The 121,037-nt window shown below is 46.3% G+C and overlaps 1 protein-coding gene across 9 annotated transcripts; it reads right to left on the bottom strand.

The window, feature by feature from the left end:
* Positions 1-1,902: 1,902 nt before the first annotated feature.
* IL16 (interleukin 16) lies at positions 1,903-105,420 on the bottom strand. Of its 9 annotated transcripts, XM_060293765.1 has the most exons (20): positions 105,166-105,420; positions 95,513-95,654; positions 84,541-84,953; positions 48,234-48,342; positions 42,555-42,697; positions 40,109-40,219; positions 36,530-36,644; positions 30,897-30,970; positions 29,461-29,677; positions 26,437-26,554; positions 24,135-24,267; positions 20,031-20,118; positions 18,854-19,314; positions 15,233-15,383; positions 11,594-12,692; positions 9,878-10,046; positions 7,666-7,767; positions 5,117-5,375; positions 4,763-4,888; positions 1,903-2,382 (listed from the first exon to the last, which is right to left on the bottom strand). In XM_060293765.1, exons 3-20 carry the CDS (start codon positions 84,850-84,852, stop codon positions 2,189-2,191), a joined length of 3,981 nt encoding a protein of 1,326 aa, XP_060149748.1. In that variant the 5' UTR covers positions 84,853-84,953; positions 95,513-95,654; positions 105,166-105,420; the 3' UTR covers positions 1,903-2,188. The 9 variants fall into 9 exon arrangements, with proteins under 9 accessions (XP_060149748.1, XP_060149747.1, XP_060149750.1 ...); XM_060293764.1 differs by lacking the exon at positions 95,513-95,654; XM_060293767.2 differs by lacking the exon at positions 95,513-95,654 and having other exon boundaries at positions 4,763-4,885; positions 105,166-105,419.
* Between the last annotated feature and the right edge of the window lie 15,617 nt (positions 105,421-121,037).

Genomic DNA, 121,037 nt, shown 5'->3' with positions numbered 1-121,037 from the left:
CATCTGAGCTCCCAAGGAGGCACTCTCCGTGCCCCAGGCCCATGGCTGGCACTGCGCTCATTCTTATCACCACCTCCCAGTCCTGATGGAAAGACTCTCCTTCCCCAGGCTGGTCCACCTTCATCACCTGGCTGCTTGATAAGACTCAAAACAATAACCCGATTACAGGAAACATGACTGTGTGCAGACGTGAGACTGCGGGGGTGAGGGGTGTGCCCGCTGAATCCCATGGCCTGGGTGCCCAGCCCTGGACAGGCACACAGTAAGATCCGGTAGGGTGGGTGTTGAATGGGGTCATACCTTTCATTGTCAGACCATGTTCAAAGTCAGCATTTCTCTTAAATCTAAGGAGCTGACGCAAATGGTCATCTCCAAGCTCTTGTCTCCTCTAGAGCTTGACACAGGTGACTCTGAGCACATAATTTCTCAGGCAGAATAGGGCACTGGGCTGGCACCCACTGTGGAGAAGTCACTGAAGGGGCTCGCATGAAGATTATGATTCCCCGGGAGAGTTCTAAGAGTTCACTGCCAGGAAGCAGATTCTTAGCTTCCTGTGGACCCTGGAGAAGCTATTGGATGACATTAAGATGACCCCTCTAGGGGCTTCCCTGGTGGCGCAGTGGTTGAGAGTCCGCCTGCCGATGCAGGGGACACGGGTTCATGCCCCGGTCCGGGAAGATCCCACATGCCGCGGAGCGGTTGGGCCCGTGAGCCATGGCCGCTGAGCCTGCGCGTCTGGAGCCTGTGCTCCGCAACGGGAGAAGCCACAACAGTGAGAAGCCCGCGTACCGCCAAAAAAAAAAAAAAAAAATGGGCCCTCTGATACTGGCCTAGGAGTAAGGACTTTTTGTGTCGTGTCTGTGGTCCTTGCCAGGTCCTCCCTCACACCCTTATTCACGGGAGCAGGGCCAGGAGCAGGGCTGACACACTGTCCAGGCCTCGTCAGGGGGTGCTGGGTGTTGCTCATGCATTTCCTTGTCCCGAGCTTGACAATCAGGCTTTAAGCGATGACCAAACTTAAAAGCACCTTGGCCTGTTAGTCTCTCCCAGACCACAGAAGAAAGGACTCACTCTGCATATCATTTACCAGCTGGACAAGTTGCCTCTTACATCTGGGTCTCAGTACCCTCATCTATACAGTGGGACAATACCACGCTCTGTAGACACTGCTGTGATTACTAAGGACAGTGTCCACTTAAGCCAGCACCGTGCTTGGCTCGTGGGAGTTAAGCGGCAGCCATTGTGTCGTCCTCTCTCAGACTCACGCTAGTCCGTTCTCTTGGCGCAGCTGAGCACACGTGGAGTTTCCATTGTTTGTTTACTTGCTCTGCCACCGGGTACCACCCTGGCTAGGAGCACTTCTCCAACCCAACCAAATCCAGTTTTGCAAATGTTTTGTGTGCTAGATTGTCTTTTCCAAAAACAGCCCCAGCAATCTTTCCCTTCCCTTAAACCGGGGCAGGTTTGTGCCAGCTCTGACTGATAGAGCGTAGGAGAAGTGATGCTCTTTGATGTCAGAGGCAAGGTCTTAAAAAGGATGCAGCTCGTACGTGGCTCTCACACTCCCTGGGGGACACCCGGCTACCACGTTGTGAGGATGCCCAGGCCACAGGGAGAGGCCTCCTGCAGTGTACAGGCCTACAGCTCCAGCTGAGTTCCCAGCCAGCAGCCAACAACAGCGGCCCGACGTGTGAGTGAGTGAGTGACCCTGCGGGTGGTTCCAGCCTCCGGCCTTTGACTTGGGCCAGCTGATGTCAAGTGGACCAGAACGTGCTGTCCCCCTCCAAATCTGCCACCATTGCAGAGTCATGGGAACAACAGAGGGTGCTGTTTGGGGTGGATCAAGACACAGTGATGGTCCTTAGAAGATCTGCAAAGCAAAACATGGATTTCATATCCAGTTGTCATATATCCATTTTATTTACAGCACCACAATATTATCAGTAAGCTCTCTCTAGACATAGTCTGTAGTTTGTATCAGCCACCCCAGTGTGACTCTGCCCTAACTTTCTGGGACAGCCCGCTTGTTGGGTGACGTTCCAGAAGGTCCGTCCGGACGTGGGCAAGCAGCCACCAGGAAGCACACCTGTGCTTTCCCCCATCGGGGTGGGGTTAGCAGTGACCCTGAGAATTAGCGGTTGTGGAGAGCTGCACGCAGTTGGCTCTGGTGTCAGCTCTGGCGCTGGGCCTAGGGGTCTCCAGCAGCTGTGGTCCCCTTGGACTGGAGGCTCTTCCTCCTGAGGACGATAGTGACAGGTCCATCAGGCAGCGCCTTAATGATGTTCCAGGCTTCAAACCGTGTGAGGCCCTGCATGGCAGTGCTGGCCAACTGTAAGATTTCATCTCCTGGCTGGACCGTCTCACTTTGTTCTGAGGCTGCCCCTGGGATGAGAGAGAAGAGAATGAGTCCCACAGGTGACCGTGGAACAAGCAGTTACTTCCTACCCTTGGTCTCTGAGGAGCCGGGACAGCTCAGAAGGCAACTGGCACCCATCCCTCCGGAACTCGGTGGTCGTTCTGAAATGAGACATCTCATAAAACGGTGACTTCAAGGCTGGCACACCAGGCTCCAGCTCTCCGTGGCCCTTGGGAGAGGTGAGGCCCACGCTGTCCCCAGAGAAGGGAGATTTCGAGCAGCTGCAAGCCAGAGCCTGGCTGGGGAGACCTCCCCAGGGACCCGGGTCCTCCTCTAAGCCTCCTTGGATACCATCCCAATACCCAACATCCCTCCCCCGCACATGTGTTCTCTCTACTCCTAATGAGGTGGCCGGGCATTGGGTGGTGTGGGAATGGAGCTGGTGGGATGTTCACGAAACAATCTTCACAGTGCTTTTGGCTCTGAATGGCCTGGAGAAGACCCCTGGGTCCACGTAAAGAGGACATAATCACATACGGCTCCCACTCCTTCAGAGTCACGTAGGGAAAGAGTGCCCTCTTACTGCTGGTGTTGAAAGAAAATTTCCCATCTGTTTGACACAATGATATCTGCAAATATTTAATAAGAGTAAAAGATAATAGTAATGATGATCCTAATAAAAAAATAGCTAGGGACTTCCCTGGCGGTCTAGTGGTTAGGACTCCGCGCTTCCATGGCGGGGGGCGGGGCGTGGGTTTGATCCCTGGTCGGGGAACTAACATCCCGCATGCTGTGCGGTGCGCCCAAGAAATAAATAAATAACTAAATAAAATGGGCCAAGTATCTAAGCAGACATTTCTCAAAAAAAAATAAAATTAGCTAAAATATATTGGGCAATTATATATAACAGGCACTGTGTTAACACTTGGCATTTATGGCGATAGTCCTATGAGGTATGTATGCTCTGTTAGTATTCCCTTTCCATGTGGGAGGAAACCAAGGACTCAAGCAGCTCCCACAAGCTCCAAAGCTGCTGAGTGGTGCAGCTGTGGACTCCAGCTCCCTTGGTCCCTTACATCCCCACGTAAGCAACTGGGGCCAAGATGGTGAAGGGACTTGCCCAGGGTCATGCTGCCATTAGGGGCAGAACTAACACTGGAATCCAGGTCTCTCGACTTTGAGCCCTACGCTCATTCCAAGTTGACCTTCAAAGTTAAAAAAATCTTTCCCAGGGCGTCCCTGGTGGCGCAGTGGTTGGGAGTCCGCCTGCCGATGCAGGGGACACGGGTTCGTGCCCCGGTCCGGGAAGATCCCACATGCCGCGGAGCGGCTGGGCCCGTGAGCCATGGCCGCTGAGCCTGCGCGTCGGAGCCTGTGCTCCGCAACGGGAGAGGCCACAACAGGGAGAGGCCCGCGTACCGCCAAAAAAAAAAAATCTTTCGCAGAACTGGAGTCAACGTGGGTTTCTGGGGAAGCTCCACGTGAGCCTTGGTCCGCCCCCTGGGTTTCAGCAGCTGTAACGGATTTCCCGCTAACAAAACCAATCTGCAGTGGGGGCGCCTGGGGTCTGGGGAGCAGAGCTGGGAGGACCTCTGGTGCCAGTACTAAGAGCCCTCAGACACACACCCACACCTCTTCTTATAGGTAAGGAGCCTCAGGTGCAGAAGGCAGCAGTCGCTCAGGAAGTTAGAAGCAGAGCTAGACCAGAGCGCAGGCCACGTGACCCCCTGTCCACAGCTCCCTGCTCTGTGACTCAGGGGGTCCAGCATGAGAGGCAGTGAAGAATCAAGGTGATCGCCTGTGACAGCTGCAGGCCATTCATGATTTTCACAGGAAAACCCAAGTGACCCCCCACTAGAGGCTGGCTTGCTCCCCAGTCCATGATGAACAAAATCTCAAAATTCTGAATAAAGGTAGGAGCAGACAGGTCCAGGGTTAGGGTGAGGTGAGTAAGGCTGAGTTGTGCCCCTGGAAAGTCAGACTCTGTCTTTGTTTCACAACTTGATATTTTGTTCATTGTGGACTTTCTGAATTAATTTCAAGTTTTAAAAATATTGCACTGAAACAGTATGTATCTTGATTACTGAATATTACGGTGCCGCCTTCAATTCTGCACCCGGGGCAGTGCCTCACTTGCCTCACCCTAGCCCCGGCCCTGCCAAGCTGAACCAGGCCCAGGGCTGGGTCACGTACAAGGACCCAGTAAAACAGGGAGATTAAAGGGATCTGAGCCAAGGAGAACGGGGAGAAAAAGCAAAGCGGAGTCCTTAACAGGCTTGCCTGCCTCCCAAAAGGGCCTGGGGTTGTGGGAAACCGACATGGCCTAGAAGGTGCTCAGAAGCCTCTGGGGGGCCCGGCCGGACACCCGCAACTGGAGCGAAGGCTGAGAGGCATACGCACACGCACCTTTGAAGATCCTGTTAACAGTCAGAGGCTTGTCCCCTTGCAGGGAGCCCTTCCCTCCTTCCAGACTGAAGCCCAGGCCTGCAGAGGTCTTCTCCAGGGTCACTGTGCAGACGGTGGCCTCTGCTGCTGAGAAAACAGGGGGACTGTTAGGGGCGCTCTCAAGTGTGCCTGGCTAATGCTCCCGGCAAATCTGTGCATGTGTACAGATAAACCCAGGCATGCGTGCCGGGCGGCATACAAGCCAGGCCACGTGTTCTGGGGGCCACAAATGACTGCGCAGCCCTGCCGGCATGGGCCTCACCTGTCCAAAGGTGATGTGGCCCATGGGGCTTCCACCATGTGGGGAGAACTTACAGGAATCTATGGAAACGTCACCGGCCACCGAGGCTGAGGCTGCAGAATCTGTGGAAGAGTTGAGGTCTGGCGTGGTCTCCACAGTTGGCTTCCTTGTGACAATCACGGCTTGCCTGGGGTCCCGAGCTTGGCGAAGGATGGCCAGAGCATCATTGTGTGTGGCCCCTTTGAGAGACTTGCCGTTGATGGAGAGAACCTCGTTGCCCTTCTGAATAGTCCCTTCCTGGGAGGCCAACCCGTTGGGGAACACCCTGTGAACCTGAGCAAACCAAAGGAAGTCAGGAGCCGGGAATCACCGTATCGGATCTAGATTCTTGCTGCAGGAGGATCTGAACCAGTTAGTCAAACCCAGCAGATCCCTGGGCCAAAAAAATAAGACGAAATGTGTCCTAGATTAGGACTGCTAGCCAGCATTCCCTCCTCCACCCAGACCAGAGGTCATTAGCAAAAATGGCCAGATTGGCCCTCAGAATCCTTCCCAACACAATGTCCGAGACTATATCACTACAATTCGTTAACATTCAGTTAAAATCTTTTGCCTTATGTGCTCTGCATCAGCATTTCCCAGAGTACTTTAATTCAAGCACTGATTCTGTGCCATATTAATAGGTATTGTGTAAGAAAAGTTTCTGAAGTCTAAGAAAATTAAGAACATTGGATAAAACATAAGCTCTGAAAATGCCTACAGTTTAAAAAAAAATCCTAGAGACTCTACAGTGCTATTTGGCATGATAATTCTCTAAGAACAGGCCGTATAACACAGTGATCCCCCAAAGTTTCAGCAAAGCATCCTTTTTTCCATAGAGAAATTCTCAGGCCCCATCTTCTGCAGAATGCAGAATTCCTATCCTAGGAAGTCTAGACATTTTTAAAACTCCTACCCTAGAAATTCTGATCCTTTAACTCCAGTTAAAAGGGACCATCGCCCACCCCCATTTCCTTTCTGAAAAATATGTGGGATTAAAACATCTCATGTCTCTGCCTCAGCCTTTCTAATGATGTAAATTCTAACGTGCTTAATGAAGAGGACTGAATGACAGCATGGACGGGCAATCACTAAACTCTGCTGCGTGTTGTTTTGCTGTTATCATCTGAACAAGGTTCTTTGTTTCTCTAACCTGTTTCAGTGTTAGAAAAAGTCTGTTATGGGGTCAGATGTGGTCAAAATCCCTTGGTTATAAGACCCAAGTAGGAAGCAGAATCTCTGCTCTGCGTCTCAGTCTGTCCTCTATAAATGAAGCATACATGCCCCCAATCCCCCATCCTGAGGTACGGGGAAGATGACTTGAACATGCCAGTGAGAGCCCAGCTCGCTCTTGGTCATGGACGGTGCTCAATGTGAGTTCTCTTTTAATGAATCTGGAAAGGAAGGGAAGCGCTCAAACACGGAAGGAGAAAGGGGAAGTCTGGTGCATATGATCAGCTGGTGTGTATCGCTCCTGGTTTTTGAGGCAGTGTCTCAGGGATGGCGAGCAAATGGGATGCAGAGAAGTCCCGGCTCAAGGAAAGACCCACAGATCCAAAATACTCGTCCCACAGGCAAACTCTCTTTTCTTCTCTTCAAATAGAAAGCAAACTGCACCATCAGGAACGTCTTTATGATGCTCTGCTAGGTGTTTAGTGTCAGAAGCAGGTCCTCATTGGTTTTACGTGCTTTTATGCGGTAGAGAGCTTGCTTACAAAGGAGGAAGCTGCTGCTCACACACAACTGACTCCAAAGTGACCAATAGGAATGGACCAAGTTACCACTGCCAGGGGGTGTGGTGTGTTTAACGCTGGCTGCCCCTGTGAGCTGGAGGGTTTGTTTTCAGCTGAGCAAGGGAGTTCAGATGAGTCCACATGAAGGATATGCTGAGACAACACAGCCATGGGGGTGACGCCAGTGCACTCAGCTTTGGGGAGATGAAGCAGCCATGTCACAGCTGGGTCCATGAAGATGGGATGACCAGAAACCATCTGGGTCAGGTGCAGGTAGCCTACATAGTGGGCAGAGGGCAGCAGCCAATGCTGATCAGACTGTGTGGACCAAGAAGACAGGGTCCACAGGGGAAGACGCAGATGATCCAGGATCGATGCCTTCCCCAGTCTTACCCCGGGCTCTAGTTGGTCCTGAGAGAACAGGGGGCTCGACTGTGAGATCTGAAGCCTCATGCGCATCCTGGGTTGCGCTGTGCAGTTCCTGATCTTTCCAGCTGGGCCCCATTGCCCTCAACCAACCATCAGATCTGCTTCGCAATCGTGCATGTTAACATCCCCAATCTCCCAGTGCGCAAACCCAGGAAAACAGCCTCCTGTACAGGACCTGCCTTCCCAAGGGCTCTTTCTGTCCAGGTGACGCCTCTTTCCATCTAGGTGTGCTGTGCTACATATCACAGCCAGGTCTTCAATCCTGGCTGTAAACCTTCTTGAAAAGGATCTTAAGCTCCTGCCCTAACCTCACACCCAGTGGCCTGGGGTCATGCATTCCTCTGATCTCTCCTAGTAAGTGCTCCCCCCTCCCAGGGCCGTCACCTCTGGCTCTGACGCGCCCCCATGGCTGGGCCACTCACCGTGATCACCTTGTTTTCTAGATCCGCACCTCCTGCCAAGGTGAACCCAAGGCCAGCCCCTTCCTCCTTGTGCAAGATGGTAACATGGATGTTGTCTAATTGCTGCAGAAGGAAACATATATATTAAAAAACATTTTATTGCAACAGCGTGAACAGTTTAACAAGTGTTCCAACATCAGGCTGATTCGTTCTCAAACCCCAGCTTGGCCACGCTCCCAGGTACATCAGACCCATTTCATCATTTGTAAAGAGAAGACTATAATTCCTGGAGTCATGGGAAGCTCAGAAGAAAAAAAAAAATGTGCATAAGGCAACCAATAGAGTTCTTTTCCTCTCCTATTCACGCAATCCACATCCACATTTGTACGGAGACAGGGCTGGGTGCTACTAAGTCAGTTGGAAATCCCAGCGTGTGAGATAACACAGCTCTGGCACCTTGGCGTGGGACAAGATGAGGTCAGCCTGTAGGACTCTGGGTCAGCACAGCTGGGAGCAGGGCTGTTTTGCAGAAGTTGGCTGCTCTGTCTTTACACCTGCTGCTCCATGTGGCACAGCAGCTGCATTTAGGAGCCCAGCTGACTCCTTGCCCTAGAACACACATGCACGCATGCACGCGCACACACACACACACACACACACACACACACACACACACACCCAGGCACACACAGTACTTCCCGGCCTGCGCCTGGGCTCAGCTGGAGCCAGAACAATCGCTCTGCAGTGTCTAAAGTCAGAGACCCTCATTCCGGTCTCGATGGTGGAGGGGTCTCAAACTCAAATGCATACAGGACCCAGGCAGATGACTTCAAAGAGCAAAATGGGCAGATGTGAGCGACAGGAACTGCAGAGACCTGAGAGCACATCTGCTTAAGAGGACCCACGGCTACATAGGAATGCAGACCCAGTGCTACAAGATCGTTCGTTCCTTTTATAAAAAGAGAGCAGCCAGAAATCCAGGTTTTGATTCAGGTTTGATAATACTTAGAATACAATACTTTTTTAAAAAGCACCATGCAGACCACATAAAGTATACCTGCAGGCTCTCGGGCCACCAGTTTGTGCCTTAGAGCGAGGGAATAACCTTATGTCAAAGAATTCACTTGCTCTGGCACCAACAGAGCATCTGCTGCGCGGCTGGCTCTATGATCATTTGATCTGGAGTCCCCAAGACCCAGGAAGGATGAAGGGATGAATGGACCTCACTGTCTCGCCTCTACGACAGCACTGGCCCACATCTCCCAACTTTGACCCAAGTGTCAGCTTACTTGCCCTATAAGAGCCCTTTGTCAAATGGGAAAGCAAATACTGTCCCAGGAACACCCCAGGCAGGACCGCTCTTTGTATTTTATGCAACAATTTTGCCTCTGTTATTTCATTTGAATTAGGCCCTGGGGATGATGGTCCCAGTGCCCAGGTGATGAGTGAGAGCCCCAGAGGATGAATCCCGGCCCAGGGCATCTTGTCAGACTCACCCCTACCCTGGATCTAGGGAGCACCAGCTATGGTCCCTCCTTATCCTCTCATCCCAGTCTGGATGATTCCAGCACAAAAAGCCTGCATGGACTAGGGCAGCCCAGGCGGATGCAAGGCCCATGAGCCCGAGCTCATCTGAGCTGAATGGGCCTCAGCTCTTTCTGACCACTTCCTCTCCATGCACCTCTGGGTCGTGCTCAGAAGGCCTAGGGGAAGTGGGACTTTCAGAATGACTTGACTGAAGTGTGGGAACCCTTACAGCCCTGGGATCAGTCACCTCTCGGTGTGCAGGGCAAGTCTTCAGGCAAGAGATCAGAACTTGCAATGGATGGCTCACTCCCACGCAGCATCGCCCTGGAGACGCACACTGGGCAGGCAGCCCGTGGGACGTGGAAAGAGCACGGAACGTGGACATAGAAAACCTAGGCTCTGTGACCTTGAACCTCGCCTTCCTCATTTATTAAAGGGTCAAAAAGATACAATAAGTCTAGGACTGAAAGCACTTCATGAGCTACAAAGCTCCCTACACCGGAAGGTCTTACTGTGGTCCAGTGATACACCGCCCCTCTGCCCCGGGCAGGATACAACCCGAGTCTGGTGTCAGCCCCTGGGAACTCCCTTCTCGACCTCAAGGAGCCCAGGCAGCGCGCGCTGCTTCCCCTCCGGCCCACCTGAGGTGACCACACTGCTCACAGCAAGGCCTTCATCTCTGCAAGTGCTTATAAAAGAAACCTACCTTTAACGTTGCTTCATCCAGAACCTTCACTTCCTCTATGAGCTTCTTTAATTCCTCGGAGCTCAGCAGGGAGATCACTGATTGACCAGACTGAGAAGTGCCGTGGTCGGAGCCGTCAGCTTCCGTGGGCTCACCGAGACCCTCTGTGTATTCTCTCAGCTCTGAAAGGCTTTCGTAGGGAGGACCCGCACACAGCATGAATCATGATATTAATAAGAGCTAACATCCTCAGCATAATTACTCTCTTCCAAGACGGTGCTAATGTTCGTTCTATTATTTGGTGCAGCAAATTCACAAATAGATACCAGCATCCCTCCACTATAGAGATGAGGAAATTGGGGCTTAGGGAGGGGGAATAACTTGTCTATGGTCACGTGGTTACAAAAGGCCGAGATCTGGGATTCGAAATCACAGATCATCGTGTGTCTGACTCCAAAGTCTGTGTTCAGAACCTCAGCACCTCACCCCAGAGTATAACTATGCTTTGGACAAATCTGCACCTAGATGGCCACCAAGACGGATGTCCTTTCACACACACACTCACCTTGGCCTCCTTCACAGATGTTGTCAGCACCTGCCTATCCCACCTTAGCACCTAATCACTACACAAGGTGGAGGGCGTCTCACAGCAGTAATTGCTCATGGTGAGCCTTGCAGTTCCAGAAGAACAGGCTCTCAGCCAGAAAGAGCAAGCTCCTGGGAAGCCTAAATAGTAAAGGCTACGATTCTACCACTGACCAACTCTAGTGCTTGAGCTGGTCTGGCTCTTCAGCCCCTGATCCGGGGGTGTCTTGGTGCAGGGGTCCCCAACCCCCGGGCCGCACAGCAGGAGGTGAGCGGCGGGCGAGCGAGCGAAGCTCCATCTGCCGCCCCCCTCGCTCCCTATTGCTCCCATTACAGCCTGAACCTCCCCCTCCCCCCGGGTCCGTGGAAAAATTTTCTGCACAGAACTGGTCCCTGGTGCCAAAATGGTTGGGGACGCTGTTTTGGAGGATCTCTCCTGTTCCCTCACAGTAGGTGGCACCTGATAGAACATCTGCGTCAGTGAGTCTCAAACATTTCTCAGCAATATAAGAACAATACGTAATACTGATCAATGCACGGTTGTTCTGATTCAAGAGGGAAGACTAAACCCCAGCCCTGCAGCAGGAGCTCTGGGGCACTGCTGGGAGCCCCCCGCGCCCCCGGTTCTGTGGAGCAGGTCTTGCCCAGCTCCTGATTTCAACTGAAGAGGAAACCGAGGGGGAGTGTGGAAGGAACCAGCTCACGGTCAGGGCGTCAGTGTGGGAGATGGGACTGGGGCTCAGGTGTCCAAACTCCCAGGCCAGGAGGCTGAACCCTGTGCAGAGTACAGGTGGATTTCTTTGGAGAGAGGGAGGTGGCAAGAACCCCCAAGGGATCATCTCCTGGCCTCGTTCGGGTCTTCCTGAGCAATGGCCGGATATGTCCAAGGTGCACTAGTTCCAATATGCACGTGTAATTCAGCAGGGGGCCAGTTCTGTCCCCCACCTCCCACCCCTCCCAAGGCCGGGTGTTGTGAAAACTCCTTAATACAGAAGGCAGAGGTGTGACACACACGCACGCACGCGCGCACGCGCGCGTGTTTCAAAGAACAGGTGGAACAATCCTTTAGCAAACCTGGGTGATGTTTTACAAGACAGAGGATTATAAGAGGAATAAAGGCAAGAAAGTTCAACACTGGGCAGAGACACTCACTTGAGCGAGAAGCCCGTGTCTGAGGCAGGAGATTCAGCAGAGCTAATTGCAGCAGGATCTTCACTGGACGCCATGGGGGGCGACGCCCCTTCCTTGGGGCTGCAGGAGGTCTGGCCACAGGAGACGGAAGACGGAAGGCACAGCAGGGACTTCATGACAGCCGATGACACCTGGCTGCTGATGGAGTAGAGTTTACTGGTCTTTTCATCCAGTGGCTTCATCTCGCAGGACTGGGTCCTGCTCAGGGGGAAGCTCCGTGCCCGCTGGCTTGGTATCTTGACCCCTGGGCCTCGAGATCCCTCCATCTGCGTCGCCAGCAGCCTTGAGAGAGGGTCGGGGTCCGAGGAGAGGGTTTTCTGACCGGGCTGCTGTCCGGGGGGAGGGGACTCCGGCACACCGGGGTCGCTGGCCTCCAGGGCCGCGAGGGAGGCCCGGGGCAGCTGTTCTGGCTCTGGCCACTGCTGCTCCACGGCGGGGGGAGCCCCTCGCCCTGAGACACCAGGAGCCCGAGAACCCCGTCCTCCCTCTTGCTCCCCAGGAGGTTTTGCTTCCGCCCCGGAGGAGCTGGAGGGCTGGAGGCTTAGTCTCTGGGCTCCTTTGTCAGGCCGGTGAGAAGAGCCAAAGGTTTCAAAGGAGCTGATCCTTTGCTTGATGGAAGAGGAGGCCCGTAGGGGTGGCCCTGGGCGCTCCCTGGAGGTGGGTGTCGGCTGGCTGGCGGAGACTGCCTCTGGGGGCTGCCTTTGGGCACGATTCCTCAAATCTTTCAAGCTTTGGCGAAACCAGGTGGGCTTGGGGGCCACTGGAGGACCCTTCTTCACCGTGCTGCCATCTGCCGACTTGTAAACTGTGGGACCGCCACTGGTGGTGTCCAGTTTGGGCACAGTCCCATCTGGGTGGCCCTGAATCCCATCTTCCTCACCCAGCGTGACGACGGGCTGCAGTGGCGCGTGGCTATGATTCTCACTCATGACGGGGCTAAAGAGATTTTTGATGCAGTCAGAAATTCTAACCCAAGGGTCTTCGGCGGTGATATCAAGGGTATAGTCCATCCGAGCCTGCCGCTTAAGCAGTGGGTGTTTTATCGGAGACGTTGGCGTCACTGGGGAGCAGAAAGGCCAAAGCTGTGCGTTACACCTGATCGTGGGTTTTCTTCCTAAGTTCTAGTTTCAACGATGAATAGCAAGGATGCTAGAGGAGACGACAAGCAGAAGTGGTGGATCCCTTGTCGGGTGAGCTGCTACCCCACGTGCCATTACCTGGCTGAGGGTGAACAGGCAGGGACACAGAACCAGAGGACCAGAGCTGTGAGTCATCTCCACAGCATCCCAGCATTTTAGAGCTACAAGGGTTCGCATAGAATACCTAGTCTGATCTCTGACATTGTATGACTGAGGAACCCAACAGTCATGAGGGTAAGGGGTCATCTACTGGCAGAGCCAGGGTGAGAACCCCTGTCTCCTGATTCCCCACTTTCGTATTCTTTCCAATAAATAGCCTCTTAGATAACTCATTAGAACTTTACAGGTCAAAGCGGTCCTCTTACCTTTTAAACTTTTAAGCCAAGGGTCACACATGGGCAGCCGTATTTGGTTTGGACCGCCATGTCATTAAAAAGCAAAAGTGGGCGTGCACGCCTTCCGACGGGGCACACCCCAGCTCTGCGCAGTCACAGCCCTCACCCTCACCAGGTCGGCATTTCCCACATTAAAGCATCCAGCTGGTGCCTGAAGTCATGTGAGTTTGCTGCTCTCCCTACTCAAAGAATTACCCAGCTTGCTCGGCAAGGGAGCATTCCCCCTACCTAAAGAGCTGATGAGAGGATTCCAGGTAGAAAGAAGCTCTGTGACAACGATTCCCAAACTTGGCTGGTACATTGGAATCTGGAGGACCTCAAGAATGCTGACGTCCAGCCCTGGGTGCTGATGTAATACACCGGGGATGCAGCCTGGGCATTGGTGTCGGAGCAGCCCCACAGGTCATTCCAACCTGCTCTCTCAGGCACGCCTAGTCAAGTTCAGCCCCTCACCACTGGTGGTCTTTCTTGGAAGCCAGTCTTGCACAAGCCAGAAGAGGGGAGTCTGCCTGGACTCTTTCCCAGGAACAGACGGAGGCCGGCCCCCAAGTCCTGCACAGCCAAGAAGCCAAGTAGATGCGTGGCCCTCGGGTCACCCCAGGTCTGATCTCGCCCTGGTCAGGAGTATGCTGCTCTGGTCCCATGCTCTGGGGGATGCTGGTATCAGAATGCAACCCAGTTTAAGGAGGGCTGACTCCTCCTGCCCCTGGTCTCAACGCCAGCCCTCAAGGTATGCAAACCATGGAGAGCACTAAGCCTTGAAGATGCCCAGGAGACCTTCTGCAACATCCCACAGGCCAGGGTGGTCAGTACTGACGCCGGGGGCTGTACCACGTGAGCCCAGCCCCCTCAGCCTGCTTCTGCATTTACATATCGCTCTGCTGCAGGGCCTGTCGTAAGACTCAGTAGTCAGACGTTCTACAGGAGAGCCCTCTGCAAACTGGGGCGAGGAGCTCTTGCCAGTAGAACACCAAGGTATTCCCTGGCAAGTTCCTCAGTTGGGGGGACTCAGGGGAGGGACGGGGAGAGGAGCCTCCAGTGGTAGGGCCGCTGCTCTGGGTGAGACGTGCTAGCTATTTCCATTCATAATGTCCCTTAACCTCTGAGAGCCTTCCGTGTGCTTTTCACGTAGTGTTTCTCAAACAGGTCCAGTAATAAATATGTAGGTTTGTAACCGACACAGTTATTACCTTGCCACTGCTGGGAGCTCCTTGATGGCAGGAACTGGTCTTTCTTCTTTCTCTCATTCATTCTCACATCTTCTCTCTCTCTCTCTCTCCCCGTCTCGGTCTCTGTCTCTACCTCTATCTCTATCTCTTCCCCTCCCTCCTTCCTAAGAAGCCGGCGCTCAGTACACGCTGGCTGAACTGAATCACATGTTGGGCTGCTGTGTGATTTCCCACTTGCTGATGAGTGAATTGAGGCTCAGAAAAGTAAAGAAAGCTGCCCAGAGTCACACTCGTGAAGGACAGAGCCAGGCTTCCTACCCTGGTCTCCCTGACCCCAGGTCCGATGCTCTTTCTAACAAAGCTCTGCATATTCAGCTCATGTCCCAGCACTGCCAGGGGCACCATGTGGGCACACCCCTTCCATCCACGCCCCCCTCCCCCAGCAGGAGGCGGTGACCACCAGCAACATGCTGTTGATTCCTCCCTCTCTGACCCCGCGTTCCCGGACTTGGAAGTGCTGAACGCAGCTTACTAGAACGCTGTCACCCTAGAGGGAGCAGCTGCTCACTGTGGTTGGGTGGGCGTGTCCTGGACCTTTTCCCGAGGGCCCCTTTCTCCAGCTGACTGTCTGGATTGGCCCGACTTCCCCCTGCATCCCCCGCCCCCATCACAGCATCACAGATCCAGCCAGGAGGTTCCCACCCTGGACGGCAACCGCGCGGTCCTGCAGTCCCACCGCCTCGGGGGACTCCTGACCGTTCATCGGCCCGAGTCCGAGTCCAGCTGTCGAGTTGTGCAGAACCCTCCAACGCCCTGGGCAAACTCACCGTCCTTCCCTTAGCACCGGACCTTGATCCGGAAGTTCCTTCCTCCTGGCAGATCTAATTGAAAACCTACCTGGGCTGCCTCCTCTCCTCCCCGGCCGGCCCTCTGAGGAGGACCTCGTCTGCGGGCCGACTGCAGGTCCTGGGCTGCAGGCAGTGGCGTGAGGGCTTCTCCCTGCTGCGCCTTCCTGCACAGGCAGCGGTGGCAGTACTTCGCTGGCTTCCTGTGGTGTAAACAGGAAGCAAGACCGTGTCAAAACGGTAGCCTCCAGCTGTGAGAAGGCAAGGCGCACTTTGATTGGGACTGGAGAGGTGACGTTCAGATGCTTTAATGAGAAGTGCAGCGGCCCTGTCAGTCAAGGGCCTTTCCTCCACTGTGGTACCTGCCTGGCTGACCCAGGGAGCCAGCACCTCCTGGAGGCCCAGAGCATCCCTCTGCTTCCCACGAGCCGGTATCCAGAACAAGGGCTCATCCTACTGACATATGTGGAGATCCTGGGCTCTCTGTGACAGGGAAAAGAGGCTTGGGAGTGGGGACGGGGGACTGTCACTGCTTCACTTACCACTGCATTCTGCAAAACTACCCCCCGTCCCAGGAGGGAAGAGAACCAGGCAAAGAACTACCCTCTAGTCTTCACTAAGTTAAGGTTAGAACACTTGGAGGAAAACGTGGCTGTCGCTTTCTACACTGTGATTCATTATTCAGTTATTTAGAAAGCGTGCTGCAAGGGATGACAGATACTCAGGACCCGTGCCATCACTTCCCTTTGCAGCCCCCAGAGTGATATTACCATTCTAGGGCAGCATCGTTTTCCCCACTGAGCCTTCACAAACCAGCCTAGGGATGAAAGCACCAAGTAACCATCCGATGCTCGACTAGAGTTTGGGTTTTCATACAGCATGAAAGAGATGCTGTCAGGACCCAGAGGAAGCAGCCAGCAGCAGTTCTGTCCCAGAGAGGTGCTGAGGGCTTCCCAAGGGAAGTGCTTTTTGTCTGGTTCTTGAGCAAAGGGTAAGAATTTTCTAGGCAGAGAAGCTGAGGGAGAGTATTCCAGAGACACAGACATACACAGTAGAAGGAATAAGTAAAGTACCAACTCAGAAAGAAAAAAAAAAGGCAGACATCATCAAAACGATGCTGCCTAAACTTTTCTGCAAGGGAAATACTCTGCCATGCTGCCGTGGATGGCATCTGTGTTCTGCTCATTCCAGGGTCAGGTGGAAGGACAGGCTGGCTATTACAAGGCTGCAGGCTTCCTCCCAAAAAGAAGGAAGGAAGGAGGAACAAATGCACCATTTGGGACTAAAAAAGACATCGAAAATGTCTGTGGCCTGAGATTTAATACCTACTTCGTCAATAAACATTCTTTAGGAATGAAAATTCTACAGAAGTTAGAAATACGTTCCCAAAGCAGTGTCCCAGCCCAAGGTCCCTAGTGTAGAACTGAGTCTAGGGGGGGCATCTTGGAAACACTGAGAGACTAACGAACTCAAAGGAATCGTTGCGTTTCTTGAACTAGTCCTTCGTAAAAGCAAGCCTTGGCCATGGCCTTAGAAGCTTAAAATATTAGACTGACGGTATCTAAGACACTCATCAGCAGGAAAAAATGATATGTGGCTGAAATTTAATTTCACCCCGTTGGAACTCTGAAAGATGAGGTGACACTTGTCTATATCCATGATTGGTTGACACTTTCATAGGCCGATGCTCTGGGTACCAACCACAGTCGTCAAAGTAACTTTGCATCTTGGAACGGACACAGATGTGTTTTGTCTTTCATCAGCACACCTGATGTTGCACCCTCTATATGGAAGTTGTTTTTTTTTTAATTAGCTCCTGAAATAAATTTGATTTTACTTGAATTTTGCTCTAAATAGTGTTTCCTGGCACAGTGCTTGGTGAAAGAGGGAGAGAGAAGGGAAAGAAGGAAAGAAGACAGAGACGTGGACTTAGGGGAGAAAGTGATTTTTAACCACAAGTGATAGTTCAAGCTGATTTTCTAGAAGGGAGAGGATTGGTCTTCTGTTGAAGGGAATACGCTGAAGGTGATTTTGGTAGTGAAAGTTAAGTCCCCTTGAGTTACAGTAGATGAAAAAGATTTGGAGGTTGTAATAAAAACTTGAGAAGGGTCTTGGGACCCTGGAGAGAAAAGACTAGGGGAGGGGAAGGTGGGGGGACAGAGAGAGAGAAATAGAGACAGAAAACGGACAAGGAGGAGGTGGAGGGAGGGAGAGAAGGATGGAGAGATGTTATACACTGGGGCCAAGGAGAGAAACACCCAGTGAGAAATCCCCAGGCATGGCGGTGGAGATTTTTAAGAATGACGTGCAGCAAACAGCCCCCTGTTTTTGCTGTGCTATAATTCTTTCTCTGTACCCCCAACGCCCAGGAAAATAATGTGGTGTCGGTTGTGCTTTTGTAAAAGGCCGTAGAAGGCTCTGTGGGCCACGTGGGACACAGCAGAAGGTGGGAGGGTGCAGGCAGGAGTGACGGATGCGGAAGAGGCATCACAGCGTGGCAAAGACAAGGGACTTTTGCTTGCAGCAGATCTCCCTCTTCTGCAGAAGAAGAAGGAGGAGGTTTGAAGCAGAAACCCTGATTCCTCCTCCAGCAGCCTCACTTGGGGAGACTCCCCTGCCCCATATCTGGTCCAACCCGGCCAGGTGGCCCAAGGGCATCGCTGGGGCAGACCTGCTCTGGCAAATCCGCTCCTTTTCTGGTTCTCCAGGGACGAAGTAAAAGCCTGGCTTCTCAGCCTCTCTGTTCCTAATTTGCCCTCCTGGACTTATAGGTCTCAGGCTCGAAGGAAAATGAAATGTTTGCTTAGAAAGGAGGGGCAGGGGAACAGATCCACGTCGGCAACTCCATCATGAATTGCTAACCAGCCACATCCTGCCGGCCTGCAAAACCGTGCTTCCTCTTCAGTAACCTGGTTTCCTCTCCCTTCTTCACTCTCACCCCTCCTACTCCATAGCTTCCTCTCTGGGGTTTCTTATTCCTGCTGAAATTTACCAACCCTCCTTTACAGATAGTTAGAGGGGATTCCCAGTTCCACCTGCCCAGAGAAGGCAGCTGTCGGGGAAGACGTGAAAGACAGCACAGCCTAGTGATAAAGTGACCCACTGGCAATGTGACCTTGAGCAAGTCCCTCAGTTTCCTCTTTGCATGAAGGGCACCCTCATCCCCAGGTGGTTGTCAGGCTTCACTGAGACAAAGCACAGCGCCTGGGCATAAAAACGGCCCAAGATGTAGAAGCTGCCTGGCCGTCAGCCTGCCTTCCCGGAGGGGAGTGGGATGGGAGGACATGAGGTCTTTAGGGGTGCGATGGAAGAGCCAATGCAGCAATGAACACCATTATGCCTGACAGTCTGTTAGGCATCCGCTTGGTCGGTTCCATTTAATCCTCATGCTAGCCCGTGGAGGGAGCCTCTAAACTTGGCCCCAATTAACAGATAAGGAAACTGAGGCTTAGAGAGCTGTGAAAACAACCCTGAATTCCAGGGTGTAATGGATGGGAACACAGAAGCCAATCGACAAGACTGGGGCTTCAGTTGAGATGTGCCGGGCTTCAAACCTCTCTTTCCGCAGTCGGCCCTAAGCTTGAGCCCAGCCTCTTCTCTCTGATGGAGGAGAATCCTCCTTTGCCCGTGGCTAACGCTCTGTGAACGCTCAACCCATCGGGCATACTCTTACCTGGCCACAGGTGGGCAAGGTGTGTCCAGAAGGGCACCGGGAGCCCCCTCTCTCTTCCAGACTCTTCTGAGGGTCACTGTCACTTTTAAAGTATTTTCTGGGTGGAGGCTTGGGCTTGGAGGACGTAGGCTTTCTCACCAAGATCTCGAAGGATTTCTTCAGTTTCAGTGGCGGGTGGCCGCCCGGGCTCTCCTGGGGCGGCCCGGACGATGCCCCAGGAGGCAGCCCCGGCTCCGGCCCCAGGGGCAGGCTGGGGCTGCGCGTGCTGACTTCCAAGTCGGAGGGCGGCTGCTCTCCGCCACTGCTGGGGCTGCCCCCGGGGGACCCCGACATGTAGCTGCTGTCACTGCTGGAGCGGATCATGACCTTCGGAGCCCTGCGATGCGGGGGAGCTGAGTTCTTCTCCCGGTCCTTCTCCAAGGTCGGCCGCCCGTGCCAGCTGCTCTCCAGCCTTTTGACACCTGCATTGGAAGCACAAGGGAACCTCCACCCCTGGCCTTGCTCCCAAGGTGAGCCACGGGGGGCACGCCGCCTGCCCAGGCTGTCCGATTCTCCTCCGAGGTCACTTTGGTTTGGAGCTCGGCAGTCTTGGGTCCGGTGCCCAGCACCAGTGACTTTAGGTTGGGAAAATCATTCAAACGCTCTGAGTCTCCACGTGATGGAGACTGAGATGCACCCCCTCCATGGCCTTTCAAGGAAGGGCTTGATGTCCTAGCTGTGCCGAGTGCTGAGAGCAGATGGCCTGTGGCTGTCAGCCCCTCCAGGGACCGCCTTGGCTACAGAGAGCTACCTCGCCCGAAGGGCAGCCGTCTCCCAAGCCTGATGGAGACGGGGCTAGAAAGGCCCAGCCATTTCTGCCAACAGGACAACTCCGAGGGGCCATTTGAGCTCCAGGGGCTGGCGGAAGCTGTCTGGCGTCATCTCAGCTCAGCTCGTCCCTCCGCCCAGCCCTGTGACTCCCCTCCCTTCCACAGGTGTGGAGCCCAGGATGCTTCTGAATAAACATCCTGCAGCCCAAACCCCATGTCAGAGCCGGCTTCCGGGGGAACCCAGGCCCCCACACTCCATGTCCTCATCTGTAAGATGGAGATCCATTGGAGAGGGTGAGTTAATGGCTAAACTCAAAGCTTTCTCAGAAGACAAAGATACTGCACATGCAAGTTCACTGTTTCCTTACCTTCCAGACTCCACTGGTGCCTCTCCTTTCCAAACTTGACATTCTCCACAGCCTGGGCCACAGCTTCTTTGAGTTGCTGTTCAGAGACCTAGAAAATATCCATCACCTCCTCAAGCAAACAGTGGAAACTCTTGCATCAGGATCTGAGTCCTGTACCGGCTCCCAAGCTGAGTCCCTGGAGTCTAGTTTCTTTCCTTCACACCCACTCTACAAAGAGCCGACAAATTCCATTTCCAAAAACACCTGGGCATCAATGGTTCCCTAGTATCTTCTAGGTAAAGTCCGAACTCTGTCAGTAATAGGGTTGCCAAGACGGCCCCTCTCAACTCTCCAACCTTCTCCCCACTACTCGCTGCAAAACTAGGCAAAGTTACCATTTCAGAGTTTACCTCTGGGAGCTATTCCATTCTTAAGGCTGTCAGGACATCATCATCGTCATCGTTACCAACAACGAAGATGTCATAACCATCACCCTAATCATCTTATTGTCACAGGTAATTAATCACCTTAGAGTAATAGTTAAAAGTCTGAGTCCTGGAGCCAAACAGACTTGTGTTCAAGTCCCAGCGCCCCCATTTTCTAACTGCACACACTTGCACAGGGTACTTAACCTTCTAAACCTCAATTTTGTTTTCTGTAAAATGATGACAACAATAGAACCTACTTCACAGTAAGAACAGAGGGTTTTAAGAAATACGTTGTTTGACACCAAAAGCACAGGCAACAAAAGAAAAAAATAGATAAATTGGACAATGTCAAAATGAAAATATTCTGTGTATCAATCAACAAAGGGCACAATCAATAGAGTGAAAAGGCAACTCAGGAAATGGGAGAAGACATTTGCAAATCATACTCCTGCAACTCAAAAACAAAAACAAACAATCCAAGTAAAACACGGGCAAAGGATTTGAGCAGCCATTTTCCAAAGGAGATATACAAATGGCCAACAAGCACGTGAAAAGATGCTCAACATCACTAATCATTAAGGTAATGCAAATCCAAACCACCATGAGATGGCTCAACATCACTAATCATTAAGGTAATGCAAATCCAAGCCACCATGAGATGTCCCTTCACACCCATGAGGATGGCTACTATCAGAAAAATAGAAAATGAAAAGTGTTGACTAGGATACGGAGAAATTGAAACACTTTTACACGGCTGGTGAGAGTGTAAAGTGGTGCAGCCCCGATGGAAAACAGGATGGCAGTTCCTCAAAAACATTAAAACTAGAATCACCGTATGATCCAGCAATTCTACTTCTGGGTATATACCCAGAAAGGATGCAAAGCAGGGACTCAGATATTTGTACACCTATGTTCATAGCAGCATTATTCACAATAGCCAAAAGGTGGAAGCAACCCAAGTGCCCATCAACAAATGAATGGATATACAAAATATGGTCTATACATACAACGGAATCTTATTCAGCCTTAAAAAGGAAGGGAATGGTGACACATGCCACAACACGGATGAGCCTACAGGACATTATGCTACGTGAAATATGCCAGTCACAAAAGGACGAAACCGTATGACGTCACTTGTATGAAGTACGCAGAGTAGTAAAATCATGGAGACATAAAGTAAAATGGTCATCTCCAGGGGCGGGGAGGTGGGGGCATGAGAGTTGTTTAAGGGGTAGAGAGTGTCGGTTTGGCAAGACGGAGAGTCCTTGGAGATGGCTGGTGGTCATGGCTGCAAAACAATGTGAACGTCCTTCGTGCCACGCTTCATTTTGAACTCCACGCTTCAAAATGGCTAAGATGGGGGACTTCCCTGGCAGTCCAGTGGTTAAAACTCCGCGCTTCACCTGCAGGGGGCGCGGGTTCAATCTCTGGTTGGGGAATGGAGACCCCACAGGCCGCGCGCTGCGGCCAAAAAAAAAAAAAAAAGGCTAAGATGGTAAACTTCATGTTAGATAATTTTAGCCCCCCCCCCGCAAAAAAATAATACTAAATAAATCATTAAAAGTGCTGGGCACAATTCCTGCCAAATGGTAGACTGTCAGTAGAAGAGATTTACCCTCAACAGCAGTCCTGTAAGGTGAAGACCACACCCCCATTTCAGAGTTGAGGAACCAGAGCCTCTAAGAGGTTAGATGGATGTCCAAGGTCACTCAAAGTAAATAGCGAAGCTGGGCATAAGCGAGGCATCCTGCTGCCTGCGTGTGTCCCCTGCCTGCAGTGCCTTAGCCTTTCTGCTCTCCAAGCTCTGCCTGCCCTTCACGACCTGGCTCCCTCGGCTGAGCAGCTGGGCCCCTGACCCCCTCACGCCCAGGGTCCTCACCTCCTGTGGACTCTCTGTGTGGATGCCTCACCCCTCCAGCCAGAATGCAAGCCCCTCAAGTGCAGGGGCCACAGCCTCGCCCCCCTACCCTGCGTCCTCCTCCGCTGCCCTCTCGCCATGGTCCTCCAGGGCAGGAAGAGGCACGGATCACCGAATCGAGACCCCTTTCCTTTCTCTTCTCTCCTACTGCCCAGAGGTTTAGACGAGTTACTTGTTTACCGTAAGTGAGAGGTTCGCTTTCCTCCAGTGCGCTTATTGTCCGTGCTTAATAACTGAGCAGGGCTGGGTTTGAATCCCACCCCACAGGCACGTGTGGCTCTTCCCCATCATTCCGTTCTCTGTCCTATCTCTGCTGGGGGTTTGGGAGCCCACTAGTTACGAACACAGGCTATGGTGGATCTAAATCGTCATTTCTCCACTTCGTAGCTCCACCACTGGGCAAGCTCCTTTGCCTTTCTAAGCCTCAGTTTCCTCATCGAGGAATTGGAGGGGAAAATCAGACCGACTTCAGAGGGATGTATAGCCACTAAATGCAACTGTATATGTCAAGTCTTTGGCAAACCCAGCTGGTACACACTAAGGATGAAATAAATAGTGATGGTGGTTATCACCAGGGTCCCCAAAGTCATCTCACCCACGCCCATGGCTGCACTTCTCAAGTCTTCCTTCCACCTGGATCTCACTTACCAGTCACTGTCAGTCCTAAATCTAATTGCCTATGGGCATCTCTAACTAAACCTCCCCCAGGCACCTCCATCTCTCTGTATCCCACACTGAGATGTTGCTCTTCCCTTCCAAGCCCACCTCCCTTCTCTGATTCTCTACTCCGGTGGTGGTGTTGCCATCGCTCCGTCTTCTAATCTAAAAATACTCCAGTCCTCCTAGGCTCCCCCGTCTCTTGCCCCAGAGCTAATCAGCCAACAGATCTTGTTGATTCTTCCCAGGTTGCCTCTTGTTGCCCCTTCTTCTCTGTTCTCTTCCCACATCTGCTGTTTAGTTCACGCCCTCACCATCCGTTTCCTTCCTCTGAAAAACTCCGAGTTCCACCTACTCCATCCTGTCCTCTGCCGTGCAATCAAAGGGTAAAAAAAAACCCTGAACACGTTACATATAGAGCTAGAGACCTCCCCTAGCTCCTCATTACTCACGGAATAAAATGCAAACACCTTAGCGCCCTGTGGAAAGCCCTTTGCCACGTAACCCCAGTGCCTTGCCAGACTCCATTCTCGACGCTCTCCTCCAGTCCCTACATCCCAGGCCTGAGAACCTAGCCCCCTCTCCTTCCACGACAGGTCCCTTCATGACTCTGCAGCCTAACTCTGTGTTCCCACTGCCTGGAATGACCTTCCACAAATTCTTTGCCTGGAGAAAACTAACTTCTGATATTTCTTGCTTTCTCTCACCTTCCCGTCTGTATCCCTGTATTCTCATAGTACTTACCACTCTGTATCCCAATGATTTCTCTCTCAGTCTCTCTAGCCAGAACGTAAGCTTCTGGAGGGCAGGCATGCGTGCTACGAGCCCACTTCTTCCTGTGTGCTCAGCGCCCGGGTCCAGACAATCACATAGTGAGGACCCACTGGATGCATGCATGAGTGAATCTCTTCTATCTACTGGCAGGAACCCTGGGTCTATATTTTCCTGCCCTAGAGCTTGTAACCCAGCTGCAAGAGCTTCCCTGAGCTAACGCCAATCGCCTCTGCGTCTAGGAGTTTGTCAGAGGACCTCTCTGCAGACGCTTGTTACGACAGACACTTGGTTCATTTGAGTCCTGAGAGAGTGGGTCTGGGAAGAAGAGGATGCCCAGCAGGGTGTCACCTGTGGGTCCGGATGTCGGCTAACCATGATGGGGACTGGACCCGGGTTACAGTGACTCAGGACGGCGTAGACTTCGTTGAGCGTCATGCAGTGCACGGGGGAGTCGTTGATTTCCACAAGTTCATCGCCACACCTGCAGAGGCATCAACAGGAAGCCATCAGCAAACTCATCAGCAGGACGTGTGCTTCCCCGAGGTCCCAGTCCTGCCTGGGCTGTGTGATGAGACCTCAAATTCACAGCAATAAGGAGACCTCCTTCGCCTCCCGACTGAAACTCAGTACAGGGCCGACCAAAGCGACATATCGCACACGCCCTTCATGCATGACCACAAAGTGGGAGACAATGCATACCGAGTGTGGGGCAACATTCACGGAAGTTTGTGACTTTTTTCTGCCCTTTCCATTTAACTTAAGCTCGATCAAGATGGAGGGCGTCGTTTAACCAATGTAATGGATTAACCAATTAATCACAATGGAACTGCTCACATCTCTCTTGGGGCGTCAATGTTCCCATATGCAGAATGGTTAACAGGAAGAGCAGATGGGACGTGCTAAAAGGTAAAGAAGAAATAGCTGGATGGGGGGGCAGCCAAGGTTCTTGCAAAAAGAAATAAAGAGGGAAGGCAGTGGAGTTCATTCTTGTAAGGCGGGAAATGGGGGAAAAAATGAGGTAGAAAAAATAAGGTTGCATCGATACACAGAGGATTTTGTACAATCCAATCCTCTTGCTTCATACGTGGGGAAAATGAGGCAGAGAGAGTGACATTATTTCCTCAAGAAGACGTCACTTAGGGATTAAAAGACTTTTTCTGCAAAGTGCCAGATAGTAAATATTTTAGGCTTTGCAGGCCGTGCTGTCTCTGTGGCAACGCTGCAACTCTGATGTCACAGCCTAAAAATAGCAGCCTTAGACAATATGTAAGTGAAGGAGCATGGCTTTGTTTCAATAAAACTTTATTTAACAAAAACAACAGATGGTGGGCCCCCATTTGCCCTCCTCTGCCCTAGCTGGTTATTAGCAGGGCCAGGATTGGAACTCAGGTCCCCTGTGGCTGATTTCACACTTCCTCCTGCTGCGGTTGGCTGCCCCTTCCTTCTACATTTCTGTCTCTGAGTTAGTTCCCTTTCTCCTTCTTGCTAAGAAAGTACACATTTTCACTGAGGTAACTGAAGACCACACAGCACCTGATGCCAAGGAAAGTGGAAGCTTCCAAAATAGTCCCTACCCAGCTGCAGGTCCAGGAGGGAAGACTCTGTCTAAAGATATTAGGACTAAGGCCATCACTCTGACTGAGCCACTCGGTCCCAGGTAACAGCACAGCAGCTCAGCAAATCAGCTGTCACCCTCGTGCCCATGACAGCAGCAGGCCCACCTCTAATTCAGAAGCTCCATCAAGATACCACCCTAAGCAGGGCGCGCATATATGGGCTTGGCCAAAAAGTTCGTTCGGGTTTTTCCATAACGTCTTATGGGAAAACCCCACCGAACTTTTTAGCCAGCCCCAATACTACAATGATAGGAAAACATTTTAATATACGGCAAAACTCCCCTGATTCAGCAAAACCTAAGCCCAGTAGAGAAGATATACATGAAGATATACGATCTGGGATACACATAAATATATAGCATGTATCTTCTTACGCTATAGGAGAGAAGCTATACCGCGCATGAGTGTTGGACTGAGTATACAGTACTGTACCAAGGTAAACTGGAATAAAATGTAATGACCAAACTCAGATCCCTTTTTGAAAATAAAATTTAGATTTTTACTTCTCTTAGAAGTTATTCGGAAAAAGATACACGTGGAATGCCCGAAAATATTCTGTTTATGCTACAAGAAATGCAGTTAATACTACTGATTTGCTGAGTAAGCTTCTTTTTCCATACAGACTGACTCCACAGGTAAACCTCCTTGAAGCTCCTCTTTATGTCACTCTACAGTCTGTATTATTTACATCTGAATTAAAGTATGTTTAACTTCATGTTTTCTGTCTTGGACTGATATTCTCTGAGACAATGCCTCTTACACTGCAACGTGCATACAAATTCCCGGGGATCTAGTTAAGATGCAGGTCCTGATTCAGTGGGTTGGGAAGGGCCCTGGGATTCTGCATTTCTAAGGAACTCCCAAGTGATTTCAATGCTGCTGGTCCAGGGACCACACTTTGAGGACAAAGGCTCTGAGCTATCCCTGGATCATTCTAAATATCTCATCTCCCAGTCAGTCTCCTGATGCGCTAAGGAATTCCTTCCCTCCTTTGTAAATCAGGGGTCTCTTCAAAAACAGAAATCAGGACATACCGGAGTCGTCCGTCCAGATGCGCCACGGATCCCGGAGAAAGCGTGTGAATGAAAATGCCAGAGATACACTGGAAATAGGGGACGCTGCACAGGCCGATTCCCAGCCCCACGCCGGCCTCTGGAAGGCAGAACAGGATGGGGGTGGGGCACTGGTGACTGAGCTTTCCCAGGGATGCACTAGTCTATTAGGTGCCAAACCTGTCCTGGGTTAGTTGGTGTCTCCTGTTCATTAATGCATTCATTCCACCCATGCTTATGGAACATCACTGTGAGTAGGCACTGCTCTAGGGTCAGCAACTAGTGACCAAGGCAGATGAGGATGCTAAGGTCAAGTAAGGAAAGGGAAGGAAAGAAGGAAGGAAGGGAGAGAGAGCAGGAGGGAGGGAGGGAGGAAGGAACAAAAGGAAAAGGGAGGGAGAAAGGGAAGGACGGAGGGAGGGAGGGAAAGAAGGAAGGAGGAAGGAAGTTGTCAGGGGGGTGATAAGTGTTAGGCAGAGAATTAATAGGGAATGCACTAGAACACAAGAGGATGACCTCTTCAGGGCTCAGAGAGGGCAACATTTAGGCTAAAATACGAATGACAAGAAGGAACCAGGGATGGGGGCAGATCATTCCCAAAAGAGGTAACAGCTAATGCAAAGGCCCAAGGTGAAAGGAAGCGGGCCATGCTGCAGGACCAAAAAGGAGGCCAGTGTGGCCGGAACGTAGCCCATCACGGGGAGAGTGGTATGAGAGGATTCAGGACAGGGAGGCAAGGGCCAGCTTAAGTGGAACCTTGTCAACAAGGATGTGTCAGTGAAAGGACGCTATTCTCCACTGAGAAGAAATGCCATAGGAAAGTTACGAGCAGGAAGTGACATGGGCTAAGTTCTATTTTCCCCAATATGACCGGCTGCTGGGAAAAGAAAGAGCTATGAAGGGTCAAGCAAGAATGGGAACAAGGAGATCAGTTAGGAGGCTACTCTTCACCCAGCAGTGGTGACTTGGACTTTACCGCTAGTGAAATGGGAGAGAGATGGTTATACACAGAACGCATCTTGAAGACAGACTTGCTGATGGATTCAATATGGGGACTTCATAAATTAAAATGAAGATAACTCGTAGAGATTTTTTTAGCTTGAAGAACTCTGAGACTTTTTGGCTTGAATAACTGGGTGGGTGATGATTCGGTTTACCAAAACAGGACGCCTATGGGGGACCGGAATCATGAGGATGGCGACCCGGTGTGCAGTTTTGCCCCAGTCACTCCTGAGATGCCTATGAAGTAGCCAAGGAGGCATGGGGAGTAGATAGTTGGGTAGATGAATCTGGAGCCCAGCAGAGAAGGCTGGGTGGAAGTTTGAAAGTATCAACGTGGAGGTGGTGGTGTTAGGACCATGGGGCTGGATGGGTCCCCCAGGGTGTGTGGGAGAGGAGGGCCGGGGGCTGGCCAGCATCAAAAGGACTGGAGAATGAGGGGTAGCCGGTAAGAAGGACCAGATGGAGTGGCCAGGGAGTAGGAGAAAGACCTTCTTGTGGTTTGCTCCTGGCACCTGTGGTTTACAAAGCATGGTTGTGGGTATTTTCACCTCTGATGCTGGTCCTCCCAACGTCCCAGGAGGGTTGCCATGGGCAACTGTTAGCAACCCTGTTTGATGGATGAAGAATTTTGGCTGTGATATGGCCCACAAACAAAGGTCAGAGCCCTTTGCCGAGATCAGGTTTCCTGACCAGAGTGAGAGTTCTTAAGCCCTGCAGGCATCAGAATTGCCTGGGGTACTTATATAAAAGTTATAGATCCCTGGGCCTCTCTTCTAATACTGTGGAAGGGAAATCTCTGGGGGTAGAGATTAAGAAGCTGTGTCATATACATATGGCAATCCAACAAAAACCCTGCCTATGGTATTTCTGATGCCAGTGATCAGAGGAAACACCACCCCAAGGCCAGGGACCACGGAGCCCACCAGGGGAGGGAAGAGAGCCGTGTCTTCCCCATGTCCTGCGCCTGCTCAGTGAACTCACACCGCGAGTCCTGGACACAGCTGCTGGCGTGTGCCAGCACGTACTGACCTGTGCCTAGTATTCATGCCAGGCTTGGGGGCTCAGGGATGTCTGAGTCCTCAGGCTGCCTGCCGTCTACCCTCTTCATTCCTCATTCTTCTTCTACAACAGATCTCAAAGCCACCCACCCGTCTTCACCTACCGTTCTCATCCTCTCTGATCCAACGGCTGCAACCGGTTCCCAAGCCTCCATTTTTGTCACATTATAGGCCATTCTCTACAGAGATGCCTAGGAGATGTTTCTTTTAAAGCATAAGCTGATTATGCCTGTGCTTAGAAATCCCTCAAGGACTCCCAATTGCAATTAGAAGAGAATCTAGCAGAAAAGCCCCACAGGGTCTCTCTCTTTGCCTCCGCCAGGTGCTCCAACACCACTTCTCAGGCTACCCACCTCACTGCAGCCACACTGGCTTTCCCTCTGTCCCTACAAGCTGAGCTGGTCCCTTTGCGGGAGCTGCCTCCTCTTCATTCTCCAGGTCTCAGCCTAGCTGTAATCTGGCAGGGGGGGCCCTGCAGTTAGCATCCACCCTTGGCGGGGGTGTGTGTGTGAAGGGACTAGATGCTGATCCCCAAATGTCTGAGCTTGAGAGGATCTCAATTTTCTGGCACAAGTGAGAAAATAAGAGTCCCAGAGAGGGCAAGTGACCTGCCCAAGGTCTCTTAGCAGATTAGCTGGGGAGCTACAACTCCTGGTCGTGTGTGTGTGTGTGTGTGTGTGTGTGTGTGTGTGATTTGTGTTTGCTTCCTTCTGTTTTATTTTGTCCACTGCACTGGGACATGTTGACTGAATTCGGATGGTGTGTCCCAGGCTTCTGTTAACAAACAGAGCCCTAGACCTTGGGGCTAAACAACAGCCATAAAATCTGCCAAAGGACAATGTCCGGGCCTGTTTCCAGCCAAAGAAAGTCTGGGAGATAGCTCAGTGGAGGGGGGCCCAGGCAGAGGGCGGAGGAGGACAGCGGGGCCCCCAGGACGCCAGCCTACCTTTCTTCAGGGACACCTCCACCAGGATCCTGTAGTTGGGCTTGGCGCTGCTGGCGGGCGCTTCAGGGCTTTCCAGGATGAAGGAGTTGCAGTCCTTGGTGACACAGGTGCTGGAGCTCAGGGAGCGGCACAGTGGGGGGGACAGGCGGCTGCTCAGGGAGTGGGGGGCCGTCAGGCGGGTCCTCACCGTGAGGGCGAGGAGCCCCTTTTTGGCTTGCTGGAAGGAAAGAGAGAGGGCCACGGCTTCCAGCAGCAGCTCGGGCCAAGGGCAAGAGCCCGGGTCTTTGTGGGGAACAATAGTAGAATGTTTTTTAAAGAAATGTGGCCACATGCGGGGGTGTGTGTGTGTGTGTGTGAGATACAGCAATGTGTGTATACATATACATGACATATATTAGTATGTCTGGATACGGATATGACATCTTATATACGAAGTATATACATATATATGCCAAAGAGATGGAGTCTTGAAGTGAACTAACTAGATGGAGACTCAAAAAATATCTTTCAGTGACTGTCTTCGAAACTTTAAAGATTGTAATATAAATACATAGAACGTTACACCCTGAGAAAACCATAATTCAAAAGGACATGTGTACCCCAGTGTTCAATGCAGCACTATTTAGAATAGCCAGGACATGGAAACAACCTAAATGTCCAACGACAGAGGAATGGATAATGATGTGGTACATATATACAGTGGAATATTACTCAGCCATGAAAAGGAACAAAACTGGGTCATTTGTAGAGATGTGGATGGACCTAGAGTCTGTCATACAGAGTGAAGTAAGTCAGAAAGAGAAAAACAAATTTCGTACATTAACACATATATGTGGAAGCTAGAAAAATGATACCGACGAACCTATCTGTAGGGCAGGAATAGAGATGCAGACATAGAGAACGGACACGCGGACACGAGGGGGGAAGGGGAGGGGGAGATGAATTAGGAGATTAGGATTGACATATATACACTACCATGTGTAAAACAGATAGCTAGTGGGAACCTGCTATACAGCACAGGGAGCTCAGCTTGGTGCTCTGTGATGACCTAGATGGGTGGGATGGGGGGGAGGTGGGAGGGAGGTCCAAGAGGGAGGGGATAGATGTATACGTATAGCTGATTCACTTCATTGTACAGCAGAAACCAACACAACATGGTGAAGCAATTATACTCCAATAAAATAAAATAAAACAAAACCATTCTATAAACCTCAAATAGTTGATGCAGCCCCCGACAACAGTCCTGATTACACTATTATTTTCAGAGTAAGGCCTTTTTTGAACAATGTGCCCAGATGAGTGTCAGCAAGGTGTCCCACGTAAAGGAGCCCACATTTGGAATTTGTAGGTTTGAAGGAAGGAGGGTGATGCCGGGAGCTTGATTCCTTTGTCTGAAGGCCCCAGAGTTTGGCCATATATTGATAATAAACGGTCACCTTGAACTTCTGCAAAGCATCCTGATGTGTGAGTCCAGCCATCGATTCCCCGTTGAGTTCCAGAATTTCATCACCTGTTGGGAGAGGGAGAAATTGTAGCCGAGAAGAGTTTTGCCCAATCAGGAGGCGTTATCCCTTAAACTCTAGTGCCCCCACCCCCCGTCCAGGTTTCTGTGAGATGTACAAAGCATCACAGAGAACACCTCCTCATTCAGGGCTCTCCCCCTGGGGGGTGGGCAAGGCAGCAGTGCCGGGCCTTCTCTGGTACTGCTTACTTTCCAGGGTGAGATCCAGGGTCCTTAGCCAGGCACACAAGGCCTGGCCCAATCGGCTCCCTGCCCACCTCTGGGTTTCACCTCTTTCTCTCCTGCCTCTCAGCCCCTCATGCCATTCGCTCCCCTGGACCATTTCCTGATGCCGCACACCTGCCTTTCCCACAGTGGTCTGTGCAGTCCCATGCTTGCTTCCGTGCCATCGTCTGAACTAAAACGTACATCTCCTACCTTCTTCACCTACCACTTCTTAACCTCTTGGTCTCTGCTGAATTTGCACTCTCGTGGCACCCAGAACCTACCACTCTCACAGCCCTTGCCACCCCGGTGGTCATCGATGAACTGTGAAAGTCTCTCCCTGGGGAAGGGGCTTTGTTACATCAGATGCTGTCATCCCCAGGGCCAATTCTGGGTGAGGCCTCCACAGTGCCCAGTAAATGTGGGTTGGATGTGATGTTTCCAGAATGCAGTGTAGGTCCCAAGTTACAGAAGAGGAAAGTGAGCTCAGAGAAGTCCAAAGTTCATATGGTAAAAAGTTAGGACTTAGAGCTTTTTCCTCCTATACCTAAGAGAAGAATTTTTTCTATATCCAGAGATCCATTTTTATGGGGATGGAAAACCACTTTCTCCCATTCATTCCATCTATTCAATACATAAACAAAGAGCACTGTCTCTGTATTCAACACTGTGCTGGGAAATTCAGATGCAAACATTATTTTTTACACGGGTTTCTGGCCTGCGTGCTATTGGGTGAATCTGCTGTCAGTTAATTATGGTCCCACGGTAGAGAATCCATCATTTTTCTCTGGTTGTTTTTAATATATATATACTTTTTGTCTTTGATAGTCTGAAGCTTCACTAGGATGTATTAGGGTGCTACCTCATACTGAAGTTTGCATAATTCTGGAAAATTCCGGATAATTCTGGAAAATTCTTAACCACGATCTCATCGCCTATCGCTTTCCCTCTTTCACTCTATTCTTTCTTTCTAGAATTCCCATTAGATTATTTTGGACCATCTCAACCTATTCTGCATGTTTCTCTAGGGCTTCTCTTTTGCTTCTCTATTGTTCTATGTGGCCTACTGGATAATTTCCAGATCACAAATTCTCCTTACAGCTGCATTTATCTACTGTTTAACCCATCCGTTGAGGTTTTTCTTTTTTCTTTCAATGACTTTGCTTTTTTTTAATTTCTAAAAGTTATTTTTTTCACATCCATCTATTTTTTCATTGTGTTCTGTTGTTTCCTTATTGTTTTTCTATTCCTTCTCTTATCTTTTTAAAGATCTTATATGTTGAGAAATGATCACCACAATAAGTCTAGTTAATATTAGTCACCACACCTGGTTACAAGTTTTTTTTCCTTGTGATGAGAACTTTCAAGAGCTACTCTTTTAACAGACTTGTGGTTGCCCAAGTGGATTGGGAACTTTGGATTAGCCGATGCAAACTAGTATATATAGGATGGATAAACAGCAAGGTCCTCCTGTATAGCACAGGGAACTATATTCAATATCCTGTGATAAACAAGAATGGAAAAGAATATGAAAAAGAATATATATGTGTAGAACTGAGTCACTTTTCTGTACAGCAGAAATTAGCACAACACTGTAAATCAACTACACTTCAACAAAATTTAAAAAAAAGAAAAGCTCTACTCTCTTAGCAACTTTCAAACATACAATACAGTATTACTAACTAGAGTCACCCAAGATTTATTTATTTTATAACTGGACATTTATACCTTTTGATCGCCTTCGCCCAATTCACCCTCCCCCCCCAATTCTGGCAACCACCCATCTGTTCTCTATAGCTATGAGTTAGGTCTTTTGTTTTGTTAGATTCCATATATAAGTGTGATTGTATGGTGTTTGTCTTTCTCTTCTGACTTATTTCACTCAGTATAATGCCTTCAAGGTCCATCCATGTTGTCCCAAATGGCAGGATTTCATTCCTTTTTCTGGCTGAACAATTGTAATCTTTATTTTCAACTCTTTTTTTTTTGTGGTACGCAGGCCTCTCACTGCTGTGGCCTCTCCCGTTGCGGAGCACAGGCTCCGGACGCGCAGGCTCAGCGGCCATGGCTCACAGGCCCAGCCGCTCCGCGGCATGTGGGATCCTCCCGGACCGGGGCACGAACCCGCGTCCCCTGCATCGGCAGGCGGACTCTCAACCACTGCACCACCAGGGAAGCCCTCAACTCATTTTTAAGGGGAGCTTGTTTTTCTGTGGAATTCCCACACCCCTCACGTGGCTACTTTTATTTTTTTCCTTTATTTCCAGCAGGCACCCCGGGGTCTCAGGACTGGTTCAGGCCCAGTAGTAACGTTAGCTCCTCAGCTTGGGGGTCCTGAGCTGCAAGGGCTGACGGCTGGGGTTGCACACTCACCCTGACACGGGTTTGCCTCTTCATTTTCTCGAGTGAGATGTCTTTTCCCCACCCAAGGGCCAAGGACAAAATTACGTTTCCTTGTTGCTTCCCTGGGCTTGCTGGCCTTTCATGAGGGCAGCTCTTTAGTATGAAGGCTTTCTACAGGTTCTCAGAGGTTCCCAGGGCCCAAGACCACCTCTCCTGCCCCTGTGTGGGCATCGAATCCCAGCCCCTGGGCCTTAGACACAGTAAGCAGCTCCCTGTGCTATCACGTCATCAACTCCTGGGAATGTCACGCTTAGATTTAAAGTGGTTTCTTTGTTTCTTAGAAGCTGGGTGTTTCCATTTCTTTCTTTAGAGTTCCGATGTGCTGTTTTAGCCAACTTGTGTCTATGACAATAAAGGGGTGGGAAGCATATTCAGACCAGCTTCATCTGTTATGTTGCTAAAACTAGACAAGAAAAATAAAAGGCTCGGCCCTTGTCCTTATGAGATTCCAAGTTGAGGTGTGACAACTGACAAATTAAAAATAATCAAAATATAACTAAGTACTTGCTGAAGGCAGGATCTACAAAGAACACACTTCAGAAACGTCCATTCTTTATGACACAAGAGGCTGAACTTGTCTTCAGGTTATTAGAATGTCCATCCCAAGGGGGCCACATACTCTGGGCCCTCCAGAGAGTCCTTAGCCTTATTTGGCCATATCTGGTGGAAGGTGAATAGCCTCGGTTTTGCCTTATAAATCTTACACAATCATTTGTTTGCAAAGGGAATACAAATAAAACATTCTTAGCCTTGATCTTGACACCAAACTTTTGTTGCAACTGACATATCTCCTGGGGAATTCAAGGGCGTATTCTAAAACTTCACTTTTGAAAGAAGTTACAAAAGGCAATTTGGTCAATTATTTGAGGCTAGAATCAAGGACTGCCGACTAGCTGAGCGTCCTTTTCACCGAATTCTTACGATCACTATTAACTAAGCGAGACAAATACCCAGAAAGAAAAAGAATGAAGCTTGGCTTGGGCAGGCTTCTCTCTTCTGGCCACTTCAATTCCTCCTCCACCTTTTAGTCAAACACAGAAAAGTACAGAAGATAAGGAAGCAGACCGGCCCATCTCAAGATTCTGATCCCACTTTCCTTCCTTTCTCTCAATGACTCCTCTGCATGCCTCTTGATTTAGCTATCCCCCTCAAGCCTTGCCTCGGCCCTCTTCTCTCTCCTCTCTTCCCTGCTTCCTGCATCCACTCTATAACTTCAGCTATTTTCCAAATGACCCTAAAAATCTACATTCAACCCTTATTCCCTTCCTGAACTGGAACCCAAATTTTCATTCGCCTGCTGGACAGCGCCACCTAGTGCTCACCTGGAGACCTCACTCCGCTCTGCGGCTCAAACCTGAATACCCTCGTTTGCCTTCTTTTGCTACCCTTCCTCCACCTCCTGTTATATATAATTCATCACGGTTCTCTAGTTCACTAAGATCAGACGCCTTCACGTGTTCTCTGATCTCATTTGCCACCTCCACAGAAGCCCTTGTTTCCCCCATCAGCATCTTTCTCCTCCCAGGGTTACAGCCTCAGGGCAGACCCTTAAGAGCTGGAGCCTGGCTCTTACAATAGCCTCTGAACTGGTTTTACTGCTTCTGGTGTCTAGCCAGCCCACTTCATCTTACACTCGGCTTCCTGAATCAACTTAAAAACTCTGGTCCTAGCTGGTCCCTCCCAAATTATAAAAAGCTTCAAATGCTCCCCACTGCCCCTACAATAAAATCCATACGCATAATGTTAGAGTTGGCAAACTTTCTCTATAAAGAGCCAGATAGTAAATATTTTAAGCTTCGCAGGCCACATGCTCTCTGTCGAAACTACTCAACACTGCACAAAAGCAACCACAGACGAGAGGTCAGTGAGCGAGCATGGCGGTGTACCAATAAAGCTTTTCTAAGGAGGCTGAAATTTGAATTTAATTTTCACAAAAGAATCCAAACTTCTTTTGACTTTTTTTCAGCCGTTTAAGAGACATGAAAACTCTTCTTCGTTCGTGAGCCTTATAGAAATAGGCAGTGGGCCAGCTGTGGCCTGCGGGCTGTGGCTGGTCAACCCTGCCCTGAACAAGTTAGGTTATTAAAGGTGGTTTGGCTCGCAGCAGAGTTTACAGAAACTGGCCTGACAGAGAAGGTAAGAAGGTTGTGAAATCGCTTCTCTTTAAAGATCCACGTGTAGCCCAGTGTCAGGCCTGCAGCATCTTCCCTCTGCTCCCTGACTACCTGCCCCGGAATTTTGCCTCCCAGTTAGAACCTGGAGATCTCCTGGGGCCAAGCCTACACGTGACTGGGGGGTAGGATTGGGGGTGGGGAGAAAACCCTCCCCTCCAGGACAAGGGGATAGGGAGGGGCACTCAGAGGACACCTCAGCGCCCTGGGCCCCTTCCTCTCAGGATGGCCAGGGGCTTCCCTCCCTGGAAGAGATGAAAAAGCTGGAGGGAGGTAGTGGATGGGAGTAGGGTGGGCAGAAGGGGAGGGGCGGCAGCTGGGCAGATTCTGAGCTCCTCAGTAGAGGAAACCTGTCTGATAATCCTCTGTATTCCTAGAGGCCAGCACGGGGCAGGCTCACAGAGGACTCACTGGAAGCCCTGGGCCTGGTTCCCCGTGCCTGTGGGCAGAGGAGGGCAGAGAAAACGAAAGAAAGGGGATGTCCATGGCTGCCAGCAACGCAGAGGGGCCTTGACAAGCAAACGCGCAAGAGGGATGGAAGGGCTCTTCTGCCCCAGGCCAGTAACAGGACCGAGACTGAGTGTGCAAACACACCCAGCCAATGTGCCAGGCCTGACGGAGCCATCGGGGCCCGCAGACCCCCGAATCCATGCAAGCTGGATTCTGAAGGCTCAAGACACATTTCACTCTCCCAGTAGCTTCTACTGGTAGCCTAGTGATTCTGCTTTTGATTCCACCAACGTCACCTAGTGAAGGCCGGGAAATCTACCTTCCTGTAGCCTTCCATCGGCGGCCGCGGCTCCCCCCGCAAAGATGGTTTTAACGTAAATTCCAATAGGGCCATAAATGCTGTCCTTTCCTCCAACGATGCTGAAGCCCAGGCCCTGGGAAAGAAGAGGAGAAGGTCAGATTTCGGAATGTTCCATGCCATTCACTGGGCTGCCTTGTCCTGAGGCCCCGCCCGAGCCCTGAACAGAGGACTCAGGGAGGAGCGGGGTGCCCTTGGTCTTAGAGGACCTAACAGAGGAATGGGAAAAGTGGTAAGTTCAAGGCCACGCTGGGCTGTGTCGTGTCTGGGGCTTTCTCACGAGTCTGATGTTCCCCACACAGGGGGCGTCTGAATGGAGACTAGCAAGTACCCTGGCTCTGCCCCTCTGACTAGCAATTCTGGGCAGATCACTTCCTGTCTCTGAGCTTCAATTTACCCCCTTGGAAAATGATGCTGACATCACCAAACTCATAGCGTTGCGTTTGAATATTAACTAAGACATCCAGCAGCCACAACTAACACACCAACACCAGTAATCATAAAAGCAGCAGCTGACAATGGAGGAAGCATCTCTTCTCCTACCAAAAGCTGTTCACTCCCCTTCTGTTCTACCTCCCACCCCTCCCCTTCTCAAGGAATTTACTACAGTCCTGTGCTCTCCCTCCACGAGGTCAGGAGCTGCCAGGTGGCAGCAGAGAGGAGGCCAGAGGCCGGGGAAGCAAGAGGAAGACGTGAGGTCGACAGACGGCAGGAAGAGAAAGGCGGGCGGGTCTAGCTTGGCCTGTAGACCTGCAGTGAGTCAGGACAACCACCTAGGCAGACCCAGAGAGCAGCGAAGGAGGTGCACACACAGCCTGCTTTATTCGGTTGATGACTGAGAGCACCCTTCGTCTCAAGCAGGCTTAGCTTGGGTCGCAATGGATTCCTCCGGAGACTGTGAGCTCCCCGGAGGTGGGGAACGCACCTTATTTGTCAGTGTCTGCTCTCTGGACGCAGGTGCTCGGGAAACATATGTTATAGACAGAAGGCACGAAAGCCAGCTGGAGGCCCGGCCTTTGGATTCAGCTTGCAAGCGTGCCAGGAAGCAGCAAGCAACTTGGCTCCCAGGAAGACCCCTCCAAGTGATGGCTGCCAAGTAACAGCATCACTGCTCCTGGGCAGTTTCTCCAAGGTCAGCAGCTGCTTGGAGACGAGTGTGTGCACCGCCCCAGCATCACAGAGGCGGCAGGCCAGGCAGCCACCTTCAAGACCCTAAGGGAGCCTGGCGAGCAGGGGACAGGCAGGAAAGCTGTGTGGACAAAGCGCTGGTGTGAGCTTCTGGTGAAGGCGTGGGTGTTCCAGGATGGGAAAGAGCAACGGTGTCCAGGAGTAGCATGGGGCTAGGAAAATGAGAGGTAGGGCAGCTTCCGGGCTCCCTGTATGCGCTCCCAACTTCTTCCTGGCTGAAATAATTGCTCTAGACCCAAACTTTCACCCACCCTGGTGAGGCCGGATGCTGTAGTGGTTAAGAACAAGATCCAGGGCTCAGAAAGTCTTGAGTCAACTGCTCACTAACCAAGTGACCTTGGGCCAGTCCTGTAAGTCCCAGATCCCCAGTCTCCTCACCTATTAACAGGAGATAACAATAGGGTTTTGTGAGAATTAAAGGAATGATCCTTTCAAAGCCCTTAGCACAATACCTGGGTTTTGGTCGCTGGTTTTATTGTTTTTGGCTACCTCAGGCACTGGTGGAACCTTCTAGCTCTGCTTCTTCCTCCTTCTACTTATCCGTTAATGATGAGGTCTTCGGTGTGGAGGTGTATCAGGAGGACAGTGGGAGACCCACCGTATTTCTAACCCATCGCCCCTGCTCTGTACTCCAGGCTTCCGACACCAAACACCTTAGGGCTGTCCATCGAGGGCAGTTCAATCCACCCAGTGACACATCTGCCCACGAAATCTATTTACTGACTGTACAGTCTATGCACACCGAGATGACTGACACCCCTGTTGATCATCTTTGCACGGGTGTTGGTGCTTTTTTCCATTCTGCCTCCTTTTGAGCATTGCAAACCGTCTAAAAGTCAACCGTGTTAAAAATGCTTCGACCTAAATTCAAGGGGGGACAAGCATTGTGATTTAGAAATCAGAAAGAGGGGCTGTCTGGAGAAAATCAGCACTGGCGAGAGTGACCCCCTTGTGATTAGAGGAACAATCATCTCAGTACTTCCCACTTGTTTCTCCTCATTTATCTCTGCTGAGCTCCCAGGAGACAGGATGGATGGGGGTGGAGGGAAGGACTCCAGACATATGGGGCCCTCCTGCAGGAAGACCATATCGGTGAACAGATCTTCCCTCACACCACACACCAAAATCATATGAGGTGGGTAGAAACCTACCCTTCCATCATTTAAGCATCTCGGTTCCCTTGGCTGGCCTGAGAACTTTGCAGCAGCTGCCATGTCTATTTCAGAAGTTCTTCAGTGCCCACGTCAACTCCATGTATGGGATGGCATGTTCTGGAAGCAATGGCAAGGAGCATTTGGGATGTCCCACAATTACCACTGCTTTTGTGTCCCCCTTTAGATATTTCTCAATTGTGGGGCAAAAATCTGTCTGAATATCTGAATTTGGGGAAGACACACGGACTGAATGTTTATGCCCCTATCCCAAATTAATATGTTAGGGGGAGCCTTTGGGAAGTAACTAGGCCATAAAGGGGGAGTACTCCTGAAGCGGGCAGGGGCAGGTAGGGATAGAAGACGAAGAGGTACAAACTACTATGTATAAAATAAATAAGCTACAAGGAAATATTGTACAGCACAGGGAATATAGCCAATATTTTACAATAACTATAAATGGAATATAACCTTTCAAAATTGTGAGTCACTATGTTGTACACCTGAAACTTATATAATATTGTACATCAACTATACTTCAATAAAAAAATAAGTAAAATAAAATAAAGGCAAAAACAAAAGAAAATAAAGGCTAATTTGTTTATATATGTACTTGCTTTGTTTACAAAATATATTTATTCTAAAGAAAAATACTGCCTTGGTCCAAAAAAACAAAGGAAAAATGGTGGATCCCTCATGAATGGGATTAGTGCTCTCGTAAAAGAGACCCCAGAGAACTCCCTTGCTCCTTCCACCATGTGTGGACACAGAGAGAATGAGGCATCCGTGAATCAGGAGAGGAGTCCTCAACATATGTGGCATCTGCCGGCACCTTCAACTTGGACCCCCAGCCTCCAGAACCGTGAGAAATAAATACCTGCTGTTTAAGCCGCCCAGTCTATGGTATTTTTGCTATAGCAGCCTGAACTGACTATGATGATGTTTTGAATTCAATCATCAGGTAAAACTAACTTCTGGAAAGTACTACGCCAGGGAAAAACTGGGCAACATTTGTCTTCCTGTGACCCGCACAGTGCAGAGCAACCCTGACTGCCCCTCCCTGTGCCGGCACGAGAGCATCCGAACACTCATGTTCTGAGCCAGAATCACCAGCCCCTCTCTCCACCCTTCTCGTGACATGACAGCTCCTCAGGAACCCGTGTCGACCCAGTAACTTCTGTTGGCCACAGTGCTTGCTCACCTTGGCCTGGCCCTTCATCAGCACGATGTTGGAGATGACGGATGCCTGGAGGCCCCCCAAGGGCTGCATGAGCTGAGCTGTGCTGAGCGACCGTATTGGCCTTGACGGACCCTGGAACGAGGGACCAGGGTGGGGAGAGGATGAGTCAACAGGACGGCAGCACACACCTTGCTGGGAACGGGGACAGGGAAGGCCCAGCCGAGGAGAGGACCCCGATCCCCTCTCTCCTGAGGGTCCACAGCATAGCAGCCAGAGCATGGTGAATGGGGTGTGGGTGGGCGTCTGGTGGAGGGGGGCTGTTTTGGTGGTCCCAGGAGCCTGATCTCCCTGTGGACCAGCAGCCAGAGACTCACTAAGGCTTGTCACGGGAGTGGGTCCCGGGTCACGACACAGACCACGCTGCCCCAGGACAACGAGTCCCATAACCGGAGTCCCTAGCCCAGGTTGGGAAGCCAACGGCCAAGGACACCCTCAACAAAATCCAAGCCACATTTACGGAGACCCCATTTAGTGCCAGGCACAGGGTGGTGGGCAAAGGGTCAGGAACCCAAAGATGTGAAAACTCAGAATGTAAATTCCAGGGGGAGGCAGACAGGGGATTACCCACTTGCATAGGAGCAGGGGTGCCAAACAGACACACGCCCTGCGCCCCACAGGAAGTGCTGCGGGGAGGGGCAAAGGAGCATGGTGGTTAGGTCTCAGACTTGGAAGCCCGGCTGCCTGGCTCTCCAACTATCAGCTGGTGACCTTGGGGAACTGATTTGACCCCTCTGTGCCTCGGGTTCCTTATCTGTAAAGTCGCCTGTCACTTCGGAAGCTGTCTTTTTCTAACACTGGAACACCGATGATTCCTGCTGGTAAGCGAAAAGCATAATAGCTCAGGGAAGGGAATGGAAGAGAGAAATGAAATCTTCAAGCATCTGACGTGTACCGTGTGGGGAGAATCAAACATCAAACATCACTTGACTATGGACCCTACAGGGGGGCTAAGACCCTAACATAAGTAATGACACCAACAAGGCACGTTGGGTGAGTCTGTAAGAGAAGCCCAGACACATTACGATGGGCGTCAGGAAACATATAAGGGTCAAGCACTTGGAGGACTCAGGAGAGCTCACAGCGGAAGTAGTGCTAGGAAGGGTTTTGAAGGATGGGGTAGGGTTTGCAGGCTAGAGGTGAGGGAAGGGGACAGGGTGCTGCAGACGGAGGGCGCTGTATGCTCACAGGTGGCAGCAGGAGGCACTGCGGGTGCCTTGTGCCTCGGCCGGGGCTCAGGGACACAACAGGCTGGCTGGGGTGACAAGTGAGGGGACCCTGTGCTTCACACCTGCTTGGCTCCCAGACTGCAACCTCGTGCCCCATAGTGGGAAGGGAACGGACTGGTGAGGGCTTGGTCTCAATGCTGGACGCTTAGGTTTTCAAGATGTGTGAATTCAGACCGCTACTCCCCTTGCCAAGCCTCTGCTTCCTCGCTGTACAATGGGGCTGATGTTACCCTCCTTTCTAAGCTCAGGAATTACAGTAAGTCCCCTACATACGAACTTTCAAGTTGCAAACTTTCCAAGATGCAAATGTGTGGGCCATCCACGTCAGGCGTGAGTGACATCGCAGCTCGCCCTCCGTCTCCTGTTGCTGACGATCCTTCAGCTCTAGCATCTCCCACCTCCTCTCCCTCCTCCAGTCAGTAACTCTTCTTGCCTGTTCACTCCATGCCAGCCCCTGGATGCCAGCTGTTGTACTGTGCTACTGTACTTTTCAAGGTACAGTACAGTAAGATTAAAAATGTTTCCTTTGTTTTTTGTGTTTGTTTTTTTATGTATTGTTTGTGTGAAAAGTATTATAAACCTATTCCAGTGCAGTACTAGAGAGCCGACTGTGTTAGTTGGGGACCTAGGCTAACTCTTGGACTTACGAACAAATTGGATTTACGAACACGCTCTCGGAACAGAACTCGTTCGTGTGTAGGGGACTTACTGTAGAGGCAAAATGTGTAAAGCAACTCACTACATCACAGGGGCTAAAAGCACAGGTTCTGGAATCCTGAAGCTCTGACTTCGAGTCCCAGCGCGGACTCTTATTAGCAATGTGAATTCACATGCCTCCCTTAACTTGTCCTCACTTCCCTCGCCCACCTCCTAGGGTCGCTGTGCAGATGAAATAAAGGGACCCACATAAAGTGCCCGTTCAAGGTCTGCATGGGTGGAATGTTCTCTGCACATTAGCTCCTCATAGCATCAAAGCAGCCGCGGTCACAAGTGCCTGGCACTCACAGGTGACCATTCCTAATGTGGTTCTTTGCCTGGAGGTGCCCACACTCACGAAGCCAGCCCCTCCCCTCTGTAATTCTGTGGACGTCAAGCCACTAAGAAGGTCTCTTCAGCCGCCGCTGAGTCTGGACCCCTCCCCTCTCTCCCTGCTCTCCAGGGTCCCCTGCCTTCGTTCTTACCACAGCCTTTCCCGCTGCACAGTCCAGTTGTTGAGAGAGAGACTTCCTGTTGCTACAGAGGGAATAAGGCTGCCTGTCTGTGGAAGCCGCCGATTTCTTGGTCATTGGAAAATCAATCTCTCCTGTGCAGTAGGGATTAACACCTAACCCAGGAGAGGAAAAAAAGGAAGAGATCATTTGTGCTGTCAGAAAGCAAAGCTCAAGGGAGAACAACGTCAGCCCCGGCCAACGGCCAGCCCTCATGAGCCAGCGGCCATGAGGAGCACCCAGTGCTGGGTGCAGGATGCAGAGTGGGGGCCAATGAAGACGTAGGCAGCATTAGCTCCATTCATGCTGTCTGCACCGCAGGGTGCAGGTGGGACTGTCACTTCCATCTCGCCTCAGCTCAACTCGAGACAGTTGGCAAGACATCTCCTACATGTCAAGCAGCATGCTGGGCTCTCAGGAAACCGCAATGCTCTGTCAACTCCAGTGCCTGCTGCCAGGGGGTTTTCAGTCTCGACCCAGGAGGGAGAGGAGGGAGAGGAGGGAGAGGAGGGAGAGGAGGAATGCCCCCAGACATGTAGAGCCAGAGGAGAGACCGGGCAGGAGCCTGTGGGATCTGCCATGGCAACATCCAACGTCCCGACAGCACCTGACTGCTTCTTACACACACGCACACGCACATTCACACACAGGCACATACACACCCCTAACACAGGCAGGCAGGGTCAACTCTTGATTCTTTGGGGATCTAAGAAAATGCAAAGCCATCATCTTCTTTTTCTTTTGGGGGAACCCCAGACTTCCTTTCACCCAACCGGGAACTCTACCTCTTCCAGCTGGAAAAAGCTGCAGAGATTCTCTGCTATGGCCCCTCACTGTCTAGATCAGTGCTTCTCAATTGAAATATAATACAAGTCACATATGGAATTTGAAATTTTCTAGTAGCCACATTAAAAACCAGTCAAAAGAAAAAGTGAGGTTAATATTAATCGTGTATTGTATTTAGTCCCATAGACCTAAACCCTGTCATTTTAACATATAATACATAAAGTTATTAATGAAGTATCTTGCATCCTTTTTTGGTTTTGTGCTTAGTCTTTGAGGTGGGCGCATCTTTTGCACTCTGAGCATTTGGACGAGCCACACTCCGAGTGCTCGAGGTGTGAACAGTGGCCACGGCACTGGGCAGCACGCACGCAGAGAGGGGCCGCTTTTCCCAGGGTCCCTCCACTCAAGTGAGTGGACAAGGCTTTGGTGGGGAATCTCCCAAGAGAAAGACACGAGATGGGTGGCGGTTCAGAGCGAAGAAGGGACGTGGGAGCAGAGCTTTTGGTTTGCTTTCATTCTTAGGATGGTAAAGACTTAGGCTGAAGAAAGGAAGCCACTGCCCGGGGTGGGCTGAGAACATGGGACAGAATGGGCATTCCTGGAGATGTGAGATCCCTAAGGGAAGAGGAGGAAGGGACAAAGGCCTGGGGGAGAAAGGAGATGTCCTGGTCCACTGGCACTCCAAGTGGCTGGGGCAATGTTTCCCGGCCAGGACAGCTGCTCCCAGCAGCCGTCTCCACACAAGGAGCTGGTTCTCCCCGACTCACAGAGACCCTCTGACCCCAGAGGGGCCAGGAGAGAGAGGAAGCCAGGAGGTTCAGAAAACCACGCCCCAGGAAGAGGGACCAAGAATCCTGGAGCGGGGCTGGGAGGAGGGGCTACAGATGGTCCTAAATCTGTCTGGGCATCATGTTTACCTGGGTGTGTATCATAAGTGGGGCAAATTTCAACGCCCCACCCAGACCTATTGAATCCATGTCTGCATGGATGGGGTCTGGGGCGGAGGTGGGGGTGGGGGCGGGGGTTCTGTGTGTTTATCAGGCTCCCCAGGCGATGCGTCCAGCTTTTGAGGAAACTTGAGGGAGTTGAGCTCCTTACTTCATCGTGAGGAAACCAAAACGAGTCTCCCATTCTCTCCGCCCACAGCAGTGCAAGGTGACTGCCGTCTGAAGAAGGGCAGCGGTGTACCGTTTGGGTTCAGAGGGAATAAGGACAAGCAAACGCGTGGCCGACTGGGATCGGTCCACAGGACAGAAGCATCTAGAGCCATGGACAAGCACAGGGGGAACAGGCCAGGCTAACTCCGCTTCTACCCTCACTGATCCAGACAAAAAAAAAAAAAAAAAAAACTCGGGCTTTCTGTGGTTCCTGCTCCCACTATGAGTTCCAATCAGCAAGGACATAGGCCCAGAGTTAGGACGAGCAGTCTCTCGAAAGCACTAACTGGTCTGAGCCCTCACCTACTCTTTCAAAAAATTACTGGATGTGCTCTAACAGCAAGGAAATACATCAAAATTATCACCTTGAGTGGGGGAAGTTGAAATCAGTTAACATGTAGCACTGAGTGAGTTCACTGAAAATGTGGTTATAAAATCTAATGCAAAAACCAAAATAAATTTTGACTATATATTTTGAAGATTATATAATAATAACGTGAGTTTCTAATTTAAGTTTACATTGAATTATGAAATGGAAAAATAAATGGGAATGGGACTAGAGGTAAATAACACCATCTTCCATTAGGGGGACAATTTGGAAAATATAGTCTCAAGTACTATTAATTAATTAAACCTAATTGATTAAACTTAAAGGAAACTGGAAGTGGTAAGAAAAATTAAATAAACCTTACAAATCACTGCAAAAACTAAACACACGCACACACACACACACACACACACACACACAGAGCAAGAGGCAGAAAACAAATGACAAGTAATCATAAAAACAGAAAGTATAAAAAGAACATGAGGGACTTCCCTGATGGCGCAGTGGATAGGACTCCATGCTCCCAATGCAGGGAGCCCTGGTTCGATCCCTGGTCAGGGAACTAGATCCCACATGTGTGCCGCAACTAAGAGTTCACATGCTGCCACTTAAGACCCAGTGCAACCAAATAAATAAGTAAATAAATATGAAAAAGAACATGAGTAAAAGCAAATATTAATTATAATACTAACGTTAATGGCTTAAGCTTCTCTCTTTAAAAAGATTGCCAGATTTGCTTTTGAGATCTAAGTGCATATCATTTGCAAGAGATAAACAAAATAAACAAAAAGTGTAAAATAAAAGGATGGGCAGAAACTACCAATGAGTAATGCTGCAATCAGCCACTTAGAAAAAAAATCTATCTAGATTCTTGCTTCATAGCAAACACCAAAAATAAATTACAGATAGAGTAAGTTGGAAAAAAAAGGCAAATCATTTAAAAAACTAGAAAAAACAACACTACATAGAAATAATTTAATCGATGTGGTTGTATACTTAATAATCTTCATATTATAGAATTTCAATGATTCTCTCCTAAATATGTAATCAAATACGATAAAAGAAATGTGTACAGCATGTATCTATAATTATTTTGTAAATGTCGATAAGCTGGAAGCAACTTAAAGGTGTCAGAGTGTAATAAGTAAATAAGTATACATGAGAAAAAACTAGAAGAAAACACAGCCAAACATTTAATAGTTCTCTGGATGTGGAAGACACTTTTAACGTTAGACAGGAAAATTTGATGAATTTGATTAGATAAAGATGAGAACATCTTAATGCTGAAAAATTACGTTAAAAGAAAAATAACCAACTGAGGAAAGTATGTTCAGCAAATACAGCAGCCCAATATTAATTTTATCAAGAGACTTTTCATAAATTAGTCATAAAATAATGATCCTCCCCATAGAAAAATAGGCACACTCAAAAGAAGGGAAATAAACAAATGAAGGAACGTTGAACTGCACCTGTGTAGAGAGGTGTTCTTTCCACTGATTTCATAGGCGCATAAATCGGTCAGGGTTTGACAAAAGCAAAAGGCACACTCAGGTAGGACTTTGAGAAAGTGAATAAAGGGGCCATTGACAAAGCGTAGATGGGGCTTAAGAAAACAACAAGGCCTATTGAGGTACCTAGGAATTGCCAAGAGCTGGAAGCTGTTACCATCCCAGACCTGAAGGGGCACAGAGAGGAAACAGCATCACCAGGCCAGGGAGTGCTGGGACCAGGGCACTGTCAGAGCCACCAAGGCAGAGGGAGCGGAGAAACACCCCAGCGGTTCTCCCTCCCACCCTCCAGTCTCCCGTTGGTCGTCTGCACTCAACGAGAAACCAGAGGGCCAGGGCACCCGGATGACGCCATCTGAAAGAGTCAGTGGCTGGGCTGCAAGCAGGGCTGCTTCACGGGCATGCGACCTGTGAATTCACACAGAGCCCCAGACTTAGAAGGTATTCAGCTTGGTTTAATGCTCTGCTGTCGCCATTTTGAAATTCTTCATAATATTTGTTGCTGTCGCCATTTTGAAATTCTTCATAATATTTGAACAGGAGTCCCACATTTTCATTTTACAATGATCCCCACAAATTGTGAAGCTGCTCCTGGGTGCAAAACAAGCCCCCCCTCACCCCACCAAAAAAGCGGACAATGGGTAAGGGGAAGAGGGAAATAGAGAGAAACCTGCACGGCAAATATTTTTAAAATTATCATCCAGTGTGGGCTATGATTGAAGAAATTGGTATTTGTATACATGTATTAGAGTATTAGCTCTGGAAATTTGGAAGCCCAGGTAAAAATCTAAGGTATATTTACCTTTTGAAACTCCATTTCTAGGATATTATGCTAAAGGAAAAGAAGTGATAAAAAAGGGCAACTAGTAGTCCAAAAATAGGAAATGATTACTATAATGATGGTCCATCCTACAACAGAATCACACGAGGCTTAGAGCATTTAAGGGATGTGCCCAAGGTCACAGAGATAATTATTTCTGGAAGCAGGATCTAAATCCAAGTGCCTTGGTTGCCAAGTGTGAGCTCCTAACCACACATCAGTCCACTGCCTTGTATATTTCACCTGAGAAAATCACTGTAAACTCGAACAAAATTTCATGGACAACCTCAGCAATGTTGATTATGTTAGCAAAAAGCTGAGAATAACTTACCTATCTAATAATAGGGAGCAAGCTAACTAGATTATGTACATAATGAAACACTATATATCCACTAAAAATAGTGTTTACCAAAGAATTCCCAATGACGTGAGGTCAAGGGTGTGTGTGTGTGTGTGTGTGTGTGTGTGTGTGTTTTCTATAGGCATATATAGGCATAGGAGGGAAATAATAGACAATGTTAACATAGATTGCCTCTAATTAGGATTTGGCATTGTTTTAATTTCTTTGTGCTTTTCTGCATTCTTCACATTTTCCTGACTTTGCATTAGCACCGTTCTCTTTGCGACAACCGAGAATCACGACATCTTCCAGCCCCAGCTCCCATCCTATACCAGATGAGGTGACAGAGGCCCTGAGAGAGACAGTGGCCTTCCAAAGACCAAGGGGCATCTTAGATGACAGAGCAGGTGTAAAGCCCTCGTCTTTTATCTTCTGTGTCACGTCTTCGCAACTTGGCACTTGAAGTCCATCTAGAAGAGAAGTTGACTAAACCACAGAGAGCTCTGTCAGCAAGGGCAGAGGTGCTCTAGCTGGCCAGGACATGCACACGCAGTGAAGGGTGCTCTCAGAGGGGCAAGCAGACCACCATCTTGGGCTAGTCCATCTAGACAAGTAGAGACCCACCCTCCTCCAAATCTCCAACATCACTCATGTTCTCGATATTCATCAACATCTAAGCCCTGCTCCTAAAGATGGTTCAATGACACACTTACTGGTTGAGTTGCTGCGTGTCCTTTGGTGACAGGCTTTGGGAAACAGGAAGTTACTACTTTGTGCATCCAGTTTTCCAGACTTTTCTCGAGAGGAAGGTGTAGAAGCTTCCTGCAAAACAATTTCCATCTTTTATTCAGCAACTTAGTGAGAACAGAAAAACTGAGATTTCGACACTGACCATGGAAGTACTTGTCAGATTGTCTCCTCCCTAAATTACAGGCTCTATGAGAGCAGGGATTTAGAATTACTGTCATCCATTAACTCATAGGTATATTAATTCAGTTAATAAAGAATATGAAAATATAATATCTTTATGTGACAAAGAATACAAATTATAATAAAGAATGAATAGAGATTGCATAAATGTTGAACTAATGCAATAAATGTTGAATGATTATGTCAGCTGTTACATGTCAGGTTCTTTGTTAGGCATTAGGGATTTAGCTGTGAGCAAGACAGAGAAGGGCACTGAGAAAAGGCATTTTCGTGACGGAAGGCCGAGAGCAAACAAGCAAACAGATAAAGGTGAAAGATAATGACAGAGAATAATAAGTGCTACCAAGAAAAGAACTAGAGACTGACGTGAATGGGAGGCTGGGAGGAATGTGTTAGAGAAGATGATCAAGTAAATTCCATCGTTCTGGCACATAATAGGCACTTAGAAACCGTCATTCAAAGAATATTATATAAAGAGATTTCTTAATATTGAACCATCCATGCATTCTTGAGTGTATTACAATTTTCTTATACTGCTGATTTCTCTCCGTGAAAATTTCATTTAGGACTTGAAAAATCAATATTCTTAAGTTAAATTTGGTTATCATTCTGTTATTCGTTTTCTACCTTGCCATATTGATCCAATTTTCCCTGCTTCTTTTTTATACTAATAATTTGGGAACTCATTGTACTGAGTCTATAAGCAATATGTATTAAATCACATACTTGAACTCATCTCTCTATCAGGGTCAGTGATGAAATAGAAAACATATGACCCTTCCTCAGGTAAGATGAGAATCTGAAACAACTTTCACGCACTTCCCTCTCCTCACCCTGGTATTTTAGAAACAGAGGACAGACGGACAGAAGGCTAGAGGTTAACAGGATAATGGTATTAATTATTTTACTTCTCTTCCCAGAACTACTTTTTGTATCTTTTTTTATTGCATAACTTTATTAGCCACAATGATCTTGACTTAATTCTTGAGTTACGTTGGTTTTATTCCTCACGACCATAATCCTTAGGAGAGAAAGAGAGAGTGTGTGTATGTGTGTGTGTGTTCTCAGGAAAGTTGTGCAGATGGAAAGCTCTCTGAATATTTGCATGTCTGAGAATGTCTTCCTGTGGTCGTCACACTTGAATGATTTGCTGAGTATAGAGTTTAGGGGTATTGGTTATCCTATCTAGAAACTCTAATTGGCTCAAATGCTACCCGCGATTTAGTGTTTTAGCGTAGAGGTTTGCTAGGGGTACCTGCCACCCTTTTCTGACAGGTCCGTCTTGTTCAAAGCCAGCCTTGGCAGTGCCGGTTAATTTCGTGTGCCAAGTGCCTGCCGACTTCCAGCACCTGGTACATTTCCCAGAGTGGAAGGAGGGAGGATCTACCGCTGCTTCTCACTAAGCACCAAGTAACCCATCCTCCCCTCCAGCCCCCGGTATTGTGAGCTGGTAGGTACTGGTGTTGAGGGGTCTGCTGGCCCCTGTCCCACTCATTCCCCAGGCCTTTCCCTCCCGTGTGGTCAACGGCAGGCTAACAAGCCCTTCCCTCAATCCAGTCTCACCTGCACTATGTCATGCAGAAAGTTCTCATGGGTTCCAGAATGTGGTTGGCCCCTTTCCGTGGCTTCCTGTTCTGACATGCTTTTCTCCCTATTGGTAGGTTTTTTTTTTGTTTGTTTGTTTTTTGATAGAAATTTCTAAGAGGTGGGGGAGTTAATAAAGTGTACTCTGTAACCGTCTGGAGCCAGAAGTCCACTCACAGCCTTTTTTTCTTTTTAAAACTGTATCCAGTTCTGACACAAGGGGATCCTGCAAGAAACCACATATCAATTCCCTTTTATTTCTTGCACACATCAATGTTAAAATCAGAGAACTCATCTTCCTAGACATTCATTTTCCTTTTCACCAGCAGATGGCGCTATATTAACCTGAACAAAATTATCTTCTCTAACCAGGGTAGCCCAGGAAATGTTTTAAAGGAGAGAACAGGGATTATATGGAAGGTGGTTTAGTTCAGTTGAATTCTTGAGACTCCATATTTCTAGGACTTAGCAAAATGGCTGGTTCTTTGAATTAGCTGTTTCATACGACATGGTAGTCAAAAGATATTTCTTAGCTCCAATAGTTTCTCGAGGTCATGTCCTAATTCTAATATCAAGACTGCCCTCTGGCATTATTCCCACCTCTTCATGTTCTCCAGTGACACTATGAAAGTAAATAATAACATGTTATTTCAGTATCTCTTTTGGATTCACTGATAAAACAGCCAGTACGTCTACTTGTTTGAAGTGAAGCCTTATTTGCAAAGTACAATTGAAATGTATTTCCCCCCAAATATCTAGTAAGATGAAAATAAATAAGTAAATGAGGTAAACACAAAACATAGAATACTAAGTATCTTTTAAAATAATGTTTGTAAAGAGCTTTTGGGAGATAGATATACTTGTATTCTCATGGTAAGTTAGAAAAAAAAGATACTATGATCTGAATGGAGTCTGACTACAATCATGTAAAACAGGCCTAGAAAAAGGACTGTAAATAAATACACCAAAATAGTAACACTCTTTCATTCATCATATTTTACTAAGCATTTACTACGTATGAGGCACTATTCCGAGGATGAGGATATGGCGGTACTCGAGAAAGACAAGGTCCTGCTCTCACGAATTAGCAGGATTGTGTTTGGGTGATGGGATTAGAGCTACTTATTTTCTCTTTTACAACTTTCTGTATTTTTCATATATTCTATAATGAGCATGTATTACTTCAGACCAGAAACAAGTGATTAATTTTACATTTATTTCAATTGTCACATTAGAAGACTTACGACAAAGTATATTTATTGTTAAATTTCTTTCTTTTAATCCTCTTTATAAAGCTCCCTGTCCAGAAGATGATTTCGAAATTGCTTGACATATAAAGCCAATTGATGGCAGAAGAATCATAGAAGTGGAGTCTTTTTTTTTTTTTTTGTCCAGATTACCTGGAAATGGTTAACGCCACATTCAGAACAGGGAATCTTAAAAGACTTTAGAGGGCTTCCCTGGGCTTCCCTGGTGGCGCAGTGGTTGAAAGTCCGCCTGCCGATGCAGGGGACATGGGTTCGTGCCCCGGTCCGGGAGGATCCCACATGCCGTGGAGCGGCTGGGCCCGTAAGCCATGGCTGCTGAGCCTGCGCGTCCGGAGCCTGTGCTCCACAACGCGAGAGGCCACAACAGTGAGAGGCCCGCGTACCACAAAAAAAAAAAAAAAACTTTAGACCTTATCCAAAAGAAATTGAACCAGCCGGATCAACCACTCGGCCACCCTGTTCTCTACATTTCAGCGGCTCAGCCTTTTCTGGCCATGGCTCCAGGAACAGTAATCTCACTGTGAACATGCCGACCATAGATCCTCTGCTGCCTGCACAAAGTTTATGGACGAGTCCTTCTACTTCACAACTCTATGTCTTCCAGCCAAAGCTGTCTCAGACATGAGACGTGTAACCTCTGCCATGTAGCCAGTCTCTGAACTGGCTGATGGTTTCAATGAGTTGCATCTAAGCAGGCTACCGTCAAGCTCTTGGAGAGTTGTGAAAAGTGGAGGTGCTTCACTTTGACACGGCTGTGGTATGAATCTGTTCACTGGACAGCTACTACAGGGAAGAATGGAAATGTACTACCATAAACAGAAGATGAGATCTAAGTAGCAATTTTCTATCAGACATATATGCAAAAAACTATATGGCCCCTAAAAGCTCCAAAAATAGAGGCAATGCACAAGTTCTATGGACCTTCTATTTCCTGGACATCAACAAGGATCCAGTGCTCTTCCAGACTCTGAGATCATCTCAAGGTATTATTCATTCTTTTTTTTTTTGTGGTACGCAGGCCTCTCACTGCTGTGGCCTCTCCCGTTGCAGAGCACAGGCTCCAGATGTGCAGGCTCAGTGGCCATGGCTCACGGGCCCAGCCACTCCGCGGCATGTGGGATCCTCCCGGACCGGGGCACGAACCCGTGTCCCCCGCATCAGCAGGTAGGCTCTCAACCACTGCGCCACCAGGGAAGCCCTATTCATTCTTTTTAATCACAAAACCCTGAGCATAATGTTTCTCCACGAGATATGCACAGTGGGATGAGCAGATAAAGGGTCATGAGGCCAGCAGCATTAAGCCTCTTATGACCCTGGACTGGTCAGTTGATTGTTTGGTCTTGGTATCCTCTTTTGTAAGGTGAAGGGGTGGACGAAACAACTTCTATAACCACTCTGGGCTCTATACTTTTGAATGTAACTGATGATTATGTTTAAAGAGCAAAAGGGTTACTGTCCTCTCTGAAATGACCACATGTCAGAAGATCATTCACAAGGACATAACATCCTCCCTTGGTTCCCTGGCCCCTCTCCGTCTGGCAAGGATGTCCTGGGTGGAGTGGTTTCTCAACAAAGGAGTCTCTGTAGGAGCCCCTACGAACATTTGCACAGAACAGCTCCCCCACCAGCCCACAGAACAGAACTCTTCTATTCTTGCTCCCAAGGTGGGGCTGCTCTTGAGGCCAAGGATTTGTCCCTGAGGTCAGAGGCTGGCAAAGTCATTTCCAGACACATCTCCCCTTGTTCTCCTCAGAGACTGCAACCCAGAGCAGCAGTTCTGTGGGTGGTGTGCCCCATCGTTACCTGGGTGGCAGTCTCTGCATGTATCGGTCCCACTGGTGCCTGAGTGGGGAATGAGGTAGACTGTCCAGAGAGCCCTCCCAAAGTAAGGACCAGTCACGTAACTGCTAGGACTTAACAGCCAACCCCAAGCAATGGAAAAAACCCATGATCCGCATGCAACCAAGGAATAAACCTGGAATGAAGATGCAGAATTCTGGGGCATTGCTTTCTACAAGCAACATTATTCTGGAGTCTAAACTGTTCCCCAAATGTTCCAAGGCTCTATTACTCTGTTAGAAGCGTTCATTTTGTATCCAGACCCTTAACATGGCTGACACAGCTTGGTCCTTCTGGAGCTTGGTGACTGCATTCCTCTTACATACAAGCCTTTCCATTTTCTCTTTGAACTGAGATGCTATAGCTGCTAAGGGAGCCATAAAATGGAATCCAACTGCCCTCCTGATCAAGGCTTGTTTCCTGTGGTGGGGTTGATCATGCAGCAGCAGACTTGACCTTTAAGTCAGAAGGTTAAATAACTGGCCCCAGCAGATGGGTTCTGGGATGGTCACATGGTCACGTGGGATGCTGAGGCCACATACCTCCTGATATGGAGAGGAAGGGTGGAAACCAGAAACCTAGGAGTCCTCCAAAAGTCCTGCTTCTCCTCCCGTGGTCCCTACATGACCACAGCCACAGAGTCCTTGTAATTCTACCTTCTCAAGATGCCCCAACACATCCGTTCTTGCTGGCTATGTTCTAGTTCATAGTATACCTTTTAGATTAGGCTAATTACAATGGCCTATGGCAGCTAAGAAAAGTATTTTTAAGAATATTTTGAACAAATGGTCTGGGACAACTGGATATCCACATGTCAAAGAATGAAGTTGGACCCCTTCCTCACACCATACACAAAAATTAATTCAAAATAAATCATAGACCTACAAGTAAGAGCTACAACTATAAAACTCTTAGAAAAAAAATATTCATGAACTTGGGTTAGAGAAAGACTTGGTAGATATGATATCAAAAGCACGAGTGACAAAAGAAAATACAGATAAATGGACTTCTTCAAAATTAAAACCTTTTGTGTTCTAAAGGACGCCATCAAGACAGTGAAAAGACAACCCACAGAACTGAAGAAAATATTTTCAACTCACATATCTGATAAGGGACTTGTATCAAGAATACAGAAAGAGGGACTTCCCTGGTGGCTCAGTGGTTAAGACTCCATGCTCCCAATTCAGGGGACACGGGTTCGATTCCTGGTCAGGGAACTAGTTCCCACACGCATGCCACAACTAAGAGTTCACATGCCACAACTAAGGAGCCGGCGCAACCAAATAAATAAATAAAATGTAACCAAATAAATAAATAAAATATTTTTTTAAAAAGAATATATAAAGAACTTTTACAATTCAATTATAGAAAGACAAATGATCCAATTTTTAAAATGGACAAAGGATCTGATTAGATATCTTCCCAAAGAAGATACACAAGAAGCCAAGAGGCACATGAAAACAGCTTCAACATCATTAGCCGTCAAGGACATGCAAATCAAAACCACAATGAGATACCACTTTACACCAACTAGGATGGCTGTCATCACACCCACTGAACATCCACTAATATATGGAGGATTTGGAAAAAATAGAACCCTCATACATTGCTGGTAGAAATAAAAAATGATGCAGATGCTTTGGAAACAGCTTGGCAGTTCTTCTAAAAGTTAAATATACAGTTCCCAGATGATCCAGCAATCCCTTTCTTAGGTATGTACTCAAGAGAAATGAAAATATACATCCACACAAAAACTTGTACACAAATGTTCAAAGCAGCATTATACATTATAGCCCCAAAGCAGAAACAACCCAAGTGTCCATCTGCTGATGGACAGGTGAATAAAATATTGTATATCTATACAATGGAATATGATTTGGCAATAAAAAGGAATGAAGTACTAATATATGATATAACATAATGACCCCTGAAAACATTACTCAAGCGAAAAAAGCCAGTGACAAAAGACCATACACTGTATGATTCCATTTATAGTAGATGTCCAGAAGAGGCAAACCTATAGATACAGAAAGTAGATTAGTAGATGATTAAGGATGGAGCAATAGTGTGGTGGGGAGGGGGTAATGAGGAATGACTGCTAATGGGTATTACATTGCTTTTGTGGGTAATGAAAACATTCTAAAATCAGATAGTGGTGAAGGTTGCACCACTGTGTAAATACACTAAAAATCACTCAACAGTATACGTTAATAAGTAAATTGTATGGTGTGTGAGTTATAGCTTAATAAAACCACTTAAAATGGAATATTCATCCATTCATTCATTGATTCACAATTTCCCTGCCCCCAGTCTTTTCTCACTTCAACCCCTCTACACTCTGCTGACAGCATGATTTCACAAAAACGCAGATGGTATGCATGAGACTTCCTAATTAAATCTATGACGTATTGAAGATCAAATCCAAACTCCCTGGCATGTCATTGAAGGTCCTTCCTTCTCTAACACTACCAAAAAAATAAATAAATAAAATAACCCAATCAAAAAACGGGAAGAAGATCTAAATAGACATTTCTCCAAAGAAGACATACAGATGGCCAAAACGTACATGAAAAGATGCTCAACATTACTAATTATTAGAGAAATGCAAATCAAAACCACAATGAGGTATCACCTCACGCCAGTCAGAATGGCTATCATCAAAAAATCTACAAACAGGGCTTCCCTGGTGGCGCAGTGGTTGAGAGTCCGCCTGCCGACGCAGGGGACACGGGTTTGTGCCCCGGTCCAGGAAGATCCCACATGCCGCGGAGCAACTAGGCCCGTGAGCCATGGCCGCTGAGCCTGCGCGTCCGGAGCCTGTGCTCCGCAACGGGAGATGCCACAACAGTGAGAGGCCTGCATACTGCAAAACAACAAAAAAACAAAAAACAAAAACAAAAACAAAAATCTACAAACAATAAGTGCTGGAGATGGGGTGTGGAGAAAAGGGAACCCTCCTACATTGTTGGTAGCAATGTTAAATTGGTACAGCCACTATGGAGAACACTATGGAGGTTCCTTAAAAAACTAAAAATAGAACTACCATATGAACCAGCAATCCCACTCCTGGGCATATACCCAGAGAAAACCATAATTCAAGAAGATACATGCACCCCAATATTCATTGCAGCACTATTTACAATAGCTAGGACATGGAAGCAACCTAAATATACATCAGCAGAGGAATGGATAAAGAAGATGTGGTACGTATATACAATGGAATATTACTCAGCCATAAAAAGAGCAAAATAATGCCATTTGCAGCAACATGGATGGACCTAGAGATTGTCATACTGAGTGAAGTAAGTCAGACACAGAAAGACAAATATCATATGATATTGCTTATATGTGGAATCTAAAAAAAAAAAAGGGTACAAATGAACTTATTTACAAAACAGAAGTAGAGTCACAGATGTAGAAAACAAACGTGGTTATCAGGGGATAAGGGAAGGGGGAGGGATAAATTGGGAGATTGGAACTGACATATACACACTACTATATATAAAATAGATAACTAATAATAACCTGCTGTATAGCACAGGGAACTCTACTCAATACTCTGTAATGGTCTACATGGGAAAAGAATCTAAAAGAAAAAAAGAGAGAGCAGATTTATATATATGTATAGCAGATTCACTTTGCTGTATACCTGAAACTAATACAACATTGTAAAGCAACTATACTCCATTAAAAATTAAGAAAAAAAAATACTCAAACTGACTCAAGCCTCCATTGCGCCCAGTTAGTTACACGTCCTATCAGTAGACCCTATGTGTCCTGTCCTATCTGTATAGTTACCCACGCTGGCTCCCCTTCATTCTTCAAGAATCAATTTAGATGTCACTACCTTTGTAGTGATGTTTCCATGCAAAATAGCGGCCCCCTCAAAAAATCATGGGCTCTCTTTGCCAATAACAGCCAAGGATGGACCCCCTCATGCAAAAGCACCTGAATCACAACTAACTGCTGAACAATCATTGACAGAAGACACTGGAACTCACCAAAAGAGATACCCCACATCCAAAGACAAAGGAGATGCCTCAGTGAGATGGTAGGAGGGGCACAATCACAATAAAATCAAATCCCATAACTGCTGGGTGGGTGACTCACAAACTGGAGAACACTTACACGACAGAAGTCCACCCACTGGAGTGAAGGTTCTGAGTCCCACCTCAGGCTTCCCAACTTGGGGGTCCGGCAAGGGGAGGAGGAATTCCTAGAGAATCAGACTTTGAAGGCTAGCAGAATTTGATTGCAGGACTTCGACAGGACTGGGGAAAACAGAGACTCCAATCTGGGAGGGCACACACAAAGTAGTGTGTACATAAGGACCCAGGGGGAAGGAGCAGTGACCCCATAGGAGACTAAACCGGACTTACCTGCTGGTGTTGGAGGGTCTCTTGCGGAGGCAGGGGGTGACTGTGACTCACCGCAGGGACAGGGACACTGGCAGCAGAGGTTCTGGGAAGTGCTCCTTGGCATAAGCCCTCCTGGAGTCTGCTACTAGCCCCACCAAAGAGCCTGTGGCCCCTAGTGCTGGATCGCCTCAGGCCAAACAACCAATGGGGGGGAACCCAGCCCCACCCATCAGCAGACAAGCAGATTAAAGTTTTACTGAGCTCTGCCCACCAGAGCAACACCCAGCTCTACCCACCACTAGTCCCTCCCATCAGGAAGCTTACACAAGCTTCTTAGATAGCCTCATCCACCAGAGGGCAGACAGCAGAAGCAAGAACTACAATTCTGCAGCCTGTGGAAGGAAAACCACATTCACAGAAAGATAGACAAAATGAAAAGGCCGAGGACTATATACCAGAGGAAGGAACAAGATAAAAGCCCAGAAAAACAACTAAATGAAGTGGAGATAGGCAACCTTCCAGAAAAAGAATTCAGAATAATGATAGTGAAGATGATCCAGGACCTCAGAAAAAGAATGGAGGCAAAGATCGAGGAGATGCAAGAAATGTTTAACAAAGACCTAGAAGAATTAAAGAAAAAACACCTAGAAAAATTAAAAAACAAACAAACAGGGATGAACAATACAATAACTGAAATGAAAAATACACTAGAAGGAATCAATAGCAGAATAACTGAGGCAGAAGAATGGATAAGTGACCTGGAAGACAGAATGGTGGAATTCACTGCCATGGAACAGAATAAAGAAAAAAGAATGAAAAGAAATGAAGACAGCCTAAGAGACCTCTGGGACAACATTAAATGCACCAACATTCGCATTATAGGGGTCCCAGAAGGAGAAGAGAAAGAGAAAGTACCGAAGAAAATATTTGAAGAGATTATACTCGAAAACTTCCCTAACATGGGAAAGGAAATAGCCACCCAAGTCCAGGAAGCACAGAGAGTCCCAGGCAGGATAAACCCAAGGAGAAACACACCGAGACACATAGTAATCAAACTGACAAAAATTAAAGACAAAGAAAATTATTAAAAGCAACAAGGGAAAAACGACAAATAACATACAAGGGAACTCCCATAAGGTTAACAGCTGATTTCTCAGCAGAAACTCTACAAGCCAGAAGGAAGTGGCACAATATATTTAAAGTGATGAAAGGGAAGAACCTACAACGAAGGTTACTCTGCCCAGCAAGGATCTCATTCAGATTCGACAGAGAATTCAAAAGCTTTACAGACAAGCAAAAGCTAAGCAAATTCAGCACCACCAAACCAGCTCTACAACAAATGCTAAAGGAACTTCTCTAAGTGGGAAACACAAGAGAAGAAAAGGACCTACAAAAACAAATCCAAAACTATTAAGAAAATGGTAATAGGAACATACAAATCAATAATTACCTTAAATGTGAATGGATTAAATGCTCCAACCAAAAGACACAGGTTCACTGAATAGATACAAAAACAAGACCCATATACATGCTATCTACAAGAGACCCACTTCAGACCTAGGGACACAAACAGACTGAAAGTGAGGGGATGGAAAAAGATATTCCATGCAAATGGAAATCAAAAGAAAGCTGGAATAGCAATACTCATGTCAGATAAAATAAACTTTAAAATAAATACTGTTACAAAGAGACAAGGAAGGAAACTACATAATGATCAAGGAATCAATCCAAAAAGAAGATATAACAATTATAAATATATATGCACCCAACATAGGAGCACCTCAATACATAAGGCAAATGCTAACAGCTATAAAAGAGGAAATTAACAACAACACAATTAGAGTGTGGGACTTTAACACATCACTTATACCAACTGACAGATCATCCAGACAGAAAATTAATAAGGAAACACAAGCTCTAAATGACACAATAGACCAGATAGATTTAATTGATATTTATAGGACATTCCATTCGAAAGCAGCAGATTACACTTTCTTCTCAAGCGCACACTGAATATTCTCCAAGATAGATCACATCCTGGGTCACAAATCAAGCCTTGGTAAATTTAAGGAAATTGAAATCATATCAAGTATCCTTTCTGACCACAATGCTATGCGATTAGAAATAAATCACAAGGGAAAAAAATGCAAAAAACACAATCACATGGAGGCTAAACCATATGTTACTAAATAACCAAGAGATCAATGAAGAAATCATCAAAGAGGAAATTTAAAACTTCCTTGAGACAAATGACAACGAAAACACGACCATCCAAAATCTATGGGATGCAGCAAAAGCAGTTCTAAGAGGGAAGTTCATAGCAATACAATCCTACCTCAAGAAACAAGAAAAATCTCAAATAAACAATCTAACCTTACACCTAAAGGAACTAGAGAAAAAAGAACAAATAAAACCCAAAGTTAGTAGAAGGAAAGAAATTATAAAGATCAGAGCAGAAATAAATGAAACAGAAAGAAAGAAAACAATAGCAAAGATCAATAAAACTAAAAGGTGGTTCTTTGAGAAGATAAACAAAATTGATAAACCTTTAGCCAGACTCATCAAGAAAAAGAGGGAGAGGACTCAAATCAATAAAATTACAAATGAAAAAGGAGAAGTTACAACGGACACCACAGAAATGCAAAGCATTGTAAGAGACTGCTACAAGCAACTCTATGCCAATAAAATGGGCAACCTGGAAGAAATGGACAAATTCTTGGAAAAGTATAACCTTCCAAGGCTGAACCAGGAAGAAACAAAAAATATGAACAGACCAATCACAAGTAATGAAATTAAAACTGTGATTAAAATTCTTCCAACAAACAAAAGTCAAGGACCAGATGGCTTCACAGGTGAATTCTATCAAACATTCAGAGAAGAGCTAACACCCATCCTTCTCCAACTCTTCCAAAAAATTGCAGAGGAAGGAACACTCCCAAACTCATTCTACATGGCCATCATCACCCTGATAACAAAATAAGACAGAGATACTACAAAAAAAGAAAATTACAAAGCAATATCACTGATTAATATAGATGCAAACTCTTCAACAAAATACTAGCAAACAGAATCCAACAACACATTAAACGGATCATATACCATGATCAAGTGGGGTTTATCCCAGGGATGCAAGGATTCTTCAATACACACAAAACAATCAATGTGATACACCTTATTAATAAACTGAAGAATCAAAACCATATGATCATCTCACTAGATGCAGAAAAAGCTTTTGACAAAATTCAACACCCATGATGATAAAAACTCTCTAAAAAGTGGGCACAGAGGGAACCTACCTCAACATAATAAAGACCATATATGACAAACCCACAGCAAACATCATTCTCAATGGTGAAAAGCTGAAAGTATTTCCTCTAAGATCAGGAATGAGACAAGGATGTCCACTCTCACCACTATTATTCAACATAGTTTTGGAAGTCCTAGCCATGGAAATCAGAGAAGAAAAAGAAATAAAAGGAACACAAATTGGAAAAGAAGAAGTAAAACTGTCACTGTTTGCAGGTGACATGATACTATACATAGAGAATCCTAAAGATGCCACCAGAAAACTAGTAGAGCTAATCAATAAATTCGGTAAAGTTGCAGGATACAAAATTAATGCACAGAAATCTCTTGCATTCCTATACACTAACAATGAAAGATCAGAAAGAGAAATTAAGGAAATAATACCATTCACCAGTGCAATAAAAAGAATAAAATATGTAGGAATAAACCCACCTAAGGAGGTAAAAGACCTGTATTCAGAAAACTATAAGATAGTGATGAAAGATATCAAAGATGACACAAACAGATGGAGAGATATACCATGTTCTTGGATTGGAAGAATCAATATTGTGAAAATGACTATACTACCCAAAGCAATCTACAGATTCAATGCAATCCCTATCAAATTACCAATGGCATTTTTTATGAAACTAAAACAAAAAATCTTAAAATTTGTATGGAGACACAAAAGACCCTGAAGAGCCAAAGCAATCTTGAGGGGGAAAAAAAGGAGCTGGAGGAATCAGACTCCCTGACTTCAGACTATACTACAAAGCTACAGTAATCAAGAAAATATGGTACTGCCACAAAAACAGAAATATAGATAAATGCAGCAAGATAGAAGGCCCAGAGATTAACCCACACACCTATGGTCAACTAATCTATGACAAAGGAGGCAAGGATATACAATGGAGAAAAGACAGTCTCTTCAATAAGTGGTGCTGGGAAAACTGGACAGCTACATGTAAAAGAATGAAAGTAGAACACTCCCTAACACCATACACAAAAATAAACTCAAAATGGATTAAAGACCTAAATGTAAGACCGGACACTATAAAACTCTTAGAGGAAAACATAGGAAGAACCCTCTTTGACATAAATCACAGCAAGATCTTTTTTGACCCACCTCCTAGAGTAATGGAAATAAAAACAAAAATAAACAAATGGGACCTAATGAAACTTAAAAGCTTTTGCACAGCAAAGGAAACTACAAACAAGATGAAAAGGCAACCCTCAGAATGGGAGAAAATATTTGCAAATGAATCAACAGACAAGGCATTAATCTCCAAAATATATAAACAGCTCCTGCAGCTCAATATTAAAAAAAAAACTACCCTATCAAAAAATGGGTGGAAGATCTAAATAGACATTTCTCTCAAGGAGGACATACAGATGGCCAAGAGGCACATGAAAAGCTGCTCAACATCACTAATTATTAGAGAAATGCAAATCAAAACTACAATGAGACATCACCTCCCACCAGTTAGAATGGGCATCATCAGAAAATCTACAAACAACAAATGCTGGAGAGCGTGTGGAGAAAAAGGAACACTCCTCCACCTCTGGTGGGAATGTAAATTGATGCAGCCACTATGGAGAACAGTATGGAGGTTCCTTAAAAATCTAAAAATAGAACTACCATACCACCCAGCAATCCCACTACTGGGCATACCCAGAGAAAACCATAATTCAAAAAGACACATGCACTTGCAGCACTATATACAATAGCCAGGTCATGGAAGCAACCTAAATGTTCATAAACAGATGAATGGATAAAGAAGATGTGGTACATATATACAATGGAATATTACTCAGCCATAAAAAAGAACGAAACTGGGTCATTTGTGGAGACACGGATGGAACTAGAGACTGTCATACAGAGTGATATTAAGTCAGAAAGAGTAAAACAAATATCGTATATTAACGCATATATGTGGAATCTAGAAAAATGGTACAGAAGAACCAGTTTGCAAGGCAGGAATAGAGACAGATGTAGAGAACAGAAGTATGGACACCAAGGGGGGAAAGCAGGGGGAAGGGGTGGTGGTGGTGGTGGGATGAACTGGGAGATTGGGATTGACATATATACACTAATATGTGTAAAATAGATAACTAATAAGAACCTGCTGTATAAAAAAATAAAATAAAATTCAAAAAATGAAAATGAGGCAAAGATAGGAGCAGGCATTTCACTGAAGAGGATATACAGATGGTAAATAAGCACATGAAAATACAGTTAACATTATCAGCCATTAGTGAAACACAAATTAAAACCACAATGAGATATCACTACACACCTATCAGAATGGCTAAAATTTAAAATAGTGACATCAAATACTAAGGAGGATACAGAGAAACTGGATCACTTATACTTTGTTTACATGAATGTAGAATGGTACAGCCACGCTGGAAAACTGTTCAGCGGTTTCTTTAAAACTAAAACACAAAACTATGGCACAACCCAAAAACTGCACTCCTGGGCATTTATCCCAGCGAACAGAAAATTTATGTTCACACCAAACCTATACAGGAATGTTAACATCATCGCTATTCATAATTGCCCCAAAGTGAAAACACCAAAGATGTCCTTCGATGGTGAATGGTTAAACAAACTGTGTTACATTTGTTCCAGGGAAGGACTGGTTCAAGGACTCCCGAGGGTACCAAATCTGCAGATGCTCAAGTCGCTTATGTCCAGTCTGCCCTCCCATCTGCAGGCTCCACACTCGCTGGTGCAACTAACTGGGGATCGTGGAGGCAGAACCTGCAGATGCCGAGGGATGACTGCACACCCCTGCCATGCAATGCTTACTACTCAGTAGTAAAAAGGAACTAACTACTGATGCATGCAAAACCCTGGATGAACCTCCAGAGAATTATGCCGAGTGAAAAAAAGCTAGTCCCCAAAGGTTACATGCTGTGTGGTACCATTTACACAAAGCTTTCAAACGACAGAAGTATAGAAATGGTTGCCATAGGTGAAGGCAGAGGTACAGGTGGGAGACAACTGAGTGTGGCTATAAGAAAGCAACATAAGGAATCCTTGTAGTAACAGAAATTGTTCTGTATACTGACTACTTCAATACCAATAGTCTGACTGTGACAGTATACTATAATTTTACAAGATGTTACCACTGGGGAAAACTATGTATTATTTGTATTTGTATTATTTTCTCTTTGTATTATTTTGTATTTGTATTTTCTCTTTGTATTATTTTGTATTTGTATTATTTGTATTATCTTCTCTTTGTATTATTTTGTATTTGTATTATTTTACTCTTTGTATTATTTTCTCATATCTTCATATGAATCTACAATAATCTGGAAACAATTTAATTTCAAAAACTATTTTAAGATGCATTTCTATATTCCAGGAAGTAGCAGTTAGAAAATAGGATTATTAAAAAGCTGACATTTACAACTGCACCAGAAAATAAAGAATGCTAGGAACTAATCCAATGAAAGATATGTAAGCCCTTTCTGAGAAAAATTACAAAGCTTACTGAAAATCATTAACTAAGGCCTGAATAACGGAGAGGTACATTATGTTCATGAAAATGGGAGGCTTACTATTCTATAAATGTAAGTTCTCCCCCAAATTCATTTACAAATTTAATGCAGTACTAACCAAAATTTCAAATGTGTTTTAGAACATCACAAACTGATCTTTAAATTTTTATCAAGAAGCCAAGGGCCTCAAAGAAAGACACAGACCTTAAAAAGCACGAAGAGAGAGAAATTTCAATACAAGAGAACAATACTTATTTTAAAAACATAATGATCAAGACAGTAGAGTTTTGGCATAACAGTAGCAAACTGACGAATAGAACAGGACAGAGAGCCTAGAAACAGCTTCACATTCATATGAGGAAACTTGATCTGTGAGAGAACTAATACTATACTCATATCTGTGGGGAAAGAGGGGCACTTCAATAGGCCTGCTGGGAAAACAGATTAACCATGTGGAAAAAATGATAATGTACCCCTACACTTCACAAATATCAATTCCAGGTGGATTAAAAACATAACAACAAAATTATATGATGCTCAGAAGACAGTAGAAGAGAACAGACATTGTAGGAGAATGTGTTTACTTTAGAAAAGGATGAAATTTTCCGATAAGATACAAAAAGCACAAAGTACAAAGGACATGATTGACAACTCCCACGTTAAAATGAAGAACTTCTGCTCATCACCTAAAGGAGTAAAAGGACACGCTAAAAATTAGGAAAAGAAAAAGACCAACAACTCAAAAGAAAAACAGAAAAAGCTTGGAAGGACCTATCACATAAGAGGAAATTCAAAAGTTTCATAAACACGTGGAAGTATGTGCAACCTTACTAGTAATTAGGGAAATGCAAATTACAATCAATATGAAAGACAATTTAACAGGCCCCAGACTGGAAAGTTTCAAAGCCTGATGATGTCAAGAATTGATGGGGACTTCCCTGGTGGTCCAGTGGTTAAGATTGCACCTCCCAATGCAGGGAGTGCGGGTTTGATCCCTGGTCAGGGAGCTAAGATCCCACAAGGCTCACGGCCAAAAAACCAAAACATAAAACAGAAGCAATATTGAAACAAATTCAATAAAGGCTTTAAAAAATGATCCCCATCAAATAAATCTTTAAAAAGAAAACTGATGAAGGTGCAGAGCAATCAGAAACTTACACCTGTTGATGGAAGGGTAGATGCCACAATCACTTTAGAAAATAATTTGGCATATCTGGTACAAATGAAGATATTCGTGCCCTAAGGCTCACTGCTTCCTCATCTATTTTTATGCCCTAGTGAAACTTGCAGACATGCACATGGAGAAATGTACAAGAGTGACCGTTGCAGTACAGTCTCTGAAGAGAAGTAAAGGGAAATATCCCCAAAGCCCGTCTGTAGCAGGATGGACAAATTAATTGTGTGTTCACAAAATAGAATACCATAAAGCAGTGAAGATCAATGAACCACAGCAAAATGGAATAACATGAATAAATTTCTGGAACATAACACGGAGTAACAGAAGTAAGTCTATGCAATTGCGATCATATCATCTTCAAAAATAAGTAGAACTGAGACTTCCGGTTCTAGGACAAGATGGTGTCGACTCACTTTCCTCCTCTCTGCTAAATACAACTAAATACCCTGGAAATTATTCAACAGATAACAATAAAAAGATTCTGAATGCCAGTAAGGAGAAGGCTAATTGGCGAGCGACCACAGAATTTGATGAATGACAGCCTGGTGAATTCTTTGTGTTTCTTATAAAGAACTATACACCCAAATCAAGCCCTGGAAAGGCCTGTGACCCAGAACTGCCAATAGGCAATGACAAGAAACAAGCAAACAAACAACAATGCTCTCTCTGGTCTGGCCACAAGACCAGGAAATGGGAAACACCAACAAAGACCTAGTGGGATCCCCAGCCCCTGCCCCACAACCAGGGTACCAACAGGAGGTGTGACATGTCTGTCTTGGCAGCAGCAAACCCTGGCGGGCGTCCCAGCCCCTGTTCTACAACTAGAGCACAGGCAGGTGGTCCAATCTACCTGCAGCAGCGGCAGCAGCAAAGCCCCAGGCTGACCCAGCCCCCAGTCTATAACAGGGGCACAAGCAGGAGGTCGATCCACCTGTGTGGGCAGGATCAGTATTCCTGCCCTCCAGCTAGTGGCAAAGGAGACCCAGGGCCAGAAGCTTCCTCCCATCCTCACCCTGAGCGGCAGATGGTCACCAGTGATACCGGCAGGCCAGAGAAGCTCTCTCCATCCCAGCAGGCAGAACTGCAGGGATTAAGCGAGAGCTCTAGCCATGCCAGAAAAATGAAGCAGACCAGAATAGCATAGCAAGGGCTCTTAAAAATGTCATTACAACAAGAGCCCGCAAAAGTAGTCCAGAACTATATGTTAAACGTAAGCAGGTGGCTGCCTGCTAAAATGGCAGATTTAAACCAGATCAAGAGACTCCAACATAATAATGCAAATGTCCAAGATACAATTCAAAGTCACTTCTAACATCAAGAGCCAGGAATACATGATTTGAATAAGAAAAGACAACCACTGATGCCACTACAAAGATGAATCAGATGTCAGAATTATCTGACAAGGATTAGAAAGCAGTCATCATTGAAATGCTTCAACAATCATTGACAAATTCTCTTGATACAAATGAAAAATTAAGAGACGTCCACCAAGAAATAGGTTTTTTAAAAGAAGCAAATGGAGATTAGAGAACTGAATTCAAGAAACCCGAAGAAATTAACACCAAGATACCTCATAATTAAACTTCTGGAAACCTACAGACAGAGAAAAAAATTCTTAAAATCAACCAGAGAGAAATGATACATTACCTCCCCCAAAAAACACCAAGTCAAAAGACAGATTTCACTGAAAACATGGAAGGCAGGAGGAAGGAAGACAATATTTTTCAAGTGAAGAAAAATTCATGCCAACTATAAATCCCATATTCATCGAAAATACCCTTCAGAAATGAAGAGGAAATAAAGATATTCTCAGATATAGGAAAAACTAAAAGAATGTGTTGCTAGATCTACCCTTAAAGAACGTCTCAAAGGAGCTCTCCAAATGAAAAGAAAATGATAAAACAGCTGGAAACTTCAGGAAGGAAAGAACAGCAGAATTGGTAAAAACAGGAGTAAACATAATAGATTATTTTTCCCTTCATAAGTTTCTTTAATCATATTTGTGGTTGAAGGAAAAGTTGTAACGTCATCTGATATGGTACTCAATGGATATAGAGGAAATATTTAAGACATGAAGAGAGTAAAGGGGCCTAAATGAAGTCAGTTTTCACTCAAAATAGCAAAACACTTGTACCAATATGGCAATACATAGCAATACGATAACATAGCAACCTCTATGAAAATTATAAATAGTGATATACTCAAGAATATTGTAAATAAATCCAAACGGAACTCTGAAAAATGTTCCAGTAATACACAGGAAGGCAAGAGAAAAGCAACGAAGGAACAAGAAATAGAGGAAACAAACAGAAAACAAACAATAAGGTGGCAGACTTAAGCCCTAACATATTAATCATTACTTGAAATGTAAATGATTTAAACACACTGATTTTTCTTTACATGGAAACAATCTAAATACATCCAAAATAGACTGACAGAGTAGATAAAAGTTTAAAATGACCCAACTATATGCTGTCCACTTGAAAATAACGACATAGGAAGGTCAAAAGTAAAAGGATTTTAAAAAGATATGAAAAGATTAATCGAAAGTAGCTAGAACCATGGGCTTCCCTGGTGGCGCTGTGGTTGAGAGTCCGCCTGCCGATGCAGGGGACGCGGGTTCGTGCCCGGGTCCGGGAGGATCCCACATGCCGCGGAGCGGCTGGGCCCGTGAGCCATGGCCGCTGAGCCTGCGCGTCCGGAGCCTGTGCTCCACAACGGGAGAGGCCACAACAGTGAGAGGCCCGCATACCGCACACACACACACACACACACACACAAAAAGTAGCTAGAACTAGAGAATACATCATTCAGGAATATAAACAGATAGGGTACACTCGAAAGAAAAGCCGGGGATGAGAGCCCCACAATTAAGGATAGTGGTTACCTCTTTAAGAGTGGGAATGGGATGGCAACAGGTAGGGGCACTCAAGGGACCACAGAGTTCATGGTAAGTTTTGTTCCTTCAACTTGATGATTGATAGAGAGGTATTTAGGGCAACTTTATTTTTTAGAGCGCATATACATTTTATAAATTCATTTTTATATTCTCAGTATTTGACAAACTATTTTTAAGATCCTAAAATAATAAATTATGACACATCCATGTGATGGAAACTCACACAGGTTTTAACATTTTTTCAGACATTCTCCTGTGACTACTACCCAGAATTCATTCTTCAATGGGAACACATACATTTGTGTTTCTGTCTTAAGTTACTGTAGTAAAATAAGGAGGCACAGCATGGTCTACAAATCCAGAGGGAGAAGGTTGTTTCAAGTAGGGATAGTGGAAACTAAAGAATAAAGGAAGGATCGGGAAAAGCTTTGTGACCAATATTCTATTGATGCTGAGCCTTAATGGATGACTAAGACATGGATGCATGAAGACAAGAGTCAAGAAGGTATTCCAAGCAGAGGTATTCCAAGCAGCCGGGGCATCAAGGGCAGAAGCCTGGAGATAGTAACTAGTGGGATGGATGCAAAGAATAGGGAGAAGCCTTAGGTGGCCTGTAATGTACATATGAAGGGCCACACTGAGAAACAAGAGTAGGAAAGGTAGATGGTTTACTACTTCTTCCCAATTTCCCTTCTCCTCCGGCTTCTCTCCACCAGACCCCCTTTCCCTAACCAAATGGTGTCCTGTCAGAACCAATGAGTTTCAGAAGACCAGCTTCCAAGCAAATAGCTCCAAATGCCTTTGACTATGGAAAGAGCAACTAGAAATCACGTGAAGTGATGTCTGGAAGACAGCAAGTGCTCCTTAATCGTACCTGTGGGCCGGCCCTCCAGTTTCCTGCACGTGGACCACCCTAGGCTCCCTCCCCACACACACAGGGGATGTGGCTACTCCGTGGGAGTCCTGGAGTCCCAAGCTTCCCTCCCAGGGGCTGCTCTCAGCCTCCACAAGCTGCTCTTCTGTGGCAGGAAGAGGCAAGCGGCCAAAGGATTGGGTTTCCCACTTGCCAAGGAAGGCTGGGCCTCAAAGCCACAGGCTGAGCTGCTCGCAGGCAGCAAGACGAAGAAACTTGTCTGCTCACAGAGGGCCTCGACCACCCTCTCTCCCCGCAACAGTACATGCCAGAGATTCAGACGGTTGATCTGACCTCATCATATCCTGAGTCACTCTGCGTGAGTGGTGACTTTGCCTAACCGATAATTTGAATTTGTAAAGAAAAGCAGGGTTTTCCACACTACAGAGGCCATTCCCATGTGGATCAAAGCATTCTGTATCCTTTTAGAAAGGCAGCCCCAGAGGGAGGCCCTCCCACACATCTGGCCTCATCTGTTGCTCTCCTGTTCCCAGATTGAGTGTCCAGTGACTCCAGACCCCCAGATCGAGTGTCCAGTGACTCCAATGGGAATGCCCAAAGCAATGTCCAATGTAAACCCATGTGTTGGCTCAAAAACACCAATGCCAGCTCAGGCTATGTCAATAGACTCTAGGCCTTAAGGGTGGCCTCATTATACTCATTTATGCAACAACCATTCTTCCCACAAATATTTATAGAGCCACTACTATGTGTCAGTACCCAATCTCATCCGGTGCCATAAAAAGAAGGCCAGCTCCAGGGTAGATAAATACTGGCTTCAGGCCTTTTTGGTGATCTGCTAATATTTAGCTAGAGACAAACTGAGAAACAAATGAGGTGGGAGGCGTCAGATTGCATCAAAGGACCTTGCGCCCGCAACCTGTCTCTCTCCCCTGGGTCTATCTGATCAAGAGCAAATCACACCACTCATGTGTACAGCCCTAGGCTGGAGGGGTGCCAGGGTGGCTGTTTGCTGGAGTGGGGGGGGGGTGATGATTAGAGAATTGCAGGTGTCCACATTCTTGCAGGTAAGACCTCTTGTGGTACTGGACTGTGCTGTGGGTAGTAGAAGAAGGGGAGCATGGATGGTGGCCGAGAGCCAAGAAAAGGCTCTCCCTGTGCCACCACATTCCAGTGCAAAATGCTGAGAAATCCAAGAACTTACTTGAACTTGGCTGTCCAAGTACATATGAAGGTATGTTTGTCAAGGGAGGAGGACAGAACATATATTTTTAAACATATTTTTACCTTGATTTATAACTTTTAAACATGGAGATATTTGGCATATAGATCTCCATTGGTTCTCTTGTCCCAGATCCTGCCCGTGTTAGAGGCAGGCCTGCTTCAGGCAGAAGGAAAGTGATCGCAATGAGAGGCACAGACATGCAGGAATGAATGAAGAATGATGGAAGCGGTAAACATGTGAATTAATGGAAATGAATACTGACTCTACAGAACAATAACAATTATCAGGTCTTGAGTTTTAAATATTTGTAGACTTGAGATGCATGACGATAATATCCAAAGAAAAGTGGGACATATAAATGGAGCTGTGTGTCTAAGGTCTAAGTGTTGTCTGAGAACTGGTAAGAGTACAAATTTATAGGAGACTCTAAATCATTAAGAACATAGGTTGTATATTTTAATGGCTAAAAAATAGTAAAAAATGTATAACTAAGAAGCTAAAAGAAGGGCAAATGGAGTAGTAAAAAAAATGTATTAATCTAAAAGAGGGCAAGAAGAGATGAATAAAAAAAACAAATGTAAAACTTTGAGGACAGCTAGAAACCAAAAATTAAGAGAGTAGATATAGACCCAAACTCATCTGCAATGACATTAAATGTAAGTGGTATGAATACTCACTATTATAAGATAAAGATTGTAAGATGGAAGAAAAATAACCTAATTACATGCTGCTTACATGAAATATTCCTTATATAGGTGAACACAGGTTGTAGATAAAAAGAGGAAAAAGATATGCAATGCAAACACTAACCAAAAGACAGTAGGCTAAGCTATACTAATATCAGATCATTTTTCTGCAAAAGTAATTGATAGACTAAAGAGGACTATTCCAAAATTATAAAGGTGTTAATCCACCAGGAAAATATTTTTAAATGCTAAATGTGTATGCACAGTAAAAATATAACTTCAAAATATATAAAGCAGGGCTTCCCTGGTGGCGCAGTGGTTGAGAGTCCGCCTGCCGATGCAGAGGACACGGGTTTGTGCCCCGGTCCGGGAAGATCCCACATGCCGCGGAGCGGCTGGGCCCGTGAGCCATGGCCGCTGAGCTTGCGCATCCAGAGCCTTTGCTCTGCAACGGGAGAGGCCACAACAGTGAGAGTCCCGCGGACCGCAAAAAAAAAATTAGAAGGAAGAAATAGAGCTGTGATTATTCAAAAATGGCAAAAAAAAAAAAAAAAGAATTGCGTATGCTGCAAACCAAATAAGAAAAAAGCAGCCAAACTTTGAAGAAATACATCATGTCAGCAGATTGGAAAATTCAATATTGTAAAAATGTTAGTTCTTTTCAAATAAATCTATAGGAGGATTAGGTAAAAAGCCCACCAGAAGTATCAACTCTAGTTTGCAATTCCAGTAAAAAGCCCACCAGAATTATCAACTCTAGTTTGTAGAACAAAGCTAGAGGACTTGTATTACCAGATACCAAAAAACTTGTTCTAAAAGTATCATCATTAAAATTGTGTGATATCAGTGAAAGGAAAAAGAAAAAATACTTAGAATGGAGAGGTCAGAAATAGAGAGATAGATATAGTTCTTGACTTATAAAAAAGATGACACTGTTGTACAGTGGGGCAGGGACGGGCTTTTCAAAAAATAGTGCTAGATCAATTGGATATCCATATAGGAAAAAAAATATTTAATGTGTACACAAGGTATACAAGAATCGGCTTCATATGAATTAAAGATCTAAATGTGAAAGATAAAACAACAAAGCCTCTAGAAGCATCACGGGGGAATATCTTTATGACCTTGCAATAGACAAAAAATTTCTTTAAAAGGACCCCTAGTAAATCTGGAGTCAAGCTTGACTTGTGGGATGCAGAAGTGGTATCTCTCTCCCATTCCCACCACCTCCTCTCTCTCCCCTCCCTCCACTGTCCCCCTCTGCATTTTTTGCCCCAATCCTACCTGCACACCCCACCACTCTGGCTCCCTCCAAGGAAGCACTACCTACAGCATTTGTCCACACGTGCTGAGCCTCCTGGAGGGACAAGCAGGTCCCTTAGGTCAGCTTGACCTAAGCCATTCTCTTGTTTTGAGATTGCTTAGATGTCACAGTGATTGACCTGGGCCCATTCGCCTCTAGGGAGGTTCCATAATGAAGAACATAAATCCTATGACTGTAGAACGCTCTGGGAAAATGAAAGGTAACCTTGAAGGCTCCTTTGAGGATGTAATTCCCCAACTACTCATCCCCTACCTGGGACCCTTTCCATAAGAAAACTGAACCAGCAGAGCCATAGCTTAGGGGAGGGGACAAGGAACAGGATTGATTATGTTCACACCTGCAAGGAATCTGAGGGAAGGAATAGTATCAAATGTGTTTCTCTATCCCCAGAGGAGAGCTCGTAGCAGGTGCTTTGCCAATGTTTGAGAAACAGAAGGAAAGGGATGAAGGAGAAAGTAGAAGAAAGAGGAAAGAGAAGGTGGTTTAGGTAAGCTTCAGTCCCACCTGAGTGGGCTCCCTTCCCTTTGCCTCAACATCCTACTTAAAGGGCATTTAAAAATACTCTTGCCAGGGGCTTCCGGGAAGATGGCGGCAGGGTAAGACGCGGAGATCACCTTCCTCCCCGCAGATACACCAGAAATACATCTACACGTGGAACAACTCCTACAGAACACCTACTGAACGCTGGCGGAAGACCTCAGACCTCCCAAAAGGCAAGAAACCCCCCCACGTACCTGGGTAGGGCAAAAGAAAACAGAATAAACAGAGACAAAAGGATAGGGACGGGACCTGCACCAGTGGGAGGGAGCTGTGAAGGAGGAAAGCTTTCCACACACTAGGAAGCCCCTTCGCGGGCGGAGACTGCGGGTGGCGGAGGGGGAAAGCTTCGGTGCCGCGGAGGAGAGCACAGCAACAGGGGTGCGGAGGGCAAAGCGGAGAGACTCCCACACAGAGGATCAGGGCCGACCGGCACTCACCAGCCCGGAGAGGCTTGTCTGCTCACCCGCCGGGGCGGGCGGGGCTGGGAGTTGAGGCTCGGGCTTCGGTCGGAGCGCCGGGAGAGGCCTGGGGTTGGCGGCATGAACACAGCCTGCAGGGCGTTAGTGCACCACGGCTAGCCGGGAGGGAGTCCGGGGAAAAGTCTGGACCTGCCGAAGAGGCAAGAGACTTTTTCTTCCCTCTTTGTTTCCTGGTGCGCGAGGAGAGGGGATTAAGAACGCTGCTTAAAGGAGCTCCAGAGACGGGCGCAAGCCGCGGCTAAAAGCGCGGACCCCAGAGACGGGCAGGAGACGCTAAGGCTGCTGCTGCCGCCACCAAGAAGCCTGTGTGCGAGCACAGGTTACTATCCACACCCCGCTTCCGGGTAGCCTGTGCAGCCCGCCACTGCCAGGGTCCCGGGATCCACGGACAACTCCCCCGGGAGGACGCACGGCGCGCCTCAGGCTGGTGCAACGTCACGCCGGCCTCCACCGACGCAGGCTCGCCCCGCCCTCCGTGCCCCTCCCCCCCCCTCGCTTGAGTGAGCCAGAGCCCCGGAATCAGCGGCTCCTTTAACCCCGTCCTGTTTGAGCGAAGAACAGACGCCCTCCGGCGACCTACACGCACAGGCAGGGCCAAATCCAAAGCTGAGCCCCTGGGGGCTGTGAGAAAAAAGAAGAGAAAGGGAAATCTCTCCCAGCAGCCTCAGAAGCAGCGGATTAAAGCTCCACAATCAACTTGATGTCTGTGGAATACATGAATAGACAGCGGATCATCCCAAATTGAGGAGGTGGACTTTGAGAGCAAGATTTATGCTGTATAGCTGTGCTTCCACCATTTGTCCTAGGGTTCTATCCATCCGTTTTTTTTTTGTTGTTGTTTTTAAATTTTTTTCTTAATAATTTTTTTATTTTAATAACTTTATTATATTTTATCTTACTTTATTTTATTTTACTTTATCTTCTTTCTTTCTTTTTTTCCTTCCTTCCCTCCTTCCTTCCTTCCTTCCTCGTCCCTCCCTCCCTCCCTCCTTTCTTTCTTTCTTTCTTTCTTTTTCTTTCTTTCTTCTTCTACTAATTCTTTCTTTCTACTTTTTCTCCCTTTTATTCTGAGCCGTGTGGATGAAAGGCTCTTGGTGCTGCAGCCAGGAGTCAGTGCTGTGCTTCTGAGGTGGGAGAGCCAACTTCAGGACACTGGTCCACAAGAGACCTCTCAGCTCCACATAATATCAAACAGCGAAAATCTCCCAGAGATCTCCATCTCAACACCAGCACCCAGCTTCACTCAACGACCAGCAAGCTACAGTGCTGCACATCCTATGCCAAACAACTAGCAAGACAGGAACACAACCCCACCCATTAGCAGAGAGGCTGCCTAAAATCATAATAAGTCCACAGACACCCCAAAAAACACCACCAGACGTGGTCCTGCCCACCAGAAAGACAAGATCCAGCCTCATCCACCAGAACACACTAGTCCCCTCTGCCAGGAAGCCTACACAACCCACTGAACCAACCTTAGCCACTGGGGACAGACACCAAAAACAACGGGAACTACGAGCCTGCAGCCTGCAAAAAGGAGACCCCAAACACAGTAAGATAAGCAAAATGAGAAGACAGAAAAACACACAGCAGATGAAGGAGCAAGATAAAAACCCACCAGACCTAACAAATGAAGAGGAATTAGGCAGTCTACCTGAAAAAGATTTCGGAATAATGATAGTAAAGATGATCCAAAATCTTGGAAATAGAATGGACAAAATGCAAGAAACATTTAACAAGGACCTAGAAGAACTAAAGATGAAACAAACAGGGATGAACAACACAATAAATAAAATTAAAAATACTCTAGATGGGATCAGTAGCAGAATAACTGAGGCAGAAGAACGGATAAGTGACCTGGAAGATAAAAGAGTGGAAACAACTACTGCAGAGCAGAATAAAGAAAAAGAAATGAAAAGAACTGAGGACAGTCTCAGAGACCTCTGGGACAACATTAAATGCACCAACATTCGAATTATAGGGGTTCCAGAAGAAGAGAAAAAGAAAGGGACTGAGAAGATATTTGAAGAGATTATAGTTGAAAACTTCCCTAATATGGGAAAGGAAATAGTTAGTCAAGTCCAGGAAGCACAGAGAGTCCCATACAGGATAAATCCAAGGAGAAATACATCAAGACACATATTACTCAAACTGTCAAAAATTAAATACAAAGAAAACATATTAAAAGCAGCAAGGGAAAAACAACAAATAACACACAAGGGAATCCCCATAAGGTTAACAGCTGATCTTTCAGCAGAAACTCTGCAAGCCAGAAGGCACTGGCAGGACATATTTAAAGTGATGAAGGAGAAAAACCTGCAACCAAGATTACTCTACCCAGCAAGGATCTCATTCAGATTTGATGGAGAAATTAAAACCTTTACAGACAAGCAAAAGCTGAGAGAGTTCAGCACCACCAAACCAGCTTTACAACAACTACTAAAGGAACTTCTCTAGGCAAGAAGCACAAGAGAAGGAAAAGACCTACAATAACGAACCCAAAACAATTAAGAAAATGGGAATAGGAACATACATATCGATAATTACCTTAAATGTAAATGGACTAAATGCTCCCACCAAAAGACACAGATTGGCTGAATGGATACAAAAACAAGACCCATATATTTGCTGTCTACAAGAGACCCACTTCAGACCTAGAGACACATACAGACTGAAAGTGAGGGGATGGAAAAAGATATTTCATGCAAATGGAAACCAAAAGAAAGCTGGAGTAGCAATTCTCATATCAGACAAAATAGACTTTAAAATAAAGACGATTAGAAGAGACAAGGACACTACACAATGATCAAGGGATTGATCCAAGAAGAAGATATAACAATTGTAAATATTTATGCACCCAACATAGGAGCACCTCAATACATAAGGCAAATACTAACAGCCGTAAAAGGGGAAATCGACAGTAACACATTCATAGTAGGGGACTTTAACACCCCACTTTCACCAATGGACAGATCTTCCAAAACGAAAATAAATAAGGAAACACAAGCTTTAAATGATACATTAAACAAGATGGACTTAATTGACTTTTATAGGACATTCCATCCAAAAACAACAGAATACACATTTTTCTCAAGTGCTCATGGAACATTCTCCAGGATAGATCATATCTTGGGTCGCAAGTCAAGCCATGGTAAATTTAAGAAAATTGAAATTGTTTCAAGTATCTTTTCTGACCACAACACTATGAGACTAGATATCAATTACAGGAAAAGATCTGTAAAAAATACAAACACATGGAGGCCAAACAATAAACTACTTAATAACGAAGTGATCACTGAAGAAATCAAAGAGGAAATCAAAAAATACCTAGAAACAAATGTCAATGGAGACACGACAACCCAAAATATATGGGATGCAGCAAAAGCCATTCTAAGAGGGAAGTTTATAGCAATACAATCCTACCTTAAGAAACAGGAAACATCTCAAATAAACAACCTAACCTTGCACCAAAGCAATTAGAGAAAGAAGAACAAAAAAACCCCAAAGTTAGCAGAAGAAAAGAAATAATAAAAATCAGATCAGAAATAAATGAAAAAGAAATGAAGGAAATGATAGCAAAGATCAATAAATCTAAAAGCTGGTTCTTTGAGAAGATAAACAAAATTGATAAACCATTAGCCAGACTCCTCAAGAAAAAAAGAGAGAAGACTCAAATCAATAGAATTAGAAATGAAAAAGGAGAAGTAACAACTGACACTGCAGAAGTACAAAAGATCATGAGAGATTACTACAAGCAACTCTATGCCAATAAAATGGACAACCTGGAAGAAATGGACAAATTCTTAGAAATGCACAACCTGCCAAGACTGAATCAGGAAGAAATAGAAAATATGAACAGACCAATCACAGGCACTGAAATTGAAACTGTGATTAAAAATCTTCCAACAAACAAAAGTCCAGGACCAGATGGCTTCACAGGCGAATTCTATCAAATATTTAGAGAAGAGCTAACACCTGTCCTTCTCAAATTCTTCCAAAATATAGCAGAGGGAGGAACACTCCCAAACTCATTCTATGAGGCCACCATCACCTTGATACCAAAACCAGACAAGGATGTCACAAAGAAAGAAAACTACAGGCCAATATCACTGATGAACATAGATGCAAAAATCCTCAACAAAATACTAGCAAACAGAATCCAACAGCACATTAAACGGATCATACACCATGATCAAGTGGGGTTTATTCCAGGAATGCAAGGATTCATCAATATACACAAGTCAGTCAATGTGATAAACCACATTAAAAAATTGAAGGAGAAAAACCATATGGTCATCTCAATAGATGCAGAGAAAGCTTTCAACAAAATTCAACACCCATTTATGATAAAAATCCTGCAGAAAGTAGGCATAGAGGGAACTTTCCTCAACATAACAAAGGCCATATATGACAAACCCACAGCCAACATCGTCCTCAATGGTGAAAAACTGAAAGCATTTCCACTAAGATCAGGAACAAGACAAGGTTTCCCACTCTCACCACTCTTATTCAACATAGTTTTGGAAGTTTTAGCCACAGCAATCAAAGAAAAAAAGGAAATAAAAGGAATCCAAATTGGAAAAGAAGAAGTAAAACCGTCACTGTTTGCAGATGTCATGATACTATACATAGAGAATCCTAAAAATGCTACCAGAAAACTACTAGAGCTAATCAATGAATTTGGTAAAGTAGCAGGGTACAAAATTAATGCACAGAAATCTCTGGCATTCCTATACACTAAGGATGAAAAATCTGAAAGTGAAATCAAGAAAACACTCCCATTTACCATTGCAACAAAAAGAATAAAATATCTAGGAAAAAACCTACCTAAGGAGACAAAAGACCTGTATGTAGAAAATAATAAGACACTGAGGAAAGAAATTAAAGATGATACAAATAGATGGAGAGATATACCATGTTCTTGGATTGGAAAAATCAACACTGTGAAAATGACTCTACTACCCAAAGCAATCTACAGATTCAATGCAATCCCTATCAAACTACCACTGGCATTTTTCACAGAACTAGAACAAAAAATTTCATAATTTGTATGGAAACACAAAAGACCCTGAATAGCCAAAGCCATCTTGAGAACAAAAAATTGAGCTGGAGGAATCAGGCTCCCTGACTTCAGACTGTACTACAAAGCTACAGTAATCAAGACAGTATGGTACTGGCACAAAAACAGAAAGATAGATCAATGGAACAGGATCGAAACCCCAGAGATAAACCCACGCACATATGGTCACCTTATCTTTGATAAAGGAGGCAGGAATGTACAGTGGAGAAAGGACAGCCTCTTCAATAAGTGGTGCTGGGAAAACTGGACAGGTACATGTAAAAGTATGAGATTAGATCACTCCCTAACACCATACACAAAAATAAGCTCAAAATGGATTAAAGACCTAAATGTAAAGCCAGAAACTATCAAACTCTTAGAGGAAAACATAGGCAGAATACTCCATGACAGTAATCACAGCAAGATCCTTTTTGACCCACCTTCTAGAGAAATGGAAATAAAAACAAAAATAAACAAATGGGACCTAATGAAACTTCAAAGCTTTTGCACAGCAAAGGAAACCATAAACAAGACCAAAAGACAGCCCTCAGAATGGGAGGAAATATTTGTAAATAAAGCAACTGACAAAGAATTAATCTCCAAAATTTACAAGCAGCTCATGCAGCTCAATAACAAAAAAACAAACAACCCAATCCAAAAATGGGCAGAAGACCTAAATAGACATTTCTCCAAAGAAGATATACAGACTGCCAACAAACACATGAAAAAAATGCTCAACTTCATTAATCATTAGAGAAATGCAAATCAAAACTACAATGAGATATCATCTCACACCAGTCAGAATGGCCATCATCACAAAATCTAGAAACAATAAATGCTGGAGAGGGTGTGGAGAAAAGGGAGCCCTCTTGCACTGTTGGTGGGAATGTAATTGATACAGCCACTGTGGAGAACAGTATGGAGGTTCCTTAAAAAACTACAAATAGAACTACCATATGACCCAGCAATCCCACTACTGGGCATATACCCTGAGAAAACCATAATTCAGAAAGAGTCATGTACCAAAATGTTCACGGCAGCTCTATTTACTATAGCCCGGAGATGGAAACAACCTAAGTGTCCATCATCAGATGAATGGATAAAGAAGATGTGGCACATATATACAATGGAATATTACTCAGCCATAAAAAGAAATGAAATTGAGCTATTTGTAATGAGGTGGATAGACCTCGAGTCCGTCATACAGAGTGAAGTAAGTCAGAAAGGGAAAGACAAATACCGTATGCTAACACATATATGTGAAATTTAAGAAAAAGAAATGCCATGAAGAACCTAGGGGTAAGACAGGAATAAAGACACAGACCTACTAGAGAATGGACTTGAGGATATGGGGAGGGGAAGGGTAAGCTGTGACAAAGCGAGAGAGAGGCATGGACATATATACACTACCAAACGTAAGGTAGATAGCTAGTGGGAAGCAGCTGCATAGCACAGGGAGATCAGCTCGGTACTTTGTGACCACCTGGAGGGGTGGATAGGGAGGGTGGGAGGGAGGGAGATGCAAGAGGGAAGAGAAATGGGAACATATGTTTATGTGTGACTGATTCACTTCGTTATAAAGCAGAAACTAACACACCATTGTAAAGCAATTATACTCCAATAAAGATGTAAAAAAAAAAAATACTCTCGCCATTTGGAAAAAGACAGTGAGTCTGGAGTAGCCAAGGAGTCTGTGCATTCCCTCCTTTGAAAAGTCTAGGTCTGATACATTGCGTTTTTGTTTATTAGGTTGGGGAGTCTGGCTTTGAACATTCTTCCCCAGGGGTCTGGAAGCTCCTCCTGAAAAAGGACCCTGCCAGTCCCTTAATGCACAGCACAGATCCAAATGCTTACTCCAGATTCCGCACACCGCTGCCCAGCTTTGACACATCCCTGGGTAATGATTTACTTAGTCCTAATTGTGCCAAACACAACACATCCAATAAGGCTTTTTTTTTTTTCAGTTGGCTGTTTATCTAACTTCCTCTTTTTTAATTTTCATATTAGGCGTTTCTAGAGAAGAGGCTGATGTCACAGGGCCTCTTTCCAGATGTTGTTTTGAAATCAGTGTAACCATGGCATTGCTGGAAGCTGAGGAGTCCATCTGGGCCAACTGAGTCATGCCTGGGTGCAGGGCAGGAGCCAGGCGGGGGCTAGAGTGTCCCTGCGAGAAGGGACAGGGAGGGGGGTGTTACTGAGTACACAGAGGCTCCTCCAGAAAAGGATATTGGGACAAGCTGTCACCTTTGCCTTTCTGCCCTGGCACTGTTGATACAGGACCTGCTCAGACAACTGAAACATTTACTTGCTCAGAACTCATTCATGGATAGTTAAAGATCACCTGTGCTCCTTAAAAAGAAAAAAACAGTCTTGGGTTCAGAGCTGGCCAATACCCCTATCTGCCTTCCCAGTTCATCCCTGCCTCGAACTTGACGCAAATGCACATCACTCCTCCCCCCATCTCAGCAAACAAACCACTTTCCAGCCTCTGAGACTTCTTCCTGTCCCTCTGCCTGTTCGTACTGCTAGGATCTGGACTTGTCTACTTGGAGATCCTGCTTTCACCCCCTCCGGGTTGCCCTTCCCCAAATAGAAACAGCACATTCCTCCTCAGCACCCCCACGATTTCCCTTACAGATCTGTAGCCGCACCCCGAAACAGGAATCATCTGTTTCATCCCTGTCTTCCTCATTAGCCTATGAGCATTGCAAAACTACAAGTCTTGCCCACGGCCTGGCACATTTAATATATGCTATTGAATTCATGAATTACTTAATTACTCAGTGACAGTCAGCATCCCCATCCTAAAACAGAAATAATAATAATAGTATTTATTAAGCAATTCCTATGTGCACTGCACTGTGGATTTTCTTATGTAAATACTTATAGCTTTATCCTAAGAAAACTCATACATCATTATTAACATTCTCCATTTCATAGATGAGAAAATGGGCACACAAAAAGGTAAAGTGACCAACAAGGACCTACTGTATAGCACAGGGAACTCTGCTCAATATTACATGACAACTTAAATGGGAAAAGAATTTGAAAAAGAATAGACACATGTATACGTATAACTGAATCACTTTGCTGTACACCTGAAACTATCAATATCACAGCACTGTTAATCAACTATACTCCAATATAAAATAAAAAGTTAAAGTGAATTGTCCAGGATCACACAACTGGGAAATCTGGACTCAAGGCCAAGCAGTCAGACTAATGAGCCCACGCCGCCAGCCCCTGTGCCATACGGCCCACCCTCGCCCTCGGAAATACAAATGCCGCTGTGACTTCCTTCCTCCCAGGAAGGAGACAATGAGATAGAGCTGTGAAAACATTTTTTAAACCAAATTATGGTGCACATGTGAATCACAGAGAGACGAAAAGGTGGAGTTTATCGTTGACCCCTTGCCAGTTTCCTGTCCTATGCCTGTTCATCTAGCTTCCCCGGGTCTCCAGCCTCCTGTCACTGGACAGGCGCCCAAAACGCAGCTCGAGACACACTCTCCTGTGCACGGTGGCCCACGCATAAGCACTCGGTGCCTCCTGCCCTCATCTTTGCTCACACAGCTCCTTCCACCTAGGATTCTCTTCCACCCACCCCTGCTTTGTCAGATCCTGCGTCCTTCTGGCAACATCTCACCTTTTCCCGATCATTTTTGCAGCCCTGAGTATTTCCCATATTAGAACAGGCCACCTCCTTTCCCCGGGGTAGGTCAGGTCAGAACTTGCAGTTGAACTTGCTGCCTCTCGCCCCCCTCCATCCTTCCATCGACAAATCCCGTTGGCTTTGTCTTGAAAATAAATGCCTACCCTGAGCATCCTCAGTGCCTTCCCCATGACCCTTTCAATCCAGCCACGTCACTTCCGGCCTCGGTTATTGTCGTAGCTCCGCTAACCGGCCTCCCTACGCTCCATTCTCTGCTCAGCAGCCAGAGTGCTCCTGAAAAGGATCGGGTCACTCCCCTGCTCCGTCTTCCAAGGCTTCCCCATCCTTCTGAGAGTAAAACTCCACGTATGGTGCCTGGCTACCACCCCGACTCCATCCTCCCCTGCTCTCCCCTTCCCTGAACCGCCCGTGCACCCTATTCTCCTCCAGCATTCCACAAGCACATTCTTCTCTTCCTGTCTTCGCACATGCTGTTCCCTCCACCCGGAACGCTCTTCCCCCCTGATGTTCATATGACTCCCTTCTCTGCTTCATTCGTTCAGGTCATGGCTCAAATGTCACTTCTTTGGAGGAGCCTTCGTGATCACCTTTTCAAAAAGGGCAGTGACCCCTCCTCATTGCTCTCTATCCCTTTATCCTGCTTAATATTTCTTCAGAGCCCTTCACTCTTTAATATTATAGCATATGCTGAGTTGTTAACACCTGTATCCCCCCACGAGAAGAAAAGCTGCCCAAGGGCAGGGACTGAGTCTGGTTTACTCCCTAGAACAATGCCTGACACCGGTCGGTACTCTGTAAACATGGACTGAATGTACTGATACCCACCCCTAGAGATGTGCCGCCTCCTTTTGAGCCTCCAACAGCCCCGTTGGAGTGTATTCTTTGTTCCTCCACTTGAGACAAGTTCCTTGAAGGCAGGGGCTGGATCCCTATTGTGCCTGGCACGTAACAGGTGCTCAGGAAATGCTTGTTCAGTTAAATAGAAGCAAGTGAAAAGTTCGTTCTGGAGTCCGCTGGAATCTCCAAATGATTTTTAAATTTCATTTATGTGAACTCTGACCTGGATAAATTGGTATTGTCATTAATAAACTTGACTCTCAGTTGGTGGATAGTATACTGGTCATATCATTGGTGGCAAACCAGGAGCCTGGCCAGGCTCCCCCAAACCCACTGAGCTGCTGTTCCCTCCTTCTACCCTATCGGGTGAGCTCAGCTCTCATCAATAGAAGCCATCTTGTGGGTGATGGAGCACCCTAGGCTGGGTGGGTCTCTTGAGGTAGCTGCTTGTGTGTGGAGATTATTGGGCCGGACCTGCTAACCTGTTATATAATGTTACATGATGGTGTTTACTATTCATGTGTTAAGCAATGATTTTCTTCCTCAAGGAAAGATGCAAGAGCACTGCATCTCCTCCAAAGGTACCGGAACACCTTCCCTATTTGCTGTTGACAGTCACGTGACTGTGTCCAGTGGGGTCTTGGCAGTAAGGTGTGGGAGAAGCTCCTCGGGGCTGGCCCACCCCTGAGCGAGCCGCACTGGCTCCAAGGTTCAGGGCTGTTCGGACCCTTGAGAAATCCTGCCTTTGATGGAAGGCTGAGGGCATAGGACTTATAGAGACTAATTCGAGAGTGAAATCCTTTAATCAGCCTCTATCTCACAGTACCCTGCAATTTCCACCTTGCTATAATAACAAAATTGAAATACTGTCTAACAGAAGAGAAAACATTCTGTATCTTGGCAAGTCTCCAAACCCTACTTAGTTTTCCCTCTCCCCCTTCCTTTATGGCTCTGCCTGCCAGCCTTCACTCACACCTGTGTTGGAACTGGCAAGGGGCACCTGGGGAACGTTCTCGGTCAGCATTCAAGTGCAAACTCACTCAGGCTGTACGCCTTGCCCTGCTCGACCTTCCAGCTCCTTCTCAGTCCGGGCCTTATAAGTCAGCTTCTATCAGGTTCTCTACTGGATTCGATCTGAGCTGCCTGTGGTGTGCTGGATACTGTCTGTCTGGAGATGAGCCCTTCCCCGTGTATTGCACCTGGCATTTTCCAGCAGGGACCCAGGCTCAGTTTACCTGGGGCTGACACCGTATCTCAAAGAATGTCTCAAGCAGGAAGGTCAACTGAGCCTGATTCACTGCCGTGCTCCTTGTCATCATTCCAGTGGGCCCTGCCTCAACTTCTTCCCTGCTCTCGTTCAGAATGAGAACTCTGTGCCTTCCTGACTTTGGAGTAAAAAAAACGCGAAGACTTTCATTCACAGCACCGGAAGGCAACTGCAGGCTCCTCCAGCCCCACAAATCCTGGGCGTACCTTCATGAAGAGCATCCTCCTACAGTTCTGGCCTCCATCACTCCCAGCTGCCTGCAGTGGAGCGGCCTCGGAGGACAGCGTGAGATCAGGAACGCTGTCGGGCCCGGCCTCTGACGTGTCTGCCAGCTGCACAGATGAGAGGAAAAGTCCCTCCTTGCCGTGGCCCAGGGAAATCTCAAAAGGATCAGGATATCTCTCATCGGGGCTTGAGCCATCGTCACTGGTCTTGGCATTACACAGGATCAGGGACCGGGAGATGGACCAGAATTTTGTGGATTTTCTGCTCTTTCCAGAATGGCTGTGTGGCTCCATCCTGAGGGAGGAAGTAAAGCTGCCCTTCTTCCTTTCCTGATCTCTGGCCCTCGGTGGACGGGTGGCGACCAAACCGGGTTTAGCCACCACTTCATGGGTCCCTGGAGGAAAGAGAAAATGGGAAGAGGCAATGTGACTTGATGTGGACAAGTGGAGAGAGACCTGAGTCCTGGAACTGAGCCGTGAGTGCCTGGTGCGGTGCCCGTGAGACAGGACAGATGGAGAGATCATCCTTCAGTATCCTTCAGTATCACTGGCCCTTCCAGGGTGCCGGCCACACGGGGTTCAGTGAGCCCAAGTGTTTTTACCACGCCCTCCACTCCCAGGATCCCGGAGACCAGAGCTTCTCTTATCCAAACCCTCCTTCTGCACGCAGGGACACCAAGGCACAGAGAAGGAGGCTCAAATGCAAAGCCACAAAGCATTTGCAGGAGAGGCAGTGATCAGATCCCGGGAAGAATTTTAGAGATCACAGAGACCTGTGCTCTGCGAGATTTTTAAATGTAAAAGCCGTTCTTCAGTCAAAAGCGTACAGGGAACTCCAGACTCTAGAGCAGATCAGGGCAAAGGGGAAGACTAAGCTGCCCCCGCCAGTCCCTTCTTGCTAACCCTGGTAACGTCTGTATCTTCTCCACAGAAACCTGAGAATTCACAGAGCCCAGGCTGAAGACCGCTGACGTCTATGCGCTCCATTCTCAGATGAAGAGCCTACAAACTAGAAGGGTTGGGAGTCTCACCAAACGCTGACCCATCAGTGTTGTTTTGAGTGTAAAACAAGGTGAATCAGGGACAGTTCGTGCCAAAGGGCTTAGCACACAACAGGTGTCTGGCAAACCTGTGTGCCCTTTCCTGGGACCAAGGTCACACCTGGCCGGTATCACAGCCAGGCCGAGGGTCTCTGGCTCTGTCACCTATTGCCATGGGATCAAACTCTCACAGGCTGATGGATCAAAGACTGGCTTCACCCATCAGGTCAACGGCATCACTTTCAGCCCAGCCCAGCTCAGCTCCGCTTCACCTTGAGGGGCCTGCCACGGATTCAGTCTCCGTGAGGCAGGTGGTGAAAGGGGCCCTGATGCTGCATCCAAAGAAGTTCTGACTCAGGCCCAAGCCACAAAACAAGCCTGTTGCCAGAATAACAAATGTGGGATGCTCTTGGCCCACGGGTACTGCTGTTCGTGCACAACTAGTATTGAATAAGAAAAAGCAGAGGCCTTCCAGCATTTCATCAAGTAGGAGCCCTTTCACATTACATAATCCCCCCAAAGAGAACTTCTTTTAAAAGAAGACAGTGTTTCTCAATACCCAGTTGCACCATTTTATTGTTTTCTGTATTAGCCTTTGAATTTTATCAATTTATCCACCAATCATCTATAGCAGCCAATAGCAATGAATTAAAATGAATGAATGGATAACTCTTTGAGAGCCTACTCTATACATCAGGCACTCTTCTGAATGCTTTAGTATAAGTTAACTCAATGTTGGTCCATTTCATCAAGCACCCTCTGGCCAATATCCCAAAGTCCTGTACTCTGTGTCCTTCCATCTCGAACACACTAAGTCCCCTACATACAAACCTTCGAGTTGCAAACTTTCAAAGATGCGAACATGTGTTCGCCTGTCCAATCACATAAGTGAGCTCACGTGTCTGGCATACACTGTCACGTGCGTGCATCCTCTACAAGTGGTTGTGCTTTTGTGTACTTTACTGTACAGTACTGTATAGAGGACAGTATTTTTATCTCAAGCCCAGGATGTCCGGAAGCAAGTGTAAAAGCAGTGGTGATGTAGCTGGTACTACTGTACTTTTCAAGGTACTGTACTGTAAGATTAAAACTGTTTTCTTTATTTTTGTTTTTGTTTGTTTTTTATGTATTATTTGTGGGAAAAGTATCATAAACCTATTCCAGTACAGTACTATATAGGCGATTGTGTTAGTTGGGTACCTAGGCTAACTTTGTTGGACTTAAAGAACAAATTGGACTTACGACCGCGTTCTCGGAACGGAACTCATTTGTTTGTAGGGGAGTTACTGTAATAGCAAAACCCCAAGCACAGATGAATGCAATCCTCCACTAAGTTCCATAGCTGCTTGCAGGTTTCTGAGCCCTGCAGGGGACATGCCCACTCCTGAGCAGACTGGTTTCATGAAACATTCTGGCCAATAACTGTACTGTGTTTCCATGGTTAGGTTGATCATGCATTCTCAATAATGACTATTTCAAGACTTCACTGTCTTCAAAACTAGATTTACCTCTCTCCTCATCATAAACAGGTAATGTCACCTTCTGCTTCATAGAAACACAGAAGTTTTCAGATAGCAATCCCTCCCAAATTTCCACCATCGAATATACAAATCCATTTGCCATCCATACATACCTGTCCATACCCTTCGTAGTGAAACGTTTGCCCTCCTGTTGAGGTCAACCCACCCATCCGTTCTCGGGATACCACTCAGTTCTTTAGACTTAACAACAATAAAAATGATAATTGCTAACACTTATTTAGTGCTTATGATGTACTGTTCTAATTGCTTTACCATTTAGTTCTCACAAAATCTACTGTAGGTTCCATCAATATCCTCATTTTACAAAGAAAGATAACTGAGGCACAGAGAGGTTAGGCCACTTCCCCAAGATCACACAGCTAGAACACGGTGAAAGCAGGAATTCAAACAGGCAGTCTGACTCTGGAGCCTGCATCTTTACTATGGCTCCACACCGCCATTTATTAGCATCTTTCTTTCACCTCATTCTCTCCCTCTGTTCTGGGTTTTATCATCAGCATGTAAACATACTCAAATTGTCTGTCTTTTAAAAACTATGTGTTGAATCCCTATCTTCCTCTTGTTACCTGCCTCTCTTTTATCCCCTTCATATTTTTTTTTCTTTTTCTTTATTATAAGAACACTTAACATGAGATCTACCATCTTAACAGATTTTTAAGTGTACAGCCCAATGCTGTTATCAACAGGCACAATGTTGACAATGGACCATTCTTCTGTCCTCCCTATCTTCTTGAACAAACGTTTTACACTTGTACTTTCTGCTCTCAGGCTCACCTCCTCTTTGAGCCACAGCCCACAGAGTCTGCTTCCTTCCCCGAAAACCACTGAAACTCTTTTTTTTAAAAAATCAGTTCTGCATTTTACCGAAGTCATGAACCCAAGTTCAGAGGGCATGGTCTGCTTGCTCGAAACCTGCTTCATTTCTAGAGGATTCATTCACCTAAATATCAATGCTCAGATCTATTGGCTGAAGAATACAGAGAATTCAAGCTTTTACCGTAGTTCTTTTTAAAATTTCTTTCCTTCTTCTCATCACTAGCCTTTACTTCTGGATGTCATCTTTCAAATCCAAATTGTAAATTTCTCCTTCCTGCCACCATTCCCCAGCACCGGCGATCCTTTGCATTCTGCCAATGCAACATCCCAGAATTTGTAGCTCTCAACACCAGCACCACTATAGGGATTAATATATCCAAACTTCTTTGCATTTCGTTCAGCTTCATGAGGATTCCCTATAGTTCACCTGGGACTCATGGAGAAGGAAGTGTGTGTGTGTGCATGTGTTGGTCACAGCCAGAACTGGTCCATTAGGTATTTGAAATATTGAAAGACAATCAAAGTTTAAAATCCTTCTGGACTTTTGCTGGTGCTATACAGAGGGGATATAAATCCAGAATTGCCGATGCCACCACATGGACAAGGCTGCCTGAGAGTAAAGCCAACACAGAAGGTACAGAACCCACAGGGGAAGAAAAAGAGAGAAAGGAAGGAGGACAGAGAGAAAGACTGAGAAGGACGAGCCTAGACAATGCCATATGAACACCTAGATTCAGCCATGCCTGAAGCCACACTATCTATTCACTTAGACAAACGAATAAAACTTCTTTTTTGCTTAAAAAAATCCTACTGGCAGGATACAAAATTAATGCACAGACATCTCTGGCATTCCTATACACTAATGATGAAAAATCTGAAAATGAAATTAAGAAAACACCCCATTTACCATTGCAACAAAAAGAATAAAATATCTAGGAATAAATCTGCCTAAGGAGACAAAAGACCTGTATGCAGAAAATTATAAGACACTGATGAAAGAAATTAAAGATGATACAAATTGATGGAGAGATATACCATGTTCTTGGATTGGAAAAATCAACATTGTGAAAATGACTCTACTACCAAAACAATCTACAGATTCAATGCAATCCCTATCAAACTACCACTGGCATTTTTCACAGAACTAGAACAAAAAATTTCACAATTTGTATGGAAACGCAAAAACCCCGAATAGCCAAAGCCATCTTGAGAACGAAAAATGGAGCTGGAGGAATCAGGCTCCCTGACTTCAGACTATACTACAAAGCTACAGTAATCAAGACAGTATGGTACTGGCACAAAAACAGAAAGATAGATCAATGGAACAGGATAGAAACCCCAGAGATAAACCCACACACATATGGTCACCTTATCTTTGATAAAGGAGGCAAGAATATACAGTGGAGAAAAGACAGCCTCTTCAATAAGTGGTTCTGGGAAAACTGGACAGGTACATGTAAAAGTATGAGATTAGAACACTCCCTAACACCATACACAAAAATAAGCTCAAAATGGATTAAAGACCTAAATGTAAGGCAGAAACTATCAAACTCTTAGAGGAAAACGTAGGCAGAACACTCTATGACATAAATCACAGCAAGATCCTTTTTGACCCACCTCCTAGAGAAATGGAAATAAAAACAAAAACAAAAAAAAAACAAATGGGACCTAATGAAACTTAAAAGCTTTTGCACAGCAAAGGAAACCATAAACAAGACCAAAAGACAACCCTCAGAATGGGAGAAAATATTTGCAAATGAAGCAACTGACAAAGAATTAATCTCCAAAATATACAAGCAGCTCATGCAGCTCAATAACAAAAAAACAAACAACCCAAACCAAAAATGGGCAGAAGACCTAAATAGACATTTCCCCAAAGAAGATATACAGATTGCCAACAAACACATGAAAGAATGCTCAACATCATTAATCATTAGAGAAATGCAAATCAAAACTACAATGAGCTATCATCTCACACCGGTCAGAATGGCCATCATCAAAAAATCTAGAAACAATAAATGCTGGAGAGGGTGTGGAGAAAAGGGAACCCTCCTGCACTGTTGGTGGGAATGTAAATTGATACAGCCACTGTGGAAAACAGTATGGAGGTTCCTTAAAAAACTACAAATTGAACTACCATATGACCCAGCAATCCCACTACTGGGCATATACCCTGAGAAAACCATAATTCAAAAAGAATCATGTATCAAAATATTCATTGCAGCTCTATTTACAATAGCCAGGACATGGAAGCAACCTAAGTGTCCATCGTCGGATGAATGGATAAAGAAGATGTGGCACATATATACAATGGAATATTACTCAGCCATAAAAAGAAACGAAATTGAATTATTTGTAGTGAGGTGGATGGACCTAGAGTCTGTCATACAGAGTGAAGTAAGTCAGAAAGAGAAAAACAAATACCGTATGCTAACACATATATATGGAATCTAAGGAAGAAAAAAAAAGGTCATGAAGAACCTAGGGGTAAGATGGGAATAAAGACACAGACCTACTAGAGAATGGACTTGAGGATATGGGGAGGGGGAAGGGTAAACTGTGACAAAGTGAGAGAGTGGCATAGACATATATACACTATCAAACGTAAAATAGATAGCTAGTGGGAAGCAGCTGCATGGCACAGGGAGATCACCTCGGTGCTTTGTGACCACCTAGAGGGGTGGGATAGGGAGGGTGGGAGGGAGGGAGACGCAAGAGGGAAGAGATATGGGAACATATGTATATGTATAACTGATTCACTTTGTTATAAAGCAGAAACTAACACACCATTGTAAAGCCATTATACTCCAATAAAGATGTTAAAAAAAAAAAATCCTGCTGGCACAGTTGTTCTTCTCTCTGATGCCACTGGCATAAGTTACAGAAAACAGTGACATTCAAGGGCCAAGGGGCTTTTTGAAACTGTCTTTTATCCCATCCCAAGCCTAGGAGAGGTGCCAATCATCCCCAGTGAAGGCCCCAATTCTTTTCCCCTTCAGTTCCTGGCTCTGGTATAAAGGCCTGTTGCCTTCTTTTTTCACCAAGCATTGCTACCGTCTGCATGGATTCTTAGACTGCAAACCCAATTCCCTTTCTCCCCCATGTCCTCTCCTAACCCACAATAGCTGTCCCAGCAAAGGCGAGCTCACTCACTGGCCATTTTCCAGGGCACAGACATTTGGGGGCTTTCTGGACCAGGTACAAGGCTGTACGCTTCACTCAGTGGTGGAAAAGTTGGCTGCATGTAGGATTTAGGAGAGCAGAGGGATAATATTCCCTGGTGGAAACTGGGCTAATCCCAGGGGACCATTGCACGAGTGTCTGATGAGAGCTGTCAGTTTCTTAAAATAAGCTTTTCCAGAGAGAACCGCAACTACTGCGGCCTTGGCTGTCGTGTGGGATGGCAGAAGCCGCGGGATGGGCAATGCACAGGGGATGAGGGGTTAACCCTTTGGTCCAGAGCAAAGAGGGTTTTCAAAATGAGCCTTGTTATTATGGAAAATGTAAAAAAGAAAGGGGATGATCGCAAAAGGATTGTAGAGGAGAAGCCAGGATTGACTTCTGTGGGAGACTGTGTTGCCTCTAGGCCTGGCATAGAGAGAGAGAAAGAGAGAGGAGAGAGAGAGAGAGAGAGAGAGAGAGAATAATTGAAAACACAGCACTGTGTTCAGCTTAGCTTTGGTAATTGCTCTCAGGACATTGGAACCAGCTCTTGGTCCCTAATGGAACCAAATGTCAGCAGAGCAAGTGGGGGGCAAGCCCGTGCCATTCCCTGATTCCAGCCATCTTCAACAGGTCAAAGCTAATGAGCTCTCTCTGATTTTACCCTGGGCTTCAAGAACATTTGCCAAACTCTTGTCAGATGTGTTCTGCCCCCCGTGGGTCCTCCATGAGACTGTCTTGTGGGTCTCTTCCAGAGACTTCCCAGGGATACACAGCTGAGGTTTCCAACATGGCTAAGCTAAGAGGACCAGCTGCTTCCCCTTCCCAGCAGAAAAATCCAAAGGATCCACTTCACCCAGGAACCAGCTCCTTGGGAGGGGCTTTCCCCCCCAAACCATGATAGCATTCTCTTTAGTTAGAGTTTCCACAGAATGCTCAGGCCAGAAGGGGTCTCCCCGCCACACATATGAGGAGATTGTGTGGCCAGAAGGGATACGAACCAATTCGCCATCACAGTTCCCAATGTATGTTTAGACCCACCTTGGCTTAGCTGTCATCTGTATAGAAAATGCAGAGCCAAAAGCATAAAGACGAAGTGCAAAGAAACGGATGGTTCTTCCTTTCAAGGGGCTTGAGAAACTTCCAGACTGGGGGCGCAGGAGAAGGATCAGTGAAGTCCTTCCTTCTCTCTTTCTTTCTTTTCTTCTTTCCTTCCTTCGTTTTCCTTTGTTCCCTCGGAAAGCACTTGTTGAGAAAAACTGTTATGTGCCTGTTATCTTTCGGGCAAAGCTAACCCACTGGAGGAAAGGTACTTCCATCTGGTTAGAATATACTCACTTGACTGGAGAACTCTGAGACGGTAAATAGCCATAGGGAGAAAGGGAAACTAGTTGATAAAATATGTTTCAAATTTCTGAATTCTCCAACAGTGTTCTATATCAAAGGCAATTTTTAAAGTTTGGTCACTCTTGCCCAGGGGATAATTTTTGTCTTCAGCTAAAGAGTGACTCAGAGATAAGAAATGAAGGGAGGAAATTCATGGCTCCTTTTCTTTCTAAAAGAGTATCTTTAATAGGATTCCGTGGGACACGCCGCTGGGACTGGTGGTGTGTATGTCTGTATACATTGGTCACAGGACAAGACAAATGGCACAGCACCTCATAGCCTCTTTCCCAACTGGTAAAGTGAGAAGGTGGTGTTGAAGGTAGTTTTATACCCTTGGTCTTTCTTCCTCTGCACTGACCATATCTCACTATTTTTATGTCTGCAGACCTTTGACAGGGCTTAGCACAGAGTAGGGGCATTTGCATGTCCAGTGAAGGAAGGAAGGAAGGAAGGAAGGAAAGGAGGAAGGGAGGAATGGTGGATGAACATCTCAAAAGTTCCTTTGCCTTCAGTTGACCTTTCCCACACCAATATAAGGTGAAATGATCCCAGGCGTGATGGTTAAGTTTATATGTCAACTCCACTGGGCTAAGGGTTTTCAGTATTACTGGCTGTGTCTGTCAGGGTTCTCCAGAAGAGATTAACATTTGAACCGGTAGACTGAGTAAAGAAGATCTGCCCACATCCAAGTGGGTGGGCATCATCCAATCTTTTGAGGGTCTGGCTAGAAGAAGAAGAAGGTGCAGGAAGAGAAAAATCACTCTCTCTGCTGGAACTGGGACAGCCATCTTCTCCTGCTCTTGGATATCGGTGGTCCAAGTTCTTGGGCCTTTGGACTTGGACCAGGACTTACACCACTGGCTCCCCTTGTTCTCAGGCCTTTGGGTTTGGACTGGACTACACCACCCACTTTCCTGGGCCCCCAACTTGCAGAGAGCAGATCTTAGGACTTCTCAGCCTACGTATGCACACGAGCCAATCCCTCATAATAAATCTCCTTCCTTACATCTATCTGTTGTCTATCTATCTATCCATGTATCTATCTACCTCCTATTGGTCTGCCTCTCTGCAGAACTATGACGAAACACCAGGGAAAACATCCCCTCTAGTACCACAGAAGGAAGGATTCCAGGTAACCGACTGACATCAGAGTGATAAGGAGTCGTAGTGGGTTGCACCTGAGAGTAGATGACAAGTCAGAGCCATTGGAAAGACATTCTGGAATCTGCTCCTCGGGAAAATCCTAAAGGCGTGTGTAAGATGCTAAGAGGAGGCCCTCACAGGGGCCTCTGCACTTTCAGCATCCTGGAAGGTGATCAAATCCATCAACGTGCAAGCACAAGTCAGATCACCAGCATGCCCCCCAAAAACCCAGGCCTCTGAGACAAAGGATGAAGATGGACAGGACTATTTCCCCTCAGCATGCATTCCCTCCAAGATGGAAAAGGCCGAAAATATAATTAACCTCAAAAAGAACCTAGACAAATTCAAGAAAGGCACATCCACCCACCACTGTTCTGGAGGGACTGGCTAAGACGGATTCTTCATTAAATCCCAGTGCTCGGAAGAGGGCTTCACATATAGGAGACACTCAATAAATGTTGTTGCCTACAGATGGCCAACAGGCACATGAAAAGATGCTCAACATCGCTAATTATTAGAGAAATGCAAATCAAAACTACAATGAGGTACCACTTCAAACTGGTGAGAATGGCCATCATTAAAAAGTCTACAAATAGGGCCTCCCGGGTGGCGCAGTGGTTGAGAATCTGCCTGCTAATGCAGGGGACACGGGTTCGAGCCCTGGTCTGGGAGGATCCCACATGCCGTGGAGCAACTAGGCCCATGAGCCACAACTACTGAGCCTGCGCGTCTGGAGCCTGTGCTCCGCAACTAGAGAGGTCGCGATAGTGAGAGGCCCATGCACCGCGATGAAGGGTGGCCCCCGCTCGCCACAACTGGAGAAAGCCCTCGCACAGAAACGAAGACCCAACACAGCAAAAATAAATTATTTAATTAAAAATTTTTTAAAAAGTCTACAAATAACAAATGCTGGAGAGGGTGTGGAGAAAAGGTTACCCTCCTGCACTGTTGGTGGGAATGTAAGTTGGTGCAGCCACTATGGAAAATACTATGGCGGTACCTCAGAAAACTAAAAATAGAATTACCATATGATCCAGCAATCCCACTCCTGGGAATATACCAAGACAAAACTATAATTCAAAAATGTCCATGCACCCCTATGTTCATAGCAGCACTGTTCACAATAGCCAAAACATGGAAACAACCTAAATGTCCATCAACAGATGAATGGATAAAGAAGATGTGGTACGTATACACAATGGAATACTATTCAGCCATAAAAAAAGAATGAAATAATGCCATTTGCAGCAACATGGATGCAACTAGAGATTATCATACTAAGTGAAGTAAGTCAGAAAGAGAAAGACAAATATCATATGATATCACTTATATGTGGAATCTAAAATATGACACAAATGAACTTATTTACAAAACAGAAACAGACTCACAGACATAGAGAACAGACCTGTGGTTGTCAACGTGGGGGGTGAGGGAAACGGATGGACTGGGAGTTTGTGGTTGCTAGATATAAACTATTACATTTAGAATGAATGAACAGCAAGGTCCTAATTTACAGCACACGGAACTATAGTCAATATCCTGTGATAAACCATAATGGAAAAGAATATGACAAACGCATACATGTGTATAACTGAGTCACTTTGCTGTACAGCAGAGATTGGCACAGCATTGGAAATCAACTCTACTTCAATTAAAAAAACCACCATATGTTATCTACCTATAAATAAAATGTTTGCAAAAAAAGGTAAAATAAATGTTGTTACCATGAAATAAGCAGTCAGCTGCCCAGAGCTCCCCCAAGGATGCTTGTAATTGGGAGGAGTGACAAGCAGGTACACAAATGTCCTGGCCAAGGGCTTAGACTCTGGAGGTGGCCTTAGTTTGTATGCCAGGTCTGCCCCTTACCTGTGCAACTTCAAGCCAAGTGTTGAACTCTCTTATGACTTGCTGATCACCCATAAATTGGCAATGACAATGCTAACCACTGTGGGAACGAAAGCAGGTAGCTCTGAAAAGGACTCAGCTGAGAGCCTGACACACAGATGGACTAAAAAAGAAAAAGAAAAAAGTAAAATAGTAGGAACGATCTAAATGTACATCAATGAGAGATTTTATTAAACATATCATGGAACATTCACACAATGGAACATTATGTGACCAATATCAAGAATAAAATATACGGCAATGGAAAGAGGTCCACAGTATATTGTAAGAAACACCATAAAGTAGACGTACCGACTAGTTTGGGTTATAAAAGTGTACTCGTATGAATAAAAACCCAACTGTTAATAATTTTTTCTGGAAGGTGAAGGAAGATGTTGGGAGATGGAATTTACAAGGAGCTTTTCCTTTCTACTTAATCATTTCCTATTCCTGATTTCTTTGGACAACAATCATGTATCACAATTATAACCAGAAAAATAAAGGTTTCTGTTCCAAAGAATAAAATTGAAATTTATGGCTAATTTTTGTTAACTAGTAGTTCTGATTAACTTTATAATAATTTTCTCAGATTTGAAAATATCTGGTTGAAATTTTTATTGAGATTGCCTCATATTTACAGATGAATTTGGGGAGAAAGTCTTCCCATCCAGGACCATTTTTTTAATTGTTGTTTTGTTTTTATATTTGTTCAGCTTTTCTTTTCAGACCTTCAATCCACTTTTATATTCTTCTTCATATACGCTTTAAATATCTCTAGTAACATTTATTTGTCAGCACTTTTGTTTGTATTTTGAATGGACCATTTGTAAAGTATTTTTTCTCATTGGTTATTGCTTATATGTAAGTTATGGCTTTCGCGTATTTATTTCATAACCAGCGACCTTACAGATCTCTCTTACCTAGAAACTATTCAATAGTTGCTCTTGCATTTCCACTCATGGGATCTCTGCATATTAATAAGCTCGCTTCATTTTAAAATATTTATACCACTTACTTCATTTTATTTTCTAAGTCTACTGACTAAAGTTTCCAGAATTTTAGTAAATGATGGCTACAATAGAGGAGTTCCATGTCTTTTTCTAGATATTAATGGAAATTCTCTAGTTAAGTATTGATGGCTATATTGAGATAAAATTATTTTTTATTATATTAAGGAAATATTCTACGAGTTTTAATTTGGGAAGTATTTTCCCCAAGAACGGTGTTGCTTATTAAATGCTTTTTCAGCTCCTTGGCCATGTTGTGTATCGTTCTTTTGAGTTCTCAGCGTGAAGAAACATATTACTGGCATTATTAAGACCGAGCCCCCAGTATTTTGATCCTATCGGATCTTAGTGTGCAATTCTTTTCATAGAGAACTGAATTTAGTTTGCTAACATCTAGTTTAAGATCTCTGTATCCACGCTCACAAAAAGAAATGGCCTATCACCCCACTTCGGGCTGTCTTAGGTTATTATAAAAGGAATTGGGGGAATTCCCTGGAGGTCCAGCAGTTAGGACTCTGCGTTTTCACTGCCGAGGGCCCGGGTCTGAAATAGTTTACTAATTTAAAATATATCCAGTAAAAGTTTGAAATAGTTTTCCATAAAATCTTTTGGTCCTGGCACCACTTTTGAAACTTTCCATTGTTTCCTTGGTTATTGGTCTATTCAATTTTTCAAAAATCTTTTCCTCTGTCAATTTTGATCACTTACCTTGTTCACAAAATGACCCTTTCATCAAGATTTTCAAATTTATTAGTATAGAGCTGTCCATTACATATTCACAATTTAAATTTTTTTCTCTGAAACTATTCTATATGTACGCTTTGTCTCTCATGGCCAGTGTTGTACATTTCAGTTGGTCCTCCGGTCCTCCTTCCTCTCTGCTTTGATTTACCTGATTGAAGAGAGCTATTCTATTGGTCCTCTCAAAGGACTCATTCTTAGAATTAGTAAAAACATCTACTCTTTTCAGTTTGCTTTCCAACGTATTTATTTCGGCTTAAGTTTTATTCCTTTTTTCTTCCTGTTTTTCTGATATTTGTTTTATTCTTTTCTCCATCTTCTAGAGTTTAATATTTAGTTCCCCCAAATCCATTCTTTCTATTTTAGAAATAACAGCATATCATGCAGTGATTACCTGGTCTGGCATGGATCCCAAGTAGGTCTTAGTTTAAATCTCAGTCCAATAGGTGTCCGAACTTGAAAATCTACTTAACTTTTCTGTGACTCAAGTTTTGTTATCTGCAAAATGGGGATGATTGTAGGAGCCGCCTCACAGCAACTTTGTGATAGATAATAAATTGAAATACTGGATGTAAATCCCTTAGCAGAGTTTGTTGGCTAGTTATTATAGCCACCATTGTCATAATCACCATTATTATAAAAAGCTAGAAATTTTCTTCTGAATACCCCTTTGGCCACAACCCATGAATTTTGAAACATGATGCTCTAATTGTTGTTATTTTAGAAATGGCCTGTAATTGCAGCTTTGATTTCCAATTGAAACTCAGTTTTTTAGAAGACTGCTATTGCTATTGTTAATTTCTTGTGGTTAAATTTCCAAGATTTAGCCTTGTTGTTCTTGTAATTTTTTTACTAGAAAATTCCAATTTAATTGCATCATGGCCACAGGATGTGCCCTGGACACTTTTTATTTGTTGGAATTTATTGAGGTTTATTTTGTAAGCCAGTATGTGATGTAACTAAATGTTTTAAATGTTCAGTGCACATTTGAAAAGAATGATTTTCCTCTGTTTGGAGTTTCAAATATGTATATACTCAAATGTGATATTAAAATGTGTATATATTCAATCTTATAAGTCATCAACTATTTATATTTTTGTCTAATTAATCTGAAAAAGCTTAGAGTCATGTGCATTGAAATCTGGTGCCATATTTGTAATATATTTCAAAAAATTTTTATTTTACATATTTCAATGCCTCTCTTAGGTGCATAAAGTTCTCTGATTTTCATACCTCCATTGTGTGTTTTTATCATTTTGTAAAAAGTACTTCTTGATCTATTTAACAGTTGCCTCAGTTTTTATTTTGTCTGACAGAATTAACATTGCTACCCCACTTTCTTTTAATCTGCATTTGCATGGTTCTTGCCCATCACTATTTTTAACTTCACGTGATTTAGTTTTAAACGTGTCCCTTACAAGTGGGATATAATAGGAGTGGGAGGGAGAGTTTGTTTCTTTGGGTTTTTTAATTTCCCTTTTTTAAGCTGTATCTGGGAGACTTCTCATTTTAATATACAACCTTATATCTTATACTATATTTTGTATATCTTATACACATTTAATATACAACCTTATATCATATCTTAATTGAGACGTCTTCCTTCTGATATGCTTTGTTTTGCTCTCTTTATGTAGCTTCTTTTTTTTTTTTTTTTTTTGCGGTACGCGGGCCTCTCGCTGTTGTGGCCTCTCCCGTTGCGGAGCACAGGCTCCGGACGTGCAGGCTCAGCGGCCATGGCTCACGGGCCCAGCCACTCCGCGGCATGTGGGATCTTCCCGGACCGGGGCACGAACCCGTGTCCCCTGCATCGGCAGGCGGACTCTCAACCACTGTGCCACCAGGGAAGCCCTATGTAGCTTCTTACTGCCTCCTTTTCTTGATTTCCAGGCAAGCCATTCACTCCTTCTTGTCCTTAATGAATTAGAGGTTTCACGTTCTATTTTTATATTATGGATGGCTCCATAAAGAATTTTTGAAAGTGATGTTTGAGCGTAGCTGTTTCCTCTTCATCCATTCCAAGAAAGACACCGTACCTGATGCCTCTCCCTACAGGTGCTGGGAATCCTCTCACTTCGTCCTGATTCCAACCTCTCAGTTCAGAGCAAATGGTTGTTTGGAGGACATTATATATTATCTCTTTCAAAATTATTTTTATCATTTACTTCAAAATCCTGTTGAGAACCGTCGATGATTGAGATTTAACTTAGAGTTAGCCTCCTTTTGTGGCCCAAATATCTGCTCTTCCATCAGCAGGGTCTGCCCCGACCACTCTCTTCAGCTCTCGCTCTGCTCCTTTCCTGAACTCCGTCCACTGCACAACTAAGCTCTTAGCCTCCTGAGCAGCCCTGGCTTTCTCTAACCTGCCGGCCGAGGCACAGGCACTTCCCGATGCCTCACCTGCTCTCTATAACCCTAGGTGACACTAAATTTTCATCACTCTTCAGATCCCATTTTTAGATAACACTTCTTTGAATTAAAACCACACCCTTATCCAGACCTAGGGCTGTCCCAGGTGCCCTTCTGTGGGCAAAGTGGCACTATCATCCATTGGTAATAAATATGTATACATCCCTTAATTACAATCTAGAAAAGAGAAAAGATCAAGACAAAAGAAGAAAATTTAAAACAGACCAACTGAAAATACGACCTACTTGCTAAAAGACCTGCCTTGAGAAAGATGCTCAAGACGTACTCCTGGATAAACAACAAAATTCCCTTCCTGGGGAAGGAACTGCAGGGGCATTAAACTGATAGCCAATGATCTCTAAGGCGAACTGAGAGGAGATTCAAAGAAAAACAAAATAACAGCTACAAATCATCATAGAGTCTTTGGCCTAAAAGAACTGTTGGACTTTGTGGTCCAACTGCTGCCATTGTGTGTGTGCACACACACGTGTGTATGTGTGTGTGTGTGTGTGTACGATTGTTTGGGATTTCAGTTTTGGTAAGAGGTACGTATCATCTCTTTCAATATTATTTTCTATTTCTTTCAACACACAACACGCACGCGCACACACACACACTTATAATGTTTGCTTTTTTTTTTTTTTTTTGTGGGATGCGGGCCTCTCACTGTTGTGGCCTCTCCCATTGTGGAGCACAGGCTCCGGACGCACAGGCTCAGCGGCCATGGCTCACTGGCCCAGCCGCTCTGCGGCATGTGGGATCTTCCCGGACCGGGGCACGAACCTGTGTCCCCTGCATCGGCAGGCGGACTCTCAACCACTGCACCACCAGGGAAGCCCTACTGTTTGCTTTTGACAAAGAGCTCAGTGCAGGGGAAGTGTGTGCCCAGACATTGCTTAGTCAAGGCCATGGGTCTCCTCCCTCCGTCAGCAGCTGCCCCAGGTGCTCGGACCACTGCAGGGTGGCTGGAATTGACTCTGAACACCCTTGGAGGATGAGAAGACGGAAGGCACATGAGCCCAGAGTGCCTCCCACTTTTTCCAATTCTTTCCCTTGCTTAAACCCCTCTAATCGATTTAAGGACAGGTGAGGACAGGAAAAGCGAAAGATCACCTCATAGCTGACTTAGGTCTGGAATCCCTGCCTTGGATGACGGGGATAAGACCATCTTGTTGAAAGAGAAGATCAAGAATACTTGGGGCTGAAAAAAAAAAAAAAAGAATACTTGGGGCTGAAAATGCTCTCCTAACACAACTCTGCCGTTCCAAATCCCACCCAATGTTCTTTCTACAGTACTGTTCTTGAAACTTTGTAAATATTCACCTACAGTAAGAATTTACATTTTACATCACAGTATGTACCACATAAACACATTAGATGTCTACGTATATAAATAGTTATAAATATATAAATAAATACAAAGAGTCAAAACAAAAGGTTTATGAAACAACACACTCACTATGGTATAATAAGGTGAAAACATGACAAAGATGATATAAAAATGATTTTTCTTAAATTGGTGCAGCCATTATGGAGAACAGTATGGAGGTTCCTCAGAAAACTAAAAATAGAGTTGGCATATGACCCAGCCATCCCACTCCTGGACACATACCCAGACAAAAGTATAATTCGAAAAGATACATGCACCCCAATGTTCATAGCAGCACTATTTACTATAGCCAGGTCATGGAAACAACCTAAATGTCCATCGACAGATGAATGGATAAGAAGGTGTGTACATATATGCAATGGTATATTACTCAGCCATAAAAAAGAATGAAATAGTGCCATTTGCAGTAACATGGATGGACCTAGAGATTATCATACTAAGCAAAGTAGGTCAGAAGGAAAAAGACAAATATGATACCACTTATGTATGGAATCTAAAATACAACACAAACGAACATATCTACGAAAAAGAAACAGACTCACAGACATAGAGAACAGACTTGTGGTTGCCAAGGAGGAGGGGGTGGGGGAGGGATGGACTGGGAGGTTGGGATTAGCAGATGTAAACTATTATATATAGGATGGATAAACAGCAAGGTCCTACTATATAGCACAGGGAACTATATCCTGTGATAAACCATAATGGAAAATAATATGAAAAAGAATAATAACTGAGTCACACTGCTGTATAGCAGAAATTAACACATTATAAATCAACTAATCTTCAATAAACATTATTTTAAAATGATTTTGCCAAGAACCTGATGCATTTTGATAAACTCTATTCCTTTTCTTTTAAAAAAAAAAAAAAAGCTGTTCTCAACCCACTAAATTGATTTTCAGTCCACTCATGGGTCATGTTTGAAAACCACTACCCTAAAGTTTTCTCTGATTTCCTACAGTACTTTCATTTGAGGGTATTTGCTTTGGTTCCTCATTTAGGTCCCTTCTGAGCCTCTGAATCTTTTCACGTGTACGTGATTTGGGTGCCTTTGCTCGTCCTTACTCAGAGACCTGTGCTTCTCCAGATTTGAGAGGTGGGATCGACCCTGAAATTTTCTGCTCAAATCTTTCACTTGCAGATGGAAGACTGAGGGAGGGCTCAGGTTGACTGGAGCTTTCCCTTGCCAGATGAGAGCTGCTGTGAGCAGCAGGGAGGAAGCCCTAGTGCCAGCCATCCCAGGAGTGAGGAGAGCTTCTGATCATTTGGAGAACACGTTTGTGGGTGGTGGGGGGGGGCACCTCCCGTCGACCAGGTAGGGCAGCCCTGTCCTAGCTGCTGTAGCTGCCTACCTGAGAAACATTTCTGGCCCAGATGTGCAGCCAAGTCTGAGCCAGAAGCAAGACCAGTGGAGATCCCCACTCTGGGTGGTCCTCAGCATCTGGGGCACTGCACAGAGGCACTGCCAGACTTATGAGCTGCTCCCGCGAAAGGCACACACTCTCTTGCAGCATCTCCAAGCGTGCAAGCATAACAGCTCTCAGTGGGCTCTGCCCTTCCACCCAGGCACCCTGCTCCTCCACAAGCCTTCCTCAGCACCCTGCTCTGCATTCTTTCATGCAGACCCCCTTAATCCTTCTGCCATAACTTGCCTAGCTTACAGGACCGACATAGATTTGTCTTTATATAAATTGGGATCCAAGAGAAGAACTTGAAGGAAATTCCTAATTTCAGGCTGCCTTCCTAGCCAAAGTCCAAGCTCTTAGTTTGTTTATTTTGCCTTGGGGGGTATTTTTCTCCCTGCATATAACAGTATGTTGCAGTATGTTGCTATTCACACTGATTTGTGTCTTAGTATCCAAAACATCTTATATATTAAAATGGGTTGCCAGCCCAAACGGACGATGCAAATACAAGGTGCTATTGTCAGAGTTAGCGTTGTTGTTATGTTGATATTGTTCATTCATTTTTGCAACAACTATATTCTGAGATTCGTCGTGTGCCAGGCATTCGTGATGTAAAGGATGAAGACACGGTCCTTTACAGCCAGTGAGAGAAGACAGATGAGTACGTGGATAATATTCCTAGTGTGGGAAGTTTCATAATAATGGTCTGAATCAAGTATCCCCATCTGAAGTGACATTATGGATGGTGTCACCAAGGAATCGGCCCCTGAGCTGAGGCTTGAAAGCTGAATGAGGGTTTTCCACGTGGGAAGGAAAGACAGAAGAGTGAGCATTTCCAGCAGACAGAACAACAAGCAAAGGCACAAAGCTCTAAAAGACCCCCCTGTATTCAGATCAGAGCAGATCTCTTGGCAACACTGGAATCTGGGTGTGAGCGGGGGGAGGGGGGGGTCAAATGGCCAATTCAGGTAGCCGAGCAGTCGAGCAGTCGTGCTTAAGGAATGAAGACACTATTCTGCTAGTGAGTGGCTTTCATTTCAAAGTGCACCCTCCCCACTTCACCTCCAAACCCCGGGGGTACCCTGGCTGGGGCCCAGAAAGGGGAGTGGGGAGTTTGGCAAGAGGACAGGTCTCAAACTCCTAGCCTGCCTTCCTGCTCCAAACTGTTGACACATGAATTTTTATGAAAGATTTCAATTCTAAACAGGTTTCCATGGATAAAAAGAACTAGAAAACATCTGCTGTAGGTAATTATAATCCAACTCAGATTTTTTTCTTTTTTTTTTACCCTGTGGATATATGACCATCTTTGTGTTTTGGAAATAGAAATATTTGTTGAGGCATGTAGCAGTGCAGTTAAGATTGTAGAGTTTGGAGTCAGACAGGCTGGGGTTCAGTGCCACTTTCTAGCTGAGTGACCCTGGGCGAGTCACCTCGTCTCGCAGTTTGCGAGGATACACTACCTAACTCAGGGTTGCTGTTAAGGCTTAAACGAGATGATGCAGGAAAAGATTTTAGCACAGAGCCTGGGGCAGGAAGAGTGCACAGGAAATGATTGGGTGTTCAGTGTGATTAATAAACGTCAGTGGAGGTGAATAAATATATAGCCGGGGCTTCAAGGAGGGGGCTGTCGCACCCTGATAGCTCATGCCCTCGTCATGCGTGGAATACAGGAGGTACCCTCAACTGTGGTCATGAATGTTGACCGCCACTTAACTGCAGGACAAAAAAGAGAACAGAGGAGAGGAAAGGAATGGAGCCATCCTGTCCTTCCCAGCAGCCTGGAGAAAGGGAAAGAAGCCACAGGGCAGCATCCCGGGCTGCTTGGGGAAGTAAGGAAGGCTTGGCGCTCGGCTCCTTTGACGGGCTCTGCCAGAAACGGGAGGATTTCACTTGGCAAGAGAAGGAAGTGGATGGGACTTCCTTGGTGGTCCAGCGGTTAAGACTCCGCACTTCCACCGCAGGGGGAGCAGGTTCCATCCCTGGTCGGGGAAGATCCCGCATGCCGAGCTGCGTGGCCTAATTAATTAATTCAAATTTAAAAAAAAAGAGAAGGAAGATGCTGCCCTGTGTCCTCACGGAGCAAGGAATCTGCTGAGTCCTCCGACAACAGAAAGCAAGCAGCTTTATCAACCAAAGGAGCGCCAACCGTGGGACTGAAACCATGCGGAATTAGTCTAAAGCAAGTGGACCCTCATCTAAAGCAAGTGGAGTGACAGTCTTCCCAAGGCCTGTGGCAGGGCTGCCCACGCACCGTGCCCACCTGGGAGAGGGGAAGCATAGTGAGCAGTGGGGGGGCCTCCTCTGGTCTCTCCATCCTTCCTTCCGCCGCCTTCCATATCCCCAGTCCCAAGGATGAGGTCTTGGCTGTTCAGGCAGAAATCCTAGAACCAGAAGCTCCCAAGGCTACAAAGCGAGGACAAGTGACAGCCCTCTCCCCACGCCAACCTCTCAAACGGCTTCCTCCCCCACCCCTCTGCAACCAAAGGTGGCACCCGATTCCTACCCCAGTGACCATTTCCCCTCCTGCCCAACCCAGCACAGCCTCCAAACAGGTGCCCAAGTTCCAGCAGCCGGGCCCCGTCCCCATGCAGGTCAGAGAAGCCAGCCTCCTGCGTCCGTTAACTGCCACCTGGTCAGAACCGCTGCCTGAGGGACCTTCTCTCACCCGGGCCCACCTACCTCTCTGCTCACAGCCCCTGGGGCTTTGCTCTCCAACTGCCCAGCCGGGACCACGGAACCATTTATCCCGGGAAAGTCAGGGCCCGGGCCTGGGTCAGAGCCGGCAACGAATGAGAAATGGACGCTCCTTTCTCACTCAGAGGCTGGTCTCAAATCGGATCTCAGGCGCTGATGGCTGGGATGCTGTGAGTCAGACAACGCTCTCACAACCTGCTCTGGACAGGTGACTCAGGGCAAATGTGTCCAACCTGGCACCGGCTCGCTTGGAGACTCCCGACCTGAGCCATCTGACTTCTCTGCGTGAAGACGCTTGGTCCAAAAAGGCCGGGCTGCCAGCGCTGGGAAGCTCGGCTCAGAACAAATTCCACCATCTGCTGGGCTGGCAGAGAACACCCAGGAGGCCAGCGCCGCCCAGAACCCCAGAGCCCAGCGAGGTTCCTCGTTGGGGTCCCAGTTGACCCCTGCCTTCCTTGGATAACCTGGAAGTGGCTGGGAGGGCAGAAAGGTAACAAACACTGCTCAGTGCCTCCAAAGGGCCTGGCATAACGTCAGCTCACACTATCTCGCCATCCATCTTGTAAATATTACCATACTCATTTTACAGGTGAAAAGGTCACCGCACAGAGATTCACTGAGTACCTACTGTGTGCCAGACCTGGTGACCCTGGGTCATAGCCCACTCCTGGTTCAGCAAAATCCAGCGCCTTCCCAGGGGTCACCTAGCTAGCAAGGGATCCCGTCAGGAGTCTAATTGAGATCCACCCGACTCCAAAGCCCAGGCTCTTTTCATGGCATCATGCTGCCTCTCTATGCTAGGCTGTCCTTAAAATAAGAAACTGGCTCTCAGGAGCCAGTCTGGTCCCCACGCCAGTTGTAGGCATCAAAAGGGATGCCTCCAAGAGATCACTGGAAAAAATAAGTTATGTAACAAGTTTGAGCCCGTAGAAACTTCTGCTAGAAATGCAGATTCTCAGGCTGCATCTAGTCCTCTGGGGGTCGGGCCTGGCACTCTGCTTTTGCAGGCCCTCCAGAATCATCTGGTGCCCGCTCAAGTTTGAGAACCGAGGACTTCACTTACGTAGAGCGTGTTGAGAACCGCGGCACAAAGGGACAAGGCACTCTGTGTGTCCTATCAGGGTTCTCATTGCATGGTGAGAGTGCTTTTCCCCCGCATGTCCCCTCGGAGAGCCTGATCTAAGGGTGACATTTAACCCGTCTGCCCCTTCATGACCATCCCACACATCTCTCCTAAGCACGGTCTCTGTGAGCTGTTTGTATGTGCCGGGCCGGGACTTCTGTGTGGCCCTCTCTTCTAACAAAAGAAATGCTTTCCTCTGCTCACCACCAAATGTTTCAGGGCTGACTGGGAGCTTTAATGAGGGTGTAGGTGCAACTCGTAGGAAGCCCTGGGAATTCCAAGCAAGGCTTTGGAGATCCGGGCACTACTGTGGGAACAAGGCCCACGGTCACAAGGGAGGCACTTTGGGGATAAAGCTGCCTTTGTCAGTGGGTGTAGGGGGCAGTTCCACACGGCAGGGCTGAGTCTGGGGTGCAGTGGAGTAACTTCTAAAGTGCAGGAAGCCTGGGCCTCGGTCAGTGTTGCCTGCTCTGCTCACACCTGCAGTGTAGTCAAGGCTGGGGCCCGGGGATCAACTGCCCAGGCTGTTTCACTGGCAGAAAGGCTGGGGGGCGACCTGGTAGCCCAGGTGTGAGGAGGCCAGCCTTGCCCTTCCCAGACCCCACAGCCTCCCTTCTACGCCTTGTCACCTGTACCTGAATCCACTTCCTGCCTCTCCATTTTTTTTTTTAACATCTTTATTGGAGTATAATTGCTTTACAATGGTGTGTTAGTTTCTGCTTTATAACAAAGTGAATCAGTTATATATATACATATGTTCCCATATCTCTTCCCTCTTGTATCTGCCTCCCACCCTCCCTATCCCACCCCTCCAGGAGTTCACAAAGCACTGAGCTCATCTCCCCGTGCTATACGGCTGCTTCCCACTAGCTATCTATTTTACGTTTGGTAGTGTATATATGTCCATGCCACTCTCTCACTTCGTCCCGGCTTACCCTTCCCCCTCCCCGTGTCCTCAAGTCCATTCTCTAGTAGGTCTGCGTCTTTATTCTCGTCTTGTCCCTAGGTTCTTCATGAGCTTTTTTTTTTTAGATTCCATATATATGCGTTAGCATACGGTATTTGTTTTTCTCTTTCTGACTTACTTCAGTGTGTATGACAGACTCTAGGTCCATCCACCTCACTACAAATAACTCAATTTTGTTTCTTTTTGTGGCTGAGTAATATTCCAGTGTCTATACAATGGAATATTACTCTCTGTTTTTTAAAAGTCTTTATTGAATTTGTTACAATATTGCTTGTGTTTTATGTTTTGTTTTTTTGGCCCTGAGGCATGTGGGATCCCAGCTCCCTGACCAGGGATCGAACCCACACCCCCTGCATTGGAAGGCAAAGTCTTAACCACTGGACCGCCATGGAAGCCCCCTGCCTCTCCATTTTCAGATGATACATGCTTGCTCACTCTCCAAAGGTGAATTCATTCCTGCCCAGACCTTTACGGACACAGGGTGGTTTCCCTCGTGGTGGAGACTGTATCATATCAGTGCCCTCCAGGACCTCTTCCAGAAAAAGGAGTCTTCCCTCTGCACCCTGACAGTCTCCATAGGCGAGCTCATTTCGTGCCTGAAGAAAGGCGGGAAGATGCAGCTGGGAGAGCCCCACCTGGGTGAGAAATGGGGCCCGCCTGAGCTACACGCCAAGCTCGGGCAAGGTCTTCCTATGGGATCTTGGTCACGTCTCAACTTTGGTTTACTCATCTGCCAAATGGAATTAAAAACTCCCACCGTGGGACTTTCCTGGTGGCACAGTGGTTAAGGACCCTCCTGCCAATGCAGGGGACATGGGCTCGATCCCTGGTCTGGGAAGATCCTACATGCCACGGAGCAACTAAGCCCGTGCGCCACAACTACTGAGCCTGCACTCTAGAGCCCGCATGTCACAGCTACTGAAGCCGAGCACCTACGGCCCACGCTCCGCAACAGGAGAAAACACCGCAATGAGAAGCCCGTGCACCGCAACGAAAAGTAGCCACCACTCACCACAACTAGAGAAAGCCCGCGCGCAGCAACGAAGATCCAACACGGCCAAAAACTAAAAAGTAAAACATAACAAAAAACTCGCACTGCAGGGTGTTAGAGGGAAGGAGACAACAGGAGAGGGAGCCCCTGTGAACAGCTCTACAAACTTTTGCTGTTAGAAGTAACCACATGCTTTTGTTTTGGTTTTGGAATACAAGACACCAAGGAGATTGAGGGTTTGGGCAAATGTCACCCTCACCTTGACACCTTCGTGCATCTGTCACAGCTAAATGTGTTCTTTAAATGAATTAAAACATCACTCTCGGATAATTATTCTTATATCTACTTCTTTAGGGAAATGGTTCAAGTTTCTATCAAAATAATTTCGATTATCCATGGATTTCTTCATTAATGTTGTTCAACACAGATATTGTAAAAATGTAATAACATAGCAAGTATATTGCAAAAACGTAATAAAGTATCTAAAAATGTTTCATAAATTATCAAACAGTAAAAACGTAAAAAAGAGGGCTTCCCTAGTGGCGCAGTGGCTGAGAGTCCACCTGCTGATGCAGGGGACACGGGCTCGTGCCCCGGTCCGGGAAGATCCCACTTTCCGTGGAGCGGCTGGGCCCGTGAGCCATGGCCGCTGAGTCTGTGCATCCGGAGCCTGTGCTCTGCAACGGGAGAGGCCGCAACAGTGAGAGGCCCGCGTACCGCAAAAAACAAAAAACAAAAAAAAAAAGGATTTTTTTTTTTTTTTTAGAGCAGTGTTAAGTTTACAGAAAAATTGCACAGAAAGTACAGAGTGTTCCCGTATGCTCCACTCACGGTCTCTCCTATTATTAACATCCTGCATTCTTACAATTGGTAAATCAATACTGAGACATTGTGATTGACTAAATTCCACAGGTTACATCAGGGTTCGCTCTCTGGGTTGCATATTCTGTGGGCTTTGACAAATGCATAACATCATGTATTTACCATTATGGGGTCATGCAGAGCAGTGTGCCACTGCCCTGAAAAGCCCTGGGGCCCACACATTACTCCTCCCCAAGGCGTTGCATTGCTTTTTCAAAATAAAGTCCAAATTCTTTACCACGTCCGGAAAGACTTACATGGTCTTGCCCCTCTTAGTCTCCCCTTTCCTGAAGAAGCCAAGCCCATGTCACTCTAAAGCTTTTTTCCAAGCTGTTTCCTCTTCCAGGAATTTCCTACTTCCAGATCTTCCTATGGCTGTCTCCTTCCTGCCTTGATATCCTAAATGGGACCTTTCCTCTCCACCCCGTCTACACTAGGCCCCAGCTACTCCCCATCTCGTCTCCTTTTCTTCATAGAACTCGTCATCATCTGAAGGTGTCTTGTAGTCTATTCGGTCTCTAGTCTGTATCTCTGTGCCCCATGGACAGTCAAGCACCCCAAACAGGAATTCACCAGCTTTGTTCACTGCAGGGTCTCCAGCCCTAGGACATGCCTGGTCTAGAAGGGCTCGGTAAACACTTATTGAATGAATCAACCCCAAACCGAATGAATAGATGAATGACTAATGCCATGTAATGAGCTTCTGCACTCGTTTGTTTTTTAGCGTTTACAGAGAGCTCTGGCAGACATTTTCTTCATCTAATTTATGAAGATTTAGACAGAACTTCAAAAACATATTCACACCCTCTCTCCTAATCTCTCAAGGTCACTGATGGGGACAGAGTGAGAATGTTCTCTGCAAGGGAAAAGAGTTCATTTCTGAGAGCACCAATAACCCTTTGGATTGGCCGAGCAGAGTCACTTGGTTTCATTCATAGCTGTGGGATGAAGAAAAACACTTGGAGATACAGAACCTCGACTGATGAATAATAGGAACAACTGGGACTTCCCTGGCAGTTCCCTGGTGAGACTCTGAGCTTCCACCGCAGGGGGCACAGGTTCGATCTCTGGCCGGGGAACTGACATCCCTCATGCTGCGTGGTGCGGACAAAAATAGTAATGATAATAATAATAGTAACAACTGTCACTCGTGCAGCGCCTGCTATGAGCCAGACACTTCACTAAGTACTGACAACACAGCATCTGTCTCCCAACTCTAATCGTAGGGTTGGCGCCATTCGTTATCCCTATTTTCCGGACGAGGAAGGGAGAAAACGGTTTTCCCAAGGCACGGAGCCAGCCTTTGAACCCAAGGTTATCTGACAACAAAGTCCAGGCAATCCTGGCCCTTGGAATAAACGTTGAATAAATAAACTGTGCCAAGTTGAGCAATCTGGAAATCCCTACCCATCCCCGGCCGTGCAGTCACATGGGTGGGAGGTTGAGAAAGGGTTAAACACCAAACCAGGAGGGAAGAATTGGTGTCTGGGTTGTGCTTTTTCAAGGCCAAGATCAGGATGGTTTGCACAGCAAGCTTCCCCTTCACCAGGCCACGAGAACAGGCCAGGTATTAATGAATGACACACCCAGGGGGAGGAGAGGGCGCTGGGGATGTTTCCACTCAGTAAGATTTTGGCAGGAACCGTGTGTTTGGTCCAAGGGCATAGAGACAGTCCAGTGCCCCGACTTTTCTGGCTCTCACAGGATGCCGGAGCTCCCCCAGCCGGGGGGCCCGGCCCCCTCCGGAGCGTGTTCACACAGGACAGGGGACGAGCCGAGGTGGAGCAAGCCTGGCCAGCCGGGGAGGCTGCCCGTCCCCCTCCTGCAGTCCTTCTGCCCACACAATTATCTGAGGAATGCCGCTTCCTGCCTTGCATCAGAAAGTAACATTTTTAAATTTGAAGAAATCCCTGCTTTCTTTTCTTCATTTGTTATTGTCGTGACGCGACTGACTCAATAAGTAAAAATTTTCAGTCCCTGCCCAAGGTCGCAGACTGTCTCCCTTGGCTTGAAGTTCCTCCAGACTCTTCGTGCCTTCTCCCACCTCCGCGCCTCGGCACACAATGCGCTTTCTAACTCCCAGAGCCCCTGCTTCCCCGCCAGCTCTCCTGTGTTTTTCAAGGTTTGGCTCAGAGTCATCTCCTCCAGGAAGTCTTCCCTGACACCTCCCTCCCAACTCACTGATGGAATTAGGAGCTGCCCTTCTTTTTGGCGGGGCGGGGCGGTGGAGAGGAGAATGCAATTTCTTTTTTTTTTAATTAATTTTTATTGGAGTATAGTTGCTTTACAATGTTGTGTTAGTTTCTGCTGTACAGCAAAGTGAATCAGCTATACGTATACACATATCCCCTCTTTTTTGGATTTCCTTCCCATTTAGGTCACCACAGAGCATTAAGTAGAGTTCCTAGCGCTATGCAGTAGGTCCTCATTAGTTATCTACATTATACATGGTATCAAGAGTGTATATGTGTCGATCCCAATCTCCCAATTCCTCCCACACCCCACGTTCCTCCTTGGTATCCATATGTTTGTTCTCTACGTCTCTATTTCTGCTTTGCAAATAAGATCATCTGTACCATTTTTCTAGATTCCACATATATGCGTTAATATACAATATTTGTTTTTCTCTTTCTGACTTACTTCATTCTGTATGACACTCTCTAGGTCCATTTACATCTCTACAAATGACCCAATTTCGTTCCTTTTTATGGCTGAGTAATATTCCATTGTATATATGTACCACACATAGCCAGGACTTGGAAGCAACCTAAATGTCCATCAACAGATGAATGGAAAAAGGAGCGGCCCTTCTGTACGCTCAAAGCTCTCTCATCTGGGTCTTACCTGGTAACTGTGAGACCCTTGATGCCAGGGACTGTGTCTCCTCTCTCTCTCTCTCTCTCTCTCTTGCCCTACACAGTCCTTGGCACAAAGTGGATGTTAAATACCTGTTAGAGGAAGAGATGAGAAGAAGAAAAGAAACAGGGCAAAAAGGCAGGAGGAAGGAGGGAGAGGGATCTTTGTGGTCAGATGCATAGCTGCAGATATAATATAGACGTAGAGACAGACGGATATAACTGACTGCATGCCCAGGGATGCATATGTGCACCACCGCAGGGTCTGTGCAGGAAGAGCGCTGGTCCAGGAGTCCAGAGGCCTGAGCTCTTACCACGAGGCTGCTGCGGACTGGCTGTGTGACCTGGGAGAAGCCACGCCCCCTTCTGAGCTGCAGATGTCTCCTTTGTAACATGTGTGATTATAAGACTTCAATAAGAATGCTGTCGCCGCCTGACGTGCGGTGGTGTTTCCACAAGCATCAGCGCTGCCCTCCTTCAACCGCACTCTGCCCGCGATGCCCCAGACGCCATCCACAGTGGGAAGGGCAGCATGCAGGGTGCCGGAGCCAGAAGCCCCTGGGTCTGGACCCTCTCCATTGCCATCTCATTCCATCACAGCTGTTCAGACACTCGAAACGTATCTGCCTTACACTGCATGGTACCCATTTTGGTTGCTTCTGTGTCCATTTTCCCAGTGACAGATGCACGTACTGGCTCCAATTCCTGGACCCGTCTGGACTGCATCAGGAACTAGAAGGCAGCCCCAGTGAAAACAGCTTGGTCCCTATCACCCTGACCCCGTGGGGACCCCCCGTGAGGCCCTAGGACACACGAGTATATACGGAGCCTTGGCACGGTTCTCCCCGCCACCCAAGGGTCCAGTTCCCACGAAAGGGCACCTGCCCCATCTCCTCCATCCTGGCCTGTGCCTAAACCCACTGACAGACCCCGGAGCCCCAACCGGAGCTCCCGGAGCCCATGCCCTGTCTGCACCACTAGCTATATCTGCTTCCTCTCAGCCCCCCAAAACCTTCTGCTTGATGCTGTCCCCTTCTCCCAAAACCCCAGCCAAAATCTGCACTTGAACCCATTGTGAGGCCTCCCCAGCAGACTTGGGGGCCTTTACCACCAAGGGTTCTGCCCTCACGGCCAAGGCAGGACAAGGCAGGTTCTGTACTTCATTAAACCAGGCCCTTAAATCTAGTGACATGTTACATAGTATTAGGAAAAACTGAAAGCAACTGAGAAGGGGAATGGAAGAGCTCTCTGGGGTGAGAATAATGTTCCCACCACGCTAAGAGTTTGTCTTACACAGGTGTATCTATGTGTCAAAATTAATCAAATGGTACACATAAGATATGTACATTTCACTGTGTGTAAATTTTACCTAAAAGGAGAATAGTAGGCAAACCCTGAACTTGATTTAATTACATCCATGTTGAACTGTTTAGAAGTGAAGTGCAATGGTGCCTGAAACTTATTTGGAAATGTATTCAAAAAATAAGATGCATGCATGAGTGGATGGATAGAGGGGCGGATGGTCACGTGAGAAGGCAAATGAAGTGTTACTTATGGAAGCTAGACAGTGGGTATGTGCTTGTTAGACTACAGTTCTTTCCACCTTCCTGTATGTTTGAACGTTTTTAATAAGATTTTGGAAAAAATACCACTGAAAGCAATCTGAAGGGTCCATAATGTGGGGGCCATAATGGTGATGGTTCTGAAAACTTTGCAGGAACTGAGAACCCTAACCCCAAGTGGAAACGTCAGCACGGGAATCAGTCTGTACGTACCTCAGGATCATTATTGTTATTTTTCAGCCACATGCTAAGAACTCAAGCTTTAGAATGAAACAGACCTGCCCAGGGTTCAAATCTCGGTCCTGCCACTCACCATTTGGATAAGCTCCCCAGGCCTCATTTTTGCTTACCTATACGATAAAGACAAGGCATTGGCCTCATAGGGTTGTGGGGGGAAGATGCAGTGAGTCAGTGCCCGTCGGGGTCCTAAATCAGCGCCTGATGCTAAAAGCGCCCAGGTGGAGGGAGGTGCTAGTAGTTGCAGAGAGATTTCCAGGAGGCACCCTCGGGGGTTGGCCACCAGATGTGGGGAACAGAGAGAACCGGCTGTCACACGGAGAGAGGGCTGTTGAGACCTGGCCTCCAGCAAAATCTCTTTTCCCCTGAGCTAACAAGTCTCGAGGATGATTTTTTAAAAGATTCTGCAAGGAAAACAGACTGGATGGAAGGATGCTTACAGAGCTCACAGTGACAAAGTTAAGCTCGTAAGAGTTGAGACAGTTCTCTTTTCTCATCTTTATTCTTCGGCATGCTGTTCTCTTTACCTAGAGCTTGCTTCCCTACCTCTGCACCTGACCTCGCTCCTATACACCTGCACACAGCTCAAAGGGCACCTCCTCAGGGAGGCCCGCCCTGACCACTAGACTAGGTCGGTTCCCTGGTTAGAGCCTCTCATTGCAACTAACCCTCTTTGGTCTGTCATACAGAGTGAAATCAGTCAAAAAGAGAAAAACAAATATTGTAAATTAACGCATATGTGTGTGGAATCTAGAAAAATGGTACAGATGAACTTATTTGCAAAGCAGAAATAGAGACACAGACGTAGAGAAAAAAAGTATGGACGCCAAGGGGGGAAAGGGGGGTGGGATGGATTGGGAGATTGGGATTGACATGTATACACTACTATGTATAAAATAGATAACTAAGGAGAACCTGCTGTATAGCACAGGGATCTCTACTCAATGCTCTGTGGTGACCTAAATGGGAAGGAAATCCACAAAAGAGGGGGATATATGTTTATGTATAGCTGATTTACTTTGTTGTACAGCAGAAACTAATGCAACACTGTAAAGCAACTATACTCCAAAAAAAAAAAAAAAAAACTAACCCTCTCGTCATGATATTGATGCTTGTATGATTGTTTAATCTCAAGTCTCCCATCAGATCATCAGAGCCCAGCATGATGCCTGAAGCACAGACTGCTCTAAATAAATAATCTGCTGAGAATGAATTCCAAGTGTTTGAGATAGTGACTTCACTCTTTGTAGGTTGAAAAATAAATAGAAAATCTGCGGTGGGGTGGGAAAGGCAATAAAATAAAGTCAGCTACGTCCATGCCTGTCCCAGGCAACATTATATACCTCCTTACCATTAGAGGTGGATGGCAGGCCTTCCCTGGTGGCGCAGTGGTTGAGAGTCCGCCTGCCGATGCAGGGGACATGGGTTCGTGCCCCGGTCCGGGAAGATCCCACGTGCCGCGGAGCGACTGGGCCCGTGAGCCATGGCCGCTGAGCCTGCGCGTCTGGAGCCTGTGCTCCGCAACGGGAGAGGCCACAGCAGTGAGAGGCCCGCGTACCGCAAAAAAAAAAAAAAAGAAAGAAAGAAAGAAAAAGATGGATGGCAGCGTCCAATGTGGTTTTACTTCGTTTTGGGGAGAAGAGCAGGGGTGAGGCAGGAGAAAGCATACAGCAGAATTCTCCTCAAACCCCACCCCCTGCCCTCCAGCCCTACACAGACCCTCCCTCTGCATCTCACAGGCCCGGCCCCTCCCTGCTGACAGCTGGCCATGGGGACTCACAAGGGCCCCCAGGTATATCTTGATTCCATTTTCTGCCGGAAGGAACGGAGGCACCTGTGGAGGAGATCACGTGACCCAACTATTGCTGGGGGTACAACCAACCACCTTGTCACATGCTCAGAATCTGCACGTGGGAAAAGGCAGCGCTAGAAGGGTTCTTAGAGACCATCTCTCCTTAACACCTTCCATCCACCTTACAGACAGCGACAGTGAGTCCTGGATACGGGAAGGGGCTTATCCAAGGTCATACTGCTGTGTAAGAATGTAACTGAACAGGTGTCCGTGCATTGAACCCCCAACCTTCCAGCTGCTGAACCCAGAGGAAAGAAGGGACTCGATCACCGTCGAGAAGTGATGCTGTGGGTTGTTGCCCCAGGACTGAGTACTCATTCCCACAGCTGGCACACAGCTTGCCTGGAACAGCTCAGAGCGGAACCTCTCTCCAGGACTTACCCTCAGCTGAAGGCAGCGGCCTCTCCCCAGGGCAGCCCACATGCAGTGTTGGGTCATTGCAAGGGTGCAAAGCCCCATGGGATCGGCTGGACTGGCTGAGGTTTGTGTTGGAGCAACGCTCTCCAGTGAACTTCCTACACGCACCAGGGAAACCCAACCAGAGATGGTGATGCGGCCAGGGACAGGAAGTGGCAGGACCCCATGGAAATAAAAATGAAGAAAATGCTTTCAGCAAACGTCAAGCGCCTACTAAATACCAGGTGAGGTCCAGTCCTCAAAGATCCCCAGTGTAAGAAAATGCATCCTGTACTTTATCTCTGAAGCTTGGCCCACCTTCTGCAAGAGAGGGAGGCCATGGCCACTTGGGCCCCTCGAGAACTCCTTCTTTCATCCCCAAGGGCTGAGCGTTCTGTGAGGGTTCCTGTGTCACGACAGGGGAACAGGGGAGCAGCTGCTTTGGGGGTTGAAACGTTCTCTGTATCGCACAGATGCTGCTTGGGCCATTTCACCAGCTTCATCTCATTTACGGCTTCTATAGTCCTGTGTGGTAGGAATTTATGACCCCTGTTTTGCAGAGGAGGAAACTGAGCCATAGCGAGGTTAAATACCTTTCCCCACGCCAACTAGCCTGTTCATCTCAGAGCCAAGATTCCGTCCCCACAGCCCGGGTTCTGGGCCCCTGTGCCCCACTGCCTTTCTTCAGAATTCAGAGAATTCTTTAACAGAACCTAACCAAATGGATCCCAGGGTTCTAGCTGTCTCTATCATATCTTCCTGGAGCAGAAAGAGCCAGAATGTGCCTTTGACTCGCCTTGCTCTCCTTTTTAAAGAAAACTACGTGTTTATTCTCTTATGCCAAAGTTACGACAGAGCTGAAGTTTTGCCAAGTGTTGACTTTAAAAGCTAGGCTGAGGGGTTAAAATCCTTTTCCCTGATGCCTGTTTGTTTATGCTTCTGGAGCAAAGGAAGGAGGTTGTCATAAGAAATGATCTGATCCACGGGGCTGTACCTGCAACAAGGCAGGGAGTCTGGCCGGGGTACCTGGCGCCCCTCCCAGGGCTCAGATCCATGAGGCTCAGGGGGCCCCCTGCTCCAGAGACCTGCTCCCCGGTCTCCCCCAGGTGCTGAGCAGCTCCCCCTTGTGTTCTGCATCCTGCTAGAAGCGGAGTCCAGGCATGGGGACCCTGACGGCTTTGAGCATTTAGATATTGATATCCCCACCCCTGAGCGTTGCCAGGACCACTCACAGAGGAAGAACGGGCAGGTAGGAAGCAGCTGCCCTGGCCAGGGCTCACTCTCATCCCCCTTGGGGGTCCTGTGATACATCCATCTCTCACCCCTCACCAAGCAGCCTAGTGAGCATTCAGCCAGCCTCTGTGAGGACAACGCAGACAGACTGGGAGGGACTGTGTCCCGCTGCACCGCACACGTGCACACACACAGACACACACACACACACACCACACACACCACACCACACGGCATAACCAAAATTATGCTTCCCTAGGTTTCCACCCCTCGGTGTCCAAAAACAAAGTCAAACCCTCCATCCCCACCTCCCCGTGAAGCCCCTAGAAGCCGCCTCACTCACCATTCTCCCTTCCAGGGAAGAGTCTCTTCTGCAAACTCATGACGGGGGCTCCAGGGATGAGGGAGCGCCGTGATCGGTCCCTTCTGAGTATAACTGATTCACTTTGTTATAAAGCAGAAACTAACACACCATTGTAAAGCAATTATACTCTAATAAAGATGTTAAAAAAAAAAAAAGAAGTCGCGGGGGATCAACGGCAGCTTCTAGGGCTGGGAGTATTTGAATGGGAGTTAAAATTACAAAGTAACTCCTCGTTAGAACTGTTTTTCCTCGGCAGGGAGGGAGGGAAAAAAATCCCTTTCCCTCTGCCAGCAAATCTTTAACATCTCAAAACGGTCGCTTCCAACTCCTGCCCTCCTTGCGAAGCAAATGTGTGGAAGGCGATGTTGTTTCACTGAATCAAGCCCTCAGATCATAAGCCTTTTCCGGTACCACAAACAGAAATGCAAAACCTCAAACTTTCCCTTGGCCTCGGCGTCTGTCGTGAGCGGGCAGAACACGCTTTCTGAGACTGAACGTATGGGAAATGTGCTAAACTTGTCAGATCATCCCAAGCCCTCAACGCGGCTTGCCCCCTCCCCACCCTACATCTTTTTTTCTTTTTCATGGGTTCTGGTGTGTTTACGTAATTGCGAAGGACAAACACAACACCTCCAGTCCTTTGCCCAAAGTCGAAGTGATTCATTTTCTCCTTTACACACGCCGCACACAAACACAGTGCCTGTTTAATCCAAGTGAAAACGCCTTTCATAAAATCTGCAAAGGGCTGGGGCAGAGCGAGGCATGGTGAATGCAGCCTGTGTCCTGAGAAGGGCAGTTGGGCTTGGGGGAAGGTGGAGGCTGACTCTAATCGAGGCAAACAGAAGGCGCTCTGACTCCCGCCCATGTCAGGACAAGGAGGGATGAAAGAAAAGTGGGCTCAAGCCCTGGCTAACTGGGCTATAAAACGTTTGCAGCCTGCTCTACCCAACTTCCCCTTGCTAGCCTTCCCATACCAGGGGGATTTATTTTTAGACTTGGACAAGATGTACTATTATTTTAAATGACCAGTTTGATTGCTGGGTTAAATAAATCCTTGGATTCCCCCACCAAAAAGACCAAAAGAATATACAATAAGTGGGCAAAGACTCAGAGCTGAAAGCTGCAGAAGAATGTGACGGTTTTCGGGACGCAGCAATGTGAGAGCAGACTGAAGGGAGAGGCTGCTCTGTTTGATAGAGAGAGAAAAAGTCACCAGGGAAGCAAGCGTGACAGAGCCTGGTCCAGTTCCTGGGTTACCTGTCCCCTGCCAAGTGGCCCAGGTCTTCCAGGGATGGACCCCTGCCATGGCTGCCTCTGGCCCCCTGACCAATGTCACTCTCACTATTCATAGTCTCGAATCACCGTCACTTGATCAAAGCACCTCCAGGTCACTGTGACCACTCTACCCCTCCCCCACCTCCTCACCCCTCACATCCCTTAAATAATCATTTCTCAGTGCAGTGCTGCAGGGTGCCAGGAAAACCTCTGCTATCAGCACCTGGAGTCAGAACAGCTCCCCGAGAGTCATCCTTACCCCAGATGAGGGCTGGGATCCAGAGCTGGTACTTCTCTGCTGCCTGCTCTACCTTGCTTTGAATAACCACCTAACTGCCTAGGTCATGAAGCTGCCTAGGTCAGGATGCTGCAGCTATACTACGCATGCAGAACAATAAGGGCCAGAAACGGGCCTTGCATTCTAGTGATACCCAGTAGCAGCAACAATGGGAAGCCAGCTAGATAAATAGGGGAATACTTTGCAGAAATTAAAATGATGTAATAAGGTCAGATTTATTGCCATAGAAAGATATCTGCTTTACAATTTCAAGTGACTTAAATCAGGTTACAAACACAGGTTGTGTAGTATGACCCATATACGTGAAACAAGATTAAATTTGGAGACCTAAAATTGAGGGATTTCTTTTTTCTTCATGAGCTTCCCAACATCCACTGAGCTTTCCAATACCCATTATGTTAGCCCCACAGGTCAATGAACAGTAATAGCTTCCAATCTGTATCACCTATAGGATGATAGAAACATTTTTCAATTTAAAAAAATTGTTTTATTAAGTCAAGTCATTGGCTTTGGAACTACTAAGTAGATCTTGTTAAATCAATAACAAAAACTATACTTTTGAACGTCATAGCTTTTGATCATATGAATTAAGCCTTTGACAAAGGAGTTATTATTTGACCGGTAAGCAGAGTAATCGTCCCTCCAAAGGTGTCCACATGCTGTTCTCACGGACCTGTGAACTTGTTATGTTACAGGCAAGTGGGAATTAAGGTTGCAGATGGAATTAAGGTTACTAATCAGATGAGTTTAAAATAGAGGGATTATCCCGGATTGTCCAGGTGGGCCCAATAAAATCACAAGGGTCCTTAAAAGTGGGAGACGGAGGCAGAGGAGGAGGTCAGAGTTAGAGAGAGTCTTGAAGAAGCTACACTGATGTCTTTGATGATGGAGAAGGGGGCTACAAGCCAAGGGTGTAGGCGGCCTCCAGAAGCTAGAAAAGGCAAGGGAAAGGATTCTCCCCTCCAGTCTCCAGAAAGGAATGTTAACTCTGCCAACACTTTTGATTTTAGCCCAGGGGACCCATTTTGGACTTTTTACCTCCAGAACTACATAAGATACTTTGTATTGTTTTAAGCTCCTAATTTTGTGTTGATTGGTTACAGCAGCAATAGGACGCTAACACACTTGGATTTGTTTTTATTTTGTTTGATGCCAGAAGCTTGGTTTTGATTACAAAGAGCAAAGCCTGGAGGATACAAAGCACAAAATTTATACCATAAACCCACAGATTTGGGGAAAACGTATGAAGATATAAGAGAAGCTATTTTCTTATTTAAAAGGAGATAAAGGTCTGCCCAACTGAAGAGAGGATGAGTTTCAAAGACTGCAGGTTGGGGCCTGGGAAGGAGCCCCTCACTTCTGCCCCTTCCTGGTTGGCACTGAGACACACAGGTAGTACACACTGGGGACAAGCCCTAGCACAGAGACCTGTGTCCCACTTTCTATCTGAAATACTGGGAGGAAAGAGCCTCCTTTGAGTGTCCTGAGACAACTCGGAGTGGAAACGTCCACCTGGGAGAGTTAGACCAAAATCCTGGGACAATCCCCTGAGTCTCCCATGGGAGGGTGGAGGGTTGGGTAGGAGAGAGTGTAGCCGAAAGTTCCCTGTGCCTTGAAGAGGTACCCAGAATGCCTGAATGCCCCAGCTGGCCCAGGAGCTCTGCACAGTTGGGTGTGGAGGAAGCAGGGTGACCTCTGTGATGAGAGAACCAGATACCTCGGCAGCCAACATGGTGGCGATGGAACCTCTCGGACAAAGGAGAGGCTGGCCGGTTCCCTCTACCGTGAAGGTCTCAGCGAAGGGACCAAGGAACGGGTGAACCTTCCCCGGCGCCACCATATC

Source organism: Globicephala melas, chromosome 2, assembly GCF_963455315.2.
Source record: "Globicephala melas chromosome 2, mGloMel1.2, whole genome shotgun sequence".
NCBI classification, from domain to species: domain Eukaryota; kingdom Metazoa; phylum Chordata; class Mammalia; order Artiodactyla; family Delphinidae; genus Globicephala; species Globicephala melas.
This window is presented reverse-complemented; position numbering and strand designations above follow the sequence as displayed.

What these genes read in the sequence shown, in the direction of transcription:
- IL16 (XM_060293765.1), bottom strand. Translation starts at nt 84,852, where the DNA reads ATGGAGCCACACAGCCATTCTGGAAAGAGCAGAAAATCCACAAAATTC. An exon ending in GACACGCAGCAACTCAACCA is followed by an intron (nt 42,698 to 48,233) that starts GTAAGTGTGTCA and finishes CTCCTGGGTTAG; the next exon opens with GTGTTAATCCCTACTGCACA. An exon ending in GGAGGTGTCCCTGAAGAAAG is followed by an intron (nt 26,555 to 29,460) that starts GTAGGCTGGCGT and finishes TCTGCCTTCCAG; the next exon opens with AGGCCGGCGTGGGGCTGGGA.